Source organism: Stigmatopora argus, chromosome 4, assembly GCF_051989625.1.
Source record: "Stigmatopora argus isolate UIUO_Sarg chromosome 4, RoL_Sarg_1.0, whole genome shotgun sequence".
Lineage (NCBI taxonomy): Eukaryota > Metazoa > Chordata > Actinopteri > Syngnathiformes > Syngnathidae > Stigmatopora > Stigmatopora argus.
This window is the reverse complement of record NC_135390.1, coordinates 3,844,976-3,967,078: the sequence shown is the minus strand read 5'-3', so window position 1 is coordinate 3,967,078 and position 122,103 is coordinate 3,844,976. Positions and strand designations below refer to the sequence as shown.

At 41.5% G+C, this 122,103-nt stretch overlaps 5 protein-coding genes across 7 annotated transcripts; 3 read left to right on the top strand and 2 right to left on the bottom strand.

The window, feature by feature from the left end:
- Nucleotides 1–13,041: 13,041 nt before the first annotated feature.
- LOC144073569 (protein FAM210A-like) lies at nt 13,042–27,122 on the bottom strand. 2 transcript variants are annotated; one of them, XM_077599508.1, is made up of 4 exons: nt 26,960–27,122; nt 21,567–22,022; nt 17,202–17,313; nt 13,042–13,649 (listed from the first exon to the last, which is right to left on the bottom strand). In XM_077599508.1, exons 2-4 carry the CDS (start codon nt 21,992–21,994, stop codon nt 13,368–13,370), a joined length of 822 nt encoding a protein of 273 aa, XP_077455634.1. In that variant the 5' UTR covers nt 21,995–22,022; nt 26,960–27,122; the 3' UTR covers nt 13,042–13,367. The 2 variants fall into 2 exon arrangements, with proteins under 2 accessions (XP_077455634.1, XP_077455635.1); XM_077599509.1 differs by having other exon boundaries at nt 26,992–27,121.
- Nucleotides 27,123–39,940: 12,818 nt separating this feature from the next.
- On the top strand, nt 39,941–54,974 carry LOC144072985 (melanocortin receptor 5-like). The gene is made up of 5 exons (XM_077598455.1): nt 39,941–40,034; nt 47,609–47,813; nt 48,240–48,346; nt 51,663–51,851; nt 53,982–54,974. Exons 2-5 carry the CDS (start codon nt 47,670–47,672, stop codon nt 54,571–54,573), a joined length of 1,032 nt encoding a protein of 343 aa, XP_077454581.1. The 5' UTR covers nt 39,941–40,034; nt 47,609–47,669; the 3' UTR covers nt 54,574–54,974.
- A 6,776-nt stretch (nt 54,975–61,750) lies between these two features.
- Nucleotides 61,751–71,809, bottom strand: mc2r (melanocortin 2 receptor). The gene is made up of 2 exons (XM_077599739.1): nt 71,303–71,809; nt 61,751–62,288 (listed from the first exon to the last, which is right to left on the bottom strand). Exons 1-2 carry the CDS (start codon nt 71,650–71,652, stop codon nt 61,751–61,753), a joined length of 888 nt encoding a protein of 295 aa, XP_077455865.1. The 5' UTR covers nt 71,653–71,809.
- Nucleotides 71,810–81,427: 9,618 nt separating this feature from the next.
- LOC144073323 (palmitoyltransferase ZDHHC3-like) lies at nt 81,428–110,996 on the top strand. Of its 2 annotated transcripts, none has more exons than XM_077599057.1 (7): nt 81,428–81,619; nt 85,640–86,048; nt 87,193–87,317; nt 92,149–92,245; nt 92,356–92,437; nt 96,111–96,241; nt 107,977–110,996. In XM_077599057.1, exons 2-7 carry the CDS (start codon nt 85,713–85,715, stop codon nt 108,181–108,183), a joined length of 978 nt encoding a protein of 325 aa, XP_077455183.1. In that variant the 5' UTR covers nt 81,428–81,619; nt 85,640–85,712; the 3' UTR covers nt 108,184–110,996. The 2 variants fall into 2 exon arrangements, with proteins under 2 accessions (XP_077455183.1, XP_077455184.1); XM_077599058.1 differs by lacking the exon at nt 107,977–110,996 and adding an exon at nt 99,993–103,475.
- A 4,432-nt stretch (nt 110,997–115,428) lies between these two features.
- kiaa1143 (KIAA1143 ortholog) lies at nt 115,429–120,775 on the top strand. Its single transcript, XM_077599060.1, has 3 exons — nt 115,429–115,675; nt 116,287–116,437; nt 118,727–120,775. The coding sequence occupies exons 1-3, from the start codon at nt 115,562–115,564 to the stop codon at nt 118,936–118,938; spliced, it is 477 nt and encodes a 158-aa protein (XP_077455186.1). The 5' UTR covers nt 115,429–115,561; the 3' UTR covers nt 118,939–120,775.
- Nucleotides 120,776–122,103: the final 1,328 nt, after the last annotated feature.

Sequence of the window (122,103 nt, the reverse complement as noted above, 5' to 3'; positions counted from 1 at the left end):
ACCCTGCCCCTTCCTCCCTTCCACCGCCTTTATATTTTTTTCTGGGTCCTTTGGCTCACACTCATCTTCTTCGATCCATGCGCAGAAAGAAAATGCAGAGTCCGCTTAAAGCCCCTTTAAATGGAGACTGGATCTGCTTGAGCGCCACTGTCCAGTCGGCTGATTTCTTCTGGCTGTGTTGCGTGTGTGAGTGTTTTTTGGTGAGACCTTTTAACAACACAGAAAAGCACTTAATGTGTCCGCTGAAGCAAGGTGTGTGTGCGTGTGTGTTTGGCTGTTTCATCTGGGTTTCTGCATTCAAGGACATTTGGCCCTTGTCCTTATTAGTGCAGAATTAATGAAGCTTTCATTAGAATTCTGAGTGTCTCTTTTCAAAGCCAGAGGTGCGTGATAGGAGTGAATATAGTTAAAATAGAGAGAGAGGGTGTGGGGGGAGAGAGAAAGAAGTCCATGCTGGAGGCCAGTACACTGAAGTAGCATACTCTGTTCTTTCCTTGTTTCATTTATATGTTTTATTATTATTATACATATATCTATTACATGGGGTGAAGTGGGAATCCAATATAAGCAGTGTTATTGTTGTAATGTAGCCTTTCTACTGAAAGCTAGTTATAGGATATTTACTAGTCTCACTACTTTCTTTGCCCTAAGGGGCAAGTTTTTGTCCAAAGAAACCAATTGGACTTGCATTCGACAACACCTTTAAAACAAAGTGTAGGGATCTAGAAGATAATTCCAATGGTTGGTAGGTTGTATAAAATGTTAATTCTTCAATTTATATTCACCCACTCTTCAATTTATATTCACCAACCCTTCAAAAATTTATATTTTGTTGCAAACATTCACATTTTTTATTTGATCCCTGTAAAAGACTCCAATAAAAGTGTGGGTACATTAATTGAAAGGACAGACAACACCTTATATAAATAACCTTCATGTGAAATTATGCAAATAGCAAAATTTCTCCGACCTCTGATAATGAAGAAAATGCTTAAACAGAAAAATAACACCGCTTGCAAGCTCAGCCACTTTGTTACGTCAATTGCAGAATACCGACGCAGATGCGTAGACTCGAGGACAGGTGCATGTGATAATGAAGAGCGGGATACTCGGATTTGAATTGGTTAAAATAGCACCAGCCACTGATGTCCGAAACCCATGCTCAATATTGTAACTGCACTTGATACAGCAGATTTAGGAGTATGTTTTTGGCTGGTATCAGATTTGGTCGAAAGATAGGATCCAATACAGTGTTCGCCTATCAAACCACTTGGCCAAGGGTTGGGAACCTTTTGGATAGAGAGAGCCATAAATAATTCATATTTTCATGTTTTTCCTTGAGAGCCATACTCAGAATTTAAAAGTAAAAATACATACATGAAAATGTGTGCCTTTTTTTAGTCATTTCACCACTTTTAAAGTACAAAAAGTCTAAATTATTTTGACAACATTGTTATGCTGTTGCTAATCAATGAGTATCAATGGGAATATACATGCAGAAGAGTCTAGCGGGAAAAAAATCTGAATAAAGTGGCTGTAAAGGTAGTGTCAATGCCACAGCCCCGACGTGATGCTCCTATTGGTGCATTTGGGACTCAGCTCTCTCACCAGCGGTTTGCATATTTTACCTCAAAGGTTAGCGGAAAGCCATATGCACCCATCCAAAGAGCCAACTATGACTCCTGAGCAATAGGTTCCCTACCCCTACACTAGGCAAATGTGTCCGTCAAGTGGGACTACTTCTCTTTCTAAACTAGTAATCGTAACAAAGAGTTGCATAATATTTATAAACACAGTCATTCTTTCGGAGGTAAAAACCTTAATTCAAAAAAATGCTTGGTTATTTACTGGCTGCATTATTTTTACTCGTTTAATAACATAGCTACCGGATCGGTATCGGCAGAACATATCTAGGAACAAATCAGATTGAAGTTCATTCAGGGCGGCCCGGTGGAGCAACTGGTTTGCGCATCAGCCTCACAGCTCTGGGGTCTTGGGTTCAAATCCAGGTCATGTCCATCTCTGTCAAGTTTGCATGTTCTCCCCAGGCCTGCGTGGGTTTCCTCCCACATTCCAAAGTCGAGTTTGCATGTTCTCTCCAGGCCTGCGTGGGTTTCCTCCGGGTACTCCGGTTTCCTCCCACATTCCAAAGACATGCATGGTAGGCTGATTGGACACTAAATTACCCTTAGGTATGGCTGTGACTGTACATGTCCGTCTCCTTGTGCCCTGCGATCGGCTGGCCACCGATTCAGGGTGTCCCCTGCCTGGGGCCCGGAGTCAGCTGGGATAGGCTCCAGCACCCCCCGTGACCCTAATGAGGATAAAGTGGTTCAGAAAATGAGATGAGATTAGTTCATCCATTTTCTGAACTGCTTTATCCTCACAATGGTTGCGGGGGATGCTGGAGTCCATCCCAGACGACTACGGGCCAGAGGCGGGGGACACCCCGAATCGGTTGCCAGTTGATTGCAGGGTACGAGGAGACGGACGACCATTCACGCTCACACTCATACCCAGGGGAAATTTAGTGTCCAATCAGCCTACCATGCATGTGTTTGGAATGTGGGAGGAAACCGGAATACCTGGAGAAAACCCACGCAGGCCCAGGAAGAACATGCAAAGCCCACCCAGGTGGACCGACTTGATGTGAACCCAGCACCCCAGAGCTGTGAGGCCGATGGGCTAACCACTCAAGCCGCCGGGCCCCCACAGATTGATGTTTTAAAAAGTAGTACCAGCATTGGGTTGACAGATTAATTAAAATAGGTGTCTCATGAAAACGTCAAAAGATAAGAATCTGCAATAGACTTAGATGTTCACAAGAAAGGGTGAATTGAGGTTCACAACTTTGTGAACAACTTCGTGAGCAGAAAATGTCCTTTGGAAATGGGTCAGAATTCTGCTGATTGTGGTTTCCAGTATTTTCAACTCATACAAGACATATTTAAAGGCATCATCAGCATGCCGGCCTTAATGAACTGGGGAGTTCAAGTTATGCTAAAGTGCTAGATGCTTACACGTGGCATTAGTTGGGAGGAAGGCCTTCATTTTGTGTTTGTTTGCCAGAGTGAATTTGCGTGTCTGTGTATATATTACATTGCTGCTGCTAATTTTATTGCTACTGCTGCTTCTCAAGCCGCCCATTCCCTTCCAATTTTTCTCACTCCATCAAAAACAACGGAGGAGCCCGAGCCTCTGCAGTCAAAAGTTTTCAGGTTGGGACCAAAGTTGGAGAGGAAGGAAATAGCATATAGCCTTTTCTTCCTTGGTGGCATCATTGTCCCAAAACATTTGACTGGGGGAAGCTGCTTCTAGGTCAGTTTGTTTTTCTTCCTTATTTCGTCTGTCCTCTCAGTCACGGCTTGGAAACGTAGGAGACTAAGATTCACTTTGTTTTCTACAAGGAGGTTTGCATGTTACAATTATGTGAGTCAAAAAAAAAAGGTGCCTAATGTTCGAGTTTGAGCAGACCACATCCGTTCAACTGCTGCTTTGGAATCTTAACAGTTGCTTTATTGAGGGAGGCTTCAACTGTCTAACATTGAGCGCAGCCGAAAAATCATGCTAAAGATAACAAATTGAACCCACGCTGATTCTAAGATAAACGTGGCCTCAATGTTCAACCGATTTGAACTTTAGCCTAATCTCAATTGCTCGTTAGATACATTCAGTCCCTCCGCACTAAAGCAAATAAGAGCATTTTCGAGCAGTTGGCTGACAAGCTCGTGTGTCTGCGTGCGTGCGTGCGTGTGTGGAGCAGACATAGGAACCCACTTGCACTCAAAAAAAGCTCCCACCTTCGTTGTGCCTCACTTCCAACGGTGCTTTTCAGTAGTCTGTCTTTTGTTTGTAAGGTGCTGTATATAACTTGAATATATATTATGCACATATCCTACCCAATGGGTAGACCACCACAAAAATGTTGTAAATAATGTACAAATAATGTATAGAAAATATAAAAAATTAAGGAGGCAGCATCAAATTTGTAAAGGCCTACAACTTAAAAATGTGCTTTGTCTTTTTTCTTTTTTAATTCAAGTATGGTTTGAATATGTTTCAGCGAGAAAATTGCGTTCGTGTCAGAATGGCATGGAGGAAGATTTTACACTTGTTGCCGTTATTTGGTTACTGGCGGGCAGTTTTCCAAAAGCCACAAACGGCTAACAAATGTGCAGTTGACCATGCATTTTTCAAGTAAGCATTTATGGCATCATACGCAAGCTGAATTGTGTATGCCTCGACCTCAGACAGGCCTTAAGGTCTCGTGACTTGCATCGTTAATCAAAAGTAAATTACATGTGTCTACTACAAGTCTGACGTCCACCAATCTTTTAATATGCTTTAGTCAATCTTAGGGATGGGCGTTATAATGTATTCATTGATTACAAGTAAGGCAAAGTCATGTGTAAGCACTATAATTTGCTAATTGAAAGATAATTCTGCACAATTTAGCACTAATTGATTCAATTTCCCGACAAACAATCAAGGAAATGTAATCAAATGCCCCTACTTATTTTCTATTACTCTTTGAAGGTTTGTATACCATCCAAAGTTTAAACTGAAGCATTTTTTTTTCTGAATCATCAGATTGTTTAGCAAGAATACCATCCAAGGAAAAGGGCAATTCTCTTGTTTGTGTGCAAGCTTTGTCAAACAAGGCAGACAAATTGCAGATTAATCATCGAGTTTGGGTTCTTTCTTTTCTTTTCTACATGATGTTGTAAAAGTATAAACGTATATTTGAGCAAAATCTTTTGTTGTTAAATCTGCAGTATTTTTTTTTACAGACATACTGAAAAATACTAAATGTTGGAATAACTGCAGCGCATGTTCATTCTTGTTTCCGGACAATGTACATAGCAATGCACCATTTCCTCTTTAAAGCACCAAATTATACTTGATCAAGTGCTTTTAGCACTACTCATACTTAATAGAAGTTTTCTTTTCTTTTGTTTTCCAGCACTAGTTTGAAAGAACCAACTTCAATTCCGAGATTTTTTGTCTTAAATCTCTGTGAAGCACGCTCCTTATTTTCTTTTTGCCTCAGGCGCTAACAAATTGTTTCATAGAAAATAACATTGAGACTGTTTTCAGAATTCTACGTCATAATGGTTACTACAGAACTGCTTCCATCATGAACCCATGATGGAAGCAGTTCTGTAGCACTGGGGTGGGCAAACCAGTCCTCGAGGGCAGCTGTGGGTGCAGGTTTTTGTTCCCACCAATCCAGCGCAGACAATTTTACCAACAAGGTTTCTGCGGAAACAAGAAGCATCTCACAGCAATCCACTGATTGCACTTGTAGGACAACAGATTGGTGAAAAGGTGTTTTCTTGATGGGTTTCGAACAAAAATCTGCACCCATGGAGCCCCTTGTGGAATAGTTTGCTCACCCCTGGTGAGCATCTTTGGTTGCCATTCTTTAAAAATCAACCTACCACACCGTGACCCCCATTCTGAATGTGGTGAATGAAGTACATCCACATGGAGATCTAAATGAGATAAAACAAAATAACCCAAATTGCTCAACTTGATGAGTCAAAATTTGAATTATATCATTTGTAATTGTACTGTTTCATTTGAATCGCTGCATTGACAAGCTCAATCTGAATGGTGCATTATGAAATTGATTTGAAATTGATCAATTTGAAAATTCAACTAGGTAGCAAAGACAATCTTGGAGAATCAGCACATTGGTTATTAAGCATGAGACACTTCCCCTTTGTGAGCATTTATTTGGAAAATATTGTAGAAAATTATGATATGGCAAAGATGAGATGGGAAGGAAGGCATGAAACTACACCCGGTGTGGTCGCCATGATGAAATACTAACTAGTAAGTAACCTCACAATGATATCAGACCACATTTTGGACACAAAAGACCTGACAGAAAGGCTTAGTTTTCCAGTCTGCTAGCATGGTATCCATAGGCATTCTCTTGTTGCCGACTCATCATTTTGTCAACATATACATTAGTCAAATGTGTAGAAAGGAATGGGAAGATCAGACTAATATGCAAGACAGCTATTCCAAATGCAATGTGAACACATGTTCTCCAATCCTATTTGGCATCTCTTCGATATCAATTTGGAGTCGAAAATACTAATAATTTGTGTGTAAAACATACATGATTTGCTCAAAATCTCCCAATTTTCATACTCAAAGCTGACCGTGCTGATTGGTCAAGATTTGTTCTTCGCTACCTGCGAGTGACTGCTTTTCTCAAGTACACAAATGTACCACCCCAAAACTGAAAATGTATTTTAGTCATCTGAATTTCAATTGTGAAACCTGAATGTGGAAAAAAAATAGTAGCTGAACTTTGAAACTAGAAAATTGAAATTCATAATCTTTTTCATTTCCATGATTTAAATTACACACACAAAATTGGGTTATATAATTCAAATCGAGATTTTTTTAAATCCCAAACTGAGAAAATTTTGTTTATTGGTTTGTGTTTTCTTTGTCCCAATTTGATCTCCATAAATGTACCCAACACACAACCAGAAGGGTAAATTGTTGTGCATTCTTTTTTTATTATTCAAACAACTGTTATCTACTAGGTTTTAGGCCTAAAGTCTGTTATATTGCAATACTTTAACGAAAAAAAGATGAAATGTTTTTTTAAAATGTTGCTCCACATGCTGTTGTAGTCTAAACGTTTCTGTTTGTAATCATGCTGTAGTCAAACTACAGTGTAAAATTAATAAAACTTTAAAATTGCATACTTTAGTGTTTTGTGTGTGCATGGTTTTTTGGGGTTATTATTGTGAAAGTTGTCAAACTTGCATAGTACTTTTGTTCTTTGGTTGCAGTTACATTGGCAGCATTTCGTCATCATTGCCATCATCAAACAAACTTAAACCTTTTATGACAAAATTATAATGATCCAACTGTTTATCCTCAGAAGGTTTGTGGGGGTGCTGGAGCCTATCCCCACTAACTATGGGCACCAGGCAGGGGATACCTTAAATTGATGGCCAGTCAATCACAGGGCACAAAGGCACAAACAGAAATTCACACTCATACCTATGGGCAATTTAGAGTGTTCAACCAGAGTACCCGGAGAAAACCAACGCAAGCCCAGAGAGAACATGCAAACTCCACACAGTTGACGTCTATTGTCGTCAATAAGTGATTTCAATAACAAATAACCTCTTTAACTGACTGCTGCAACATAGACTGTGACCTGTGCTGGCAGTGAATGAGGTAAGCCAATAATTTCATCTTCATCTTATCCAAGGTCAGGTTGTGGGGGCAGCAGCTTCAGCAGGGAAGCCCAGTCCCTCTCCCTAGCCACTTCATCCATCTCTTTCAGGAGGAACCCGAGGTGTTCTAGGGCCAGCCAGGAGAGTCTCCCCAGCGTATCCTGGGGGGTACTGGGTCGTTTGGTCGCCGGTCTTTTGGTCGCCCGGAAGGTTATTGATAATTACCATTTAAATCGTTGCTCAAATTCCCTAAATACAAACTGCAAATTATTATTTAGTCATACTTAATGCCCTATTAATTATTAGGCTAAAGAAAAGCTCCAAATTTCCCGTACTTTTATTGTTTTGTTGGAGAACTTGTTAAGACCCTGACTGACGTCCCTTCCTAAGGGGACAACTCATGTACATACAAACTCATACACCCACACGTCCGCTCAGTGAAACTGCTCAGGGCCATTGTTGGCTTTTATTGATGCGTAGACCGTGTTGTTTTACCTTGTTTTGTCGCCAGTCTTTTGGTCGCCCGTTGTTTGGGTCCGGCCGACCAAAAGACTGCGACCAAAAGTCTGGCGACCAAAAGACGGCGACCAAAAGACGGCGACCAAAAGACCGGCGACCAAACGACCGCACACGATCCTGGGGGCCTGTGGTCACCTCTCGGTGGGACGTGTCACTGGGGAGGCGTTCAGGAGGAAGCCAAATCAGATTCTGGAGCCAACTCATTTCGATTCAGAGGAGCGGTAGTTCTACTCTGAGTCTCTCCAAGATGACCGAGTTTTTCAAGACAGCCTGCAGCGGAAACTCATTTAAGCCACCTGTATCCGGGATCTTATTCTTTCGGTCAGGACCCAAATCTCATGACCCTAGATGAGGGTAGGAATGTAGATCGACCGGTAAATATAGAACTTCACCTTTCGGCTAAGCTTCACTACGAAGGACCAAAGCAGACATCACACCGATCCGCCTGTCAATCTCCCACAACATTCTTCCTTCACTCGTGATCAAGACCACGAGATACTTAAACTACTCCAACTGCGCAAAGACCTCGTCCCTAATCCGGAGAGGGCTTGCCACCTTTTTCTGACTGTGAACCATGGTCTTGGATTTGGAGGTGCTGACACAAAGTTTGAGTCTGCTGGGCCGGACCGGTATCTTTCCTCCCCTTCGGAGCCAACTCACCACCTTGTGGTGATCGGTTGACAGCTTCGCCTCACTTTTCACCCGACTTATCAAGATTAGTGGCCGCAAGGGCACATATGGACACCCTTATGCTTGAACATGAAGTCCAACAATAGAATACCGGGTTCTGATCGGGGTGCTGGGCTTTCTTCCAAATCACGGCACTCCAGGTCTCACTGTCATTGCCCACGTGAGCTCTGACTTCGCCCAGCAAAATGGGGAAGGGCACTCTCCAGCACCCCTTCTAAGGATTCCAAAAAGGGTGGGTACTCTGAGCTAGTGTTTGTCAGGTAAGCACTGATAGGTCTGTAAAACAGCTTAAGGAGCAGGTTAAGAAATAGTGAGACCAATTTAAAGGAAATAAGTTTATTACCAGACTGCAGAATGGGGAGAGAGCTTGAACAGCGTGAACGCTCAGTCTGTTGTCCTGCAACACTCTCCGAATGACCAGTGAGTGAGTCTTATATACAGGCAAAACTGACAGTTGTCAGCAGGACTTAGGACAGATACGTTTCAGTCATTTGCAGGGCAAAGATCGATTGATCAGTGTCAGACAGTTGAGTGTTTGTGCTGACATGTCAACCCAATCACAAGACTAAGATGATTAATCAGTCAGACAGTTGACCGTTTATGCTGACATTTCAGCCATTCACAGTTTGTATGACAACGATGCTTTTATACTCACAAAAACTGAAATATTACAATTCCCTCCTGTTGTGAGTATAAACACATTGGAACCTCGTTCGTTAGCGACGCTACTTTTGAACAAAATTCTTCACAAATTACTTTGAACTGGAGTTTAGACCGACCTGGAGCCTTAACGGGAACCATTTTTTTCCAAAATATGACCAAACAATCCTATTCCAATTCACGAAACGTCAAACGAAGGCAGCCGTGACGTTGAGGGAGTTAGGGTTTGGTGACCTCAGTATTGCATCCCTACTTTTTGCAGATGATGCGGTTCTGTTGGCTTCATCAGGCCGCGATCTCCAACTCTCGCTGGAACGATTTGAAGCCGAGTGGGACACAGCTTTCGGGATGAGAATCAGCACCTCCAAATCTGAGACCATGGTCCTCAGTCGGAAAAAGGTGGCATGCCCTCTCCGAGTTAGGGTCCTTACCCAAGTGGAGGAGTTTAAGTAATTTGGGGTCTTGTTCACGAGTGAGGGAAGAATGGAGCGGGAGATCAACAGGCAGATCAGTGCGGCGTCTGGAGTGATGCGGACTCTGCATCGGTCCGTCGTGGTGAAGAAGGAGGTGAGCCAAAAGGTGAGGCTCTCTATTTACCGGTCGATCTACGTTCCCACCTTCATCTATGGTCACGAGCTGTGGGCCGTGACCGACAGAACGAGATCCCGGATACAAGTGGCTGAAATGAGTCCCAAGCTGGGGAGACTGTCTCCTGGCTAGCCCAGGAATGCCTTGGGGTTCTCCCAAAATAGCTGGATGAAGTGGCTGGAGAGAGGGAAGTCTGGGCTTTCCTGCTGAAGCTGCCGCCCCTGCTACCCGAGATGAGATGGGTTCAAATCCAGGTCTGTCCACCTGTATGAAGTTTGCATGTTCTCCCCGGCCTTGCGTGGGTTTGCTCCAGGTACTCCGGTTTCCTCCAACATTCCAAAGACATGCGTGGTAGGCTGATTGGACACTCTAGATTGCCACTAGGTATGGATTGTGATCGTGAATGGTTGTTTGTCTCCTCGTGCCCTACGATCGGCTGGCCACTGATTCAGGGTGTCCCCCACCTTGTGCCCGAAAGTCAGACTCCAGCACCCCCCGCGACCCTTGTGAGGATAAGGCGGTTCAGAAAATAAATGAATAAATAATTGTATCTCTGTTCTTTTTTGCATACATATTTCATGCAAATGGTTGAAAATACTTTAATCATTTTCTAAAGAGTAGCATTAAATATTGTGGAACAAACTATTCTAATTTAATTGTAAAATGTGCTTCTACTTACTTAAATCCACTGTAGTTGCTTCCTTACGTTACATTCCGCAGTTCCTGCCTCTTTCTCTTGATTGGCTCAATTATGAGATGGCTGCAAAGTGCTTGGACTCTGTTATGTACTCATTTGTGCTTTCACTAGTCTATAACCCTTTTGACTTCACTCACACTGATCATGTATCTTCTTTGTATAATTCAAAATCATGTAGGTATGTATTCCCACTTATATTTTAATGCCTAATCTTGGTAGCTGCTTCTCAACACAGTGCTCATTTGTTCTGCAAACTCAGCCTTTTATTTTAGGACTCATAATTATTTCCTGTTAGAAGTTCCATCTCAACTGAAACATGTCCACTAATATTCAAATTAACGCCCACTTTTGCCTGCTGGAAAGAACATTAATACTGGAATCAAATGTCGAATTGGGTATGTTTCATGCAATAAAGTCACAGTATTCTATTTATGTTGTTTCCATTTACCTTCAAATCCCCCAGAACAGGAAACGAGCACATGGCGTTGTAGATATGAAGTCAAGACGCTAAGACCACCTTGCTTGCAAGGCTACATCTGAGAAATAATGTGCAGACTAAAAAGGTATTTTAGCAAGATTGTCTAAGGTTCTGTAGTATCACCTCATTCAGTCATATTTGAGCCATCGTGACAGTCAAGTTCAGACAGACTCCCACCTGAGGGACACACATTTTCTTAACTGCACATTCCATTATGGGATTGCAGCACTGCGCTATTCTCTGTCATTTCTCCCGTGTGTGTGCGTGTGGGTGTGTGTTTGTGTGTGCTTGTTTGTGTGTCTGGTGGACTGTATAAACAGATCAACATTAGCTTGGACAGCAGAGGTCAATGTAACTCTCTCTCACACACACTAGGGCAGAGGATTACCCATTAGCTCCGCCATAATGGATTCAAAATTAAACAAGATGTGCTTTAACTGTTGACGTTACACCTTTATAGGAGTTTCCAATTCAAACTTTTATAACAATTGCACATACACCTGCAAGGTGTCAGGTTGCTCATTTCTGTAATTCTACAGTAAACCACGTATATGATGCATTTTAGCATTCAGCTATCACATTTGTACAGATAAATTGCCGTATTTATTCGAGTATAACGCGTACCCGTGTATATCTCGCACCCATAATGTGACTTTTTTTTTTAGTTTTTCTCAGCTCACACCAAGAATTGCACCGGCATTGGTAACTGGTAAATGCTGAACACGTCGCCATAGCAAAACATTTATTCACGACGTGTGGTATGGAAACCTGGTAAAACAAAATACTACCAATATGAAAACAATTCTCAAATGGAATTTACAATTTTAAATCCTTAGTCTAATTCACCATCATATTTACAATTTTTCAAAGTCTGATTGATCATCATCAGATTCACCAAACAATTGATTCCATTCTTCTTGAGCAAGGATAGCACTCTCCCTGGGCAGACTCGTTTCCCTGAAGCAATTTTTTATTTTTTTATTTTTATATCAACTTGCCAAGGCTATTTGGAGAGGGCTGGCTTTGTAACAGAAGGTAGATAACAACAAGTTCTACGTCTCCCGTTACACATAACAGCTCCGGATGGGACTTTTTCACCGGCAGAGGGCAGTGCTTGACCGGGATTCGTGTATAACGCGCACCCGAACTTTGCTTCAGTTTTTGGGTACAAAACTTTGCGCATTTTACTCGAATAAATACGGTATATTGTTCAGTTTATAACATTTTCTCTGAGAATATATTGGAATATTTCACACCTGTCCTGTTGGTAATGCTTGCGCCTAAACAAAGCTTACAGTCTGCGCCATATGTACTGTCCTGTGAGTAGGACGTTAGTGTGAGGACATTAGTGTTGTCTCAGCCAATACTGGATACTGTACCCATCCCGCATTGTTTGAAAACATTTTTTCCCTTTTAGGACTAAATTGATGAGTCATTTCGTCCCTTTCAGTCAAAATGGATTGGACGTCTACCACTCTCCATGGCAGCCAATGAGTTAAATGAGTCACCTGTAAAAAGTTACCCAAAAAAGCAAGTCATAAATACAATCAACATTTACCAGAATAAAAACTCCCCAAAGCTCATTTTACAGGCGTTGTTGGCCATCTTGTGAAGGACGACCGGCAGATGGAAACTAAATCCTGAACATTGTTGTGCAGCATTGGCACGTTTCTTATTTCTCACTTGCCGATACTGATGCCGGCATTTTAGCACCATAACGAGGCCCATTCTGATCATCGGTACCGGTCCAACACTCGGGGACGTCTTCGCTTCGTAAGCTTTGACTTTTTCCTTTCCTAAACAGTGCACTGCACCACCATCCTAAATTGCCACACAGATTGAGATATAAAATAAGTGAGATTTTTTTAATCTGCTTATTTTAAGAAAACAGGTGAAAAATTACGCAGATAAAATGAAGCCAAAATAAAGCATTGCATTTCACACTTCTTGGTGAGGCACCAGTCAATTTTATTTATAACTGAAATGGATTGGGGTTTTTTCAACTGTTGGTGATTATCTGGCGGTCATTCTAAATCTTACTGATTGCATTGAATTAGTGGTAGTAATCAGTTAGTTACAAAAACTACTTCATTACAAAAGACACAAGGTGAGATCAAGCCTTTAGAAAGGCTGCGAGGGGTAGTGCATAGGCTGCTAGAAGTGATCGCTTAACAACAACAAGAAGTGTTTTCATGTCATTCCCAGGGTGTCATATCTTTATTAACTTCTCATACCTTGCAAAGAGTTGAACAGCAAATTGCCCAAACTACTGGAAGGTCAGAAAAAATGGGCAGAAGGAAGCCAGGATTTGCTGTCTCATCCACAATAACACCATAGCTTTACCACGTGGCACATCTAGCACATAAATTGGACTTTGATGTCGACGACATAGAAAGGGCAGGCCGTAAGAAGTGACATTTTAAGATATTTGCTTCTTGCTCATTTTCTGCCTGTCTCAGTGGTGGCCCCAAGTCAATGATTACTTTAATTTGCTCATTTATAGAGGCACCACCTGCAATCTATCCTAATCATTTTTCTTCCTAAAAAATGCTTTCCCCTCAGATACCCGGTCTTTGGTTTCCTGCAGTTTCTCTGACAGCTTGTCCTTAGTCTCTTCCATTTTTTCTGAGAAGCGTTCTTTTGTTTCTTCCATTTTTTCCGAAAACCTCTCTTTTGTCTCCTCCATTTTGTCCTGGATGTACTCTTTGACGGGCGGCGGTGTGGATAAGTAGCCGTGCTTTCGGAGGTACTGAACAGACAAGGAAGTGCCACCCAGAGTCAACGCATATCTAGCAGGGGTGGCAATCTGGAATAGGACAAAAGTAGATAAATATTAGCAGCACATTTTTGCTGAGTCCTATAGGATTTGAAAGTTAAAAAACAAAATGAGAAAGCTTTGGCCTTTTAATTCTAATCAAAGTATAGAGATACGGTCTGCCTACCAAATAAGTACTAACCAAGCAATTTCTCACTATATTAGGCTACCGTATTCACTCGCATATAAGCCGCATTTGTCAGACAAAAAAAATGACTGAATCGAGGGTACGGCTTATATGCAAATAAAAAGATGACATGCACGAAACTGCAATGTGACCAAGACGAAACCCCATAACGCCAAGACAATGCGTCCGATATGGTCATTTATTTCAAAATATAGAAAAGATAAACAGATAAAACGCTACACAAAATTTATTTTGACGTCTATGAATGAAATTCAAGATAAAAAAAACATTGTGCATAAAACATGAAAAAACTCACTTCTGCCTGTGACTGTTCGCTCAGGGCGCCGCCATCTTACCGAGGGCGCTGCCGTCTTACCTAGTTAAACGTGCTCTGACTGGCCAGACGCGAGTAGCCTTGATAGATGTAGTCGTAGGTTTTACCATGTCAGCACATCCCAATAGTTGTTAAGGCTGATCGAAGGTCTTGCGGTTGATCGTTGAAATATCAGCCTTGATGCCTGCATAATGTGCATCTCATGCTATTATTGCATCCAGAGATTCGGACACACTTCAAGGTTGTACTTTTCACGTGACTTCCTTTTTGAATTTGTCTACATGCAGGCAACAACTTTTTGGAATGTGCAATCCAGCAGACGATCCTTTCGATTCATACAGTATCTCAGAAATACCATGTGCGATGATTTTTCTTAAGATTTTCCCTTCAAAGTAACACATTACCATGCTATTATTGCACCCAGAGACTTGGTGAACACTATACCGCTACGGACACAGTCCCTGGTTGTGCTTACGCCACTTCCTTTTTGAAACGAAATGATTGTACATTTGTGATTATGAAATAAAACAAATATCCCCTTTGTTTTATTTTTCTTTTTATTTCTTGTTCGAAATTGACAACTATTGCAGTAATATGAACCCTAAAAAAAAGAGGTATTTCGACATTAGAAGCAATTTGGCCGCCACAACATCTTAAACTTCTGGTATGAAAATTGGAATTTTTGTCATTACAAAGCATCAGGTTCTCATGAAGATAAGACTCTTTTTTCAAACTGAATAATTTGATATTTTGCATTTACAAAGGCAGGCATATTAACTTCCTTATATTGGCCCTAATAATGTGCTTCTGATTCATACAGAATCTCAGAAATACCACGCATGATTTTTCTTAAGATTTCCCTTAGAAGTAACACATTTATACTCCTTATTAAAACCATGAATATGGAAGTGAAAATTGTGAATCGGGGCAGTTTATACACGAGAAATTGTAAAATTCAACAATTTTAAGGCAATTTTAAGGGTGCGGCTTAAACGCGGTTGCAGCTTAAATGAGAGTAAACGCGGTAATTTTGATACAGTGCACATGAATGTATATATTTTGTGTCTACAAAGTGCCTGCACATCCATCTTGTGTGAAAATAAACAACAATGTATTGGTACTTGTTTTGGTGAGCCGCCTGTTTACAAAAACGTGTTGGCGAGCCCTTCAAACGCAATCATGCCTTATGTGCTCGTGAAAAAGTTTCATCGCTCATCTCATTTTCTGAACCGATTTATCCTCATTAGGGTGGCGGGGGTGCTGGAGCTTATCCCAGCTGACTTCAAGCCGGAGGCAGGGGATACACTGAATTGGTGGCCAGCCGATCGCAGGGCACAACGAGATGGACAACCATGCACGCTCACACTCCTACCTAAGGGAAATTTAGAGTGTCCAAACAGTCTACCATGCATGTTTATGGAATGTGGGAGGAAACCCACGCAGGCCCAGGGAGAACATGCAAACTCCACACAGGTGGACGTGACCTGGATTTGAACCCAGGACCCCAGAGCTGTGAGGCTGATGCGCTAACCACTCGCGCTACTGAGCTGCCGTCGTGAAAAAGCGACCTTTGTAATTATTCGGACAAACTTCATATACATAGTGCTGTGAAGAAAACCTGTTTTTGTTTAGCCTAATCTATTTCATTTTGGTACAAAACAGTTCTGCACAGACACGAAGGCTGCAACAACAAATCGATAGTTAATTTTTTTGCAAAAGAATTTGATTATCAATTATTTTTGTCAACTATTTGCAGGTGTACTCAGTGTATTCAAGCGCATGGCGTAAAATCAAGTTGGAGGAATGAGTGGCACACACTATTGTACTGCAGGTGACAACATGCACCTCATTGTTGCTTCTGCCATTGATCAAATTGTGGAGATACTAACTTCTGTTTTAATAAACTTTGAATTTGTCATCATGTAGGCTAATGGCACCTGATGACCAAGAAAGTTGTTGCAAGTGCATGACTTGTAATGTGTAAAGTTGATGATCTGTAGATAGATTTTTTATTGAGTTTATTTTTTTTAGTATTGGTGCTACATAGTTTAAAGAAAAACTGTCAATGTATTGTTTCAAGAATATATTGACCATATAAATTGAACATTTATATCAGCACTTGGCTCACCGAGAAAAATGTCAACCAGAAGCACATTTAAAAAAAAAAATGAATTACTGTATTTTCTCACATATTAGCTGCCTCCGCGTATAAACTGTACCCTTAAAATTGCCTTAAAATCGTTGAATATTACAATTTCTCTCGTGTAAGACGCTCAACTGATTCATAATTTTCACCTCCATATAGTTTTAATAGGGAGTACAAATGTGTTGCTTTGAAGGGAAAATCTTAAGAAAAATCATCGCACGTGGTATTTCTGAGATACTGTACGAATCGAAAGGATCGTCTGCTGGATTGCACATTCCAAAAAGTTGTTGCCTGCATGTAGACAAATGCAAAAAGCAAGTCACGTTAAAAGTACAACCAGGAAGTGTGTCCGAGTCTGGATGCAATAACAGCATGAGATACACATTACGCATTTATCAAGGCTGATATTGTAATGATCGACCACAAGACCTTCAATCAGCCTTAACAACTATTGGGATATGCGGACATGGTAAACATATATACAAGGCTACTCGCGCCTGGCCAGTCAGAGGACGTTTAACTACGGTAAGATGCGGCACCCTGAGCGAGCAATGGCAGGCACAAGTAAGTGACTTTTTTCATGTTTTATGCAAGACACGTTGTTTTTCTTGAATTTCATTCATAGACTTCAAAATAAATTTTGTTTAGCGTTTTATCTGTTTATGTTTTCTCTATTTTGAAATAAATGACCGTATTGGCCGCATTGTCTTGCGTTTTGGCGTTTAGTTTTTCTCACCTTGCAGATTCGTGTATGTCAAGTCTAATTTGTGTGAATATAAGCCGTGCGCTTGATTCAGACATCTTTTTATATGCGTATATGAGACAAAATACGGTAAATCCTAAACATTATTGGAACATCTGCATGTCAAATCAAGTTCTCTAATATTGACTTCAGTCATTACAATTATTACTAAATAAAGAAGTGGCCCAAATTACTTTGTACATGGCGTAAGCAGTCAGAGCGTAACCACTTGAGGATTCTCTCAATAATCCAAGGAGTGATTCTGGCACACCGACCATCTCCAGGAATTGTACCACATTTATACCTCTGAAAAAACACAAATAACATTTATTTGTTATTTCAACGTCCCGCAGAATCCTTGTCAATATGTTTTCAAAAACAATATGGTAATACCTTGATATACGATTGTCCCAAAATACGAGAAATTTGAGATACGAGCAAATATTTGCCCTGAGATACGAGCATATGAAATGTTTCCCGATCTGGCCGCCAGGTGGCCGAGTATGTGAGAAGCTGCGTATGAGAACAGCATCCCTCTGTCTTTCTCGGCGCATCTCCCTCACGTATAGATATCTCGAAGATCGGCTGTACAGTTTGCATTTTTTACGCTTTTTTTGCATTAATCAGTGCAGAATTAAGTGAAAAAACAATGGGTCCAAAGCAAGCGGTGCAATTAAGGGTAATGAGAAGAAAAAGCATATGATGACAATCGATATTAAGCATGAAATAATAGAAAAACCTGAGACTGGTGTATGCGTGACTGAGCTGGCTCGCCAACACAAGATTAAAACTTATTTTAAAGTGTGTGTATAATAAACTAAGTTAATCTAAGTTAAATTAAAAGTTTATGTTATGTTACGTAGTGTCACAAAAGTGTAGCGAACCAAACGTGTTGCTGTCAAGTCTCCTCCTCCGCCCCACATACCGCCGTTAGCCGCTACAGTCTGTCTCGAAGGTAAGAACTCCCTAAAGTACTGTACATTATAATGTCATATTTTATTGCAGATCATACTAGATAGGTATTTGTTATTTTGTGTGCGTAGGTGGTGAATTAGAACAATTAAAAACATGTTTTTCATTGTAATATTTCTATTTTTAGGTGTTTTTCCAGAGGGTGGGAACAGATTAATTTGTATTTAGTTATTCTATATGGGGAAAAATTGATTTGAGCTACGAGTGAATTGACATATGAGCTTGGTCCCAGAACGCATTAAGCTCATATCTCAAAGTATTACTGTATGTAAGACTAAGATGTAATGGTTAACCATTTAGCTCAACAATTAACATGAAATGACTTCAGCTCCACCTCTCCCACTACTATCATCCCTCACCACTTCGTGGCTTCAACATTCGTGGCTTCAGTGCATCGCTTTTAAAAAAAAATGTAAGTACCCAAATCAAAAATCTTCATAAGTGACAAAATTCACACTGAAACTCGCCAGCGTAAGACAGGAAAAAATGGCGGAGGACAAGGCACCGTTGCTTCGCTGAGTGACACCCAAATCATCGCAGAAGAAGCGAAATTTTATCATAGAACCCCCAAAACTAGACATGATGACAGTGACCGAAAAAGTGACGTTGCTAAATATGCTACAGGCAGGCAATAAGTATGCCCATGTAGCACGCCATTACAGCAGAAATTAATCTACCGTGCGTTATATAAAGAAAGAAGAAGCGAACAATTGGAAAACAGTAACAATATTCAAGTGAGTGGTAACCACGAGAATAAAAAGTGAATCAGGATTATGAGGGATTTACACTGTAGATAAGGCCGTGAAGCTGGCATGCCAAGAGAGGAAGTCAAAGCACTGCTCGAGAGCGACTCAAGCTGAAAACGTTCATCGGAAGACACAAAATGTTCCTGTGAGTTCAGATTTTTTTTTTTGCCAGCAGTTTTTTTAAAGTCCAAAATCTTTTGCCCACAAATTCTTTTAGCTAGTAGAAACTTTCTCTCGCATGACCTCAATACCATTCATTTTCAAATAAATTTATGTTATCATATAGATTTTTTCCCCGAAGCCTGGATACAATAGTCTATCGTGAAACATGCAAGACTAGACAGTATGTTAACTATAGTGGTACCTCTACATACGAGCAGCTCTACCCACGAGATGCTCGAGATACGAGGAAAATTTCGAGATGCGAGAAAGGGTACACGGTCGATTGGTCGCCGGTCTTTTGGTCGCCCGGAAGGTAAGTGATAATTACCATTTAAATTGTTGCTCAAATTCCCTAAATACAAACTGCGAATTACTATTTAGTCATACTTAATGCAGTATTAATTATTAGGCTAAAGAAAAGCTCCAAATTGCCCTGACTTTTGTTTTTTGTTGGAGAACTTGTTAAGACCCTGACTGACGTAGCTTCTTAAAGGGACAACGCATGTACATACAAACTCTTATACACTCACACGTCGGCTCAGTGAAACTGCTCATGGCCCTTGTTGGCTTTTATTGATGCGTAGACCGTGTTGTTTTACCTTGTTTTGTCGCCGGTCTTTTGGTCATCAGTCTTTTGGTCGCCGGTCTTTGGGTCGCCCGTTGTCGCGGTCGGGGCGACAAAAAGACCGGCGACCAATCGACCACACACGCGAGAAAGCCAGGTGGCCATGACATGAGAGGCTGTTTATCATTGTAGCGCACTGTCTTTCTTTGCCGCTTCTCTTTCGTGTATAACAGATATCTACGAGCACTGAACGATGTCTTCAAACGAGTTTCTCCTACACATAGACCAGAAAACGCACAACGCGCATGCGCGGGCAAAAAGAGGGCAAAATGCGTCTAATTTTACTTCTATTAAACACATTTTATTACTATCAAACCATTAATTATGTGTTACTTTGTTAATAGATGGCGAATTAGAAGAAATAAAACATTTTTTCCAATCCAATATCCTGTTTTTGGTGTTTTTTAGAGGGTTGGAGCGAATTAATTTGTTTTTAGTTCATTTCAATGGGAAACGTTCGCTCGAGTTACGAGAAGATCGACATACGAGCTCAGTCCCGGAACGAATTAGGATTGTATGTAGAGGTACCACTGTAATTGCTAATATCAACAACTACATTTAGCATATTTTAATATATTTTCCGATGAAACTAGTATAGGGGGAAAAAAAAGTTCGGAGAACACAGCTCTATAATAACGGCACTTTCACGAGGATATTAGACCATCGCAACTCCATCTGAAGGTAAGATCAAGACTTTGATATCATTTTAAAATACATTTACATTTGTTTACAATATTTTTATATTAAATTTGCCAATCCCTTATTATGGGGTCAACACGTGAGGCGACGACACTCGCGTTAAGTTCATTTTCTACCCTTTTGCGGCCAAGTGCCACACAACAATGGTGCATGTGCAATTTTGTGCTTGTTGGCATACAGACTCACATGCAAAGCAATTTGAGAAAATGGGAAATACAGTAATCCCTCGAATATCGCGGATAATGTAGACCAGACATGGATGCAATAATTTAAAAACCGCCAAGTAGGATCACCCCTATTATTACGTTTTCGTTCCTTTACAAAAAAGCACCCAAGAACAATTATCAACAAGTGTATGAAGACTGTAATGTATTAACATCTTAATATTATCTAAAAATAAAAAAATGTAAATACTTTAAGTACTGTACAGCCTGAATTTTGACATTATTTTGAACGTTTTTTACACTAAATATAGTGTATATTGTGTAGTGCATATAAGCCGTACGCTTGATTCAGTGACCATTTCTAGCAACAAATACCACGTATATGTGAGAAAATACGGTATTCACAGAAGTTTGAAAGTAAAAGATCTGATTGTTATCGTGATTTTATTTTAATCAAAGAAGTGTGCATATGTTCATGTGAAGAGCACTTGTTGCCAAATACAAAAGGTTAAAAGCAGTATAAAAATAAAAATAGTTGAAGGGTTGTATTTTTTAATGAAAAGAGAATGTGAAATTTTGATAGCTGTCTGTTTTTTTTAGCTACACTACATTTTCCCACAACTTTTTTTAACTGATGTAGGTTCACCAACTGAAATAACAATTTGATGACTGCAAGCTTCTATCTCCACATGGATTTAATGAGGAAAGATATCAAAAATTTCAAAATTTCCTCCGAATTCATAGCCAGTCAGAGACGATGATGGGCAGACCGCGGTGCGTGTTGGTGTCGCTTGCCGTTGCAGTCCCATAGAACCGTGTCTTGGGTTTCATTCAGCGCAAAGGCGACTTTTGCTTTTTGCCATGGTATCCCATGTGTCGAGCCCATTGGCTGTTAAATTGAGGTGTATCTGATATTTCTTATGACAACAAATAAAATCAACAAGATTATAGTATGTACTTTGCTTACTTTGAATAGTAATAGAAACACATCTAAGAAACTAGGAGATTTACTTAAAATTATCAAGATGACCGTGATAGAGGGAACTAACCTTTGGACTAATTTTGAATATTGAATCCAGAGCTTTGTTTGACTTTTTGACACTCGTTTTATTCAATCAAGATCATTTGCTTTTTGGTTTAGCCTGGGTCTAATTTTCACACTGTTAAAGAACAAAAAATGAAGTCACTCACTTCATAGCAGCATAGTAGAATGTTCCAAACCAAAATGATGACGTAAGGAGATGCACAGGAATCATCACTTTTCCGTACTGTTTAAAAGTCTTCTTAAATCTCTGAACAAGACCAATGGACCTGTCTTGCAGAGGGTCCACCTCCACCTCTTCAACGCTGGCCCTATCTCTTTCTTGATGATCTGCTGTTGTCTGAGGTGAGGAAATTGGTGTTTTGTCACTCGGGGGATGGTGTTGGGGTTGGGGGGCAGCCACACTGGATGACGTCGAAAACCTGTGCCAGCCTGATAGGTGTGGCGGGGGCAGGTGGAGGGCACACCTGCAAAATGATTGTGGTGGGTCATGGACAGCGACACCCAGCAGTAATCGACTCCCCACTGCCATCCTTTGCAGATTGCCATGAGCTATGACACGCTGCATTAACATCATTTTTCTTCCTTTTTATCGTCGTCGTACACTGTAAATGAAAAGGGAAATCAGTGTTACTTTAAATAATGTCAGAATCGTGTTTAGGACTCAGAAACTTTTAGTATTATTCAACACAGTGGCTAAATTTACAATGGCGTAGATTTAAGTCAAATGAGGCAATATATAATATATTGTACGACACCAGTGTTGACAATAGAGGTTGTCTGTCTGTCTCAAGGCGGGGGGGGTTCGGGGGGACTATCCACAACAAGGCACTGATAACCGAACATACAAATTTAAATTAACTTGGATTAATATATACAGACACACTCAAACATACGTTTAATGTAACTTTACACAAAACTGAAATCAAATTTTGTTTTACATTTTTTTACCTTCATTGAAAAAATACTATGCTTAAAAACACTACTATGCCCATAAAAACACGACTTGCAAAAAAACCTGCAATTTGATGCCCTGACACAATGACGTCACTTGAAGATGGCATCCATGCGTGTGCCGTGACGTCACGACGCAAGCGAATGCCGATACGGTAATTCATTTCAAAATAGAGAAAAGATAAACAGATAAAACGCTAAACAAAATTTATTGTGACGTCTATGAATGAAATTCATGAAAAAAAACATCTGGCATAAAAGGCAAAACCTTCCCGTCACTGCTCGCTCGAGGCACGGCCATTTTAGTGAGGTTGGGGCGCTGCCGTCTACATTTTTTTCACCAGACGCGAATAGCCTTGATTTTGAATTAAAACAAAATTCCATCTAGATTTTTTTCCGTTTTATTTCTTGTTCAAAAGTGACTACTATTGGGGTAATATGAACCATTGAAAGAATTGAGATATTTTGACATTAGAAGCAATATGGCTGCCACATCTTAAACTTGTGATAAGAAAATTGTAATTTCTGAAATTTAGAAAGCATCAGGTTCTCAACAAGATAGACTTATTTCTTTTTTAAAATTGAATAATTTGATATTTTGCATTTAGAAAGACAGGCCTATTAACTTCTTTATGATATTGACCCTGAATGTGCTTTTGATTCATACAGTATCTCAGAAATACCACTTTTGATGATTTTTCTTAAGATTTTCCCTTCAAAGTAACATTTGTACTTCCTATTAAAACCATGAATATGGAGGTGAAAATTGGGAATCAAGGGGCGGCTTATACGCGAGAAATTGTAAAATTTAATAATTTCAAAGCAGCTTTCAGGGTGTGGCTTATATGCGAGTAAATACGGTATTTACAGTCATGGGCACAGTACAAATAGACTTCCTGTATCCGATACTTTTACTCGGAAATTGTGCTGGAGTTGATTTCATACAGACGCTCCCCTACTTACGAACGCAATTGGTTCCGAGCGATTGTTCATAAGTTGAATTTGTTTGTAAGTTGATTCAGTGCTATATTTTGTATTATAATTTATGTTTAAGGCCGATATAAGTATATTGAAGGTTTATATAAGTGCATTTGTATGTTTAAGGCTTGTATAAGTAACACACATTGGTTTGTACTGAAAAAAAAAACATTTAATAAAATGGAGAGAATATGTACAGTACTGTAGAGAGAGAGATTTATGTATTAGAAACTGGCCAAAAGAAGCGACCTAATGACGATTGCAGTTTTCTTCTTTTTTTCATCATAAATGATGCGATAGCACTGTATAGCATCATTCAATTGATTTGCAAACTTTGTGCAGCGTTCAATATTTGGGTCCTGCTGCTCGATCTTTCTGTTTATAAATGGTACTGACGCTCGAACGATTCAATGCCCGTGAAACGCTCACCACTCTCAGGCGCATCAAGCTTCGTTATTATTGCCACTCGTTTCAAATGAAACGGCTTGCCTCTTCCTTGCAACTCCCTCAATAGAAGCCTTTAGCTTTTTACCAACCATATTCAATATTGGATGCATGAGATATTTAATGATACAAATGAAAAAGGTTCTTTGCACACTGGAGATACATTCACGCACTTCCGCATTGCAACGAAGAAGAAGGTAGATGCTGGGTGAGCTGAGCTCTCACAGCGCCAGGCGTCGGTATTAGCGGCGGAAAGAAGTACTACTCCGAAAAAGGCACGAAATACAAAATTGGACTTGCGAACATTTTTGGACTTAAACGCAATTTGCAGACATGTTCGTATGTACCGTTGTTCGTAAGTTGAATGTTCGTAAGTAGGGGAGCGTCTGTATTAGCTAAATCTCAAAACCTTGCTGACCTTCCATTCACAAGCAGGAAGCAGTGACTCTATGATGCGTAAAGTTAGCGTGCTGTGGAAGCAGGCCTGTTTAGCAGAGGAGCCATCGACAAGAAAGAGTAATTAGTGAGTCAAGATATGACCCTCCTTGGCAACTCTGGCTAGCAGTGAGTTCCTGATTCTTGTGCCGGGCCTCCTTCGTCATGGAGTTGTTTTGTCAGTGTGCCTAACATAATTTGAAATTGTGGGTTTATTATTGGCTTGGGTATATTTATTATTGGTTAATGTATTGTAACGAATCAAGTTCGAATGTTGAGGTATGTTAGTGACGAGAATGAGGGGAGACTGACAGTCCTGAATAGCTGGACTTTTGGTTTTCTTTTTGTTTGGTGTTGTGGTGTCATTTTAATGGTTTAATAAATATTTTTCAAATATTTTTCAAATATTTTTGGTCTTTTATGCATAAATAATACATATATCATACAAAATTGGTAAACTTTTATATATTTTTAAAAGGTTTAAGGTAGACCTCGGCGATAAAATGATAACAATAATCATCGTAAAAAAATGTCAACAATACTAAAAAATAAACCATCAACCTGACTTAACTGGGCATGTTTTGTAAAGAAGAATGGTCAAAAATACATTCATCCAGAATCCCAACTCTCATTGGATGCTACAGGAAACATTTTAGAGGCTGTAATTTCTTCAAGAGGAGAAATATTAATGTACATTTTCTGTTGGGGTGCCCAAATGTATGCAGCTGCCTACTTTTAAGTAATCTTTGCACATTTTCTGTAAATGCTCAAATATCAGTGTGTATGCCTGCTATGTGATATATTTAACTGAAATAGCTGATACAAACAACAAATGATTTATTAACGAAAATCTTGAAAATAGGGCAGCCCGGTGGAACAAGTGGTTAGCGCGTCAGCCTCACAGCTCTGGGGTCCTGGGTTCAAATTCAGGTCATGTTCATCTGTGTGGAGTTTGCATGTTCTATTGACCTGTGTGGGTTTCCGCCGGGTACTCCGGTTTCCTCCCACATTCCAAAGACATACATGGTAGGCTGATTGGACACTCTAAATTGCCCCTAGTTATGGGGATGAGTGTGCATAGTTGTCCGTCTCCTTGTGCCCTGCGATCGGCTGGCCACCGATTCAGGGTGTCCTCCGCCTCTGGCCCGGAGTCAGCTGGGATAGGCTCCAGCACCCCCCACGACCCTAGTGAGGATAAAGCGGTTCAGAAAATGAGATGAGAATCTTGAAAATGTTCGGGGGTGGCCAAAAATTTTCATACGACTCTTAATATGTACTCAGTTGTTATATGTCGCAGCAATTTATGTCAGACGTTCCAACCGGAAATCCCAATACAGTGGTACCTCGAGATACGAGCTTAATCCGTTCCGGGACTGAGCTCGTATGACAAGTTACTCGTAACTCGAGGTAAAGTTTCCCATTGAAATGAATGGGAAACAATTTAATTCGTTCCAACTCTCTGAAAAAAACACCAGAAACAGGATATTGGATTGAAAAAAAATGTTTTATTTCTTATAATTCGCCATATATTGACAAAGTAATAAATAACGAGTGGTTTAATAGAAATAAAGTGTTTAATCTAACTAAAATTGGCCGGATTTCGCCGAGGGGAGAGGGGCTTCGTTTTTTTTTTCCCTCCACACAACGCACTCGTAAACAGAACAAACACTCCACCCTCACGTTCGCTATCGATGGGCTGTTTGCTGTCGTACTATTCCCTTCAAAATATTCCGAAAATGATGCACACAAATGTCCTCACAATCGGAGAACGCACGACCACTTGCCAACGAGCAGCAAGCAGTCTTATCAGCGATCGCCCCGCTGCTCATCTTCTTCTTCTTCTTCTTCTTCTTTTTCACCTCAGGCGCCTGAGGATTACCCTCAGCAGCGCTAGGGCTGCCACTGGAACACGGATAAGTTCATCCAGGGAGTTGCCCAAGCCGCGATGGTAGCGTTCGGTCATTAAGGCCGGACAGCGGAGCCATAAGTGTTCAGACGACTCTGTTTCCTCGTCGCACAGGCGGCAGCGATCAGAGTCGGATTTCTCATGGGAGCTACAGGGCGCTGGCTAGCGGCTCCTTTTAGCTTGTAGCATCTGTGTTCGCGTCCCATCGAACGGCGCCTATGATAGAGTTGCTGCCGGGGATAATTTTGCGAGCACGAGTATACTTCATTACCCAGAAAGCCCTCTTTTCACCGCGCATGCGCGTTGTGCGTTTCCTGGTCTGAATAGCTCATCCGGTGCTCGTAAATATTGTTATACACGAAAGATATGCCAAAAAAAATGCCATGGCAACCTGGCTTGGTCGCATGACGAAACTTTGACCGCATCACGGGCGAATTATTCGATCGAAATTTCCCCCGTAAGACGAGCATTCCGTGTGACGAACGGTCGTATGACGAGGTACCACTGTACTGCTAACTCTACACATGATAAAGAATTGACATTGGTGAACTCGTGTTTGGAGGACAAGTGAAGTTAAAGGCTCCTTTAAGTTCTACGATAAAAAGGGAAGCTTCTTAAAAACTTTGCAATCGTATGTGTTTGTTACAGACACTCTTACATGGACGTTTATTCTTATAGGACAAAATCTCTTATTGTTGCCAACTTTGGCTTTTGGCTTTTGACTAGCTCTTAGCTACCCGCTAACTGGCATTGAAAAGGAGGACATGCCAACCACGAATATTTTCTACCATTAATGGGAATTAACAAATAGCGGAGATCACTTACGACTTGCGTAATAAGCAGAAGGGTACAAATACCGCTAATCTTGAAACCGGGAAGGCATGCCAACCTGCCGAGGCACTGCGGCTGCCAATTTAGAAACACATTTCTCTCTGTGGCAGCAGGGAAGAGAATGAACGGCGCACCGCTGCGTAACACAACCAGCAATGCATCATGGGAACTGTTGTTCTTTTAGGCCTCCAAAACCCATGATTTTGTGCTAATTTGCTCGTCAATGCGGCCGTGAATTCGTGCCGACATATTCACATTATACACATTATATTAATTTTAGGGGCACTGTGTTTCGGGACTTATTTAGGTGATGTGGTACCTTATTGACCAGATCTGTAAGAATAGCTTAGCAGACTTTAGTTGTACATATAGTTGTGTTGAATTACATGCAACGGAATTATAATTGACTCTCCCCGCTAGATGGCGGTATTGATCTAGTGTTTGTTTGTTTTTTGTTTGTTTGTTTGTTTGATTGTTTTCAGGGGCAGGAGGACTTTCAATCCATAGTCATTTTTTAGAGGCTCAGGTTAATGCGTGGGAGGTCCTGCGGATGAGTGGTTAGAGCGTCGGACCCACATTGGGGGACCTGGGTTCAAATCCAGGTCGGTCCTCCTGTGTGGAGTTTGCATCTTAAATTGAATTGAATTGAATGCTTTTGTTGTCATTATACAATCATAATGAGATTTAAAGCTTTCACAACATAGTGCACAAATAACAGGCAGGCAAATAAATAATCAATAAATAAGTAGTGTGGGCGGCCTGGTGGGGCGAGTGGTTAGCGCGTTGGCCTCACAGCTCTAGGGTCCTGGGTTCAAATCCAGAACGGTAGTTTGCATGTTCTGCGTGGGTTTCCTCCGGGTACTCCGTTTTCCTCCCACATTCCAAAAACATGCATGGTAGGCTGATTGGACACTCTAAATTGCCCCTAGGTATGGGTGTGCGTGTGCATGGTTGTCCGTCTCGTTGTGCCCTGTGATCGGCTGGCTACCGATTCAGGGTGTGCCCCCCGCCTCTGGCCTGGAGTCAGCTGGGATAGGCTACAGCACCCCCCGGAACCCTAATGAGGATAAAGCGGTTCAGAAAATGAGATGAGATAAATAAGTAGTCCAAGTTAGGTCAGCAGAGTGAAACGGGCTTGTTCCGTATGAAGTCCAGGATGAGTTCCATGGTTTTTGAATAAGTATTTGTCTCCCCAGGCCAGGGTTTTCTCCTGATACTCCGATTTCCTCCCACATTCCAAAGACATGCATGGTAGGCGGATTGGACACTCTAAATTGCCCCTAGGTGTGAGTGTGAGCGTGTTTGTCTCCTTGTGCCCTGCGATTGGCTGGCCACCAATTCAGAGTGTCCCCCGCCTCTGGCCCAAAGTCAGCTGGGATAGGCTCCAGCACCCCCTTGAAAACATCAAGTTGTCAGTGTTTTTTGAACAAATATGAAGTCAGATACACCCAAGTTCTTTACTAGGTAATTTATGGACTATCAGGCCACCAGAGAAGGTTATGGGCTCTTATATATTTTGGGCCGTGTGGCAAATTAAAATGGCAAAGTTCCTTAGTTTGAGCAATGAACCCATGTATTGGATGCGAGAGCTGCTGCGGGTTGCAGATTAATAGTTTGATCTGAGCTGAAATGACCATTGGATTTAGCGTCTTTATTAGCAGTGGAATCAGTGCAAGCGATCATGGTATTTTTGCTGAGAAAAATCGTTTATCATACTTATACACCGGTAATTATATTAGACAACGTTACTCACCAATGACAAATATCCGGATGTTTCTGCAAAACAATAGCAGTCAAGGTTAGTGGCATTTAAACGCTGATAAAATCGAGCAAACATAAATGGGTGTACACTTATTAAAGCGACAACACTTTTTTTTATTGTCAGCTTAGTTTTCTTTGTTTCCATTGTGGACGCAGACAAAGCCTTAGATTGGGCGAAATGAAATGCCGTGTACTATAGGAAAAATACACAACATTCTTCTTTTCATGTTTTTTATTTGAGCAAATTCAGTGCATCTGCAACTAAATATTTGATGTCTTGCCTGTAGACAATATTCCCATTGCAATTTTAGGCATATCTGATGTCAAAAACAAGACAAACTATCTCAAATACTATCATTCGATTGGCTAAAACCCTTGTCGCGTTTAAACATGCTGCCATTTTTGCCCACCACCTGAAAATATTGGCCTTCATCAGTTTTCCTCTACTAGAGCAGACAAACAATATTCTCTCATTTTTCAAATTCTTGAACACAACTTTTTCTGCTGGGATTCCCTTGATCAAAAGAATTACAGTTCCTCTCTAAATGGCAGGGCTGCCAACTACTCCGGAATTTCAGGAGTTTCTCCGGAAATGCAACGCAAACTCCGGGACTCCGGACAACCTCCCTAAACTCCGAAAATCCCCCCCCCAAAATTACTTTTTTTTTAAAGCAACCATTTTGGAAAAGTACCAAATTTCCAATTTAAATGCATAGAAATTCACACCTTCGCTACGGCTTTGGCCATCTTGATTGAACTGCAGAGTAAACCGGAAGAATTAGTTAACACGAGTGCATTGTGAATCATCCGAGTTAAAAGTTCTGACGAATGGTTTGTATTGTGCGACTTCAGCAATCAATTCGGAATCGATTACATAGCTAGCCTCTATCGCAGGGGCGGCCAAGGCCGGTACTCGGCCGTTTGGTCGCCGGACTTTTGGTCGCCTGACTTTTGGTCGCCGGACTTTTGGTCGCCGGACTTTTGGTCGCCGGACTTTTGGTCGCCGGACTTTTGGTCGCCGGACTTTTGTTCGCCGGACTTTTGTTCGCCGGACTTTTGGTCGCCGGACTTTTGGTCGCCGGACTTTTGGTCGCCGGACTTTTGGTCGCCGGACGTTTGGTCGCCCGGAAGGTTATTGATAATTACTATTTAAAATTGTTGCTCAAATTCCCTAAATACAAACTACAAATTATTATTTAGTCATACTTAATGCCCTATTAATTATTAGGCTAAAGAACAGCTCAAAATGTCCGTACTTTTATTGTGTTTTGTTGGAGAACTTGTTAAGACCCTGATGACGTCCCTTCCTAAGGGGACAACTCATGTACATACAAACTCATAGACTCACATGTCCGCTCAGTGAAACTGCTCAGGGCCATTGTTGGCTTTGATTGATGCGTAGACCGTGTTGTTTTACCTTGTTTTGTCGCCGGACTTTTGGTCGCCGGACTTTTGGTCGCCGGACGTTTGGTCGCCGGACGTTTGGTCGCCGGTTGTTTGGGTCCGGGCGACCAAACGTCCGGCGACCAAAAGTCTGGCGACCAAACGTCCGGTCACGGCCAAGGCCGGTCCTTGAGAGACCCTATCTAGTCTGTTTTTCATGTCTCCCTCCACCAACACACATGAACCAAATAATCGGGATCGGTATGAAGCTTCTGAACAGCTTACTGATGAGTTGATCATTTGATTCAGGTGTGCTAGAGGAAGGAGATATAGAAAACAGATTGGATAGGGGCTCTCGAGGACCAGACTTGGCCACTACTGCTCTAGCGCTTTAACAATGAAATCTTGTTCATAAGGGAAGTAAGTATTATTAAGGCAAAACCACCAGTCTTTTGTTTTGAAACAGAACCTATCATTTCCGGGGTTGTTCTAAAGGAAGTAGGAGGACTACACAGCACTGGAAATACACCAGAAATTGAACAATGGTACTCCTGAAATGGGGTCTACAGAGGTTGGAAGCTCTGAAATGGTTACAAATATTCATTCAATTTCAGTGGCGGTCCGTGCATTTTCTCGTAGCGCCTTCAACGGGTAAAATCCACTTCCTAGCAGCATTTAATGATTAAATACAAATACTTGAGTTTTTCAGACATTACAACCGGGCCGGGGGGTGATTTTCCCGGGAAAAGACAGCGATGAACGTCAATGGCGTACCGGCAAACATTGCCCGAAAATGGGGTAAAATCCAGCCGAAAACAGCATTTATTGATTAAATACAAATACTGGAGCTTTTTAGACATCAGAACCGGGCCCGGAGTAAATACAAATGAACTGATTGTGAAGGCATTGAGGCAGATTTCTGACCCTGGCAACAAATACTGGCTGAAATGTGATTGGTTAAATGCTTCAATATGAAAACACATCTGGAAGCAGTGCAACCAGGGGGAAAAGCAATGAAAGGACGCTAACAGACAATTTGGAATTATTTAATAAGTATTGATGGACAAAATATAATATATATGATTCAGATATTTCTTAGGGCAGCAGAGAAGGCCTGAAGGCCCTGATGGCCCGCCACTGTTCAATTTCTGGACTGCTTATCCTCACAAGGGTCATGGACCAGGGTGTAGCCTATCCAGGTGGGGGGACACCCTGAATCGGACAACCATTCACATTCACACTCATACATAGGGGCAATTTTGTGTTTACACAATACCTAATTTTCTTTCAGTATGTATGTATTTTCCGCACTATAAGGCGCACCTAAAAGCCTTCATCTCATCTCATTTTCTGCTGATTAATCCTCATTAGAGTCATGGGGGGTGTTGGAGCTTATCCCAGCTGACTCTAGGCCAGAGACGAGGGGCAAACAACCATGCAAATTTAGAGTGTCCAATCAGCACACCATGCATGTTTTTGGAATGTGGGAGTAAACCGGAGTACCCTGAGGAAACCTACGCAGGCCCTGGGAGAACATGCAAACTCCCCACAGGTGGACGCGACCTGGATTTGAACCCAGGAGCCCAGAGCTGTGAGGCCATCGCGCTAGCCAAACGCGCACCAGGCCGCCCTAAAAGCCTTCAATGTTTTCAAAACCTGACAGAGCATTCAAAGCTAGACTGCGAACTATATATTATGTATGGCTCAATATTTATCCATATATATTATTATGGATTCATCTTCAATCCTGCCCATCCTCCAAAGGGTTGCGGGAGTTCCTGGAGCCTAACCCAGCTGTCTTCGGGCGAAAGGCAGACTACACCCTAGACTGGTCACCAGTCAGCCGTAGGGCACACAGAGAGACAAACAACTATCTGCACTCCCAATCATACCACCACCAGCGGTAATTGAGCCGGCGCCTGCCCGCACCAACGTCAGGCGAGTGAACTTCTACACCACGAGGCGGCTGTGCTGTAAATAACATTGAAAAATGTTTAGATACATCAACTTCTTTCAACATTCAATTTATAATATCCACAATACAGCTTGCAATGCCTGATGCACCAGAACTCAAAATATCTCCACCTTTGCTTAGGAACAATAAAAATGTATTTCAATATTGGTTTTTGGAATGGCCAATGCAAAGTTTATCACAGTGGAAAAATTCAGTAAACCATCATATGCATTGAAGAAAACATAACAAATGATACAGCTGACATTTCCTGGGATGTTTAAGTGTGCGGCCTAACTTTTTTTTATTAATATCACCATTAAAACATATTGATTTCTTATCTTGTATTTTTTTCATTGGCTGTGCACTACAATGTTCTGATGTCCTAGAATTTGAATTCTTTATTTAGGGACCTTAAAAACCTTTTGTTTAATTTGTTATTATCATAATTAGCAGTAGTAATAGTAGTAATAGTAGTAGGGTTTTCTATCATGATTATTTTTATCACTGCTAGTGTGACATGCTAAAGTGTTTATCGGTATTCGATTATTGATGCCTTGATCCACATGGCAAGTGTGACATGTTAAAGTGTATGTCGGTGTTCGATTGTTGATGCCTTATGCAAGTGACTTGACCAACACGGGAGATTTTTCCTCATATCAGTAAAGTTGCATTAAGAAAGCAACAACGAATCACTATTGTGATTATTTCTCCCTGTGTTTCAAGCGAAAATGCAGGGTGCAACACTAGCAGCAGTTTTGTTATTATTAACATTAGAAGTAGATGTTTACGACCAATGTTCCCTCTAATTTTTTGTTTGTCTGGGCAGAAAGACAACCTCCCTGAGCACACTGAGTACCAGTGTGAGCAACATCATCATTGCTCGCTATGGGCACACACCAGTATCACACCTGCCATAAACAGGTGTATGTCTACTACACATAAATGATTTAGTTATAATAAAATGTAATGATTAATATCTATGAATGGGAGGCCCGGCGGATGAGTGGTTCGCGTGTCGGCCTCACAGCTAAATTTTTTTTTTTTTTAAAAATTGGGATTTTATTTTGTGCGCTCCATTTGATTTGCTGTGCGCAGAGAAGACGAGAGTAGTGCGCAATTGCGCACGCCCGCAGCTTAGAGGGAACATTGTTTACGACTCTAGCCTTTATTCTTTAGACATTTTCGTTCTCAAACACCCATCACTAACACACAACAAAGCAAGTCACCGCTGTAATATATTGATAATGATGTTTGCCTCGGTTTGTGGGTGTGTGTGTTGTTGGACAGTGGCAATAAAGAGCTACACGTGTTTTACTCTGGCGCCGCCGTCTATTGCTGTTATGGATATATTAACAGTTATATAAACTGCAAAGTTATTACAGTGGCGACGAGGATGGGATCCCTTTCCAGGCGGTAGGGATTAAAAGTTTCGGACGAGGAGATTAAGGCGTTACAAGGAGGTAACGTGACTTTGCAGACTAGCATTAGCACGAGTGCTAAGCTAACGGCGGCGCTGCATCATGGCCAGATTCCTGGGAAATCTCGGCGAATACGAGGCACTTAAAGAAGATTTTGAATCTTATTTGGAACGTTTTGAGCAATGGATGATCATCAACGAAGTGGAGGAAGGTAAAAAAACCAACGTGTTCCTGTCTATAATAGGTGCAGAGGCCTACGGACTGTTGAAGGGCCTTTGCATACCAGAGAAGCCTAGTAGCCTCTCATATGAGGTGCTAAGTGGAAGATTAGCATCTCATTACAACCCGAAACCGCTGGTGATCGCGGAGCGATTCAAGTTTCAAAAGAGGAATCAGAGAGAGAACGAGTCTGTGTCGGATTATATCGTGGCGTTAAAGCAGCTTTCCAGCCACTGCGAATTTGGTCTCCATTTAGACGAAGCAATGAGAGACAGATTTGTTTGTGGATTGAGAGTGGAAGCTATTCAGAGAAGATTACTCACGGAGCAAGATCTAACATTTAAAAAAACGTGAACTGTCGTTGTCCATGGAGATGGCATCAAAGAGTACGTTGGAGTTCGCTAGCAAAATGGAAGAACCTGCCACATTAAATAAGATTGACCAGGAAAAGACAAGCAAAAGTGCGTGGAAATACCAACCAGCCACCAGCGATTGGAAAAGTAAAACCACAAGTGGAAAATTCAGACCACAGAGAAGAGAAAATCACCAACCCTGTTACAGATGTGGACTAAGCAACCACGCCGCTCATGAATGCAGGTATAAAGGAGAGACATGTTACAAGTGTTCAAAAGTAGGACACATAGCAAGGATGTGTAAAACTAAAAATTGGCAAGGACACACACAGTATGTAAAAGGAAATCAAAATGAGACAACAGGAAGTGCGGTTGATGAACTGTGGGAGTCATATCCCTTGAATGCCGTGTATCCCACAAATGCTGTCGGAAATTGGAAGAAGGAAATGACAGTACAGGTCATAGTAGAAGGAACTCCTCTAGAGATGCAACTGGACACAGGGGCGGCGGTAACACTTGTTTCGAAAATTGTGTATAAGAAGCATCTCTCTCATCTGCCTTTGGAAGTAAGTAAAGTGCAGCTGTCAACTTTTTCCGGAGAGAACATTCCTTTGATGGGACAAGTGACGGCCAAGGTAAAATATGGAACCCAGGGTGGGGAGCTACCATTAGTGATCGTAAAAGGTGACAGACCAGCCCTACTTGGCCGTAACTGGCTCAAAAACTTCAAACTGGACTGGGCACGCATCTTCTCAGTTATACCAGCAAGGGGCGGTAACGATGCAGATGAGGAGTATGGTGACTCAAAGCCCAAGAAAGTGAGTGCAGTACCCCGTGAGCAAAAGCACAAGCGCTCCAAGGATTCACAGGATGAAAGTGAGGACTCCGAGGAAAAACTCCCCAAAACCAAAAATGATTCAGCAGATGACTTTGGTAGTGATGACCAAGACAACGACTTTGGAGAGGAAGATGAAGACGGAGGAAGTGACTACAGTATAGAGTACAGATCGTCAGCAGAAAATGCCAACGCAGAGGCGTTATCTAGACTGCCGGGGAAGGGGAAGGATAACACCGCGGAGGAAAACAGCATCTTCTATTTCTCAGTAGTAGATGAGCTTCCCGTGCAAGCTACAGAGATTGCACAGAGCACTCTCAAGGACCCAGTCCTATGCAAAGTACTGGAGCTGACTCGTTCTGGATGCCCAAGTCAAAACAAGGACGAGAGACTGAAACCATACTTTTCCAGGAAAAATGAACTGTCGGTGGAACAAGGTTGCATATTGTGGGGAATTCGAGTTATCATTCCACCAGCACACAGAGAGCGACTACTGCATGATCTTCACCTAGGACACCCGGGAGGGTGCAGGATGAAGGCCTTGGCCAGGAGCTATTTGTGGTGGCCGCAGGTGGACAGTGACATAGAACATACAGTACAACAATGTGACGCCTGTCAGAGTGTGAGGAAACTACCTGCAACCGCACCTCTACACGTCTGGAAATGGCCGACTAGAGTTTGGCAGAGAATACATATTGACTTTGCAGAGAAAGACCAACACCACTTTTTAGTACTAGTGGACAGTCATTCAAAATGGCTGGAGGTCATCGCCATGGCAACAACCACAGCAGCCAAAATGATTGAGGTGTTGCGGAACATTTTTTCTTCCTACGGGCTTCCTGAGGAGATTGTTTCTGACAACGGACCTCAATTCACTTCGCAGGAGTACAAGACATTCCTGCTGAGCAACGGAATAAAACAAACTTTGGTACCAGCTTACCATCCCGCTTCCAATGGAGCGGCAGAGCGAGCAGTTCAGACAGTGAAAGCATCACTGCTGAAACAAGTACTCGAGGAGAAGAAACAAAAGGTCACAATAACTATGCAGCACAGGCTAGCTAACTTCCTGATAGCATACAGGAGTACACCGCACACTGTTACAGGATGTGCACCAGCGGAACTGTTTTTAAAACGTCAAATCAGGACCAGGTTCAGCTTACTGAAACCAGATCTCGCTCGAGTGGTGGAAGCAAAACAAGAGAAGCAGAAACACTATCATGATAGAACCACCTCCAAGCTGAGACATCTGTCTGAGGGTGACTCAGTTCTGATCCGGAATTTCCGTGGAGGGAAGGAGAGGTGGACAAAAGGAACAGTGGAAAAGAGACTCGGACCAGTCACCTACCTGGTGTGGAATGGTGTGAGCCGACGCTCGAGCCACATTGATCATCTGCTGTACAACCAACCGTCCAGACCAGAGACATTGGAGCTTCCGGATGAGCAGCTGGACATCACAAACAAGTACCCTGTGGTGGTTCACGCAGATGTGGGGGGGAAAGGCACACCTGGAGCAGTAGGTGGTAGCCCGTACTCACCTGAAGAGACACGTGTAACATCTTCACCAGGCTCAGTGGCCTGTGACAAGACAGTTACACCTGACAACCGAGCAGTCAGTTCCCCAGAGGTGTGTGGGCGCAGGTACCCAGTGAGAGATAGAGCACCTCCGAAGCGACTGAATTGGTGATCGGTCAGTTGTGAGGAACGTCGTTCCTAAAATAAAAGAGTTCCTGTTCATACAAAAATGTGAAAAGAGTTCCTGAGATTGAAATGTCAAAGACTGGAATATTGAGTCTAATGGTTGTGTTAGCAGTAATAATTTAGTTACAAGTTGAAAAGTAAAATTATAAAAAGTTAATGAGGCAAGATAATTGTTGGAGTTGAGTGCTAAGTCTAAATAGGAACGTCATAGTTAAAGGGGGAGGAGTGTAATATATTGATAATGATGTTTGCCTCGGGTTGTGGGAGTGTGTTTAACCACGCCACCTGGAGCCGGTGGCTGGCACAGCGTGACCCGGACGTTGTAGTGTTGTGTGTCCGGTTTGTGGGTGTGTGTGTGTGTTGTTGGACAGTGGCAATAAAGAGCTACACGTGTTTTACCCTGGCTCCGCCGTCTATTGCTGTTATGGATATATTAACAGTTATATAAACTGCAAAGTTATTACAACCGCTATATGTTATTGCTACTTTCCTGTCTGTCCTACCATATCTCTATATCATCATCCTTAAAATAAATAAATTAATAAAGATGATGAGGTTAAAATGAAGAGCCAGAGGACCACTTAACTCGGTGCTGTTTAAAGGAGAGTTTCTGACAGAAGCTGGAAGAGTATATTTGTTCAAAATCCTTGTTATAAAATCGTCAGGATAATTTCAGTCATGTGCATAGAAATGAAATCATCACCATCATTTCACTTCATATTTTCACTCAACCGATAACAACAAATTTTTCACTGTGGCACAATGCACTTTGAGTACAAGGCTTCCTTTTCACTCCCACAGCTCACAAGATACATAGTGAGCAATTGGCCAAGGACACGGTAGTTGTTTTAAATAGCATTTTAATTCTCATTTATAACAGCCAGCCAATGTTCATTTTACAAATATCATCTAAAGATCACCAATTCAAATGAGAAATGCACACTGTAGAGGTGATTTGAATATCATTTTATTTGTTTGAAAGAGCAACCAGGATCAAAATATTGATGCACACTGGGTTTCCAGATAAGCTCTGCGCAATGGCAAATCATGCTGTGTTATTATACCAATGTCAATCAAAATATGCATTATGATTTGCAATAATTATGTAAATATACACCATTTGTAGTTTAATACACACAAAAAGGTAGGGTAGAAAAAGGTTCAAGACTCACACAGATCCATGGTGGTGGTGGCGTTTTGGCTTATCCCCTCAAAGCATGAATGCAATGTAGATTGACATGACCAAAAATGTTATATACATATTATATGCATATGTGTATATATATATATATAAAAATAGGAGTGACCCTACTTCACGGTTTTTCGTTTATCGCGGCCATAACCGCGATGATCGAGGAATTACTGTATTAGCTTTGACAAACTGGTTTTCTCCATATAAGTAAAAATATGTGAAACCATGCAAAATAACGTTTGTATATATATATATATATATATATATATATATATATATATATATATATATATATATATACATATACATATATATAAAAACGTTCTTTTGCATGGTTTCACATGTTTTTACTTATATGGAGAAAACCAGTTTATGGCCGCGATAAACGAAAAACCGTGAAGTATGGTCACTCCTATTTTATTTATATATATATATATATATATATATATATATATATATATATATATATATATATATATATATTCTACTTCAGTGCTGAGTTCTTGTAGCAAGCGGAGGACAAGGGAGTGGCTTCCACTTGTGAGTTTCAGCGTGGATTTTCACATCCTGGGAAGGTGGTCAAAGCCTGTGCTGACCAACTGACTGGGGTTTTCACAAAGATTTTCAATTGTTCCCTGCAACAATCCATCATCCCATCCTGCCTGAAATCTGCCACCATTATCCCTGTCCCTAAAAAGCCAAGCATTGACCAGTTGATTGACAGAAGAACTCCAGCCGCTAGATTGGCATCAACAGACCATTCAAAGCTATACTGCGAACTTATATATTGCTTGATGGATCTATCTGACTGTTTTGTTGACATTCCCTTTCGCACAGCACCATCTGATGGATGAATATTAACGTAACTCCAGCCTCTACTGTAGCGCCTTATAATGCGGTGCGCCTTATATATGGAAATTTTTTAAAATATGTCATTCATTGAAGGTGCACCTTATAATGCGGTGTGCCTTATAGTGTGGAAAATACGGTAATATAAAGGAGTTTCCCAATTTTATGTAAATGTTATAAAAACATTGCAATAATCTAAGACTTGTTAACTTGTGTTAAAAATGGTTCATCCAACTTTTTTTTAAATGGCAACCTGAGGGAAATTTCTTTTCGTGAGGCTGAAAATACTTGCTTGCCAATGGTGCCGATGTCTTCATTTGATTATTTTATTTATATCATATTGCACAGCAACTTTTAGTTTGAAGGCAAATTTATAAAATAAAGACCCCTGTCAAGTTTAATTATTCATTAGTTTTGTAGGGTAATGAGGGAGTTGTCTAATCTTTATTGCACAACAGAAACACAAAAATACTTTTTAAAATCATCATATTTTATATTCTCTTTTCTTTTAAAGTCAGGTAATGTAGTTATCTTCATAATTGAATAACGAGTAAAGTAATTTCTTTACTTATTCACAGAACTCTGAAGTTTCATATTTGAAAGAAAAAAGTTATCGTGATAATTATTGATATCGACTGCTATTTTTTTTTATTGTAATAACAATTCCTGTCATATCACCCAGGCCTATTTTATGCAGTACAGCTACTACAGTACATAATTCTTCTAGTCAAGGATTGTATAGTGCTACGTTCGCCTGACTCACACGCAGGCAGCGTGGGATCAATTGCCCTCAGTGGTGGTGTGATTGTGAGGGGAAATGGTTGTTCTTATTTGTCTCTGTGAAATACGCTTGACCAGAGAACGCCTTAGGGTGTAGCCTTTCGCCTCAGAATCAGCTAGATGGATACATCCTTCTTCTACATGGACCAGATGAGACCTAGACCATATCAGATGTATGGATTTAAACTTTAAAAAAATCAACACAGAATTGGTCAATTGGGAAACAGAGTACTTTCACACAAAAATTATGTCACTTATAATTAGGGCAAAACAGTGTAAATGAGGACTAACCACCCATAAGAACAATCTCCCCAAGAGCCACTGTATTTTAAGCATAAGAAAGATCTATACAGTATTTGGATTACACAAACCACTGTGTAGAAGATGGCTAACAAATGATGTGATGAGCTTCCCAACAACACACACACAAATCACAAAAAGTTTCTTCCATGTAATAAGGGAGGGTAAGTAGTTGACCTACCCTCCCCATCTCTAACTCCACTTGGATCATAGCATCGTCACTCTGATGATTACTGAATCCTCTTGTCTGATGTTGCCAAGGAGGCGCAATCCATTTAGTCTTCCAAAACCACTCAAGGAAGGATTTAGCCGCTACGACCACAAGAGGTGAGTGTTTTACTTGCTGATAGTGGAAATTTTGACTTTTATCAGATCTGGTTTCAGTATGCGAGTACCTGAAACTGAATTTAACTAAAGTGTTTTTGATTCCTATTTAATGTAGTATATAAATTAAGAGACAGCAGTGAAACTACTGGATTTCTGTGAGCTCTGACACAAATTATGTCTGTTGGAAATAATAAAATCATGTTTCAGTAGTTTTACTATATTTTCATATTTTAGCTGGCCAGTTAGTGCAAAAGCAGAAAAACCACAGGTAATACAAGTCATTGAAGCGCTATCAGTAAACCTAACTGAGAAAAGTTCATCAAATGTGCTATTGTCATGTTATGTTATTTTTCAAATTAATTGTTCATATTTAATGGTGAGCCACCTTATGGTGTAGACAGGTTCACTCGCCTGACTGCGGTGCGGGCACACGTGGGCTCGATTCCCGCTGGTGGCGGTATGAATGTGAGTATAAATGGTCGTCTTTCTCTCTGTGTGCCCTACGACTGACTGGTAACCAGTCGAGGGTGTAGTCTGTCTTTTCCCAGGAGTCAGCTGGGATATGCCTCAGCAACCCCCACAACGCTGATGAAGATGCATGGTATGGAAGATGAATAAATGAATAATATTTAATGGTGTGTAATGCAGAAATGGGACAAGCAGTGTTCATTCATTATCCGTGTCGCTGATCCTCACAAGGGTCGCGTGGGGGGTGCTGGAGCCTACTCCAGCTGACTACGGGCACTAGGCGGGGACACCCTGAATTGGTGGCAAGCAAATGGCAGGGCACAAGGAGACAGGCAACCATTTACGAGCATACTCATAACTACCAGCTGACCATGCATGTCTTTGGGATGTAAGAGGAAACCAGAGTACACGCAAGGCCGTGGAGTACAGAAGATGGCGGCGCACGAGAATGCAGCGGCCTCAAAACTCTCCCTACCTGTGCACACTTTTCCCATCCACGACCTACATCAGTTTGCGTACCAGCCAAATAGATCAACTGTAGATGCAATAACCTCCACCCTGTATGCTGCAATGAGCCGCCTTCATAAAAGAGCGAGCTACTATATCCGAATGGTCTTCATGTACTACAACTCAGCCTTTAAAACAATAACCGGTCATTTCTATCTCCAACTTGGCCAATTTAAGGCTCCCACCCTCCATCTGCTCCTGGATTACCGTATTTTCACACCTATAGGGCGCACTTGAAAGCCTAAAATGTTCTCTAAAATGGCCGATGGGCCCAATTGGTCAGTGTGCCTTGTCTGTGCACTAAATTCAATTTCTGTATGGCCCTGACCGCTTGAGTGACTGGTTTTATTTCTTGCCGGCTTATTGCGATCAAACCAGAGGACGTTCACCCTAAAAAATAGCCTCCTCGCGCATTCCAAGCATTACAGTAAATCCATTCAAAACATCCCAGGGGAGTGGCAAGGCATTTGACTTCCATGTGCTTGCAGCGCTTTTAACCCTCAAAAACACTCTCAATACTTAAAGAAACAGCATATCAGAGCTATACAGAGGAAATGCCTAGCGTGAATGACAACACAATGCGGGTGTGAATGCTTGGAAAATGGACTGAAGCCATGGATCGAACACAATTTAACAGCTTTGCTAACGGATTGCCAACAGATTGCTAACGGATGGCCAACATTGTAGTTCGGGCAGGCAGCGTCGCACGAGTTACGTGACGATTTGGAATGAATTGTCGATGCCGATATAACAGCGAGGAGAATCAAAGGCTTGGGAGTGATGCATGTGTTACAATGAATTGTGGATGACTGGGCTCAAGTGTCGGCCAGCACTGTTCGAGCCTTCGCCAAAGCTGGAATCAAGTTCCCGAAATACACAACTCTGACTGACAATGGAGCCTAGCATGTTAAACGCCCAACTTTTTATATCAGAGTGTACCTTTTACCTCAATAAAGCATTGTCAAACTTAATTTTGCTCGTGCTGTCTTTAAAAAAACACGCTAGCGGATAGCATAACATAGGTATGCTAGCGGATAGTATAACATACGCTAGCCTAATGTCATGCTAGTGCCTTTTTAAACGAAGCGTCCTATGTATTGACAAAAAACAGAAAATATACCCCCAAGTGAGACTGGGCCCTATCACACGGTGCGTTTTAAAGGTGTGAAAATTCGGTAAGTACTTTCTGGTCATCCCACCCCAGGACGTGATGCTGGTCGCCATCTCTCATCCGCCCGCATGCTCAGCACCGGCTCACTCCAAGGCTGAGTCCACAACTTTACATGCACGACTGCAGACCCACGCACCCTGAGACCATTCTTTTGGATGATATAAGGGTGGTGGGGATGATCACAGAGGAGAAGGAAATGGTCAACAGAGATGAGGTCCTGCCATTCAGCGAGTGGTGCGCTCTCAACAACTTGGCGCTGAACATTTCCAAAACTAGATAACTCATCCTGGACTTCCAATGGAACAAAATCACTCGTGCTCCCCTGTATATCAAAGGCGAAAGTGAGGAGCAAGTCGAGACTTTCAAATTCCTGAGGGTCCATATCTCTGCTGAACTCACTTGGGCAGCAAACACCACAGAAAGTCATCAAGAAGGCACAGCAGAGACTACATTTCCTGAGAGTACTCAGGAAGGAGCATCTGAACACCAGCCTGCAGAGGGTGATCAACGCAGCCCAAAAGTGTATCAACTGCCCGCTCCCTCCCTGTCCACCAACTACAACAATACATATCGCGGCTTCCACCTCTACAACCTGCTGCCCTCTGGCAGGCGCTACAGGACCATGCCAGCCAAAACAACAGACTCAGGGACAGTTTCTTCCCAAGAGCCGTCACCATACTCAACTCGAGTTTTGCACGAGCGCCGGCATTTTGGAGAGGAGTGGGAGTAGCTGGTCTGGCGGGCATCCCTGCTGGCCTTTTAAGTGCTGGCCAAGCCCCCTGCCCTTAACAGACACCAGAATCTTAGAAAGGTCGTCGGGCACCTTACCCTGGCTGCTCGGGGGGGCCGTAGAGTCGCCGCCGCCGACCCCCTCGTCCAGGGGGCTCGGAGAGTCGCCGCCGCCGACCCCCTCGTCCAGGGGGCCCAGCGTGTCGCCGCCGCTTATGGGCGGGCGGGAACTTAGCGGGCGGGAGCTTGGCGGGAGGGAACTTGGCAGGCGGGAACTTGGCAGGCGGGAACTTGGCAGGTGGGAACTAGGTGGGTGGGAACTAGGCGGGCGGGAACTAGGCGGGCAGGAACTAGGCGGGCAGGAATTAGGCGGGCGGGAACTAGGCGGGCAGGAGCTTGGCGGGCAGGAGCTTGGCGGGCAGGAGCTTGGCAGGCAGGAGCTTGGCGGGCAGGAGCTTGGCGGGCAGGAGCTTGGCGGGCAGGAGCTTGGCAGGCAGGAGCTTGGCGGGCAGGAGCTTGGCAGGCAGGAACTTTAACGGGAAGGAACTTGGCGGGCAGGAACTTGGCGGGCAGGAACTTGGCGGGCAGGAACTTGGCAGGCAGGAACTTGGCAGGCAGGAACTAGGCAGGCAGGAACTTGGCAGGCAGGAACTAGGCAGGCAGGAACTTGGCAGGCAGGAACTTGGCAGGCAGGAACTAGGCAGGCTGGAACTAGGCGGGCCTGCCGGCACCGGAAGCCAGGTTCGTGGCTTCGGCATGGGTGCGACTGGTGGTTCAGCCGGCACGGGAAATCTGGTTTGTGGCTTCGACACAGGTGCAACTGGCGGTCCAGCCGGCACGAGGAATATAGTGCATGGCTTTGACACGGGTGCAACTGGCCGACAAGGGGAAAAATGTGCGTGGCTTCGGCATGGGAATACGGGAAGCTTGGATGGGCGAGGTCGAGCGAGGAGCTTGGACGGGCGAGGTCCAGCGAGGAGCTTTGACGGGCGAGGTCGAGCAAGGAGCTTGGACGGGCGAGGTCGAGCAAGGAGCTTGGATGGGCAAGGTCGAGCAAGGAGCTTGGACAGGCGAGGTCCAGCGAGGAGCTTGGACGGGCGAGGTCGAGCGAGGAACTTGATCGGGGGCTCGAGCGTCCAGGCCCTCCTTCCACTTCTCCCTGTGGTGCGGTGCTTGCCGCCTCCTCCGGGAGGATGGCACAGCACGCCGGCCGCCACGTGGTGGCTCATTGTAGATGGCCAGCCGACATGGCGAATCCTGGTTGGGGTAATCCAGGTCGGAGTAATTGGAGAAGGAGTCGGGGTCAACGTCCTCCGGGGGGTGTATCGAAGTCCGAATCGGCTGAGGGAATAACAGTCCGAATCACAATCTCCAGCCCACAAATCAATTAGCTCCCGGTCATCCTCACAATCAGAAAAATCTGAGTCCCAACCGACATAGATGCAGCATTCCAACGGGGGCGATGGAGGCTGGGGATTCTCCCTACATTGAAGAAAAGAATAGCTGGAGTTCGAATTCAGATAACTTGGGGATGAACAGGGGTCGTCAGAAATAGGGTTTTCTCACTTAGCTGTGCCATCCGCACCAGCGCGACGGAGTGAGCGATGGGGCGGGTTATCGGTGAAACTTGAGCTGGGGCGTTCAACCGGGGCCGATGGAGGCTCAGAATTACCTCCTAGTCGGGATTCTTCCGCTGCCAAAACGTCTCTAAGGTGCCCACACCACAGCGTAGTCATTATAACATGACAGTAACTTTAATGACTCAAAAAGCTTTACAAAATAACAAGGACTTGTACATCCCAAAACGAAACAAAACCGGAGCACGGAGCTTTGCAGCGATGTATGCAGTGTCACGCAGGACAATCCGACAATGACTACCACTTCCGTGGTGCTTAAATACCCACATCAGGAAGTAATCAAGAATCACTCGCAGCTGCTCTAGCCTAACAGCAAGCCAGGAGGGACAAACGAGCTGCTCCTGACACCTTTGTTCAAATCCAGGTCGGTCCACATGTGTAGAGTTTGCATGTTCTCCTCGGGCCTGTGTGGGTTTTCTCTGGGTACTCCGGTTTCCTCCCACATTCCAAAAAACATGCATGGTAGGCTGATTGGACACTCAAAATTGCCCCTCGGTATGAGTGTCAGCGTGAATGATTGTCTGTCTCTTCATGCCCTGCGATCGGCTGGCCACCGATTCAGGGTATTGTCCCCCGCCTCTGGCCCGAAGTCAGCTGGGATAAACTCCAGCACTCCCCACGACCCTAGTGAGGATAAAGCGGTTCAAAAAATGAATGAATATATACTTTAGATGCTTTCAAAGCATATTAAAAAAATATTTCCCTCTTGAATGTCATGAATCCTTTTGGATCTATAAAATTTATGAAAAATGAAAAAAAAATCCTAAAATGTTCGGTTTTGTGTTGTTTTTCCCCATAAGGTAAAAGGCTTTTAAGTGGGGTGTTATTACAATTGCCTACAATGCATAATGATTCCCACCATCTTAGAAAAAATGTATAGGGAGCAAATTGTCATATGACATTGCAGCCAAATGTACTGTTAATAAGTCACACGGGAAGTGTTAATTTGCCCGCAAGAAATATTCAAGTTTCTCATTCCTGGGAAACAGGATACAGGAACAGAGGCTGTCTTTTATATAGTAGTATATTCCTTAAGGCCACTTTCAATTCTTTTCATTCTTCCTATCATTTCAGAAAACCACTAGGGTTTCCAAGTCTGGTCCTCGAGAGCCCCTATCCGGTCTGTTTTCGATTGCTCCCTCCACCAACACACCTGAATCAAATAATCTGGATCGGTGTTAAGGTTCTGGACAGCTTGCTGATGAGTTGATCATTTGATTTAGGTGTGGTAGAGGAGGGAGATATAGAAAACAGACTGGATAGGGGCTCTTGAGGACCGGACTTGGCCACCCCTGGTTTCCTAAAGGAAAAAAGTTTTTAAGAATTAGTTTATAACACCGAAGTGAGAATAAAAATGAAATAAGCAAGATGAGACAAGCATTCAATTGCAGGTAAAACGCTAAACTAAATTTATTTTGACATTTATGAATAAAATTCAAGAAAAAAGTAAACCGTATCTTGCATAAAACATGAAAAAACTCACTTACTTGTGCCTGCCATTGCTCGCTCAGATCGTGCCCATCTTATTGGAGTTAAACTTGCTCTGACTGGCCAGGCGCGAGTAGCCTTGATATATGTCTTAGTAGTGTTTACCATGTCAGTACATCCCAAAAGTTGTTAAGGCTGATCGAAGGTCTTGCGGTCGATCATTAAAATATCAGCATTTATACCTGCGTAATGTGTATCCATGCTATTATTGCACCCAGAGATTCGGACACACTTCCAGGTTGTACTTTTCACGTGACTTCCTTTTTGAATTTGTCTACATGCAGGCAACAACTTTTTGGAATGTGCAATCCAGCAGACGATCCTTTCGATTCATACAGTATCTCAGAAATACCACGCGTGATGATTTTTCTTAAGATTTTCCCTTCAAAGTAACACATTCCCATGCTATTATTGCACCCAGAGACTTGGTGAACACTATACCGCTACGGACACAGTCCCTGGTTGTGCTTACGCCACTTCTAGAAAACTTGACCGCTTCCTGGTTGTACTGCTCATATGACTTGCTTTTTGAATTTGTCTATGTGGAAGCAACACCCTTTCATAATGCGCAATCCAGCAGACAATTCCTACAGTATCTCATAAATACCACGTGCGATGATTTTTCCTAAGATTTTCCCTTCAAAGTAAAACATTTGTACTCCCTATTAAATCAATGAATATGGAGGTGAAAATTGTGAATCAGGGGATGTCTTATGCGCGAGAAATTGTAAAATTCAATGATTTTAAGGCAATTTTAAGGGTACAGCTTAGCTTATACGCGGAGGTGGCTTATATGCGAGAAAATACGGTAAGTGATGGATTATCCTTTTAAGTATAGTATGCTAGTTTTGATTGATGTGAAGGATTTATCAAAAGCTTTTGTGGGCTGCCTAAAATGGGAAAAGTCATCTCCAACATGTTTCTGCTCTATTTTATGTGGATTGGAGTACTTTGCAAAGGTAAAATATAGTTTATTCTTTTAACTCAAAAAAATTAACTTCAAATAGGATGGGTTTTTCCCCGTTTCCTCCTTGTGATTGCCCATTGAGTTCACCTGTCGTTTCCCCACTACTGCCGTATCTCCTGTCTCTCGTGTGACCCAGGTGTTTCTGAGTGTCTCGTCAACCCATGTCTGTCAATTTAAACCCTATGTATTTGTCAGCCCTTGTCGGATTATCTTGTGTACCTATGTGTTTTCTTGTGCTCCCGCCATGTCCTGAGTTCCGTGTTTCTCCACGTCCTTCCCATCAGGTTTGATTTTGTTCTTTGGTTTTGAAGTTTTTATTATTTTTTGAGAATCTTGCCTCAGTTATTAATGTTTTTCTAGTGCACTATCACTCCCCGTCTCCACCTGCTTCCCTGCATTTGGGTCACACTCCGCATAACCTAACAGCTCCACTTTGTTCTGCAGCAGAGAAATTGTATACATTTACAATGTAGTTTATAGGGCGGGTTTTTGCTATGAGCAATTTGGCCAACTGGCATGGGTGCACAAGAGCCCTCCTTCCAGGGCACAAATTTAGCCATGAGCGTCTCTGGTAGTTGAAATGACATTCATGTCTTGTCTTTGACAGTCTGGAATAAAATGCCATCCTGATTTGAGCAAAAGTGATTTGTACCAGAGCTTCTCCAGGGATGAACACGTCTCTTCGTTCCTCTTACAAATTGGAGATGTTCACGGGTAACTCGACTTTACCTTACCTCTCCAACTCCAGCCTGCCAGACAAGGCTGGAACAAGTAAACCAGTAGCATGTGAGCAAGTCAGCATTGCTATAGAGGTAATTCCTTTTTTTCTCATAATGTTATTATTCATGCCAAAATTTTAAAAAAAAGTGTGTAGGTGTCTGTAAGTGTGTCTGTGAGTGTGTCTGTGCATGTGTCTGTGTGTGTTTTTTAACTGTTCCATACAAATATACTTGTGTATTTTACCACTCAATAATAAAATTAAATATTTGTAATTGATTAATCACTAATTTAATTTAATAATATTTTTGTATCTGTTTCTTCCAGCCGGACATGACCACAAATACCGAATAGCTCATAAAATAAAAATGGTTACAAGTGAAAAAAAGGCAATATTCAGAGAAACATTTTTCTAACATGCTGTATGTGTAATGGATTAACATAATAAAAAGTACTATAAATCACAAAACCACTTTATGAAGACCTTTTAAACCAACATGCTCCAATTTTCTCTTGCGCAGGTCTTTCTGACCCTGGGGGTCATCTCCCTATTTGAGAACATCCTAGTTATTACAGCAATAGTAAAGAACAAGAACCTTCATTCACCCATGTACTTTTTTGTCTGCAGGTAAGGTAACATTATGGAGGGGTGGAGGTTAGATGTTGTTTTTAACAATGCTCTGTTGAGATTGGCACACTCTCTTGAGCGTATTTTGAATTTCATAATAAATATATTGGATAACTTTATTCATCCCATATTCGGGAAATTTCATTGTCACAGTAGCAAGAGGGTGAGAATGCAGATACAGGAAAGGCATAGTTACACATATAGTTACAAGTTAGACAATACAGTCGCAAAGGCTGCAGAACAACAAAGCAAAAAGCACAAAGTCCAAAGCAAAGTATATGCGATCATTAAGAATCATTAAATGAAATCATTAAAGACAAAAAAGCAGCAAAACGAGCAAGAACGGACGGACCTACCGCTACCGGCTGCCACTTGAGCGGCGCCATCTTGGTTGCAGTAGCAAAAACGGATACAGACTCAAGAAAACGACGTTGTAGAGTTGGATAAAACTGGAACCATACACAGGAAGTCTTCCACACAATGGGGAACTTCTGCAGACTGTGACCGAGGTTGAAAATATGCAGTCACTCTTCCAAGCTTATCCACACAGTTCCTCAGTAGTCTGGAGCTGAAGAATCAACAGTAGCAGAGTAGAACCCCTCGACTCCGTTTCCGGCGCCGGCAGCTCTTCCATCTTATCCCATAATGGAATGGTTGGTCTGAAGCGTCGCTTCTTCTTATATATACATTTTTAGTTTGAAAAGAGTAGTTTAGTTTTGTGTAGTTTAACTACACAAGCTAACTAAACTAGCTTAAATTGTATTTTTATAAACACAGCGCTAATCAACACATCATTTGTAATCCATGTGTCCCAATTCTAAACCTGATGGTTGTAGAATACACAAAAAAAGTATGATATTCTCTCTTGCATAGTATGGACCCTCAAAAATTACCCTTCGTACCTCAATTTACGAAATTATAATTGGTTCCAGAACTTTTTTCGTAAGTTGAAAGTTTTGTAAGTAGAGCAGTACATAAATACTCTCATTTATTCCACTGTCCCCACAAAACTATCAACTAAACCCTTAAAAATTCCCAATTTTGTAGGAAAAGTGTGAAGACACAAAAATGAGAGAAAATTATCATAAAATTATTTAATAAGCCATTAAAATGAATAAACATGCAAGGTGTCAGCAAGCTAACGTTTGGCAAAAGAGGCAGAAAGCAAACGAACAAATGAGCACAAATCTAATAAACATAAAACTAAAAATTCAAAACAATATTGCATTGAACTTTTAATCTTTTTCTTTAACGTTTTAGGGTTTTTTGGCATCTAATTTTTCCACCCATTTTATTTATTACCACTGCTTCTTACCCATTTGGATTTGAGATCGCCTTCGGTGGTGCTTGTTGACAGACGTTTTGAGAAAAATCGATCTAAAGACGATTTTCTTTGACGACTTTTAAGAATGTTTCTAAAATGCACAAGACAAACGTCATCAAAGTGGGCGATCGCATGACTCCTGAACATTTTTTTAGGATCTTTTTTCCACGAAGTTGGAAAGTTCATTTTTTCCCCATTTTTTTCTGATTTGTGGTGTTGGAATGGTGGCTGCTTCCTCCTCACCCGCCTTCTCGTTTAATTCCGCGTGTATTTCCGAGCATTGCATTAACTACTGCTCCGTTGAGAGTTTGTTTTGGTGCCCCTCGACCAACTCTTCAACGTCCTGCTGACTGACCACAAGCCCCATCGCCTGCCCCCACCAGGCTGCGGTTCAGGTTGAGGCTTGACGAAGTTCGTCGAAGGCACTCGGCAGCCACAGTTTCCTCCAAGAAAAACTCCAAGCCCACGACAAACGGCGGTGAAAAACCAATAAGAGAATCGTGAAACATGAAGAGTTGTTGTCGACTGCAATTCGTCAAAGGCACTAGGCCGCAGTTTCTTCCAAGCATGAGTTCAAGCAGTCAAAGAAACATGGAGGGTTGTTGTGAGACAGCCAATGAGAGCCCAGTAGAGTGTAGCAAGGTTCTAAAGTGAGAATCAATGCATCCGGTAATAAAATAAATTGCAGAAATGAGGGGGGTGTATTCTCTTGTGAGATACTGTAAGATGGGGTGGCCACGGTGGAACGAGTGGTTAGGGCGTCAGTCTGTCTCCTCGTGAGCAATGATCGGCTGGCCACCGATTCAGGGTGTCCCCCGCCTTTGGCCCAGAGACAGCTGGGATTGGGTCCAGCACCCCCCGCGTCCCTAATGAGGATAAAGCGGTTCAGAAAATGAGATGAAGTGAGATGAGATACTGTAAGATGAATTCCTTATGATGGACAAAAAGTGGGATAAAGTACTTGGTTCAGGGGTGAGTGCCTCCTTATTTTTTTCTAAATATCTGCTTTTTAATTGAAGGAATGGTGATAAAATAAAAATGATGATTAAAAAAAGGTTTTTGTTTTTTATTTTCATAGCCAAGCACATGTCACTTTCAAATCACTTTCAAGAGAGATTTACTTATTTAATGTTGGCCTGGCCAATATGACACTAATTATCAAATGTCAATAATTATCATGATAAATGTTCTTTCTAATTTGAAATTTCAAACTTCTGTGAATATGTAAATGACAAGCATTTTTAATTTTATAAATTTGCCTTCAAACTAAAAGTTCCTGTGCAATATGTAATAAATAGAATAATCAACTGAACACATCATCACCATTGGCAAGCAGAATATCTTAAGCATTACAAAAAGACACGATGTAAATTTACCTCACGTAGCCATTTAAAAAAAAATAGAAGTTGGATGAACTCAACCCCCAAAAGATTTAGCTGTTTGTAACAATTTTATGACATTTCCATATAATGGGCAAACTCCTTGATATCAAGTAAGAAAAGAATTGCAGGCTGTCCTCAAATGAGAGTGGGTTAAAATGGGTTTAGGAAATTTTCAATAAGGCTGCAGTTTGTGCACAGTTATTTCAGAAGGATTAAAAAAAAAAAGAAAACGACATGGAGACTTCACTTGGATATTTTCATGGGTCGGTTCGGTGTTGTCCTGCATCTCATAATCGCTCATTTCGGCTGTGTTATAGTCCTTATGCTTTTATGCTGTGTGTTAGCTGCTCTATATCTAGCCATGCTAAAAATAGCTATTTGTTTTGCACGACGTTCTTCATCTACTGAACGTTGGTCTTGAACTAGCGTTCACATCGTATCAGCACCCCCGTTCTTTGTGGTTTTTGGGCGGTGTAACTGCAGTTTGAATGTATCAAATTCTATCGAAGGTTTTATTATTATTGATGGCAAAAATGTTTTGATGATAATTATCATTAACGTTGTATAGCCCAGGTCTAATTTAATGTAATAAACTTGCTTGATTTTGCAGTTTGGCTGTGGCCGACATGTTAGTGAGCGTCTCCAATGCCTGGGAAAGTGTCATCATTTACTTGCTCAATAACAGACAACTGGTGGTGGAGGAGTACTTCATCCGACACATGGACAATGTTTTCGATTCCATGATCTGCATCTCTGTGGTTGCTTCTATGTGCAGTTTAGTGGCCATCGCTGTGGACAGGTAGTCACCATCGAAATATTTTTGTACTTAAATACATAATTCATGCTGGTTTCCATAACTGTCGAAGCTAGAATCTCAAGTGCCACAATCTATGACAATTCCAAGTACATGTGCTGTCACATGGTTAATTTTCTTAACTTCCATTATAGGCAAAATTTCAACTATCACCATTGAACTTTCAGCCTTTTATTGAAACAAAACAAATCCTAGTGATTTCTGACTTACTTCTCCCTGTCCTGTGTAAATGATATAGCGGCTATTTATTTTTCCCCCTGTCTTTGGTGAATGATTGAATACAGTCATTAACAAATGGCTTTAGTTTGATATTTAATATTTAAGATTTACTAAAAGAAACTGAAGCCACTTCACGATAGGCTGAGTATGCCTCAACTGGGTGAAAATCCTCAAATGCATGAGACGACGAGCGACGCCCAGCCTTAAGATCTTGGATCTGACTGCTCACACTTGGTGGCACATACTGACCATGCCATGCGCCTGAGCTGAGGAACACAGTAGGCTGAAATCCTATGACACAGTGGAACGGGGACCGACCAGTGGTGGCTATAGACATAGAATTATGGTCGTACTCCACACACAACAAGTAGTTGCTCCAGGTTGCCAGGCAGTGGGACACAAGACAGCGGAAGCCAGTCTCCAGTTCAGGGTTTATCCGTTCGGTAGGAACGTTGGACTCTGGGTGTGAGCCAGTTGAAAGGCTTACCGAGGCTCCAGTGAGGGAACAAATATCAAGAATTGGCACCCTCTCTCAGAAACAATGTCTTTGGGAATCCCATGGTAACGCAACACCTGATTGATGCATGACAGCCTGGGCTATACCTTTGGCTGAAGGCAACTTGGACAAATGCATAAAATGCAGCATTTTCGGGAAATGGTCCATGACAGTCATTATCGCTGTATGACCTTGCTATGATGGAAAACCTGTAAAAAATTCTAAGATGTGAGACCCTGTTCTCCTAGGCCCTGGGGGAGATTGCAGTAGTCCAGATGTCTTGTTCCATGCAGGCTGCCACATAATCTTCGACATCCCACTACAGGCTCGGCCACCAAAACTCTGCTTGCTGACATACGCAATTCTGTGGGAATCAGGATGACAGGTGACCACGAGGTGTGAGCGCACTGTAGGACCTGCAACCTCATACCATCAGCAACATAAAGTCAAGCAGGGGGTCAAACTCTAGATACTGGGACCACACTGTGTCCACACTGATTTCACGTTTTATCTGGTCTTCTATAAGCCAAGACATCGCTCCGACCACAAGAAAGGTGCAAGGATGGGTTTTGGCACCTTGCGCCAGGACGTTAGATCATGGAGGTGGTACAGAGCATCCGGCTTCCCATTCATAGAGCCTGTAAAACAGTATGAACATGAACCAATGCGTCCAAACAATGAAGGGAAGCTGAGCTCCCTCCAACGCCGCCTTGACAGGAAGAAGCTCCTTATCACCAATGTCGTAATTCCTCTTGGCAGGCGTAAACTTCCACGACAAAGCACACAAGTGGAGTTGGTTGTACCTCTTGAAACTCTGAGAGAGTTTCATTTGATCCTAAAACAGAAAGTCGGCACTCATGATTTACTTTCTCAGGCCGCACAAAATGATGCGGCAGGCCAGATTTGACCCCTGGGCCGCCACTTTGACACCTGTGCCCTAACTGATCCGGGCAAGCCAACCGTTCCCCACACTTGGGGTCAAGAAGACTTTTATGATACCGCTCCCCTGCTAAGAATAATTGTAGAACAGAGGAACAATTGTTTACAAAGCAAACACCTGGGCCATATCCTGCAGTCACACATACCTGTGACGAGCTACACAAACGGACCAACAATAGAAGCAAACACTTTGATTAGCGTGCTCGAAGCCAAATGGGCCGCATGCTAGCGAGAATATACATTTTGAGTATGTGACACCTGCCCAAGCTGTCCAATGATACAATTAAGAATGTTTGCGTATGTGTGGGTTTAATCCTGAGACTCTTGCTAAAAGTGACATGTAATAGGAAACAGCATCAAACCAAAAAATATACATTGTATTTTAGTCTGGACCAAACAAAGTGAACTTTGGAGTGTTGTGGTCTGAATAACTTTAGCACAATGTTTAATGTTTTCTCCAGGTATATAACTATCTTCTACGCACTGAGATACCACAACATCATGACAGTGAGACGTGCTGGCTGCATCATCGGGGGTATCTGGACCTTCTGCACAGGCTGTGGAATTATTTTTATCATATACTCCGATACCACATCTGTCATCATCTGCCTGGTGGCCATGTTCTTCACAATGCTGGTTATTATGGCATCCCTTTACAGCCACATGTTCATGCTGGCCCGCTCACATGTCAAGCGAATTGCAGCACTGTCTGGTTACAACACTATCCATCAGCCGACCAGCATGAAGGGTGCCATCACACTCACCATTCTCCTTGGGATCTTCCTTGTGTGCTGGGCTCCCTTCTTCCTCCATCTCATCCTCATGATAACCTGCCCACGGAATGTTTACTGTGTGTGTTTAATGTCTCACTTTCATGTTTATCTAATACTCATCATGTGCAATTCTGTCATTGATCCATTGATTTATGCCTTCAGGAGTCAGGAGATGAGGAAAACCTTTAAGGAGATTTTCTGTTGTTTTAACCTAAGGAATTGCGACACCTCCATATGCATGCTGAGTGATAAGTGCTTAATGACACAGAGTGAACAGTGAGATGAAATTTGACACAGGAAATTTATTTCAACAGCAACAGTTTACGTTTTGGGAAAGTATGAAACAACAATAAAATGGTCTCAGAGAAACAACAAAGCAAGATATTTCAACATATATAAAACCGTTGAGTACAATAATAAATATAAACAATGTTAATTTCTTATTATCTTGATCTTGAAAAAGAAAATGTACATTTTTATTTTTTACCGAATTTACGCGCATATAAGCCGCCCACGGATATAAGCCGCACCCTTAATTCACAATTTTCACTTCCGTATTCATGGTTTTAATAGGGAGTACACATGTGTTACTTTGAAGGGAATATCTAAAGAAAAATCATCGCACGTGGTATTTCTGAGATACTGTATAAATCAAAAGGATCGTCTGCTGGATTGCACATTATTTGGGTCAATATCATAAGGATGTTAATATGCTTGTCTTTGTAAATGCAAAATATTGAATATGAAATTATTCAATTTGAAAAAATAAGTCTATCTTGATGAGAACCTGATGCTTGCTAATGACAGAAATTACAAGTTTCTTACCAGAAGTTTAAGATGTTGTGGCAGCCACATTGCTTCTGATGTCAAAATATCTCAATTCTTTCGATGGTTCATATTACTGCAATAGTTGTCACTTTCTAACAAGAAATAAAACGAAAAAAAATAAAAGTGGAATTTTGTTTTATTTCCAAATCAAAGCTACTCGCCTCTGGCCAGTCAGAGCACGTCTAACTAGGTAAGTGAGCAGTGACGGCACAAGTGAGTTGTTTTCTTGGATTTCATTCATAGACGTCAAAATACATTTTGTTCAGCATTTTATCTATTTACAGTTGTGGTCAAAAGTTTACATGCACTTGTGAAGAAGATAATGTCTTGGCTCTCTTGAGTTTCCAGTTATTTCTACAACTCTGATTTTTCTCTGATAGAGTGATTGGAATAGATACTTCTTTGTCACAAAAAACATTCATGAAGTTTGGTTCTTTTATGACTTTATTATGGGTGAACAGAAAAAAGTGATCAAATCTGCTGGGTCAAAAATATACATACAGCAGCGCTAATATTTGGTAACATGTCCCTTGGCCATTTTCACTTCAATTAAGCGCTTTTGGTAGCCATCCACAATCTTCTGGCAAGCTTCTGGTTGAATCTTTGACCACTCCTCTTGACAGAATTGGTGCAGTTCAGTTAAATTTGATGGCTTTCTGACATGGACTTGTTTCTTCAGCATTGTCCACAAGTTCTCAATGGAGTTTAAGTCAGGACTTTGGGAAGGCCATTCGAAAACCTTAATTCTAGCCTTATTTAGCCATTCCACTACCACTTTTGATGTGTGTTTGGGGTCATTGTCCTGTTGGAACACCCAACTGCGCCCAAGACCCAATCTTCGGGCTGATGACTTTAGGTTATCTTGAAAAATTTGAAGGTTATCCTCCTTCTTCATTATCCCTTTTACTCTCTGTAAAGCACCAGTTCCATTGGTAGCAAAACAGCTCCACAGCATAATACTACCACCACCGTGCTTGACGGTAGCCATGGTGTACTTCGGGTTAAAGGCCTCACCTTTTCTCCTCCAAACATATTGCTGGGCATTGTGGCCAAACAGCTCGATTTTTGTTTCGTCTTACCACAGAACTTTCCTCCAGAAGGTCTTATCTTTGTCCATGTGATCAGCAGCAAACTTCAGTCAAGGCTTAAGGTGCCGCTTTTGGAGCAAGGGCTTCCTTCTTGCACGGCAGCCTCTCAGTCCATGGAGATGCAAAACACGCTTGACTGTGGACACTGACACCTGTGTTACAACAGCTTCTAACTCTTGGCAGATCTGCTTTTTGGTGATTCTCGGTTGAATCTTCACCCTCCTGACCAATTTTCTCTCAGCAGCAGGTGATAGCTTGCGTTTTCTTCCTGATCGTGGCAGTGACAAAACAGTGCCACACACTTTATACAGTGGTACCTCGTGATACAACATGTTCGTGTTACGACGGAAATTTCGATCAAATAATTTGCCCGAGATACGATCAAAATTTCATGATGCGACCAAGCCAGGTGTCCATGGCACTGTCTTTTTGCATCTCTTTCGTGTATAAAATATATCTACGAGCATTGGGCGGACTTTGCATTTCCCCACCCATTTTTCCCCACGTTGGTCTACATTTACATACAAGGTAAACAACGATGGATCGGCAGAGTTTCGCAAAGAAAATATCTGGAATACACTCGGTAATCAGACAAGGGGAAGCGGCAAGTTCCAAACAACTCTTGTTGCGTTCGTTTTCAAGACTCCGGCGGAACGTCTGGGTGGGGTCAACCCGTAGAACTAAGGTAAAAAAGATTAAAACAAAATTAGAATTCAGTTTTGTGTGAAGTTACATTAAACGTTGAGTGTCTGTATGTATTTATCCAAGTTGATTTAGATTTGTTTGTTCGTTTACGAGTGCGTTGTTGCCGTGGATAAAGTCCCCCCGAACACCTCCCCCTGCCTCCGTGTGTATGTCGCTGTCTATATCCGCAGCGAAATGCGTCTAATTTTACTTCTATTAAACACATTTTATTACTATTAAACGACTCGTTCTTTATTACTTTGTCAATATATGGTGAATTAGAAGAAATAAAACATTTTTTCCAATACAATATCCTGTTTTTGGTGTTTTTTCAGAGGGTTGGAATGAATTAATTTGTTTTCAGTTCATTTCAATGGGAAACGTTCGCTCGAGTTACGAAAAGCTCGACATACGATCTCAGTCTCGGAACGGATTACGATCGTATGTCGAGGTACCACTGTACTTACAAACAATTGTTTGCACTGTTGCTCTTGGGACCTGCAGCTGCTTTGAAATGGCTCCAAGTGACTTTCCTGACTTGTTCAAGTCAAGGATTCGCTTTTTCAGATCCATGCTGCACTCCTTTGACTTTTCCATTGTAGCGTTTGTGGGCATTTGCATCCAATGAGCCCTATTTAAATGGCCTCAGAGAAGTCACCAGCTGTAGTCACTCATAATCACTCACAAGAAGTTAAGAGGCCATGCTATGAAGCTCATTTCACTGACACAACTTTCTAAGTCACCAAAATTGCTAATTCCGGTTGCTGTATGTATATTTTTGACCCAGCAGATTTGATCACTTTTTCTGTTAACCCATAATAAAGTCATAAAAGAACCAAACTTCATGAATGTCTTTTTGTGACAAAGAAGTATCTGTTCCAATCACTCTATCAGAGAAAATCAGAGTTGTAGAAATAACTGGAAACTCAAGAGTGCCATCACATTATGTTCTTCACAAGTGTATGTAAAGTTTTGACCACAACTGTATCTTTTCTCTATTTTGAAATAAATGACCGTAGACCATTGTTTTGTGCAATGGCGCCATGACGTTATGGTGTTATGGCGTTGTCAACTTGCAGTTTCGTGCATCTCGACTTTTTATACGCTTATAAGCCGTACCCTCGATTCAGTCATCATTTTTTGTCCGACAAAAGCGGCTTATATGCGAGTAAATATGGTAAGTGCAAGGGAGGAGGGCAAAATTTAAATAAACTGCATGTAAAGGCTATTTCTTTGGGAGTAAACATCTCCTTTCCTAGTGATTGATTCCTGATTTGTAAGTAAGATTAAAAAAAATTAAAAAGCCTAGCATGCTTACATATACATATTATTTCCTGGCTTATAGACATTGAAATAAACTGTTCAACAGTATGTTAACTTTCAAGAATCACTGAGATACTACAGACAAAAAGCTGATATAATGTACTGTAATTACCAGAGATTGGAATGTTAACTCAATTCGTTTCCAATGTTCACAGTGGTTAAAATAAATATTGAGACAGTCTTTCATTGTTAAAGAACCACCAGACATGTTGTTGTAAAAGGTAACAGATTGGAGGAAAGGTTGCGGCGAGAACGTGGAGGCCTTTGGCGGCCATCCTTCTGGCGGGGGCCAAAACAGCGGCATGGACTTGGAGGCCGTGGATGACGGAGTATACTTGGGAGCCGTGGACGACGGAGTATACTTGGGAGCCGTGGATGACGGCGCATGGTTGGAGGTCTTGGACGACGACGGCGGAACATGCTTGGAGGCCGTGGACGACGACGACGGCCGCATGCTTGGAGGCCGTGGACGACGCCGCCGGCGCATGCTTGGAGGCCGTGGACGACGCCGCCGGCGCATGCTTGGAGGCCGTGGACGGCGACGCCGGCGCATGCTTGGAGGCCGTGGACGACGACGCCGGCGCATGCTTGGAGGCCGTGGACGACAACGCCGGCGCATGCTTGGAGGACGTGGACGACGACGTCGGCGCATGCTTGGAGGCCGTGGACGATGGCGGCGGAACATGCTTGGAGGCCGTGGACGACGACGCCGGCGCATGCTTGGAGGCCGTGGACGACGACGGCGGCGCATGCTTGGAGGCCGTGGACGACGACGCCGGCGCATGCTTGGAGGCCGTGGACGACGACGCCGGCGCATGCTTGGAGGCCGTGGACGACGACGCCGGCCGCATGCTTGGAGGCCGTGGACGACGCCGCATGCTTGGAGGCCGTGGACGACGACGCCGGTGCATGCTTGGAGGCCGTGGACGGCGACGCCGGCGCATGCTTGGAGGCCGTGGACGACGCCGCCGGCGCATGCTTGGAGGCCGTGGACGACAACGCCAGCGCATGCTTGGAGGCCGTGGACGACGACGTCGGCGCATGCTTGGAGGCCGTGGACGACGGCGGCGAAAATCTGAAGGCCGAGGGCAGGGACGACGATATTTCCAGCAGTATCACCTCAGGGTTCGGTTGAGTCGCTGCAGTCCCTTGGGTTAACCGCTACATTGACTGTCCATGGCAAGACGCACCGCTACTGCCTAGCGGACCTTACTGCACGACGGTACTCAGACGTTTGGTCGCCGGACATTTGGTCGCCGGACGTTTGGTTACCGGACGTTTGGTCGCCCGGACGTTTGGTCGCCGGACGTTTGGTCGCCGGACGTTTGGTCGCCGGACGTTTGGTCACCGGACGTTTGACAACATGACAGAGTTTATTGTTGAAACCAGCTCTCAAAATTATATTCATGAGAGAGAGTTTAATATCTAAATATCTACTGTTGAAACCAGCTCTCAAAATATATTTACCCGGGTGACCAAACGTCCGACGACCAAACGTCCGGGCGACCAAACGTCCGGGCGACCAAACGTCCGGGCGACCAAACGTCTGGGGACCAAACGTCCGGCGACCAAACGTCCGGCGACCAAACGTCCAGCGACCAAACGTCCAGCGACCAAACGTCCAGCGACCAAACGTCCGGCGACCAAACGTCCGGCGAACAAACGTCCAGCAACCAAACGTCCGGTCACGCTGGACGACCTCCCGGCAGGCCAGTTTGCCGTTCCTTTGCGGGCCGGCCGGGACGACCACCCGAAGGGCCTGCTCGCCGTTCTTCACGGGCCTGCCGAGACGACCCCCCGATGGACGTGTTCGCCGCTTTCTTGCGGGCCGGCCGGGACGAACCCCCGCTTCTTTGCACGCTTGCCCTCCTCTGGGGCGCCTGCCTCCCTTCCATTTGTATTCGTTGTTGGAGTTGTTGGATTTTGGGACGCCTGGGATTTGTCCCTTAAGGGGGAGTACTGTCACATTCTGGTGGAGGTGTGTGAGTGTGTGTCCGTGTTTTCACCTCCCCTCTTAGACAGCTGTTTTGTGTTAATTTGATTAACCCCGGGAGGTATATGCGGAGAATGTTTGGTGACGTCGGCGTGGGAGTATTACTTCTTTTACCTCGTGTGTGTCGTACGAGTAAATGATGTTTTCATTTTTGTCGGTGTGCGTTCTCCTCCTGTTTATTTTGTCACCTGGATATTCAACTTTTGTTAATAAAAGAACCTACGTTTTTGCACCAGCAAATCTCGCCTTCCTGTTTTCCCGTACCCTGGGTTCACTTCACCGCAGCCGACGATTTAGATCATGACAAAAACAAATACCTGTCCCGCTTAATTTAAACTGTTTTATATATATATATATATATATATATATATATATATATATATATATATATATATATATATATATATATATATATATATATATATATATATATACACACACATATACATAAAAAATGGACATAATTAAGAAAGGGCGGTCAACTCCGAAGCTAGCAAGCCTGTTACACCCGGGAAAATGGTGTGTGCGGCACTTTCAGTGCGCTAACTTAGCTCCACAAGCAAATAGTATATTGTTGTGTTGATTTAAAGCCATTTTCAAAACGGACTATGCCAGAAATATGACAGGACAGGCTCGACTTTCATCATTAGCTTCGATGGCGATAGGAAAGAAGGAAGAAAGAAAGGAGGATGGATATTGTGTACAGTTAAAAAGGATTTTTGGTGAGTAAAATATGGCTATATTCCTAAATAATATTTCAATTGTGGGCCCGGTTCTGATATCTGAAAAGCTCCAGTGTTTGTATTTAAGCTCCAGTGTTTGTATTTAAGCTCCAGTGTTTGTACTTAATCACTAAATGCTGCTAGGATGTGGACTTTATCCCAGTTTAATTTTTGCCATTTCGCCATTGACGTCCATCGCTGTCTTTTCCCGAGGAAATCACCCCCCTGGCCTGGTTGTAATGTCTCAAAAGCTCCAGTATTTGTATTGAGTCAATAAATGCTGCTAGGAAGTGGATTTTAGTGCATTTTTTGTCATTTCACGTATGGACGTATCGACGTTCATCGCTGTCTTTTTACCGGGGAAATGATACTCCGGGCCCGGTTCTGATCTCTAAAAAGCTCCAGTATTTGTATTTAATCAATAAATGCTGTTTTCGGCTGGATTTTACCCCATTTTCGGGCAATGTTTGCCCGTACGCCATTGACATTCATCGCTGTCTTTTCCCAGGAAAATCCCCCCCATACCCCCCCATCCCCCCCGCCCCCCGCCTGGTTTTAATGTGTGAAAAGCTCCAGTATTTGTATTTAATCATGAAACGCTGTTAGGAAGTGGATTTTACACCATTTTTGTGCATTGATTTATTGATTAATTGTTATGTGTCGCAGCTCTAGCTGCAGTAGAGGTCTACGAGAAAATGCACCGACCGCCACTGATATATATATATATATATATATATGGACCAAAACATTAATAAATTATAATTGTACAGATTTGTGGATCATCTAGCCCAGATTCAAAGTTGAAATGAAGGCTGAACCTCAGGCACAAAGCAGCATTTTCCTAAATGTATGCCTAAGCTCAGTGCTGCGGAAGGCATAGATTGCGGGATCAATAAGCGCATGGCTCATAAGCAGAATTACATGTAGCTGGAAGAGTGATCTATAACACTCGCAGTAGGGGTTAGTCGGGCACACTGTCATGATGACAAGGTGAAGGAAAAAAGGTGCCCAACACACGACAAAAGCCCCAAATAAGGTAGTGAGTGTTAGGGCTCCTCTCATACTGCTACCCAATGACCTCAGGCGAGTTTTTTCAACACCACCTGAGTTGAGACTGCCAATCTTCTTAGCATGGATACGTGCCAACATGAACATGTAAGCATACAGGAAGCAGATGGTGACAAAGGCGATGATAAAAAGAGCAACAAAGCACATCATGATGAACTTGAAGTCAAAGAAGTTCACCATGAAAATAGCTGAAATCCCACATATTGTCCAGATGATGCCTAAACTGGTACCAGTGCGACGCATTGTCATGATGTTGTGGTATCTAAGCGCATGGAATATAGAGACGAATCTGCAACAAAAGGCATAAAATCATTATTTTACGACTGCTACTACAATACTGATACCTGTGGTTAAAATCTAATATTAATACATATCAGATATATCCTCAATTGAATCATTGACTCATTCCAAAATATAAAGCAACAGTAATCATGGCCATGTGATAAATGGTTACTCAAAGAATATAAATACCCAAATCAGGAATTTCTTGGAACTATAAGTGTTAAAGCGTAATATCAAGAATAGTTCAATAGTCCAAGGTGCTGACATTTTGCAAAGAAGTCAAAGTATAATATACCCAAGTTTCTTTTGTGCCAGTACATACTTGTTACACACTTTTGCATATCAATGACCAATATTCTGTTTGTGCACAAAGTTACCAATATTAGCAAGCATTGTTAGCTCGTAGCATGTATACGTCTCAAACAGATGTCGCTCATCTGATCTCATTTTCTGAACTGTGTCATCCTCATTAGGGTCGCGGGGGGTGCTGGAGCCTATCCCAGCTGATTCCGGGCCAGAGGCGGGGGACACCCTGAATCAGTAGCCTCTAACAAATTCCGAATTACAAGGATTGTATCTGCTTATTAGACAGTCTACTGGTGATAACATTGATGTCCAGGATGATGCAAATTATGAAAATGAGTTGAATGAGAATGATTTTGTTCTTCCTTTTTCAGGCCAGATATGCAAGTAAGGTGAATTCTGGTAAAGATAGAGACAACGGACTTCCCCCAAGTGTATTTGTATTTGTCATAAATTAAAAAAATGATTATGGGATTGCGTACACATATATAATATTAGGGGGGAATGTTTGGTTTATCATTATTATAGATGTGTATCAATATTATTATATTATATGTGTAATAACTTTGCAGGTTATATAACTGTTAATATATCCATAACAGCAATAGACGGTGGAGCCCAGATTTAACACACGTGTAGCTCTTCATTGTTAAACTCCAACAACACACACACACACAAACCGGACACACAACACTACTACGTCCGGGTTACGCTGTGCTACCCCACGGCTCCAGGTGGCGTGGTTAAACACACTTCCATAACCCGAGGCAACTATCATTATCAATATATTACACTCCTCCCCCTTTAACTATGAAATTCCTATTTAGACTTAGCACTCAACTCCAACAATTATCTTTGCCTCATTAACTTTTTATAATTTTACTTCTCAACTTGTAACTAAATTATTACTGCTAACACAACCATTAGACTCAATATTCCAGTCTTTGACATTTCAATCTCAGGAACTCTTTTCACATTTTTGTATGAACAGGAACTCTTTTATTTTAGGAACGACGTTCCTCACAACTGACCGATCACAAATTCAGTCGCTTCGGAGGTGCTCTATCTCTCACTGGGTACCTGCGCCCACACACCTCTGGGGAACTGACTGCTCGGTTGTCAGGTGTAACTGTCTTGTCACAGGCCACTGAGCCTGGCGAAGATGTTACACGTGTCTCTTCAGGTGAGTACGGGCTACCACCTACTGCTCCAGGTGTGCCTTTCCCCCCCACATCTGCGTGAACCACCACAGGGTACTTGTTTGTGATGTCCAGCTGCTCATCCGGAAGCTCCAATGTCTCTGGTCTGGACGGTTGGTTGTACAGCAGATGATCAATGTGGATCGAGCATCGGCTCACACCATTCCACACCAGGTAGGTGACTGGTCCGAGTCTCTTTTCCACTGTTCCTTTTGTCCACCTCTCCTTCCCTCCACGGAAATTCCGGATCAGAACTGAGTCACCCTCAGACAGATGTCTCAGCTTGGAGGTGGTTCTATCATGATAGTGTTTCTGCTTCTCTTGTTTTGCTTCCACCACTCGAGCGAGATCTGGTTTCAGTAAGCTGAACCTGGTCCTGATTTGACGTTTTAAAAACAGTTCCGCTGGTGCACATCCTGTAACAGTGTGCGGTGTACTCCTGTATGCTATCAGGAAGTTAGCTAGCCTGTGCTGCATAGTTATTGTGACCTTTTGTTTCTTCTCCTCGAGTACTTGTTTCAGCAGTGATGCTTTCTGAACTGCTCGCTCTGCCGCTCCATTGGAAGCGGGATGGTAAGCTGGTACCAAAGTTTGTTTTATTCCGTTGCTCAGCAGGAATGTCTTGTACTCCTGCGAAGTGAATTGAGGTCCGTTGTCAGAAACAATCTCCTCAGGAAGCTCGTAGGAAGCAAAAATATTCCGCAACGCCTCAATCATTTTGGCTGCTGTGGTTGTTGCCATGGCGATGACCTCCAGCCATTTTGAATGACTGTCCACTAGTACTAAAAAGTGGTGTTGGTCTTTCTCTGCAAAGTCAATATGTATTCTCTGCCAAACTCTAGTCGGCCATTTCCAGACGTGTAGAGGTGCGGTTGCAGGTAGTTTCCTCACACTCTGACAGGCGTCACATTGTTGTACTGTATGTTCTATGTCACTGTCCAACTGCGGCCACCACAAATAGCTCCTGGCCAAGGCCTTCATCCTGCACCCTCCCGGGTGTCCTAGGTGAAGATCATGCAGTAGTCGCTCTCGGTGTGCTGGTGGAATGATAACTCGAATTCCCCACAATATGCAACCTTGTTCCACCGACAGTTCATTTTTCCTGAAAAAGTATGGTTTCAGTCTCTCGTCCTTGTTTTGACTTGGCCATCCAGACTGAGTCAGCTCCAGTACTTTGCATAGGACTGGGTCCTTGAGAGTGCTCTGTGCAATCTCTGTAGCTTGCACGGGAAGCTCATCTACTACTGAGAAATAGAAGATGCTGTTTTCCTCCGCTGTGTTATCCTTTTCCTTCCCCGGCAGTCTAGATAACGCATCTGCGTTGGCATTTTCTGCTGACGTTCTGTACTCTATACTGTAGTCATAAGCCATCAGTCTCAGCGCCCAGCGCTGCATTCGCAGAGCAGCTAAAGTGGGAATTTCAGACTTGGGTCCCAAAATAGCAAGAAGGGGCTTGTGGTCAGTTATTAAACTGAACTTTCGGCCATATAAATATTTATGAAATTTAGTCACGCCAAAAATTATGGCCAAAGCCTCTTTCTCTATCTGACTATATTTGCTTTCTGCCTCTGTCAATGTACGCGATGCAAATGCGATCGGTTTCTCATCTCCATTTTCCATTATGTGAGATATGACAGCCCCGATTCCATAAGGGGATGCATCGGAAGCTAATCTCAGGGGTTTCTTGGTGTCATAGTGCACTACTACTGAGCTTTTTACTAACTGTTCTTTTGCATCTTTGAATGCTGCTGCACATTTAGTAGTCCATTGCCAATCAACTTCCTTCTTCAGTAGTTGATGTAGCGGCTGCAGCACCGTCGACAGGTCTTTCATGAACCGACCATAATAGTTTAATAGTCCTAGAAAAGACCGTAGCTCTGTGACGTTTGTAGGCTGGGGTGCATTAACGATGGCTGCCACTTTTGTCGCAGTGGGGTGCAGTCCCTCCTTATCTATCAGATGCCCCAGGTATTCTACTTTCTCCTGCATGAAATCACATTTTGCTCTTTTCACTCTTACCCCGTAGCTCTCCAGGCGGCTCAGTACCTCCTCCAGATTCCTCAGGTGTTCAGCTCTTGTCTTTCCTGTGACCAAAATGTCGTCTAAAAAACAGGTGACATGCTCCAAGCCTTGGAGTATCTGGTCCATCACATTCTGAAATATGGAAGGAGCACTGGACACTCCGTATGAAAGTCTATGATACACATACAGTCCTTTGTGAGTATTTATTGTCAAATACTTTTCTGAGTCTTTTCCTAACTCCAGCTGTTGGTAAGCCTGTGACAAGTCTAACTTGCTGAAAAGAATGCCTCCAGCTAGGGTGGCAAAAAGGTCTTCAACGTTTGGTAGTGGATAGGTCTCCTCTTCCACACTTTGATTTACTGTGACCTTATAGTCTCCACAGATACGAATTGACTTGTCTGCTTTGGGTACCACTACTATGGGCGCGGCCCACTGACTATGTTCTTTCTTTGAGATAATGCCAGCTTTCTCTAGGCGATTTAACTCAGTCTCAACTGCATTCTTTAATGCATATGGCACTGGTCTGGCCTTCCTGAAGATCGGTTTGGTATTTGGCTTTACTGTAATGTTGGCCTTAAAATTTCAAATAGTGCCCAACTCCTCAGCAAACACTGCTTTGTGTCTCTGCAACACTGTATCCACATCTGCGTCGTTACCGCCCCTTGCTGGTATAACTGAGAAGATGCGTGCCCAGTCCAGTTTGAAGTTTTTGAGCCAGTTACGGCCAAGTAGGGCTGGTCTGTCACCTTTTACGATCACTAATGGTAGCTTCCCACCCTGGGTCCCATATTTTACCTTGGCCGTCACTTGTCCCATCAAAGGAATGTTCTCTCCGGAAAAAGTACACAGCTGCACTTTACTTACTTCCAAAGGCAGATGAGAGAGGTGCTTCTTATACACTATTTCTGAAACAAGTGTTACAGCCGCCCCTGTGTCCAGTTGCATCTCTAGAGGAGTTCCTTCTACTATGACCTGTACTGTCATTTCCTTCTTCCAATTCCAGACAGCATTTGTGGGATACACGGCATTCAAGCGATATGACTCCCACAGTTCATCATCCGCACTTCCTGTTGTCTCATTTTGATTTCCTTTTACATACTGTGTGTGTCCTTGCCAATTTTTAGTTTTACACATCCTTGCTATGTGTCCTACTTTTGAACACTTGTAACATGTCTCTCCTTTATACCTGCATTCCTGAGGGGCGTGGTTGCTCAGTCCACATCTGTAACAGGGTTGGTGATTCTCTTTTCTCTGTGGTCTGAATTTTCCAATTGTGGTTTTACTTTTCCAATCGCTGGTGGCTGGTTGGTATTTCCACGCACTTTTGCTTGTCTTTTCCTGGTCAATCTTATTTAATGTGGCAGGTTCTTCCATTTTGCTAGCGAACTCCAACGTACTCTTTGATGCCATCTCCATGGACAACGACAGTTCACATGTTTTTTTAAATGTTAGATCTTGCTCCGTGAGTAATCTTCTCTGAATAGCTTCCACTCTCAATCCACAAACAAATCTGTCTCTCATTGCTTCGTCCAAATGGAGACCAAATTCGCAGTGGCTGGATAGCTGCTTCAACGCCACGATATAATCCGACACAGACTCGTTCTCTCTCTGATTCCTCTTTTGAAACTTGAATCGCTCCGCGATCACCAGCGGTTTCGGGTTGTAATGAGATGCTAATCTTCCACTTAGCACCTCATATGAGAGGCTACTAGGCTTCTCTGGTATGCAAAGGCCCTTCAACAGTCCGTAGGCCTCTGCACCTATTATAGACAGGAACACGTTGGTTTTTTTACCTTCCTCCACTTCGTTGATGATCATCCATTGCTCAAAACGTTCCAAATAAGATTCAAAATCTTCTTTAAGTGCCTCGTATTCGCCGAGATTTCCCAGGAATCTGGCCATGATGCAGCGCCGCCGTTAGCTTAGCACTCTTGCTAATGCTAGTCTGCAAAGTCACGTTACCTCCTTGTAACACCTTAATCTCCTCGTCCGAAACTTTTAATCCCTACCGCTGGAAAGGGATCCCATCCTCGTTGCCACTGTAATAACTTTGCAGGTTATATAACTGTTAATATATCCATAACAGCAATAGACGGCAGAGCCCAGATTTAACACACGTGTAGCTCTTTATTGTTAAACTCCAACAACACACACACACACACAAACCGGACACACAACACTACTACGTCCGGGTTACGCTGTGCTACCCCACGGCTCCAGGTGGCGTGGTTAAACACACTTCCATAACCCGAGGCAACTATCATTATCAATATATTACAATATGTACTTGCAAAGATGTGAGTTATTGACATTAATACAAAGGGCATTTTAATGCATCTCTTGCAAAAGTAAGGACTGTGGTTCGCATCAAGAGGACTGGGAATGGCCTTGGGCAGGATGCGTTCACGACAAGAACTGTGGACTGTTTTCGGCTTGGGCAGGAAGAGTCCACAACAAGCGCCCTTGGGAACTGTGGACTGTTTTGGCTTCGCAGGACGGGTCCACAACAGGCGCTCTTGGGAAGATTCGAGAGACCTACAATTGTTTTGATGACTGTGATAAATTGTTATGAGACTCTAAAGATGTTTAGACTTCTGTGGGGCATGGCGTTAAAATCTTATGAATAAATTAGCAAGAGAGACCTCGAGTAGTTAGAATTATCCTGACCGGAGTCCCGGATGGATGTATTCTCTTGTTGCAAGAATTAAACAAATATATGACTTCAGATGCCTCTTTTATTGTGGATTTGGATATACCTAAGGATTATTCCAACACCAGCTAATCGCAGGGCACAAGGAGACGGACAACCATTCACCCTCACACTGATTCCTAGGGGCAATTTAGAGTGTCCAATCAGCCTACCATGCATGTTTTTGGAATGTGGGAGGAAAGCGGAGTACCCAGAGGAAACCCACCCAGGCCCGGGGAGAACATGCAAACTCCACACAGGTGGACCAACCTGGACTTGAACCCAGGACCCCAGAACTGTGAGGCCGATGTGCTACGATACCTTTTCACTTTCAATTTGTTCTTTTGGTACCCGGACATTTCGTCGACAGACACTTCGTCGCCGGACGCTTCGTCCCCGGACAGTTCGTTGAACGGACGCTTCATCGCCGGACACTTTGTCAACCGGACACTTTGTCAACCGGACACTTCGTCAACAGACAATTCGTCGCCAAACAGTTCGCCTAACCTTAACCACTAACCTTAACCACTATTAAAGAAGACAAAGGAAATTCAAATATTCTTTATTAAAGAAAATAAAACAGCAAAAACTCGCTCGACAACACAAACATTAACATTTGGGCGTGTGCGTACTAAATGGGCTCGTCTCTAAACACACTACGCACGAAAGGGTTCCACGGGGAGCACTGAGTGACTCCACTAAATTACTATTAACTGTTTGGTTTTTAATCACGAATTGATGTGGCTACGATTCTGACAGGATGCTGATATTTGTTATGAAGTATGCCAAAAATACTGCATCTCTGACTTTGTTATAGACGCACACGTTTGATTTTAAATCAAGCAATCTATTGTCCTTTCAAAGAACAAATTCTATTGACTCTATTAATAGGAGCGAATGGGCCTGTTCTTAAAATGGCCGACAAGCGACGACGTCTAGCTCCGTTGCCTCACAATCTAGTCTGTATACACGATACCTATGGGAATACCAAGCAAAAAAAAGAAGAAAGACGACGAATAATATGTGAATTTCCTTTGTCTTCTTTTTAATATATTTTTTAATAAAATAATTTTATTTATTGCCTTTTATTTCAAAAATGGAGCGCTCAATGTAGGAACCGTTTCGTGTATAGTGTGTTTAGAGACGAGCCCATTTAGTACTCACACGCCCAAATGTTAATGTGTTTGTTTTGTCGTGCAAGTTTTTGCTGTTTTATTTTCTTTAATAAGGAACATGTGAATTTCCTTTGTCTTCTTTAACAGTGGTTAAGGTTAGGCGAACTGTCTGGCGACGAAGTGTCCGGTGACGAATAGTCCGTCGACGAATAGTCCGTCGACGAAGTGTCCGGTCGACGAACTGTCCGGCGACGGAGCGTCCGTCGACGAAGTGTCCGGTCACGGTTCTTTTACAACTGTAATCAGTTAATTGCAGTCTGGTGCTGCTTCTTCCAGCAGACCTCATTGGCCTAACTGTCTGCACTGTTTCCACAGGGAGGAAAACCCACACCTACTTGGCCCTTTGCGGAATCGGTTTGACACCTGTGTTCTAGGAGAACTTTTGCATATGGCATTATTTTTTTCCTCCTTTATCAGTCTCCACTGTTGGAATGAATCTGCGATGCATGGCTTTGTTCTATTTCTGAATTGGTAATGACCCGTTTGACGGTCAAAACGATCTTTTTGCTTTTTTGGTACACAACATCATTAATTCAGACTGTGAACATGGTATCAAACTATAATTCACATAGCCTACAGAGTTGTAGCATCCTGGACAAAGGCAAAGAACTGATCTACTACTGAACTTTCCTCATAGAACATGTTTCTTCGATGTCTATTTAAAAAATAAGGGCATTAAATGAGTAAATGGAGTAAAAAAATCTCACATATTGTTTGTTCAATAGACATAGAAACTGAAGAAGGCTTTATCTCAGTCTCAGATGAAGAGAAGAAAGACAGACATTTCGCAAAAGTACAAAAAGTATAAAGTTTGTGCCTATTTTCTTTATTAAAAATTAATATGATTACCTGTTTCAAGTCAGCGTTTACGTGCTTCACATATGCGCTCACTTAACTACTTAATGTTTCTCAAGCTTGCAAGTGTTGTCATTTTGCTTAAACATTATTTTCAATATTAATACCAACCATCTTTCAAATGAAGGTCATTTGCACTAGGCAACAGCAATACCATTCATTAATTTTCCATACCGCTTATCCTTACAAGGGTTGCGGGGGGAGCTGAAGCATATCCCAGCTGACTTCAGGCCCCAGGCGGGGGACACCCTGAATTGGTGGCCACGCACAAGGAGACAGACAACCATTCATGCTCACACTCAAACCTAGGGGCAATTTAGAGTGTTCAACCAGCCTAGCATGCATGTTTTTGGGATGTGGGAGGAAACCGGAGTACCTGGAGAAAACCCACTCAAGTACATGCAAACTCCACACAGTGAGGACTGACCTGCGATCGAACCCTCCACCCCAGAACTGTGAAGCTGACGAGGTAATGTCTCGGCCGCCGGACTGCGCCCAACAATCCCATATTTACAAATATTAAAAGGTTGGCAACAATTTGATTCAATTCAAGGGCTTGTGTTTAATTTAGACATTTAGCATATTAAGTTAGATTTTTCACCTGCAGCGATAACAAATTAATGTAGACGTTTTTCACAATTGTGTTGCTTTATAGATTTGAATGAAAACCAGTTTTTTTTCAAAATGCCATATCTAAAAGAAGACGTTAATGACGTCATGCTGAAACACATAATTTAACCATTAAGGGTTGTGCTTATTATGGCATCAGTGTACATACCGGTCCACAGCAATGGCCAGGAAGCTGAAAATTGAGCCCACAAAAGACATACAAAGCAGTGAGTCTATCACATCGTCAAGTTTGGTCTCAGAGAAACCTTTTTTCTCCAGATGTCCTACATTCACAAATACAAGTAGGATGTTCTCACAGGTCTTGGTAATGCTGGCTACAGTGTTGAAGCCTGCCAGGCTACACATGAAGTAGTACATGGGGGAATGGAGGTTTCTGTTCAATATGACAGCTACCACAACTAAGAGATTCTCCATCAGACTGAATAAACCGATCGTGAAGAAGACATAGAAAGGAACCCTCAACTCTGGGCAGTCCGATGTGTTCATTGTGGTGTTCATGGGCTCTTTGCCAAGTGTCTGAGACTGGAAATAAAAACAGACAAATACCTATCTTGTCCTGTGACTGGTGTGTTTTTGGTTGGTTAGTCTTTCAGCAAACAAAAAAAGCCTTGTTGAAGTCTTTGGTGACAAAATATTTCTGTAGTTTTTAGCTTAGTGAACAATTTAGGATGGTTGGGCTCGTCAAACCCTCCTCAGGGAATGAAAGCTACCGAAAAATTATGAAAAATCAGAGAACCCACAAATTTAGTGCGTGAATCAGTCTCGGTCCACGTGGCACTTATCACAAGATGTATGCCCTTCAAATCGTTTTCTTGTGATCCTGTGTTTTTGATGAGGACTGTGTTCCCTGGCTGGATGTTTGATTCCGCAAGATTAAGTGTGACATTGGATGTTCCAAAACGTCTCCTCTGCCGTCACCTGCAGAAAGATAAATGTGTTCAGAAAAGACAGCACCTTACAAATGTACATTCATCCATGTCTTTCCCAAAGGACTAAGCAAGGATCAGTGTAGACCAGGGGTGCTCACACTTCTTTTACTCGTGGATCTACTTTTCAAGAACCAAACCTCCCACGAGTTATACGTCTTTTTCCCGGATCAGTGACGAAGCTTAACTGTCATGTATGTTGATATACTAAAGAATTACCAAGTCAAAATGATCTACGCATTCTACTCAGATATTTATTAACAAGTAAATTGAGGATTCTTACAATTTATAGTGATGTATCTTGCACAACCACACGTAAAATTTAACTTTATTTTATATAACGTTGCATGTGTGTGCGTGCGTGTTGACACACCGATACAACAGTTAAAAGAGAGCTTTGCTGCTGCTCTTAACACGTTCAAATTCATTCGGCATGACTTGGTGGGATGCGGCATGGTTGCTTGGCACTGAGTTCGGAGGTAGACAACTGGGACGGCTCCTATTTTTTTGAGTCGCCGTTGAAAATGCCTCCTAAATATTGATGTTCCTTTATATGCTAACACGCACTTGGGGCATAAATGAATCTACACTGTGGTGTTTTTTTTGGACTTAATTCAGGTGGTTGGAACCATGTTAATGGCCTCGGGAAGTGAACGCTTGGCTACCGGCGTGCACGCGCCGCTGTTCACCGCCCGAAGCTCGCATCTTCCAAGGCGCAGAACTGCAAATTCTCGTGTGAACTAAGACACCCCACCTCTGAATGCAAGGAATAAAAGAATGAACTAGCGTTATAAGGGATTAGCGCCGTAGATACGGTCGTGAAGCTGGAATGACACTATGATGTCAACACACCGCATGGGGCCACTCAGAAGGGAACTGATGACAACGTGGGGGCGGCCATTGAAATTGGTAATCGTCTTGACTGTGTCAAGACAACGACAACAGCAATATTTGAACAGTAATACGTTGAGATACAAGCTCAATGCGTTCCGGGACCGAGCTTGTATGTTGATTTACTCATATGTCAAATCAACTTTTCCCATAGAAATGAACTAAATACAATTTAATTCGTTCCCACCCTCTGAAAAAAAACACCAAAAACAGGATATTGGAATGGAAAAACATTTTTATTTGTTTTATTCACCATCTACTTACAGAGTAAACTAATAACTATCTAGTTTTTATGATGTTGAATACTAAAAAGAGACATTATTCAGTACAATGCGGAGTATGGGAGTTGAGACCTGTTTTTTTAATTATTTAAATCAAGCGGAGAAGAACTATTTTTCCTGAGTGCAGTACTTAAAGTATTTACATATTTTAATTCATAGATTATATGTATATATTAATACTTAACAGTCTTTTCATCTGCAAGTAACTGTGATATTTAATAAATCCACTTCTTGATAATTGTACTTGTGTTTTTGTATCGGCGTGAAAACATATACCATATTTTCACACCTATAAAACGCACCGTGTGATAGGGCGCAGTCTCATTTGCGGGTATATTTTCTGTTTTTGTCAATACATTGGACGCCTAGTCCGATAAGGCGCTAACATGACACTAGGCTAGCGTATGTTATGCTAGCCGCTAGCGTGTTCTTTTTAGAGACGGCACGAGCAAAACTAAGTTTGATAATGCTTTATTGAGGTCAAAGGTACACCCTGATATAAAGAGTTCGGCGTTTAACATGCTAGGCTCTACTGTCAGTCAGAGTTTTGTATTCTGGGAAAATGAATGCAGCTTTGGCCGACACTTGAGCCCAGTCATCCACAATCCATTGTAACTCGCGACATGCATCACTCCCAAGCCTTTGATTCTCCTCGCTGTTATATCGGCATCGACAATTCATTCCAAATCGTCACGTAACTGCCTGCCCGAACTACAATGTTGGCCATCCGTTGGCAAACTGTTGGCAATCCGTTAGCAAAGCTGTTAAATTGTGTTTGATCCATGGCTTCAGTCCATTTTCCAAGCGTTCACACCCGCATTGTGTTGTCATTCACGCCAGGCATTTCCTCTGTGTAGCTTTGATATGCTGTTTCTTTAAGTATTGAGAGTGTTTTTGAGAGTTAGAAGCGCTGCAGGCACACGGAAGTCAAATGCCTTGCCACTCCCCTGGGATGTTTTGAATGGATTTACCGTAATGCTTGGAATGCGCGGAGAGGCTATTTTTAGGGTGAACGTCTGCTGGGTTGATCGCAATAAGTAGCGTGCCGGCAAGAAAAAACAGTCATGCAAGCGGACAGGGCCATACAAAAATTGAGTTTAGTGCACACACAAAACATACCGACCGATTGGAGAAAACCATTTTAGAGAAAATTTTAGACTTTTAAGTGTGCCCTATAGGTGTGAAAATATGGTAGTATTATATTAGTAATAATAGGGGTGATCCTACTTTGCGGATTTTCAATTATCACGGCCATGTCTGGTCTACATTATCCGCGAAAAACAAGGGATTAGTGTATTGCAATCCTAATAAGCATGCCATATCGTAAATGGGCATCTGATGATCACACCCCTTTCCTGTGGGTTTAAAATGTTTTCAATATAACCCTTCACTGAATATTGCAAACCCTTTTGCCTCGATCTGTAGGATGTTGAATTGTTTTGCTCTAATTATTAAATAAATCGTTTAAAACACTAGTAATATGCCTGCCTGCAATGGCTCTGCCTTTGGAACCACGATGCTTTAGCAACCATAACAAAGGTGGGGCGGACCTTAAGCGAACGGCCAAATAGCAATTACCCCGCCTTTTTAAAGCACAAGACAACATCTCCTGTAAATGGGAGTCCTATGAACACACATTTAGATGGAAACTGTCTGAAGCAACATCGCAACAACAACAACAACAAGATTTATTATTCTAATTTTGCCTTTAGGCAACCAATTAGTGTGGCAAAATCTGCATGCTTACTAAAATGCAATTGTGTGAAACTATAAATTTGTCTTTTGGGGATGCATGCCTGTTGTGTAGGTGGCAGAACAACCAAAACCTGCGTTGGTTCCCTGATTTCTTTTTTCTCTACTCCAAATGACTCTTTGTGATGAGCATATTTAATTGTTCACTTTAATTCTGTAAAATATTAACCGCTGCTAAAGCAAGTTGAAGATTGCTACATAAAATCATGGTATTTTTGTCATGAACTGGCTCGTGATTGTGATGTCATCAGTATTATATTGTTGCAGTCACTGGCAGTCAAAAAATCCAAAAGCTCTAAAATATTGTAATTGTATTGCAATTGTAATGTCTTTATGAAATTTATTTATATTTAACCCCTGGCATCTTCAACTCTGTATTTTTTTAAAGTGATTTTCCGTTTACAATTTTGTTTTTTTATGATTCTTTGTTGAAATCCCCATCTCCATATAAACGAAATGCTCCTCTGTCTTTTTTTTCATTTTAGTTCATGTGCAGGATTCGTACATTTCTAATTTGCTAATAAATTTTACATAACACTAACGCCAGAGGGAGAGACTGCAGAAAAATCGTGTTGTTTAACATGTGAGTAAAAGTAATTAGCAAACTATTATCAACAAAGCAACAAATATCTGTGGTCATTAGTGTAGAATTTATAATTACTCTGGTTGCTTTGAAAAGTGTTCCTGCTGCGTTGTAATGTGTTATGAGTTAGCATGGATAACCTTTCTTCAGCAACACAGAATATTGTATTTGCCATGATGTTTATATATATTATTTGCTGGTGTTTGAAATATTTAATAATAGACACATAAATACACACAATAAATACAGATGTATTACCTCAACTTTTCTGACCAATCATCTCATCGCATCTCGCTTTCTGAACCGCTTTATCCTCACTAGGGTCACGGGGGGTGCTGGAGCCTACCCCAGCTGATTTTGGACCAGAGACGGGGGACACCCTGAATTGGTGGCCAGCCAATTGCAGGGAACAAGGAGACAAACAACCATTCAGGCTTACACTCATACCTAGCGGCAATTTAGAGTGTCCAATCAGCCTACCATGTCTTTGGAATGTGGGAGGAATACCAGAGTACCCAGAGAAAACCCACGCAGGCCCGGGGAGAACATGCAAACTCTACCCCCTCTACCTCCCTCTACCTACTGAGGAGTCTACGGTCCTTTGGAGTGTGCAGGACACTGCTGAGGACTTTTTACGACACTGTGGTGGCATCTACTGTGTTTTATGCAGGGGTCTGTTAGGGATGCGGGAGCACGGAGAGGGACAGGAACAGGCTGAATAAGCTGGTCAGGAGGGCCAGCTCTGTTCTGGGCTGTCCTTTGGACTCTGTGGAGGAAGTGGGAGAGCGGAGGATGCTGACCAGGATGATGTCCATCATGGACAGCACCTCCCACCCCCTGCATGAGTCTGTGGAGTCCCTCCGAAGCTCTTTCAGCAATAGACTGCTGCACCCTCATTGCTGGAAGGAGCATATATATATATATATATATATATATATATATATATATATATATATATATATATATATATATATATATATATATATATATATATATATATATATATATATATATATTTCAGCAACACGATTATTTATTTATATATTTATCCATGTGTTTATTAATTAACTTACTTATTACCTATCTATTTATGTCTAAAACGCCTTTCCTATTTCTGCATCCTCACCCTCTTGCTACTGCGACAACGAAATTTCCCGAATACAGGATGAATAAAGTTATCCAATCCAATCCACACAGGTGGACCGACCTGGATTTGAACCCAGGTCCCCCACTGTGAGGCCAACGCGCTAACCACTCAGCTGCCGGGCTGCCTTCTGACCAATGAACGGATGCTAATAAAGTAGCAATGCTTTCCTTGAATTCAGGCTGAAGATTAAAAAAGAGTCTTCTCTGAGATAATTTTGGAAATAGCAGAGAACATAGGTTTACCATGTTTACTAATTGGAAACAACACTATTTTACCACACATCTAGAGAGGCACATAGAGAGTGAAGACCTTGCTCTAATGAAAAAAGTAATTCTATAAAATGTAACCATGTAACACTCTAAAGAAGTCACAGTAGTATATTCCTGTAAAACTTATAGAGAAAAAGAAACTTGAGTAAAAAAAAGAAAAAAATCAACACCCACTATAATTGTATTGCAATATTTCGATTAAAACATATTTCTTTAAAAGTGAATTACATTAGATTTCATTACTTACTATATTTGATTGAGTAAAAATAAATTCTGAGTTATCAGTTATACATAAAAAATTATATATAAAATTAGCAATTAGATTAAGTTTTGCAACTAAAATGTTAATGGGAAGGTTTAATTACTTTAATTAGATGATGCATTGTTGTAGAAGCCTACCTTTATTCACAAATTTCCAAATGTCTATGAAAAACTCCGCTTTGACAATCCCATCTGTTCTTGTCATATATTGCATAGTTCAGCCTAAGGATGAATCCAGAAAGTGATGAAAAATGAAAGTGAGGGAGTGACGATTTTTCTCATGATGTACGTACACAACTGTTGTTGTAGCCTTGGAGCCCTGTCTGATCAAGGCTGGAACACATTCAGGTTTGTTTGTTTATTGTTTTTTTCCTCCATGTGTTTGCAATCAAATCCTGTATAAATAAACATTTGTGAATGCCAGCTAACTCTGGGTTTTTAGCCACTCACAAAACACATGTATGGTCAGCTTTTCACACTTGAAGCAATTTTCCAACCACACGTATTTGTTGAATGAAGCATGGGGCCTCAGACAGGAAGTTTCGAGATAAAACTCAGGATTTCTTTACTTATACTGCTGTGTTGCCCAAAATCTTAAACAGGATGAGAAAGACAGAAACTGAGTGGATTAATGATTATTTAAACATAAAAATTGACCAACGTGGAAAAAAGAGAATTTGAAGAGCAAAGCAGAACCTTAGTTTTTCTAAAACACAACAAAATAATCTTTTATCAGAACAAGACGGTAGTGGACAGTAATGTGCAGAATGATTTGTTCAACATTGGCAATTTTCACTGATTTCACTTAATTCTATTTTCTTTTTGTGACAAGTTGTACTAATCAGAACAGATTTCATTCAAGAATGAAAATGAATGAATGAATTACAAATTTAATAATAAAGTCAAAAAGTTTATAAAGAAAATTCCACTGTCTGGATTCAAATATTCTCATAAAATGTTCTCATAAAAAAGTTAACTTAAATATATAAATATAAAGTGCAACTGATACAATGTGCATTAAATGACCTGTCGTAAAACTGTATTTATAATAACATTTGTAACATTCGCAGAATTGCATCTCTTTTTGTTTTCTTCCAGTAGCAAAATTCTAAAGTTGATACTGAAAAATGAACAATCAAAATCTCATCTCATCTCATTTTCTGAACCGCATTAGGGTTGCAGGGGGTGCTGGAGCCTAACCCAGCTGAGAGGCAGTGGACACCCTGAATCGCAGAGCACAAGGAGACGGACAACCATGCACACTCACACCCATACCTAGGGGCAATTTAGAGTGTCCAATCAGCCTACCATGCATCTTTTTGGAATGTGGGAGGAAACCAGAGTACCCGGAGGCAACCCACGCAGACTCCACACAGTTGGACCAACCTGGATTTGAACCCAGGACCCCAGAGCTGTGAGGCCGACACGCTAACAACTCACGGCACTGGGCCGCCCTCCTTATGATGTTGACCCTAATAATGTGCTTTTGATCCATACAGTATCTCAGAAATACCATGTGTGATGACTTTTCTTAAGATTTTCCCTTCAAAGTAACACATTTGTACTCCCTATTAAAACCATGATAATGAAAATTGTGAATCAACGATTTTTTTGCCAGGACTTTTGAAGGTTAATGTCGCAATGCCAGACTTTAAAAAACGGGTGATATTAAGATCCTACTAAGCTATATGAAGTCCCATGCAAAGTCATTGAGATGCTTAATTAGCACAGCAACACGTGTATTGGCCGCAGAGGACTTCTGTACAATAATGCATTTCATCCCTCTTTTGGCCTTCGTTTAATGTTGAAAAAATGCATACCAGACAGTATCACATGAGGTCTTGCGAGCCTGTTTCAACGACAGCTTCTGTGTAGCACACTTGTTGGGTACAAATACTTTGGGCTTTTTAAAAATATATATATTTTAGAAAGAAATTCAGGATCAAATTTTTAAAAAAATGCTAGCAAAATCTAGTGAGAAATGATGCTTCTGAATTACACCAACTCTAAATGTTTAACACATTTAGCATTAAAAAGTTAAAATGGAAATAGTTTTTAGTTTTAATGGAAATGCCAAAACTTGGTAATTACGCGATTATGGCTATGAAGTAAACTGCACAAAACAAGATTTTAAAAAAACTTTTTAAAACAAGGGTGGGCAAACCAGTCGCAAAACACAGAGAAAATTACATCTCAATATAGTAAATGGTCTCTCAATCAAAAGAATAATAAAATAAAACAAAAGAAATCAATGTATTCTTCATCAAAGTACCACAGCGGTATCTCGACGTACGAATGCTTCTACTACAATAATAATTCATTCATGCATTTTCCAAACCGCTTATCCTCAAAGGGTGCTGGATCTTATCCCAGCTAACTATGGGCACCATTCAAAAAACCACAAATACAGATTTATTACCTCAACTTTTCTGACCAATCATCTCATCTCTTTCTGAACCGCTTATCCGCACTAGGGTTGCTGGAGCCGATCCCAGCTGACTTCGGGCCAGAGGCGGGGGACACCCTGAATTGTTGGCCAACCAATCGCAGGGCACAAGGAGACTGACAACCACACACTCAAACAAAGGGGCAATTTAGAGTATTCAACCAGCTTACCATGCATGTTTGGGAAGTGGGAGGAAACTAGAGTGCCCGGAGAAAACCCACTTAAGCCAGAGGAGAACATGCAAACTCCACACAGCAAGGACCAACCTGGGATTGAAGACTCCACCCCTGAACTGTGATGCCGATGCGCCAAGCACTCATCCACCATGCCACACAATAATAATTCATTCATTCAATTTCTGAACCGCTTATCCTCACAAGGGTCTCGTGGGGTATTGGAGCCTAAACCCAGCTGACTTCAGACAAAAGGCAGACTACACCCAAGATTGCTCGGCAGTCAGCCGTAGGGCACACAGACAGACAAACGACCATCTGCATTCACACTCATACCACCACCCGCGGGAATCAAGCCCACGCCTGCCCGCACCGAAGTCAGGTGAGTGAACTTCTACACCACAAGGCGGCTTCCCTTATCGTTGATTGCAATTCCCCTTATTAAGCGATAGGTAAAAAAAAACGTACAAAGGCAACGGGGCACATATTTACTCACATAGGGCGGACTTAAACGTCTAAAATTTTCTCAGTATGCACAAAATTCAAGATTCTGTGGATGTTGCTGTATGACGCTGAAAACGTGACTGTCTGGGTACACTGCTTGCTGACACGCTATATTTAAATAGTGAAAAGGTGAACCAGTGAAAAGGGAATGCGCATATCATGCTTAAAGCGTGAAAATTAGCAGTCGCTGATGACGTTTTCGTCTGCTACCAGTGACCGAGACGATCCGGATTAGAGCTGAAATGGGTAAAACGAGATCGGTTTTACCAAAAGCGTATTTAAAAAAAGGCAGTGGCTCCTCAACCAGTAACCGGTCAAATAGTCCCAGGGGCTATTTAGCCGGTAACCTATTATTTAACATTGAGTGAATAGGGGATTTTCTAAACCATTCAACCAATCTTATTGAAATTTGATGTGTTATTGCCAATTGATAGATTTTAACATTAGGTGAATAAGGATTTAATGACAATTATTTAGGCAGTGGCTCCGTAGCCGTAGTTTCTTACTATTTACCCCACATAGAATTCTTACCGGCTAAATAGCCATATGGGGCCATATAGGCTATTTGACCGGTTACCGGCTAAATAGCCCCTGGGACTATTTGACCGGTTACCGGCTAAATAGCCCCTGGGACTATTTGACCGGTTACCGGCTAAGGAGCCACTGCCTTAAAGGCAAAAAATCGCGTACAAAAGTTGTTATACATCGTACACAATTTGAAATGATCAAAAAATATAAATTGGCAAGTATGTATTTATGAAAATATATTGCAATAATTTTCTACCAATTATTTATTGCCGACCCCTGATCATAATATTTATTTTCTCCCCTTCTTTCTTTGCTCCGAATCACTCTGTAGTTTATAGTATAGTATACTACTATAAACTACGGAGATGATCAGCATCAACACGTGCTGAGGGTAATCCTCAGGCGCCTGAGGTGACCTAACAACAACAACAACAGCATCAACACGTCATGTTTACGCTCCAATTCAATTGGGGCAGTAATACGTGGTCAAATTGGCTTACTTACCCGCTATTGCACACCAACGAAGAAGAAGTACAACCGAGACGGCTAAACTTCCGGCGTAGTCGAGGGACAAGCGATGCTCACTTTCTAAGAATGATGACAAATAAACAAAAGTGAGCTAATGTAATATGAGATCAAGCAGATGTTTCCGGGCGTCCGTCGCTTATCACCTGAAGCCATCACGACAGATAGCCAAATATTATGTAAGTACACTCGGTCATTACGTTAGCAACTAGGCTAAAACGTCAATTTTTCCTTCTATCTTTCAAGCGATTTTCATATCAACGTTACCCCCAAGAAAGCTGCTGTAGTTATGACAAAGCGATCCTTCTATTAGGAAACTGGAAATGGCACAATGTCAAATTATTCAAACTATGTTACACGGTCAAATATAGCCTTATTTGTTTGTAATGTTTACGAGGTAATGGTGACTGGGATAATTTGGATTGGTGTTCATATGTTAAAGCTGTGCAAGTGGGGTTTCATATTTACAAGATATCTTAATCCTAGATTTTGGTCAATACTTTGGTGAATAAACAAATAAAGTTCTAATCTAATATAATCTAAATCGTGACTAACCAGAAATGCTTGTGTTGTGATCTCGTGTGGAATGTGCATAGAACCAAACTTTTTGAGAATCTGCAAAACCATTCATAATGGAAAACACTTCACTTAACAAAAGACAACAACTTTTCTATTTTAAAAAAAAGGGCTTTACTTGGTGTTTTAACATTTTACTCGTGAAAAATTTGACTCCTGGCTAAATTGAATTCACCTGAAGTACAGTTGTACCTTTACTTACGAAATTAATTGGTTCCAGAACTAATTTCGTAAGTTGAACTTTTCGTAAGTAGAGCAGTACTTTATATATAAATTCGGTAATTCGTCCTACGGTCTTCAAAACTACAAACTAAACTCTTTAAAATGGATCAAAGTGTCCCAATTTTGAATTGAATTGAATGCTTTTATTGTCATTTTTCAACTTTAATGAGATTTAAAGCTTTCCACAACTAACAACAACAATCAGACAAATAGATAATCAGTAAATAAAAATTAAATAAGTAGTCCAATTGAGATCAGCAGAGCGGAGCGGTCTTGTTCCATCTGAAGTCCAGGATGAGTTCCATGGTTTTGGAGACATTCAGCGCCAAGTTGTTGAGAGTGCACCACTCGCTGAGTCGATGGCCTCAACAACAAATAAACAAACACAAAGATAATAAATATATAACAGTGGTGGTCCGTGCATTTCCTAGTGACGCCTTCAGCAAAAACTATTTTATGGCTATATAACCATCTACTGCAGCTACAGCTGCGACACATGAAAAATAATCAATACATCATTGCACAACAATGGGGTAAATCCACTTCCTAGCAGCATTTAATGATTAAATACAAATACTGGAGCTTTTCAGACATTACAACCGGGCCAGGGGGGTGATTTTCCCGGGAAAAGACAGCGATGAACGTCAATGGCGTACCGGCAAACATTGCCCGAAAATGGGGTAAAATCCAGCCGAAAACAGCATTTATTGATTAAATACAAATACTGGAGCTTTTTAGACATCAGAACCGGGCCCGGAGTATCATTTCCCCGGTTAAAAGACAGCGATGAACGTCGATGCGTCCATATACGTCCATACGCAAAACGGCATAAATTGCACTAAAATGGGGTAAAATCCACTTCCTAGCAGCATTTATTGCTTAAATACAAATACTGGAGCTTTTCAGACATTACAACCGGGCCAGTGGGGTGATTTCCCCGGGAAAAGACAGCGATGGACGTCAATGGCGAAACGGCAAAAATTGCACTAAAATGGGGTACAATCCACTTCCTAGCAGCATTTATTGATTAAATACAAACACTGGAGCTTTTCAGATATCAGAACCGGGCCCAGAGGACAACTTTCCCCGGGAATTTCATACAACTGAAATATTATTTAGGAATATAGCCATAATTTACTCACCAAAAATCCTTTTGAACTGTACACAATATCCATCCTCAATGTTCCCTCTAATTTTTCGTTGGTCTGGGCAGAAAGACAACCTCCCTGAGCCCACTGAGTACCAGTGTGAGCAACATCATCGGTACTCGGATGATTCGCCTAAAGACGTTTCGCCGACGGACGTTTGACAGACGGGCAGGTCGCCGAATGGACGTTCCGCCGAACGGAGGTTTCGCCGAAAACGGGATTCGCGCGCTCACCACCGCCCCCGGATCGTGTGTGTGTGAGTTTTTCAACCTCGGCCCGCGGGCCATATACGGCCCGTTAGGATTTTTAGTCCGGCCCGCCACTGGCGTTGTCCAAATTATAGTAAAAATCAATGTTAGTCTACCATCAATGGCATCCCGGGAATAAGCACTCTTGGGCAGGCAGATGTAGCAGAACCGAGCCGTAAAATGACAGCAATCGGGTCAAATCCATCCTAAAACAGCATTTAATGATTAAATACAAATACTGGAGCTCTTTGGACATTAGAACCGAGCCCAGGGAAGTGAATTCCTCGGTAAAATGTCGCGACGATGTCGCGATGTAGGCAAAAAACGTCTATATACGTCCATTCGCCAAACGGCTCAAAATGCTCTCAAATTCGGTCAAATCCAGCCGAAAACAGCGTTTAATGATTAAATACAAATACTGGAGCTCTTTGGACATTAGAACCGAGCCCAGGGAAGTGAATTCCTCGGTAAAATGTCGCGATGATGTCGCGATGGGGGCAAAAAAACGTCCATATACGTCCATTCGCCAAACGGCTCAAAATGCTCTCAAATTCAAATCCAGCTGAAAACGGCGTTTAATGATTAAATACAAATACTAGTATTTGTATTTAATCATTAAACTAACAAATACTAGTATTTGTATTTAATCATTAAACGCTGTTTGAACGAACGTTCATTCGGCGACCTGTACGTCTGTCAAACGTCCGTCGGCAAAACGTCTTGAGGCGAATCATCCGTTCACGACATCATCATTGCTCGCTATGGGCACACCAGTATCACACCTGCCACAAGCAGGTGCATGTCAATGTTCCCTCTAATTTTTCATGTAAAACATGCTGTAAAACACGAAAAACATAAGAGTGGACAGAGCTACTGCCACTGGCTGCCGCTTAAACGGCGCCATCATGGGGAAAGGGGTAAAAAAAAGAAAAGAAAAAAGAATTACAATTTGTTTTTTACTGCGCGCCATATGATTTCTGCGCAGAGAAGACGAGAGTAGTGCGTAATTGCACACGCGCGCAGCTTAGAGGGAACATTGTCCATCCTCCTTTCTTCCTTCTTTTCTATCGCCATCAAAGCTAATGGTGAAAGTCGAGCCTGTGCTGTCGTATTTCTGGCATAGTCCGTCTTGAAAATTGCTTTAAATCAACACAACAATATATTTGCGTGTGCAGCTCGCTCCAGATACAGTTTGTTAGCTCTGGCTAGTCCACTCTATCACTAGCCAATCATAGTTGGTGAAAGCAATGACGTATCCCTACGCCTGCGAGAAGGCAATGACGTATCCCTACGCCTGCGACAAGGCAATGACGTATCCCCACCCTGTGAGAAGGCAATGACGAATCCCTACGCCTGCGAGAAGGCATTGTGGTGTTGCCAACTCGAAATCTGATTGGTTAAAGCAACAGTCTTATCGACGCTTGCTTAATGCAGCAGAGCCTGCAGAACTGATTGTGATAGCCTTGAGGCAGATTTCTGACCCTGGCAACAAATAATGGCTGAAATGTGATTGGTTAAATGCTTCAATATGAAAACACACATCTGGAAGCAGTGCAACCAGGGGGGAAAACAATGAAAGGAAGCTAAGAGACAATTTTGAATTATTTAATAAGTATTCATGGACAAAATATAATTAACATCAGTCTGTGACTCAGATATTTCTTAGGCCAGCAGAGAAGTCCTTGAGTCCCTGACAGCACACCACTGATATATAGTAATGATAAATAAATAATCAACAAATAGTAATAACTATTTATATGTGCGTTACACGTTTTAAAGTTCCAAAAGTCATTGGACAAACTAACATAATCATGAATCAGATTTAACTTATTTTTCAACTTTTTTGTCCAGGACATGTACATCTATTTACCTATCATTTTGTCTACTAACTTGAATATGTTCAACTACAGTTAACTTGGTTGGGCAATGCTCAACCGTCATTTTAATTAAACAATTGAGTCATCAAACAAATTCTGGAAATTATTATACTTTTGCTTCTTTTCAGCATGTGGTGAGCAGAACAGGAGCAGAAAGGTGGTGTGCGACCAGCAGCAGTTTTTTTTTAGCATAGATGAAGCATGAAGAGCCCAGTGCACAGATGCAGGGACACGGAGCAAAACCGTGGGCAAACATGGCCAGGAAGCAGTTACTTAATGGCAGAACATCGCATCCCCATCTCCAAGGACGTCATCACCTCAACATCTGCCTCTGCCATGTGGTTCATCAAGGATGCCTGTGGCATCATTTGCGCTATTATCACATGGCTGCTAGTTTTTTATGCTGAGTTTGTGGTGCTGTTTGTAATGCTGCTGCCCTCCAAAAATCTGACCTACAGCATTGTCAACGGGTCTCTTTTCAACATTCTGGCCTTTCTGGCCCTTGCCTCACACATCCGAGCCATGTGCACAGATCCAGTAAGTGATTTACTCAGATGCTTGATTTGTGTGCTTTAAAAATGTCATTTCCTCACATAGTGGCCCCAGCCACAGATAATTGTAGCTGACATGCCTCAAGATAATTGCCAGGTGAACCTCACAGTGGTTTATTGATGCTTGCAGCGTCAAACTCTCACAACTTATTTATTCTTTTCATGTTTTAGTGTGTCTTCTTGCAAGTTGTTCGTCAATACCGGACTTTGAAATCAATTTCAGCTGCTTGGATTCATTACAGATCGGTTTCCGGCACGTAACTACAGTTTATAACGACTTCCATTGCGCGCAAAATATACCGAAAGAGATAGCGAAATCGACAGGACCACCATGGATTATTGTTAGAGCTGATTAGCCAAGACGTCGGCGTCGGAATAGGAATCGAAAGCGAGGTTGTAGAGTGGTTCGATTAACTAAACTCGGAAAGTTAACTGAGGCTACACCATTAGCCAGATTAGATGAATGAACCAACACCGTTAACCACGCCATTAGCTAAATTAGCCGAACTTACACCGTTAGCTACGTTAGACTTCTACACGTCCGTTAGATGAGCCTACTCGCCCCCTTGCCGGACCTAAACCTCTTCAAGATGAACCAGCAATGGGTGAGTCTCCGAGGGATTTATGTGGCCCTAAGCGTCTTTTAGCCGGACTGCTAATCCAATAGACAGGCATCCAGTAGACAGGCATCCAGTAGACAGGCATCCAGTAGACCGACAGCAAGGCTTTGTTCTTGTTTTTTAAAGCATGGGGATGTCGACCATCTTCATGTAGATTAAGGCTAGCTTTACCATGAAGGTTTACTCCAACCCTAATTTATGCTTATATGGGAAAAAGAGTAAGGGTTGATGCTCCATCTTTTGCAACAGTAAAAATGTTCGACAGTTTAATTAAAAAGGTTTAGAGAGAAGATGACCGGAGTGCTGACTGGTAAGCAACAACTATCATTAAAGAAAACATTGAATGCCTGTACAAAATAGTGATGGATGATATTACGTCACTTATGAGTAAGAAAAGTTTTAGCAATCTTTCAAACTGTTAAAAATATGCCTATTTGGATATTTTTGTCAAAGTTGTGTGACACACTTTTTGTAGACTGATCTTTAAAGTATTGGCAATGGTTCTTACAGGGTGCAGTACCGAAAGGCAATGCTACCAAGGAATACATTGAAAGTCTTCAGCTAAAACCAGGACAGGTGGTCTACAAATGCCCCAAGTGCTGTAGCATCAAGCCTGACCGAGCACATCATTGCAGGTAATAGAAAATATTTTCATATGGTCAAGTTATAGATACTACCGATGCAGTACAGTACAAGTCATGCTTAGCTAGAGGTGAATCTTTAAGTTGACCACAACTAGAACTAATTTTATACCAAATTGACAATTGTTTTGATAATTGAATAATCATTTGAGACCCTCTTGAACCTCAAATTGTTCAATATCTCTGAAATTGAATATCTTAATACAGTCGTTCTTAACCTTTTTGGAGCTACCGTACCCCACCAGTTCATATGCGCATTCATCAAACCCTACTTTAGTGTAAAATAAAATGTTTTTTTTCTTCAAATTCAAGATATGTGAATTCCTCGCAGCACTGGTTGGCCAAGCAATGTCACGTGATCATCTGCAGCCAGTGATGGTCAAGCGGGGCATGTTATCATGAATAGACATGATGAGTCAATGTGTCTTGACCTCCGTGGCAGAGGCTCCACCGAACCCCTGAGACCGACTCACCGAACCCCTAGGGTTCGATCGAACCCAGGTTAAGAACCACTGTCTTAATATGAAACATCCAAATTTTTTCTCTCATCCTGCATACAATTCTAGTTTATTAGCTTTGTTTAATAAAAATAGCACATGTAAAACTAAAGTTACGTATGTAGCTACAGTTCTATGAATCCTGAGTGACAGCCAGTGGTGCTGCTGTAAGCACTTAATGATACCAACGAAATCACCTGTGACCCCAGTTTGACCTCCGGAGCGGTATATAGTTCCGGATCAACCGTAGTTTCAGTCCTTACAAAATCTCGTGCAAGCACGAGGAATCTGAGTAACGCTCATTCGGGATTCATAGAACCGTAGTTACGCACATAACTTTTTTTCTATTTCATCCCTCCTGACCACTCAAGGCAGTGCTGTAAGCACTGAATGACCAAAACCAGCAAGGTCACCAAGATTTCAAGACGCAAACCTCACCGGGTAGCCTCCGTGATTTCGGAGACCACACCCAGCGCGTAGGGAGGTGACATCCAGGGAGCAGAATCTGAAAAATGTGTCATGAGAACACCATGAAGCAGTGGCACAAAAGTCCTACAGGAACACATCAGGGATGTCCAGGATGTAGCAAGGCTCCTGGTAGAGTGGGAATGCACCCCTGAGGATGGCGGGCACTCAGCCACCAGTAAGACTGACAGATTGTGTCCACGATCCAATGATAGAGGACGGGAGTTATAAAACATCCACCCATCCATAAATCACGCTTTATCTATTCTCTAATCCTTATAAAGTGTGATGTACGGATGTGTGTGTGTGTGTGTGTGTGCATCTGGTAAGTCGCTGCCGGAAATTCTTCCCAAAATGACGTTTGTAAATGACGTGGAAAGGCGTCTTGGGTCAGCGCATCCAGCACCATCGTGTCTTGCCAAGTCTTTCCGTCACGACAGGAAAACAAATGTTTCGGGTAGCAGGAATAGATAAAGCGTGATTTTTGGATGGGTGGATGTTTTATGTTAACATTCTCACGCTACTTTTGTCCAAACCCTGCGTCATAGAGAGTTGACATTATGGTGGCCAGAAACGGCTGTCTGATCCAAACCGTGCATCGTAGAGAGTTGACATTATGGTGGCCAGAAACGGCTGTCGAATCCTAATAAACGAGTGATTGAATTTCTTTACCTTCTCTAAGTGTGTAATCTCAAGCTTTGAGCATTTGCAAGTATTAACGATGTGTATGCCTGACCTGAAATATGTTAGCTTGCTGCTCTCTTGTGGTGGCAACAGCACCGCTATTGTGTGAGTATTTATTTTCGTCATATTTTCACTTTGGTTTACAATGTTTTACCAAAAATAACACCCAAACATTGCTTAAATAGGTAAAATTCGTCAGCCTTTCTTTTGAAATTGACTGCCACTTTTCCATACTTATTCCTAAAAAGCATACTCTTGCTTCTGTATATACATTCCTTTTTGCACACTTTACATACGTTTGCACTGTCATTTTCACCAATTATGCCAAAAAAGAGTTCTCATTTCGTTTTGAGTTGGGAAAGGTGTAAACAATTGAAGCGCAACAAGATGGCAGCACAATCTTCTGCATTCCAAAGTGGTGGCGAGGCTTCCACCTCGGTGGGACCTCATGATTCTGCATCTATATCATGGTTACATAGCCCCAGCCATGCTCAGATGCCTATTACTGAGAGTTTGGACTTAGCAGGGGCAATATCATCAGTGGCGCCCGCAGAAAATAGGGAGGAGGTTTGTATAGCCAGTTGTAACAAAAAGTCTTCAGCTACTTCAGCTACTGGGGCTGGTCAGACTTGCGCTCAGCGTAGAAGTGGCCGGCGAAGAGCCACTAAGGCCCTGGCAGATGCTCGGGCTGATGAGACTAAGGAACTGTGTGCTATTCGCATTGGCCGAATGGCTGAATCGGCAACAGCTGATATGGCTCTTTTGGTATCCTACTAATGCTTTGGTTTGATTGAATTGAACTGCTGAATTTCTTCTCATATCACATCTGTACATTTTGCTTGATTAATTTGAAGTGCTGAACTTCTGTAACATACCTGTACATAATTGTATACACGTTTGCTGTGCTATGCGTGTAACTGAAATTTTCCTTTCTCTAACCCATTTTTCGAAACCAATTTTTTTTAATAGCGCAACAATTGTCTTTTGGTCCCCCCTGCTTGTTTCTTATGAAGTAAGGTAACATAGTTACTTTCATATTTGAATAAGTAGGAAAGTAATTATTTTTCTAATTTCAAAACAAAAAAGATGTGATAATTATCATGATATATATATATATATATATATATATATATATATATATATATATATATATATATATATATATATATATATATATATCGACATTTTTTTATTTTATTGTGTTAAGTTGTCAGGTCCGCGCCTAACATTCAATAAAGTCGAACACAAGTAAGCACACTGAGACAGATAGTGAGTTTAAAAAAAAATATCTGCCTATCATTCATCCCGTCACTTTGTGACCGGACGTTTCGTCGAAAGACGTTTGGTCGACCGGACGTTTGGTCGACCGGACGTTTGGTCGGTGGGTTCGCTTGCTGTCAAATTATGACAGAGTTTACTGTTGATATTTTGATATAAGATATTTAGATATTACACTCTCTCTCTCTCTCATGATTATAATTTTGCAAGCTGGTTTCAACAGTAACAACCCGGCGACCAAAGGTCAGTTCTACCATACGTCCGTTCTACCAAACGTCCGGTCGACCAAACGTCCGGTCGACCAAACGTCCGGGGACCAAACGTCTTTCGACGAAACGTCCGAATACCCCGTCACTTGATAGTTAATATACCAGTTAGATGACAACTACTCATGTGCAAACAACGCCGCTAATATAGTCAGTGAATTAGCCCTGATGTTAAGCTATTGCTAAACCTTATGGTCATCAAAATGAATGAGGGACCGGGTCCAAGTAAGAAAACAAAAAAATATCACTTTCATATGGAATGGTAGGTGGACTTTTTTTTTCACGGTGTCATTTTCAAAGTGTGTTTGCCTCATCTGCCGGTCTACCATCGAATACCAAAGAAGGAAGATATAGAGCAGCATTTTCGGACTGTTCGTGGAAATTACGACACGACTTCCCACCGAAAACGAGCTGAGAAAGTGAAACGTTAACAAACTAAAATCCCAGTTGTCCGGCCAGCAGTCATTTTTCACACAACATACTACAAAAGCGAAAGCCGCCACCGAAGCGTCCTTCCGGGTGAATCACGCCATCGTAAAAAACAAAGTCCTTCCAAGACGGAGAGATTCTAAAAGAGGCATTTGTTGAAGCAGCTGACTCATTGTTCCGGGACTTCAAAAATACGGAAGAAATATTATCTTCAATCAAAGCTCTGCAGCTGTCAAGACATAGTTACACGTCGCTGTGAAGCCATGATTGGGGATTTAACGCGGCACATGTGGAAAGACATCAGGGATTGTGAGTGTTTCTCACTGCAGTTGGACAAATCTACGGATGTATGTCGAATGGTGTTTAGTGATATCACTGCAAAAGAAGAGCTATTAACAGTACTTCCCATGAAAGAACAGACGCGAGGAGAGGACATATTTCAGATGTTTGAAGATTATTAAGTAAAAATACCGTTCCATCATGACTGATAAACATTTGGAAGTGTGCTTGAGGCTGGCTGTCAGCAGCTACACTCTGGACAATACATCCCTGACTGAAATTCAGTGCAAGTCATCAAAGTAAACTCAAGTAATTCCCCCAAAAAGTTAAGTTAATTATTATGTGTTTTGCAACATTGGGTCATTTGGGTTATGCAAGGTAAATCAACATACATTGTACATACAAAGAATCCTCAATACATTGGAAAATAATTAGATATTTTGCATTTTTTGGGGGGGTAGATCATTTTGACTTGGTCATTTTGTAAGTAGCTCGCATGCTGAAAAAGTGTGAGCACCCCTGATGTAGGTGAATGGTAAAACTTTCAGCGATTGAGGCCACTCAAATTGCGGATAGGCCCAAAACTGCTGGTCTTCTTTGGTGTGGAATACAAGCAGGCGGGGGCAACGTTGAGGATCCACAGGCTCAATGGCCAGGAGAGAAGACAAGTCAAATAGTTTGATAGTTTATTTTGAAAATGGATGAAAATTATTTTTGTTTTCTACTCGGTGTTTAATTGATTTGAATAAAAACAATACTGGCAGCCAGATTATTAGCTTCTTGAAATAATTATTAGTAGCAGCTTTTTTTCTGAAGACACTCCAGTATCTACCATGATTTTTATGAACTTGTAAACACGTCACTTGTCCTGTATGTGAATTGAGCACTGTTATAATGTATTCTCACATTTCTGTCTGACTTTCTAAGTGTTTGCAAACGCTGCATACGGAAGATGGACCACCACTGCCCCTGGGTCAACAACTGTGTTGGGGAGAACAATCAAAAGTACTTTGTGCTCTTTACGGTATGTTTTCTATGCTGTTTTGTAAGTTGCTGCTTTTCTTCAGCAACGATTGATGTATGTGTATTCTAAGGTATATGACAAATTTTGTGTCACTTAAATCTTGTTTTCAGATGTACATTGCTCTTGTCTCTCTCCACGCTCTATTCTTGGTGGTTTTCCATTTTCTCTACTGCTTTGAAGATGATTGGACAAGTAAGTATGTGTTTTCTCTCTTGTTAATATTTACAGTAGTGGTGTTTTTACATTCATATGGATCATTAGATTTGGATCCTAAAGTTCATTTAGAAACTTTTTAAAATGTTGATTCTGATTCTTGGAACAATTTAAAAATGTTTATACTGTTGTGCAAACACATTGTGGCTGTAATTAAAAATGCCTCAATTCATGGTTAAAAGTTTTTCTTGGGCTCCTGAATTTTGAATTATCTTTATTAAAGGTCATGATTCCGTCCTTAACAATGTCTTTGGTTCAGTTAAAAATCAAATGGAAGTCACTTGCTAATTTAAAATAAAAAGGTGCTTAAATTGTTGAAGGGGGAGACACAATATTTTTCTAACTAAAAGCCACTATGTTGTTTCTGTCCATTTGTACACTGTGGCTTTTATATTGGAAATGTTTGTGTGTATATATATATATATATATATATATATATATATATATATATATATATATATATATATATATATATATATATATATATATATATATATTTACAAACAAGCTTCATAATCTTTTTGTTAAAAATAAAAAGAATTATATCTGCATTTCTCTCTGCAGCCTTGCACATCACAATGGTGTTTTCACTTAGGGTGTGTTTAAAGTCTCTTGAGTTTTTAGTTTAATACCCCAGGAGAAGACCCTTCATGCGATTACAAAAGAACCATTGAAGTCTAACCATGAATGATTAGACATATTTTGAAAGAATGGATATTGAAATGTTATTATTAAGTGGCTCTCAGCTGCTACACTAGCACAGACAAAGCTTGCCAGAAGCTTTGTCAGACTTCATCAACAACTCTGAGGATTTTATAAATGAATAGGACTCCATCTGATGCTACAAGCTGACGAACGATTTTAAAAGGAGGGATATCTTCTGTTTGCCACAGCAAGAAGATGCTAGACCCAATTATCACTTTTCAACCAGTATTTAGGACTTTATTGCACAGGAAGTCTCCATCCAATGCTTGATCCCATAACAGAACAACAGTTTGAGGCTAATTGGAGCGTTTTACTTTGTTATGATAAAAAGAGGATATGTGTCCTACAACAAAGCTGCTATACAAGGCATAGCATTGATAGCCTTTGACCCTGAGCCTGAGTACATCAGATGTTATCGAAAGTTTTTAAAAGGACTTTGTCCGCTTCAAGCTTAGAAGGTAAGGCAAAGTTTTTTTTTCTTTGTCTTTGTAAATGTTGCGAACTGTTCTTTTCTTCCTCAAGGTTTCAGGCTGCCCCAACGAACCCTTTAATTTAATTGAATAGTGGAAAACTTTGTGATATCGACAAACATTGTATTGTTGCTCAAAGGCTCACTATTTTGTTTTAATAAAATTGGAGATTCACACCCCTAGTATCTATGTGGCATACCATGCTATTCATTTATGAAAATTATCATTAATTAGTTACAGTTTAGTCACACATTTCAATTTTCAGTGACATTTTAAAAGCCACTTTACCAATTAACTCTGGTTTGTACAATGTCTTGGTTTTGTCTGGGCCAGTCAAGGTAGTACGTATTTTTTCTCCAAATTTGGATGTATGGTCTCAACTCTGCTTTTTAATTCCTCAGATTCCTTGTGAAAATGTTACATTTTTGTGTGAAATTGGGCTCATTAGATTGAGCGTCTTATAATTCGCCGAGCTATGGCTGAATGCTATATGTCTTTCAGATCTAATCCCAAACATGCTCTACCAATGGTTTGTAGTTCTTATGGTAAAACACAATTTCATTTTATATAATGGCTTCACTCATCTAAGAGGATTTCTTTATCCAAAAAAGAGGACTTCATCATGTATTTCATAGTGGTTATTTAAAAAAAGACAAAACAAGAAATCATTGGGGGGAGGGGCAGCTTTATTGATTATGTCACCAAATTTCCCTCAATTTCATCCCGCTTCAGTTCAGGCAGTCCATACTTCTCATTAGCTTTATTCTGGCAAATAATCGACACTTCTGAAAAGTCACTGTCTTTTACTTTGACCCCTACATTTTCAATTGAATTGTAAGATCAGATTTTTAAAGAGATCCTGGCAGTAGGTAGCACACATTTTTTTGTAAATTTTGCAAAGTTGTAATTTTCACATAAGGGTTATTTTTTTTTAAATTCGTTTTAAATGGCTTAACTCATTTGCTGTCATTGATGTAGTTGGACACCCAATCCATTAAAATGTTATGGTCTAGCGAGAGATCATTCATCCCTCCCAATTGAAATGGATTGGATGTCTGTTGGCGTTAGTGACACTGAAACATGATCATTCAATGCCAGCCTTCTGAGTAAAATGCATTGAAGTTCTGTCAATACCGCCAAATGGGTTACCATATTTTCACACCTAGAAACACCGCCTGAAAGGGCGCCGTCTCAGTTGCGGATTTATTTTCAGTTTTTTGTCAATACAAAAGGTGCCTCGGCTGATTGGGCGCTAGCTTGACACTAGGTTAGTGTGTTATGCCAGCGGTCCCCAACCTTTTTCTCACCGCGGACCGGTTAAGCTCTTTCTATTTTCTCGCGGACCGGCTAATGGGGAGGGTGACAACTTAAGACAAAATTGTGTGGGCGTGGGGTCAGTGCAAGAATAGCACCTACGGCAGTAAAAAAAACAAGTCCCAAGCATAAGAAAAAATATTTATCATTATTATAACAACTTTTCTCATTTCAAGTGGGAAGCCGAGATTGAAAACGTTAATATTTTTTACTCTGACGGACTGGCACTAGGTAGCTCGCAGACCGGTACTAGGTAGCTCGCGGACCGGTGGTTAGGGTCCACTGTGCTAGTGTATGTTGTGCTACCATGTTTTTTTTAAAGGCAGCATGAGCAAAACTAAGTTTGATAGTGCCTTATTGAGGTAAAAGGTACACTTTAATAGAAGTTAAAGCAGTTAAACATCTACAAGGCCATTAAACTCCTCATCTTCTGCATCTGATATAAAGACTTCGGCGAGGTGAGCGAGTTCATGCTATGCTCCTCACTCTCTGAGTTGTTGCCGGGGTATTCCGGGAACTTGATGCCAGCTTTGGCGAAAGCTCAAACAACAGTGCTGGCCGACACTTGAGCCCAGTCATCCACAATACATTGAAATATTGTTCCGTAACTCGCCCAAAGCTGCCTGCCGGTCTTTGTATAACTAGGTGTATACCATCGGACATCCATTGCTTCAAAGTGATTCGCAACTTGGTTTTGAATGCTCTGTTTATGGCAATGTCCAGCGAGTAATTGTAGTTCCTTCGTCAAGCCTACCGGAATGACGGCAAGCTCGGAGTTCATATGCCTCGTTTCACGGACATCCACATTTTCACTACATAAAAATAACACGTCAGCAAAAAATGCACCCAGACAATCAAGCGGTCAGGGTCATACAACGAGATCTACAAAATCTTGAATTTAATGCATACAAAAGATGCAACGACTGATTAGGCGCCACTTTTAAGTGCGCCCTGTAGGTGTGAAAATACGGTACAGTGGTACCTTTGTATTCCTGTTGCACTGGTTAGTGTTTCCATAACATAGCTGACTACGGATTGTCTCTAACATCTATCAGTCTAGAAATGATCCCCTAAGAAATAGATAATCTTAGAGTGTAGTAGAACTTCATATTACCCTCTTCTCTGCCCTTGTCCTTTTCCTCCTTTATGTCCTCATTACCCAGAGTGCAGTTCCTTCTCTCCACCAGCAACAGTCATCCTCCTCATACTCCTGTGCTTTGAGGGTCTCCTCTTCCTCATCTTCACCTCTGTGATGTTTGGTACCCAAGTCCATTCCATCTGTACTGATGAAACTGTAAGTAACCCTTTTAGTTATCGTAATCCTTCTTCCTTCGTTCCTCTGCTGCATTTGGCCTGATAATAAGCATTTCTCTTTGCAGCTTGAAATTTTACCCTTTTAAACCCAAAAACAAACCTCAACCCTAACACACTGATTTTTTTTTTATCATCAAAATCAACTTTTGGCCTTGAGCCAAAATGAGCCTTGTGACATGGTTTAACATTCAAATGTTTGTAAGTTGTTGATGAATTGAAAAAGCCTGCGAAAGGCAAACTCCTCAGAAAACGTGTACATCTAAATTCAGCGACAGTTTGATGTTAAGGGAAACAAAATTCAAGTATCTCGATGGATACAAACTCACATCTTTAAGCAAACAAGACTAATATGGTGGCCATGTCACTGTTGGTTGCTCGAGTTGGTCTTTGATTCCAGGCTACGACTGCCCATTATCAAAGTTGTTGGGCAAGGCACGGACGGAACTCTATTCAGTGTTTCTCAACATTTTTGAGCTGTGCCACACTTTTTGCAATCTCAAGTCACACCGCCATCTGAAAATCTTCTAATTTACTATGTCACCTATAATAACAATATGAAGTTCTGATCAAAGTTTTATCAACAGAAATAAAATAAACCCCAAAAATTATTCTAAATCTAAATTCACCTTGACGTCTTAATGTCTGCGTACCCCGAATATCTTCTGGTTTGAGTGATGTAAAAATAAGTAATGTAACGTTTTCAATCTCGTAATTTTATTACTTTTACTCCCAATATTACTTAAATCTACCATTACTTGAAAAGCAACGTTGTGCTCACACAGACAGTACATTGCCAAATGTTGATACCCTTGAAACTAAACAACTTCCGTCCGGTTCACGTAACGTGAAAACGACTTAAATCTCGTAACATTAAGACATTTTCCTCTCAACTTCAATCTCCTAACATTATGCAAAGAGCAGTTTTGTGCTCACATAGACTTAACCTTAACAAAAGTTGAAGCCCGTGAAGCCAAACAACTACCGGTTCTTACAGAAAATAAGCAACAACATGACGTTAATCTCATTGTAAGGCCGGCCCGGTGGATGAGTGGTTAGCGTGTGGAGTTTGCATTTTCTCCCCGGGCCTGCGTGTGTTTCCTCCGGGTACTCTGGTTTCCTCCCACATTCCAAAGAAATCCATGGTAGGCTGATTGGACACTCTAAATTGCCCCTAGGTATGGATGCAAATGTCTCTATCAGTTTTGCACACCGAGAGGCTGAAATTCCTGCCCATTCTTCCTGGCAAAAGAAGCTCAACCTCAGTGAGGTTGGATAGAGAGCGTTTGTGAAAAGCAGTCTTTAGGTCTGGACTTTGACTTGGCCATTATAACACCTGGTTATGTTTATTTGTGAACCATTCCATTGTAGATATGGCTTTATGTTTTAGATCATTGTCCTGTTGGAAGATAAATCTCTGTCCAAGTCTCAGGTCTTGTCCAGACTCCAGGTTTTCTTCCAGAATGGTCCTGTATTTAGCTCCATTCATCTTCCCATCAATTCTAACCATCTTCCAAAGCAGGCCCAAACCATGAGACTGCCTCCACCATGTTTGACAGTGGGGATGGTGTGTTGAGGGTAATGACCTGTGCTTTTACGCCAAGAATATCGTTTTGCATTGTGGCCAAAAAGTTTGATTTTGGTTTCATCTGACCAGAGCACCTTCTTCCACATGTTTGGTGTGTCTCCCAGGTGGCTTGTGGCAAAGTTTAAATCAGACTTTTTCTGGATATCTTTGAGAAATGGCTTTCTTCTTGCCACTCTTTCATAAAGGCCAGATTTGTATAGTCACTACACAAATCTGGCCTTTATGAAAGAGTGGCAAGAAGAAATCATACGCTGTAGTGTATGACTGATTGTTGTCGTATGTAGAGACTCCCACCTCAGCTGTAGATCTCTGCAGTTGATCCAGAGTGATCATGGGCCTCTCAGCTGCGTTTCTGATCAGTCTTCTCCTTGTTCGAGCTGAAAGTTTGGAGTGACTGCCGGGTACTGGTAGATTTGCAGTGGTCTGATACTCCTTCCAACTCAATATGATTGCTTGCACAGTGCTCAGTGACGTGTTTAAAGCTTGGGACATATTTTTGTATCCAAATTCGCCTTTAAACGTCTTCACAACAGTATCTCAGATCCATCTGGTGTGTTTCTTGGTCTTCATGTTAGGCCTTTTCCTCTATATAGAAGTACTGTGTTGGCAAGAAATGCACCAAGGCATTCAAGTAGTCAAGGTCATTCAGCACATCTAAAGAATTTAGAATGTAGTGCATACACAAAGCTGAGTGATTGGCCGCCTTTGTCCATTTGAAATAACATTTTTAGTCTTTTAAATGCGCCCTATAGGCGTGAATATACAATGATCGTATTTTTACCCCATCATCTGAGAAATTATGGTATTAAATTATCGGTATGAATGCTGTAGAGTATAAATGATTTTTCAATCGCCGTGCATGCTGCCATCTAGATTTGAGGGGCATGAAAACATTTTGATTATTAGGTGTTATGTCCCTAATGTAGCTCCTCCGTTCAGCTAACGCTGTTCGCTTTTCTTTCACTTTGGAAGTACTGGCTGGAACATTGAAATTACTCCAACAGCTAAAATATTTTTTTCCTCTTCGAACCTACTGTGGAGTGTGTATTCTGACTCGAGGTACAATAAAATACACACGTCTCAACGGTAAACTACAACTAGAAAACCTCAATATTTTCAATATGGCTGCATTTTGTCTGTCAGTTTCCGTACTGAGACATTATTCCTACCGAGGAAAAGTGGGAATTAATGTATTTTAATACACAATTTCAATAGTCGTGGATATTTATTTTTGTTTTTAATATTGCTGATAGCGGCTCAGTGGCTGAGTGGTTAGCACGTCGGCCTCACAGTGGGGGACCTGAGTTCAAATCCAGGTCGGTCCACCTGTGTGGGTTTTCTCCGAGTACTCCGGTTTCCTCCCACATTCCAAAGACATGCATGGTAGGCTGATTGGACACTCAAAATTGGCCCTAGGTATGAGTGTGATTGTGAATGGTTGTTTGTCTCCTTGTGCCCTGCGATTAGCTGGCCACCAATTCAGGGTGTCGCCGCCTCTGGCCCAAAGTCAGCTGGGATAGGCTCCAGCACCCCCTGCCAACCTAGTGGGGATAAAGCGGGTCAGAAAATGAGATGAGATATTGCTGATAATATTTTGAATAGCTTTTAACAAGATTAAATTAATAAGAAAAAACACACGTGTGGTATTTACCAGTACTTTATACAAAACTACTGCTATCTGTACTGTGCACTATACAAAAAAATAGTTTGTTTTTCTCTCTTTTTAGTCATAAGAACGTTACGCTAACGTTAATAAAATGTTATGCTGCGGAAGATTTCTTTAAAATTACAAACAGCCAAAGGACACACAAAACAGACTGAGGATCAACTTTCACACCAGCGCGAGATTTGACAACCACTAATAATCTGACTTCCGTTCATCATGTCAGCATTTTTCCAGGCATAACCTTCAAATGTTTCAGGTCGCATTTGACTGATTAAATGTTATTCATCCTAACACTCTTGCTAATTTCAATTTTGACATATTTAATTTAGCATGCAAGTTTTTTAGATGTTCCTTCAACAGCGAAACTTGGACATTCTTTGCGACTGTAAAGAAAACCATCACATTTAAATGAACTACACTGAAATTACTCACCAGACCATAGAGCACATGAACTGAAGTACCGTTATTTTTTGTTTTTAGGGCATAGAGCAGTTGAAAAAGGAAGAGAGAAGATGGGCTAAAAAAACTAAGTGGATGAACTTGAGGGCAGTTTTCGGACACCCTTTCTCCTTACTTTGGTTTAGCCCGTTCTCCACTCCTGACCATGGAAAGGCTGAGCCATATCAATATGTGGTGTGAAAAAAAAGGAAGATCAGGCCAATGTGACTCCGTTAAGCACTAGGGATTTCGGAAACTACGACATCTGCTCTGTGTGATTACTTCATGCTTTCATTCAAACACTGTTAATTTATGAATCTTATTTGAAAACAGTCATGAATCCGTGAGTTTCCAAGAAGTTATTTCTTTTAAAAGCATCCTGATTATCTCTCGTTACTTCAAAACCATAAATCAACGTTTGGTACCTTGCACAGTTATGTAATTGATAAAAAACGATTACTATGTGACATTTGCTCAGCAAATCTGCCATTGTTGGGTTAAAAGTGGATTCTATTAACTGTTATACTGGAACAATTTCCCTAGCTTGTTGAACTGTGGCAGTTGTGTTTTTGTCTTGTTATGCTCAGAGAGGACGTGAGACCTTCAGTTAGCAGAATCTGGAAGATAAAAGCTAATTTCTAAAAGAATGCACGCACATTCCAAATCAGGCTCAATTTATCCACTAATCCCATGTATGTGCATGCTAGAAATGCAACTGCTCTGCTTTTAAACTGCAGGAGGGAGGGAAATATGGCTGGAGACTTGACCGCAACGCGCTCGTAACATAATAAACTTTAAATTTAATTTAAATGAACTTAGATTACTAAACACACACTTAAAAATAAGTTTTACTCTTACATTACACTAAGTTTAAACGTGCGATAACCGAGGCAAAAATGTTAATGTATTCCACCTTGGCTTTCGAGTCGTACCTTGCCTCCATGCTTCAGAACCGAGTGTATCCCAGTTTGGTTTTTTTAAATTATCGAACCAGCCACGACTTTGAAGGGTAGACTTGGTGTAGTTTTCAGATGCTTGTTTTGCTGTCAAGTCCATGTAGATTCCGCTGGCTTTTTCGCAGATTAACAGTCACGCTATCTCCAGTAAAAAATGCAACCTGTACATATCTTTACGCGAGGGAGATGCGGCGAGAAAGACAGAGCAAGCTGTTCTCATAAGCAGCCTCTCGCCTACTCGGCGACCCGGACGGCCGCATCGAGAACCATCTTGTATTGCTAATTTGTCTCGTATGCCATGCTCTGAATTTTCCCCGTATCTCAAATTTCTCGTATGTTGGGACACTCGTATGACAAGGTATTATTGTATAAAAAAGTAAAATACATTAAACAAAATAAACAATAAGATGGTATATTGATAATTTTTCTGGAAGATGCATGGAGATTGAGATTTTCAATGGTTTATTTGCAACCGAAAACAGGGAACTTCTACTGTATGCCGAGGCAAAAACAAAAGCAACTCATTACCTCTTCCACTTCTCCCTTTCTCACATTGATCAGACACGGTGCGTGTAGAGACAGCCCAAAAACACAGGATTCAACTCCTCAACATTGCAACATGAAACGTACAAGCAACCTGATTTTTTGCATTATTACCTTTAGTCTTTTGTTACTTGAACCATCGGCGGCGTAAGATGAGTGTGACCACAAAACTGTCACGTAGTGTGGCGAGCAGAGGTAAAAACACGATGGACCCAATTGCAGAAAAATGGCAAGCCAGGAACGGTGGTGGTAACTCAAAAGGTTTAATTAAAGAGACCAAAAAACAAAGTACACAAATAAAGGCAAGGAATCCAAAAATGCCAAGCTAAAACAAAACTACAGATTCAAAACATACCAGGGCTGGGCTTGGACGCACACCTAACACTGATGTGACAATGACAAGGACGTAACCAGAAGCTAACAAACAAAGGGTACTTAAATACACAGACATGAGCTAACGAGACATGGAGAACATGTGGGTGACCCACATGGCAGCAGATTGGAGACAACAGGTGAAAGCAATGGACAATTACAACGACAAATTACACGGAGGGAAAAAGCCCAGATTATTTACCAATGTGCATCGGTTTCCTCTTAGCCCTACTCCATTATTTAGATGACATTAAGCTTTGTTTCCATGGTAATTGCTATTTTTTTGGCTCGCCCTAGAAGACAGCTTTTTTCTTTGGAGCCTTAAAGTGAAAAAAGGAGGGCAAAGATACTCCCAGTGCACAAACACAGAAAAACATTATGCACTCGCTAAGCAGAAATCGCGTAAGGGTACTTAATGCCCGAAAAGGCACACTCATCATTAAGCCCAAATGTCTTGGGTTGTGGTTATCGTAACTCGAGTACTTCCTGTTGAAAAAGTTGAACTTGGCTTGAAATGGGTTTGCTGTGTAAAATTCCTCTATAGTGGTATAAATGTATACAGGTATTTTAGGAAGGAATCTACATTCTTCATTGTGATTATCACGGGATAGGAGGTTTTTGCTTTGCCTGTGGTTGTCTCCTACTGGTTTAACTCAATTACATTGTGAACAGACACGATAACATTTCATGTGTAGCTTCAAAATGACCAACAGACAAATCTATTGTCATATGATAATGATGTTGATCATGATAATTCATTCATTTAAACGTGGGAAAAGGTTTAATGGTAGGTTTTCCATGAATGTTATTGTGGAGTATTTCAACAACCATGTTTGAAATATGTGCAAAATCAAGATACAGATTTGATCAGATAGTCCAAATTAGGATGCCTTGATGGACCTCATGGCTCTTAATCGTTGATTAAAGTTGCCTGGAAATCAACTCACAACATTTTTAAGGTTATGTGTGTAAGATATATGCATCGAAACAAACAGAGGCAAAGCTGTAACCTCCTTTGTGCAATTAAAGCATGATTTAGGTAACACAGAAAAACATCATTTCAGTTTTGGTTTTTGGAGGAGGTGTGTAGTGATTTTCATTCCAAACTCTATTGTAAATTGTGATTTGTTAGTTCTGTTTACATTCTATTCTACATCTGACAGCGTGTGAAGGCATGATATTGATAAAGCCTACGATTGTGTATACATTGTGAGCTGTTCATGATATGGCCATTTTATTGTTGAACATCTTGAATTTCAGTAAACGTGCAGGGAATAAACTACTGGGTTGTAATGCTGAAGTTATTTCTGCCTTTAACTTGTTTCTTAAAGTGCACTTATTTATTTATTCTTCTCCGCTCTTTTGATTTCCCACATACTTCGCACTTGTCTGCCACTCTCAGGGTTACTTCCTGTTCCTGATTTTCCTGCTGCTCTTGCTGTTCATGTAAAAGGTATATAGGTTCATGAAAAAAGAAGTTTTCATTCATGACATAAAAAGATGTTTGTATGCTGTTTTTCCTCACTGCCAAACCTTTCCTATTTGTGTGAATTAGGATTAGCAAAAGATTTCTCTTCTATTCTGCCAGAAATGTGTAAATTCTCTAATTCGTTCCATGGTCCTTAATAAAACTACCAAGTAAATACACCAAAAATGATCCGTGTCCCAATTTTGTATGGAAGATGTGAGAAATTAGAGAAAAATGATTAATGTATTAAAATGAAAAACACGCATGCAAAAACATTTTCTATGAATTCAAGACAAGTTAGCATTAAATAGAACTCCAAAGGAGTAGCAGTCTCTCCATCAGTATAGAGAGGCCATGCCAAGGAATTGCTGCTTTTAATGCTTCCTCCCACTTCAATAGGATAGCGATGCTAGTTGTTGGATTACGGCCGGCCTGTATTGCCTTGTAATATCAGTCAGCCAGTCATTCATCGTTCTTATCTTCTGTTTTTCCTCGATGTCGTGACCGAAAGAATGAGATCCTGGATACAAGCAGCTGAAATGAGTTTCCTCCGCAGGATGTCCGGACTCTCCCTTAGAGATAAAGTGAGAAGCTCGGTCATCCGGGAGGGGCTCAGAGTAGAGCCGCTGCTCCTCCGGATCAATAGGAGCCAGATGAGTTGGCTCGGGCATCTGATCAGGATGCCCCCTCGGTAGGTGTTCCGGGAATGTCCCACCGGGAGGAGGCCACAGGGCCGACCTCGGACACGCTGGGGAGACTGTGTCCCGACAAATGGTGGTCAAAAAAGAGTTGTGAGGCTCTGATATGAATCCAGCAGAGTGTCAAGCAGGACAATTTCAAAATACATTAACAGATACAGGAATTGTATTTATGTTTTGCTGGATTTCATATCTTGGATCTTGTTTCCGTATATTGGAACGGCCATTTGGATTGGATTGGAACTTTATTTCATCCCGTATTCGGGAAATTTCGTTGGTTGCAGTAGCAAGACAGTAGCAAGCACAGACCAAGCTTCACGACTGGGTGGGGTCGAGTCGCCAAGGTCGCAATACAACAAAGCAAAAAGCACAAAATAAAAGGCAAAGTATTTGGTAAGCATTAAGAAATATTAAAATGCAATTAAAAAAGATAGAAAAGCAGGACGGAGCTACCACTCCCGGCTGCCACTTGAGCGGTGCCATCTTGGTTGCAGTAGCAAAAACGGATACAGACACAAGAAAAAGACATTGTACAGTTAGATAAAACTGGAACCACACACAGGAAGTCTTCCATAAGGTGGGGAACTTCTGCAGACTGAGACCGAGGTTGAAAATATGCAGAATCACTCTTCCAAGCTTATCCGCACAGTCCCTCAGTAGTCTGGAGTTTCCCCATAATAATAGATGGAATGATTGGTCTGAAGCGTCGCTTCTTCTCCTGGCACTTTCGTCCAGCTCTGGATTTCCAGCGGCATCAAGGTGTTGCTCTTTCTGCTGCATATTGTTCACAGCTGATCCCATCTGTATGACAGCGGAGGCATGGCTGAATAGTTCCAAAAAAGAACTAGCAGAAAGAAACCAAGCTAATAGAACAAAGAAAGTTGTGAAAACATTAAAGTAAAAAGAATATAGTACCAAGTAAAGTAAAAAGGAATGTATTAAGAAATATTCAAATGTAATTAAAAAAGATAGAAAGGCTGTAAAAGACAAAAAAACGTATTAGAGCGGACCGAGCTACTGCCACCGGCTGCCGCCTGACGGCGCCATCTTGAAAAAAGTATCAAAGAGTATCAAACTGTTTCGTAACCTGAAAATTGCGTATTTTGAGGGAATCGTAACCACTGTATGCCTTTTTCAAGATGACGGCGACTGTACGAGCAGCGGTCAGAAGCTCTCTACTTGTGCACACTTTTTGTTCGAGAAGACCATCCAGGTGTGCCCAAACCTGGATGACCAGCCAGGTCCGATCTCTACGGCTCTGGTATGGGGGGCCAGAGGAGTGGGGGCAGAGTTGAATCTGTTAAAAAACTGATTCAGTTCATTTCCCACTCCCTGTCTCCGGACTCCATTGCCTCCATGGCCGGAGATGGACCTCAAGCCCCTCCAGGCCTCCCTGGCGTTGCTCCTCTGGAGTTGGTCTTCCCCCCTCCCTATCTCTCTGCTCAACTCTTTCTGTACCATTTTCAGCCTCTCTTTGTCCCCTGATCTAAAAGCGCTCTTCTTGTTGTTCCGGAAGGCCTTAAGATTCGGTGTGACCCAGGGCTTGTTATTGGAGAAATACTGGACCTTCTTGGAGGGTACAGTGTTCTCAACACAGAAGTTTATATAATATGTGATGCAGTGGGTCAAGTTATCAATGTCCTCCCCATGTGAATCACGCAGCACCTCCCAGTCAGTGGTCTCAAAACAGTCCCTGAGTACCATGCTGGTCTCCCCGGTCCATTTTTTTATGATCCTTGGGGTTGGGGATTGTTTCCTTACCACAGGGATGTACATGGGGATGAGCGGCCCAGTAGGAGGAGGGGGGCTTAGCTGTATGCCTCCTCTGTGTTGGCATAAAGCAGGTCCAGAGTCTTTTGGTCCCTGTTATGGCATTTCACATACTGAGTGAAGTTGGGGAGAGTAGAAGCCAAGAAAGCATGGTTAAAATCACAGGGGATAAGAAGGAGAGACTGGGGTAGTGAGGTCTGCAGCCGCGACGCAGTAGCGTTAAGGAGCTGGCAAGTAGCTGTCGCATCGGCAGAAGGGGGAATACACGCAATTATCGCGCTAACATGCGAGAACTCCCACAAGATGTAAAAAGGCCTGATGCTAACAGCTACTAGCTTGATATTTTGAGTACACAGTTGCTCTTTCACTGTAATGTGTCCCCGGCGACACCATTTGCTATTAATAAAAACAGCTAGTCCCCCACCATTCCTCCTACCGCTCTCCTTAGCTTTTTTGTCCGCCCTCACCGGCTGAAAACCATTCAGGGAAATGAGTGAGTCGGGTATTAATTCATTCAGCCAGGTCCGAGTGGAACATAATACAACACACCCAATACTCCCGTTGCAGCCTGGTAAGCGCCTTTGGCTCTTCCATCTTATTGGGGAGAGATCTCACGTTCCCCATAATAATAGATGGAATGCTTGGCTGGAAGCGTCGCTTCTTCTCTCGGCACTTTCGTCCAGCTCGGCACCCCCTTCTCTTTCTCTTTAACTTCGTGGGGATTTCCAGCAGTATCCAGGTGTTGCTCTTTCTTCTGCGTAGCGCTAACAGCTGATCCTGTGTGTAGGACAGCTGAGGCATGGCTGAATGGGTCCTAAAGATTAAAGTACAAAGTAATGTATAAAGTAAAGTATTAAATAATAAAATGTAATAAAAAAAGATAGAAAAACTAAAAACAGAAAATTAGTCAGAACAGACAGAGTTACTGCCAACAGCTGCCACTTGGGCGGCGCCATCTTGAAAAAAAATGTTGGATTGTCTTGTTGCAGCTCGATTTCCATGTTACTCCACATAAATGATAGCTTCCGCTTTGAACTGTGCCTCATAAGCGTGTCTCTTTGCAGGTGCCATTTTCAGCGGTTAAACCAATTTTGTTTTGCAAAATGCACACCTACACTATCTTTACGTTCCTATTGATACGTGCTCTTTCCTGAGGAAACCATTACGTTTTAACCAATGTTGATAAATGAGGGGTGATTTCTTTCTCGGGCAATCGCCTCCCCAAAATATGACGTTGTTTAAAGTTCCTGTGCAATTGTGATTGAGTAAAAAAAAACAGTTCTTCCTCTGGCTAAGATGCACTCTCTCACCAAATCTGATGACGGTGTAATTCTTAGAATATAGTTAGACAAATTCATTTGACTTTCCAGTGATGTTAAACTAAATGTGTTTCAGGTCTTCATCTGATTAGTAAAATGTCAAAAAATCAAAAGCTTCTTTTGTAAGTTCCAAAGTTATGGTATTATCTGGTTTTCATCATTCTAACATTGAAATTGTTATTTAGTTGAATTCATATGAACCAGGAACAGTTTTCCGTAATTGAATCTTTGTTTTTGGATATTTTATTTAAACTTGTATTTTTAACTGCTTAAGCATTTGCCTTGATTGTTAAATGAAGCTCTGAAGCAGATATCTCTTTATGATGTCAGAGGTAAGATGCGCTGTTTCACATGCGTACATCTTAAATAGCATGTTCTTAATACAGCGTTAAAATAAAACTGTCGGAGATGTCTTTGCTTCTGTCATTATTGTTTCCTTTCTCTGTGCATGATGAACATTTCTGTGAATCTTGGGCATGTTTTGAAAAACGGAAGGGCATCTTAATTAATCCAATAATTCTTAATGCAATACTCACAACAATGTTTGAAAGGTCATCCCTCCCATTGCTTAAACAAGCAATTATCAAAAGTATTTTTAAACGCCACCAAGAGGTCAAGAACTGTGCAGCCCTGTTTAAAACAAATATGTATCATTTCTAAGATATGAAGTCCGAGCTACTATATTGGAAGTATGTCAATATGTGTAAGATTGAATATTGGTATTAATATAAGTGAGTATTATATTAAGAATCAATATTTGGTAAATCTGCTTTTCATCCCCATAACCCCGAAGAGCATCACTGTGTCATACACTGACTCCCATCTGTGTAATATTTAATAGTCATTATAAATGTGTGGATGACAAACCGTTGGTGAGGCCCTTAGCACTGTCTTCTGCAGGGCATCGAACGCTTGAAAGGAGAGACGAGTAAGTGGGAGAAAGTGCCATGCTGGGAGGCCATGAAGACGGCTTTCGGTGGACCATTTTCCCTGAGTTGGTGCAGCCCCTTCTCAGAAATGACATGCAAGAAGACCCCCAGCGAGCTTGTTGCCAATGTGCAGGGGGAAATTATTGAGGAGGACATCATAGAGATCCCACACAACTAAAACTGTTTACAGACAGCTAGATGTGGAGGTACCAGCTTTTTTGTTGACACATTAATGAAAATCCAATTAAATATGTACTTGCATTTGATACTTGGACCATAGTGTATTTAAAAGGTTTTGGGACTTTTTTTGTGTAAAATTTTCTGGGATATATTTATTATCTGAAAAAGACAGTTTATACAATACAAATAGATTTAATTATGGGGGTTGACAGACTTTCAAGGTAATTAGTAGTCATTTTGTGCTCTAGTAGCTTGGTGTACCAAAAACTAAATATAGTTATGTGTGTATATATATATATACATACATATATACATATATATATATAGATATATCTCATCTCATTTTCTGAACCGCTTCATCCTAATTAGGGTCCTGGGGGGGTGCTGGAGCCAATCCCAGCTGTCTCCGGGGCAGAGGCGGGGGACTCCCTGAATGGGTGGCCAGCCGATCGCAGGGCACAAGGAGACGGACAACCATGCACACTCACACCCATACCTAGGGGCAATTTAGAGTGTCCAATCACCCTACCCTGCATGTTTTTTGGAATGTGGGAAGAAACCGGAGTACCCAGAGGAAACCCACGCAGGCCCGGGGAGACCATACTCCGCACAGATGGACATGACCTGGATTTGAACCCAGGACCCCAAAGCTGTGAGGCCGACGCGCTCAGTTCTCCTACTTGAAAATATTAGAGAGGCCTGTATGTGTCAACATGGGTAAACCTCAACCACAAGAGACAGAATGTGGAAAAAAAACTGAAAATCACATTGTTTGATTTTTAAAGAATTTATTTGCAAATCATGGTGGAAAATAAGTATTTGGTCAATACCAAAAGTTCATCTCTAGAGAAGTGATGTTTTGGGGCTGTCGTTGGGCAACACACACTTTCAACTCCCGCCACAGATTTTCTATGCGGTTGAGATCTGGAGACTGGCTAGGCCACTCCAGGACTTTGAAATGCTTCTTACGAAGCCACTCCTTTGTTGCCCTGGCTGTGTGTTTGGGATCATTGTCATGCTGAAAGACCCAGCCACGTCTCATCTTCAATGTCCTTGCTGATGGAAGGAGATTTTCACTCAAAATCTCTCGATACATGGCCCCATTCATTCTTTCCTTTACACAGATCAGTCGTCCTGGTCCCTTTGCAGAAATACAGCCCTAAAGCATGATGTTTCCACCCACATGCTTCACAGTGAGTATGGTGTTCTTCGGATGCAATTCAGTATTCTTTCTCCTCCAAACACGAGAACCTGTGTTTCTACCAAAAAGTTATATTTTGGTTTCATTCGACCATAACACATTCTCCCAGTCCTCTTCTGGATCACCTAAATGCTCTCTCGCAAACCGCATACGGGCCTGGATGTGCACTGGCTTCAGCAGGGGGACACATCTGGCAGTGCAGGATTTGAGTCCCTGGCGGCGCATTGTGTTACTGATAGTAGCCTTTGTTACTGTGGTCCCAGCTCTCTGTAGGTCATTCACTAGGTCCCCCCGTGTGGTTCTGGGATTTTTGCTCACCGCTCTTGTTATCATTTTGACGGCACGGGGTGAGATCTAGCATGGAGCCCCAGATCGAGGGAGATTGTCAGTGGTCTTGTATGTCTTCCATTTTCTAATAATTGCTCCCACAGTTGATTTCTTTACACCAAGCATTTTACCTTTTGCAGATTCAGTCTTCCCAGCCTGGTGCAGGTCTACAATTTTGTCTCTGGTGTCCTTTCACAGCTCTTTGGTCTTGGCCATAGTGGAGTTTAGAGTGTGAGAGACTGATTTTATGGAAAGGTGTCTTTTATATCAATAATGAGTTAAAACAGATGCTATTAATACAGGTAACGAGTGGAGACCTCGTTAGAAGAAGTTAGACTTCTTTGACAGCCAGAAATCTTGCTTGTTTGTAGGTGACCAAATACTTATTTTCCACTGTAATTTGGAAATAAATTCTTTAAAAATCAAACTGATTTTTTTTCCCACATTCTGTCTCTCATGGTTGAGTTTACCCATGTTGACATTTACAGGCCTCTCTAATCTTTTCAAGTAGGAGAACTTGCACAATTGGTGGTTGACTAAACACTTATTTGCCCCACTGTATATGTTTATATACTCATACATATGCATATATGTACTAGATATGCATATTCTGCCTATGTACACTTTACATACACTGGATTTGAATTGAATGCCTTCATTGTCATTATACAAGTACAATGAGATTTAATTCCATTCAGTTTGATGGGAGTTACTGTGGTGGGTCCGTCACTCTTACCAGTTGGCTTTATTGAAGTGCGTGATGAACCAGCTTCAAATGAACACTAACTGTAGCACTAATACATGGAAGCACATTGTATTCCCTCGTCTTTACCATTGTGCCTTATCTTTCCTGATGCGTGCAAAAATTTTCCTCATGTATTTTAAGCCTTATTTGTAACTCATTAAACGGGTGCTGGAATTCTGTTTCATGTGATAGTTGTGGGTTTTGTTTTTCAATAAAAAGTTTTCAAATTTCAAGTTGGGAAAATTTCCATCTACCATTTACTCTGTTTAATATTAAATACAGTTTCTGAGGGTACAACCCTCTACTTATAAAATTAATTCGTTTTTTAGTAACTTTGATTTTTCGTGAATAGAGACATGTTTTACATTGAATTGTCATCATCTGTTCCAGGATTTTTAATACTACCGCCAAACATTAAAAAAATTAAAATTATGCATCACATATGTATAAAACATACCAAAATATAAGAACATTATGTATTAAGCCCTTGAAATGATGCCACAACACCGAAGGAAAGAAAAATAAAACCTAAAGTCCAGCCTTTCAGAACTGTTGCTCTCTCTTTCTCTCGCTCTTACTCGTCACTCACACGGTGGAGCAACAACACCATGTAAATTACTGATCCTTTGCCACTTTGCGGCTTCAACTTTCGCGGCTTCACTACATTGCAGATTTTTTTCTGAAGTATTAAAAAAGTTCATAAAAATGTCAAAATCCACGGTGAAACTCGCAAGCAGAAGACAGATGAAAAATGGCAGAAGTCAGGGCACCCCTTCCAACAGCGCCGAAGAAGCCATATACTGTGATCCTTCACTTCCTGGCTTCACTACATCGTGTTTTTTTTCCGAAGAAAAAAAAGAAGTGAAAATCCTGAAACTTGCAAACGGAAGCCACTGTCTTCCGCTTGCAACTAAGAAAATGGGGGGAAACAGAGGACTGTGTCACTCAACTCAGCACTGAGGAGAAAAAAATGGTGGGCAGCGGGCGGTGGACGTCACTTTTATCCAAAAATAGAGCTTTCTGAGCCAATGTGAGGGTGGATTTTTACAGTGGTACCTCGAGATACGAGCTTAATGCGTTCCAGGACTGAGCTCGTACGTCGATTTACTCGTATCTCAAATGAACGTTTCCGATAGAAATGAACTAAAAACAAATTAATTTGTTCCACCCCTCTGAAAAAAACACCAAAAACAGAATATTGGATTGGAAAAACATTTTTTGTTCTAATTCGCCATCTGTTAACAGAGTAACAAATAACTAGTGGTTATGATGTTTAATAGTACTAAAATTAGACAGATTTCGCGGAGGGGTGAGAGAGGGATAGAGTTAAGGGGGGTTAGAGCCTTTTTGCACGGCAACGCGCTCGTAACGTAACATAAATAAATTTAAATGAACTTGTATTACGATACAGACACTCAAAAAATATAATCTAACCTTACACAAAACTTAATTGTAATTTTGTTTTACATTTTTATACCTTTCTTCTCCCGGGTTGGCTCTATTTACCACCTCCACCCTGACTTTCAGCTGCAGCTAAAAGGAACCGATCGAGGGTTATTTGCTTGTCTTCTCTTCAAAATATTCCGAAAATAATGCACACGTCCTCACAATAGGATAACGCACGACCACTTGCCAATGAGAAGTTTTACTCCAAACAGCCATTCACGCTCAGACTCATACGTAAGGGCAATTTAGATCGTCCAACCAGCCTACCACGCATGGTTTTGGAATATGGGAGGAAACCAAAGTACCTGGAGAAAACCCACACAGGCCCGAACATGCAAACTCCACACAGGTTTATCGACCTGGATCGACCCAGATATGAGGCCGGTGCTCTCACCACTCAACCGCCGGGCCGTCAATCTTCGCATGAATCTTAATTAAAATTGACATATTTTGCGTTAATCAATAACCTTAAATAAAGAACATCACTTAAAACACTTATTTACAGACTTGATGAACATCAACTCGAACGTCCTACATGAACACGACAAGTGTTTAGTTTCTCGTTGATTTTCATTAGATTCTTGTAAGACATGTATAAAAGTCATTTAAATATATTTTGTATTTCACTTTAAGGAATTAAGCCACAGTAAAAGTGGCTTAACTACCAATTGTTCCTCAGTCATTTCGGACTGTTTAAATAGATAAATAGAGATGATTTGACAGAATTGACCATTAAAGTTAATACTCAACTGAGATTTTTTGACGACTGTTGAGTCACAATGTAAAAAAATCAATTGCATGTTTCGGGAGGTATTCTTTGTTGTTCTTCGGAAGAAAAAAAAGGGGGTGTCGGCAGAAAGGAGTGGGTGGTCGTGCGTAGCTATAGGTACAGCTCATTCAACAACCTGGTTTATTTCACAACAGTTGATTCCAAACCTGCTAAGTGTCAAAGTCAAACTTTTACATTCATTCATTTTCCATGCCACTCATCATCACAATGGCCAGAGGGTGCTGGAGCCTATCCCAGCTAGCTAAGGGCACCAGGCGGGGGACATCCTGAAATAGTGGCCAGCAAATCGCAGGCCACAATGAGATGGACGAACATTCATGCTCACTCTCATATCGAGAAACAATTCAGTTCAGTTCAACCAGCCTAGCTGGCATGATTTTGGGATGTGGTTGGAAACCAGAATACCAGGAGAAAACCCACATGCAAACTGTCCACAGGGAGGTCCATACCTGGGGTCGAACCCTCGATCTCAGAACTGTGGGGCCAACGTGCTAACCACTCAATCAACGGGCCGCCCAAACTTTTACAACGTAAAAAAACCCATCAAGATAACATTGGTGGTCATAAAACTTTTACCCATTCATTCCAATAACACAACTCCAAAATGTGTAATGATTGTGATTTTTTATTTTACAAAACGTAACTATAATGTTATTTTGCTTGTACCCTACTCAATTTGGATTTTTGTTGCCCTGAAATAGTGCTGTTCCTTGCATAAATTCAGGGGTTGATTGTTTCCAGACAGAGGTGATTAAATAACAATGAGCATGTGTTTTTCATATTTGTTTTAATGGAAAAATAAATAAAAAAGATAAAAATGGATTGCTAAAAATCCCAGTTTCCATGTTGTATGAAACATGACACTTTACAAGGGACACATACTTTTTAATGGATATTTTTTAGATAAACATGGTCGTACTTTGGACTCATGATTCTAATACCATTCAGAAACCAGGAAGGCTACCGGTCCTGATGATCAGCTCCAGACTATTGAGGGACTGTGCGGATCAGTTTGGAAGTGATTCTGTATATTTTCAACCTCAGCCTCAGTCTGCAGAAGGTCCCAACCTTGTGTGGGATTCCTGTGTGTGGTTCCAGTTTTATCTAGGTCTACATTGTCTTTTACTGTGTCTGTGGTTGCTACTGCTACAAATTGAATTTCCCAAATACGGGATGAATAAACGTTAGTCTAATCTACCCTAATACGTTAAATGCCACTTCCACCTCAAGTATCAAATTTTTGGTACCTCATTCCAATTTACACACTATCAGTGAGCAAAAATAAATAATATAAAACTAGTCGCTTTTCCTCTCTTCCTGTGCCTGGTCCTCCCGTGGCCTGGATCCATGAAGCACCACCATCCCACACAACGTCAGAGAGATGCCCAACCAGTACAGACCTGCTTGACTCTCTCCAAAGATTAACTTCCCCAGTATGGCCTAAATACACATACAGGAGTAATCTCACATTGCACTTTCATATTTAGCATCCATTAAAGAATTTAGGACGGCTTACTGAAAAGATAAAGTTTCCCGCGCTCGTGATTGCAGTAGCCATGGCTGAGGAAGAGCTGTAGCGAAGAGCTTTAGAGAACAAGGTCCACATGACAGCGTTGCAGAGGAACATCGAGCTGATGCAGACCAACCTCAAGGGGATGTGCAGCTGTAAACATTTCCATGAGAAGTCCTTACATTGCCATGACTACAGCAAAAGTGAAAATGGATTTCAACAGGTAAATGATGATCAGAAGCATCCCAGAAAAGATGTTCTATTATTGTTTTCCAAACACATTGAAGGGTCCAGTTGTCCTCGTGCGCAAAGCCTCATCAAGAAGTCATCTAGAGAAAAGTTTATTTTTTAAGTTGATCTTACCCAGGGCGAGCCGGCGGATGAGTGGTTAGTGCGTCGGCCTCACTGTGGGGGACCTGGGTTCAAATCCAGGTCGGTCCACCTGTGTGGAGTTTGCATGTTCTCCCTGGGCCTTCGTGGGTTTCTCCGGGTACTCCGGTTTCCTCCCACATTCCAAAGACATGCATGGTAGGCTAATTGGACACTCTAAATTGCCCCTAGGTATGGGTGTGAGCGTGAATGGTTGTTTGTCTCCTTGTGCCCTGCGATTGGCTGGCCATCAATTCAGGGTGTCCACCGCCTCTGCCCCGAAGTCAACTTGGATGGGCTCCAGCACCCCCCGCGGCCCTAGTGAGGACAAAGCGGTTCAGAAAATGAGATGAGAGGAGATGAGATCTTACCCAGTAACAAACAGTAGGTCCATCTTGTTGCATTCCGGAAGTGCCGCTCACTCTAGCTTCACACATTTCATTTAGGTAGTCTGCGCCGAGGGTGAGCTTCGCCGAGAAAGAGGCAGCAGCACCAGAACAACCTGCTAAAAATGCGTAAAAAGAACCAGAAAACATTGCAGATACAATTTGAGCGCCTTGGTTGCGTTCTGTAATTCACAGTCATAGGAAATCTGTCGGCTTATTAAGAGAGTATAAGCCAACCTTGATTTTCGAAGCAAAAGCATTTTGTTCGTGAATTTATCATAAGAGATTAAAATAGTTTGGTGGGAGTTTGTAAAGCTATTTAATGTTATCTTTCGTGTGAATAAATTCGTCTTTAAATATTTGTTTAGAAGTATTAACAGAAGAAATTGGCATTCCGGTGTATTATTTTGAAAAAAAGTTTACTTGCGCTGGCTCTTGTCCTGTTGAAATGTATACACGCTTAACCTCACTTCTACCAATCGCAGAAACCGCCGGTGGTCATATGACATTTCGGGCGCGTTTTAATGACGTATTGATTGCGCCTGTTGGCTGTTAAACATTTTTCTTATTTAATAGCTTTAATTGTGTTTTAGTTTGCTGTAATGAACAAGAACAAAGGCAGAGGTGTGTCCTGGGTGAAACCAGCGGAACCTTCCTTTCTCACGAAGTTTAAAACTGATGTTGGCTACAAAGAAGGCCCGACTATTAACACTAAGGTTTGTTGTACACTCACTGCATGAATGCAATGAAGGTAACATTTCGGAGAATGTTTGATTTTTATTTTTTTAATGATTACATGATCACATGAGCTTCATAAAAGAATCCAGGAGCATTTTAAATGTTATTATTAAAAATCCTTTTGGGCACGAGGAGGTCAGTGAACACATCTCCATTGCGCATTTTTATACACTTGTCCAATCAAGGGAGTTCATTCATTTTCTGAACCGCTAATCCTCAAGGTTCGCGGGGGGTGCTGGGGCCTATCCGATCTTACTTTCGGACACCCTGAACTAGTGACCAGCCAATTGCAGGGCACGAGGAGACGGACAACAATTCACGCTCACACTCCTACCAAAGGGCAATTTAGAGTGGCAAAACAGCCTACCATGCATGTTTATGGAATGTGGGAGGAAACCCACACATGCAAACTCCACACAGAAGGACCGACCTGGCTTTGAACGCAGGACCCCAGAACTGTAAGGCTGACGCGCTAACCACTCATCAGCCGGGCCGCCCTCAATGGAGTTCTTACGGATTTAAATGATATCATACGCGCAATGTGAGTAGTAGTTTAACCTGTTCTTTATTATTATAATCATCCTTGCAGAGGGAAGAGATGCCATCACTGGACAATGACAGTGGAAGTGATCGGGAGGATGAATTACCTCAAGTTGTTGTCCTTCAAGATGGAGACCTGACTTCAGAGGAAGCAATAGATCACAAGGAAGGATCAAAACCTAAAGAAAATAAAGATAAAAGTAAAGTTTTTTTCCCCATTATCCTTTTAGAAACATGGGTAGATCATTTATCATTAGACCTGGGCAATATGACAAAAATTGTTATCACGCTAAAAATATATCGGTCGATATAAATAATTATCACAATAACTATCACATCTTTTTTCTTTCAAATTTGAAACTTTAAACTTCTGTGAATTAGTAAATAAATTACTTTCCTCGTTATTCAATTATGAAAGTAACTGTTACCTTACATTATAAGAAGAGATTATAAAAAATGATTTTTTTAAAATATTTTTGTTTTTCTGTTGTGCAATAAAGATAAGACAATTCCCTCCTTACATTATGAAAAGTAAAGAATAAAACCTTCAGAAATTTTGACAGGCGTCTTTAAATTTGCGTTCAAACCAAAAGTTGCTGTGCAATATAAAATAAACAAAATAATCAACTGAAGCATCACCATTGGCAAGCAGACTATTTTCAGCCTTACAAAAAGAAAGTGTAAAATTTAACTCACATATGGCCATTTACAAAAAATAATAATAAAGTTGGAGGAACTTAACCCAAGTGAACAAGTTTTAGATTTTTTAATCGTTTTCAGAACATTCACATAGAATGGGATATCATTTAAGAAAAATATTACAGGGTGTCCTCAAATGAGGACAGTGGGTTAAGGACATTTTCAATAAGGCCACTTCTTGTGAACAGGTATTTACGAGGCATTAAAAAAAAAAAGATAACTCCGGCTAGACTTCACTTTGATCTTCTAGTGGGTTGGCTTCTTGTTGCCCTGCATCTCATAATCGCTCATTGTCCTTTTGCGTTCATGCTCCGTGTTACCCGCTCTTAATACTAACCGTGTGAAAAACACTATCTTATCATCCTCTTTTTCTCCTAATTGCTGGTCTGGAAATAGCGTTCATGTCGCATCAGGGCCCCCGTTCTTTGTGGTGGTCCGGTAGTGTAATTGGAGTTTAAAATTATTGAATTTTTATGGAAAGTTTTTATTATTATTGTTGACAAAAAATGATTTGACAATATTTATTGTTATGTCTCCCAGCTCTAAATATAATATCCCAGATAGCAGACTGCTTGAGTGGCTATGTTTACATTCAGCTGTCAATTGGACTAAGGCAGGGGTGTCAAACCGGTCCCAATAGGGCCGCATTGGGTGCAGGTTTTCATTCCAACTAAACAAGAGGATGCCTTTTGCAAGTATAATCAGTTGATTAAAATCAGGTGCTACTAATTTTAGAAGACACCTCATTGCTTAAACTGTCGACACTGGATCGGTTGGAACAAAGACCAGTACCTACCGCTGCCCTCTGCGGAATCGGTTTGACACCCCTGGGTTAAGGTCAATGTTTGTGTGTTTTTCAAGTACAGTGGTACCTCGAGATACGAGCTTAATGCGTTCCGGGACTGTGCTCGTATGTCGATGTACTCGTAACTCAAATGAATGTTTCCCATTGAAATGAATTAAAAACAAATTAATTCGTTCCAACCCTGTGAAAAAACACCAAAAACCGAATATTGGATTGGAAAAACATTTTTTTTGTTCTAATTTGCCATCTATTAACAAAGTAACAAATAACTAGTTGTTTAATAGTACTAAAATGTGTTTAATAGTATTAAAATTAGACGGATCTTGCGGGGGGAGAGTACTTCTTCCCTTCAAAATATTCCCAAAATGATGCACACAAATGTCCTCACAATAGGATAATGAACGACCAATTGCCAACTTGCCTGGGAAGTAGTACTCCTCTCGTATTAGCGAACAAGCTCCGCCATTCGCACTGACTAACGGGGAAAAAACACTGAAAAAAAATGCAACGCTCCGCCCAGTGCTCGTAGAGACATTACACGAGGGAGTTGCGACCAGAAAGACAGTGCCCATGATGTTCTTATGAGCAGCCTCTTGCGTCCGCTGTATGCTCGTATATCAAAATTTGTCTCGTATCTCAAGATACATATTTGCTCGTAATTTTACCCGTATCTCAAATTACTCGTATGTCGGGGCACTCGTATGTCGAGGTATTACTGTCTTTAGAATCTAAATGAATGTGTAAAAAATGTGCTCTCCCTCTATATCTTCCATATAAGTATGCCTAATGACCGTTTTACTTTTTGTGCTTATTGTGAGGAACGTTAATACCATAAGAAATTATAGTTCAAATGCACGGTGATCACAAATGTTGACTTCCAGAAAAGTTTACTTATAAATAAAGTTCTACTGTAAATTGGTTTGAAATCTCAGGTATGATTTTGAAAGACCTTTTCCAATGAATCAAACGCCTTTATGCCTCACAGGTGACGAGACTCCCACAGATGGTAAAATCATCTTCAAAAAACCAGCAAAGCGCTCCTCCACTGATAAATTCCAAGGCATAATTGCCAGCTCCAGCAAAAAAGCACGGAATGTAGTTGAGAAAGAAGTGAATAAGGATGTGAATCCCGCGAAAAGGGTGAAAAATAGCAGCCTTTTGTCATTTGGTGTCGACGAAGAGGAAGAGGACGATTAGGACAATGCTCAGTTTTGGTGGTTATTCAATTATCAAAGTAAATTAAAAACGAGTGTTTTCCCTGTAAGGCATAAATATTATGTGAGAACTGCTTTTAAATTCATGGCGTTCATGTGTTTTTGTGGTTAACCCAACCTTTTAAGGCAGTTTTTTTAAATCCCCTGTAATTGTGACTTCATTGTGAAAGAGTTACTGCTCAAAAATAATTTTGAAATCTGTGTCAAGTTAAACCTGCCACCGAATGGTGCACTGGTTCTTTCACCCAAATCTGGCGTGGACAGCATGAGTTTGATTTACGCTCGGTGGCGGTGTGATTGTGAGTGTGAATGGTTGTCTGTCTCTATCTGTTTCCTACGACCGACTGGTGACCAGCCTAGGGTGTAGTCCGTTTTTCGGTTAGATGGGATAGGCTGCAGCTATCCGCAATCCTGACAAGGGTAAGTGGTCTTGAAAATGAAAGAAAAAGTTCAACCTTGGGTTAAACATAGAAATCGCTTGCAGTCACCTCAATAATACAGTGTTACCAGTAATACCTTACTGAGTTGGCATGTAAGTGCTTTTTACTATTTAAACATTACTCATTTCGATGGCTTGAAAACCCGTCTATTGATTTAATAGGTTACCTTGTTGCAAGCTTGTAGCTCATAGTACATACATTTAGTTATCGAATTGAACTAAAACATTTATATTTTTTTTGTAATTTCGCTCCTATGTGGATAGATCCTTGTAAAAAATAAAATAAATAAAAAATATCTGAGTGGACAGCCCGTTGCCTTGAGTGGTTAGTGCGTCGGCCTCACAGCTCTGGGGTCCTGGGTTCAAATCCAGGTCGGCCCACCTCTGTGGAATTAGCATTTTCTCCATGGGCCTACGTGGGTTTTTTCCGGGTCCTCCCGTTTCCTCCTACATTCCAAAAACATGCACGGTACACTGATTGGACACTAAATTGCCCCTTGGTATGAGTTTGAGCTTGAATGGTTGTCCGTCTCCACGTGCCCTGCGATCGGCTGGCCACCGATTCAGGGTGTCCCACGCCTCTGGCCCAAAGTCTGCTGGGATCGCCTCCAGCACCCCCACGACCCTAGTGAGGATAAAGCAGTTCAGAAAATGAAATGGGAAAAAAAATTGGAATATCATCGAAAACAATCGTTGTCCGTCTCCTTGTGCCCTTCGATTGGCTGGCAACCGATTCAAGGTGTCCACCACCTGGTGCCCGTAGTTAGCTTGGATAGGCTCCAGCACCCCCACTTCCCTTGAGGATAAGCGATTCATAAAATGAATGAGTTTTTTTTAAATTATGGAAATATTTTTTTCCATAGTTCATTCATGTTTCTGAATCGCTTATCCTCACATGGGTCGCGGGGGTGCTGGAGCCCATCCCAGCCATCTTTGGGCCCCAGGCGGGGGACACCCTTAATCGGTGGAAGGGCACAAAGAGACAGACAACCATTCCCAGTCACACCCATACCTAGGGGAAATTTAGTCTTCAACCAGCCTACCCTGCATGTTTTTGGAATGTGGGAGGAAACCAGAGTATCTGTAGAAAACCTACACAAGCCTGGGGAGAACATGCAAACTCCACACAGTGAGGACAGACCTCGGATGAAACCCTCGACCCCAGAATACTGAGGCCAGGTGCTTTTTCCCATAGTATAGTCGTTATATATTTGTTGAATTATGATAGTAAAATGTCAGTGTGGTGGAAACTTAATACTTTGAATGTATTGAATGTAATATTTTCTGGCTTCAAAGGGAAGCTGTAAACTTGTCACTGCATTAGTTTCAATGCAAGTTTATATTTTTATGCATCATGAGAACATTAAAAATGTCAACCTAGTATGTTTTTTTAGTGTTTTTACTGATTTCAAATTTTTTACTACCCCATTAATTGTGTATGTTCTGTCATGGTCCTACAGCAAATTTTAACACATGGTGTGCGTGTCTGCCTGATGTGGTTGGCATGCCCAGATTAAAAACTAAAAACCATTGAGGTCAAGCAGCAGTAAAGTGTATTTTGGTGAATTCATTTAGAAAGTGGTGAGAAGAATGATTTCTATGTGATAACAGCTTGGAATATTGGCAGAGACCTACATTGCTAACAAAAAGGGAAATGGAAAAAGTTACTAATCTTGTGTGCTGTGCTCTAAACACAAGACAATATACCATACAGTGCAACAATTCTTTCCGACTTGCGGGTTCCTCTGTACTCATTTGGTTTTAAAATAAAATAAAAAAATAAAAAAGGCATAAGATTTTCATTGGTCATCATAATACTATTATATTGTCATGATATACAAACACTGAAGATGCGTGACAAAATGTTGTTTTTAAAAAGCCATATTTTATTAGAATGAATATCCTTGTGCACACTAATAATGGGCTCACTCATCGCCACCTTTTGTACATATTATTTTAGGAATCCTCATTGCAACGTCCACATTGAGAGTGCAAGCAGTGCTGTTTATTTCAATGCACTGGTTAGTGTTGATATATTGCCATTCATTTCACATAGTGCATAGTTCCAAAGTAAAAGCATGTATGTATCATTGGGAGATCAAAAGTTTACCTTACTGCCATGAATCACCTAATGCTTCTGAAGGACCAGTATCTTTCTATCAAATTATCTTTTTCATTTGTGCATATTGTACGTTTCTATATATATAGCCTTGTTCTAATATACAGTACACCATTCTAGCCCTAATGGTGTGAAGGTAACTGCTAAAAATAATTGCATTATAGTCTGTGTATTACTTTAGGAATGTTAGAACTGTTCTGTTCGTCTTCAATTATCCGACCATATTTAATCAGTTTGTGTATACATTTTCTTAGGAAAGCACTAGCCAAAGTATTGATGTGGAAATCCATATGATTATCCTCAAAGTTTTAGGCAACCAGAGCTGTGGTCTTAAGGTGGTTGAAGTCTATTACCATAGATATCACAAAAATAAAAGTTGATATCTGATAGGTATTGGAAATGGGCGTCGTCACTTTTTTGTTTCGGGGACTACCTGGAAACTCGCTGGCGGAAACTTCCCAAAAAATGACGTGGAAAGGCATCCTAACTTACAACTAAATTGGGTCATCCCGGCCAGCACCATCATGTCTCACCGAGTCTTCCCGTCACGACAGAAAAAAAAGGGTTCCGCGGAGCACCTGGAAACTCGC

Bases quoted from the DNA above. Each gene is read 5' to 3' on its own strand.
- LOC144073569 (XM_077599508.1), bottom strand. From the start codon at position 21,994: ATGATGTTAATGCAGCGTGTCATAGCTCATGGCAATCTGCAAAGGATG. The intron at 17,314-21,566 runs GTGAGTGACTTC...GTGTTTTTTCAG, and splicing joins TTCTACTATGCTGCTATGAA to AGGTATAAATGTGGTACAAT. The intron at 13,650-17,201 runs GTAATTTGGGCC...GTCCTATTCCAG, and splicing joins CTGCTTACGCCATGTACAAA to ATTGCCACCCCTGCTAGATA.
- LOC144072985 (XM_077598455.1), top strand. From the start codon at position 47,670: ATGAACACGTCTCTTCGTTCCTCTTACAAATTGGAGATGTTCACGGGT. The intron at 48,347-51,662 runs GTAAGGTAACAT...TTGATTTTGCAG, and splicing joins ATGTACTTTTTTGTCTGCAG to TTTGGCTGTGGCCGACATGT. The intron at 51,852-53,981 runs GTAGTCACCATC...TGTTTTCTCCAG, and splicing joins GTGGCCATCGCTGTGGACAG to GTATATAACTATCTTCTACG.
- mc2r (XM_077599739.1), bottom strand. From the start codon at position 71,652: ATGAACACCACAATGAACACATCGGACTGCCCAGAGTTGAGGGTTCCT. The intron at 62,289-71,302 runs GTATGTACACTG...CTTTTGTTGCAG, and splicing joins CTGGCCATTGCTGTGGACCG to ATTCGTCTCTATATTCCATG.
- LOC144073323 (XM_077599057.1), top strand. From the start codon at position 85,713: ATGAAGAGCCCAGTGCACAGATGCAGGGACACGGAGCAAAACCGTGGG. The intron at 86,049-87,192 runs GTAAGTGATTTA...TGGTTCTTACAG, and splicing joins GAGCCATGTGCACAGATCCA to GGTGCAGTACCGAAAGGCAA. The intron at 92,246-92,355 runs GTATGTTTTCTA...TCTTGTTTTCAG, and splicing joins AGTACTTTGTGCTCTTTACG to ATGTACATTGCTCTTGTCTC.
- kiaa1143 (XM_077599060.1), top strand. From the start codon at position 115,562: ATGAACAAGAACAAAGGCAGAGGTGTGTCCTGGGTGAAACCAGCGGAA. The intron at 115,676-116,286 runs GTTTGTTGTACA...TCATCCTTGCAG, and splicing joins GCCCGACTATTAACACTAAG to AGGGAAGAGATGCCATCACT. The intron at 116,438-118,726 runs GTAAAGTTTTTT...TATGCCTCACAG, and splicing joins TAAAGAAAATAAAGATAAAA to GTGACGAGACTCCCACAGAT.